This window comes from Poecile atricapillus, chromosome 5 (assembly GCF_030490865.1).
Source record: "Poecile atricapillus isolate bPoeAtr1 chromosome 5, bPoeAtr1.hap1, whole genome shotgun sequence".
Taxonomy (NCBI): Eukaryota; Metazoa; Chordata; class Aves; order Passeriformes; family Paridae; genus Poecile; species Poecile atricapillus.
In genome coordinates, this window is record NC_081253.1 from 41495874 (window position 1) to 41616085 (window position 120212).

The window sequence follows — 120212 nt, forward strand, 5'->3', positions numbered from 1 at the left end:
CACCTTTTCTCTCTTAGTGTCTGACAGAGGTGCTGAGCAGACAGGCTGTGGGCTCTGGAGGCAGTGAGGTGTGCAGAGGCAAACCTGGGCTGCTCTTGGGGATACTCACATTGGCCTGAGCTCATACAAATTCAGTTGTTAAACCTTGAAGCATCTCCTGTGAGCAGGTGAACTTGCCACAACCACTACCACAGTTTTAGGAGAGGCACAAATTATGTACTTCATGACTTCATGGCAGAGCATATTTTTAATTCATTGACTGTGGTTTTGCTGCTGTCTGAAGAGGCACTCAAGGTGGGTAATGTCCATCATGCTTAGAGTGATGCAGGGGAAATCTCAATGTAAAATGAAACTCTGGCTTCTATGCCCAGGAAGACAATTATTTAAAAAATGAGTAATGTATTATTTCTTGCTCATTTCTGTGTCTTTCTTTGCATTTTTATCTTTGTAGATAGAGGCTGCCAGAGCCTGGATGGAGAAGGGACAGAAGGGAGGGTGAAGAAACATCCATAGAAGAACTGCAGGTAAAAAGAAGAAATCCAGGTAAAAGAAGAACAGTAGGTAAAAGAAGGAATGTTTGTAAAAAAATTTATGTAAAGGAAGTGTATGTAGAAGCCAGTGAGTACATGCCTGCACTTCCCCCTCCTCACTCTTCATTTTGTTTATCACACACTGAAGCTGGAAAATCTCAGGCCTCTTTGGATTGCAGATAAGCATTCCACTGGCAGCCTTAAGGAAAATGAGTATAAACATAAGATATTATTTATTGTGTGAGTGATCAAAATTATTTCATTTGACGTTGGAGATTGAGCTCGCATTAATGCTCCTATTAAGTGCACAGACTTTCAGTTACCCTGGTAAAAGGGGATGTTGCGTCTCTGACAAAAGTAGTTTAACTTCCTTGTCTCCCTGATCTCTTGGCTTGATTTAAGGTACCATCAGAAAGGAATCCAAGGAAGGATGGAATATAGCTCTCCTAACTCACTCTGAAGAGTACTTGTTTTGTCTCAGGGGAATACCAATTTAATAATGAACCTTTTCTGGTTTGTTTTGGGGTTTTTGTTGGGGGTTTTCTTTGTTGGGTTTCTTTTGGTCTTACTTTGTAGTAACACCTTTGAAACCAGCTCAGATAAGAATCTTTGTCTTAACACTGGTTACAAATCTAATTATATTACATTTCTAACATGCCTGAAGCTCCTGTTCAAACTTCTATTACATTTGGTGCAAATACTGTTTTCCTTCCCAGCTCGCATGATGGGAGAGGGAATTTTTTTATTGCTGTGTTATATTTGGCCAGGAGGACAATTCATTATGGAATTCTAAATTTCTTTAACATAAAGAAAGCCACAAATGGGACGAGGGCCTTGTTTTTTGTTAGAGCAAGAATTCTAGCGTGTGTGTAAGGGAAAAGGAGATGTTAAGTGTTGTGCCAAAAGCACAAGCAACACCCTGCTGTACGTGACCCGGGAGCTGAGCCAGAGGGCTGCACAGGATTCCCTGGATCCATATCAAATACGTGAGGAACAGCAGCCATGGAGCAGTGGAAAAGCTCAGCAACCCCAGGAACAGCAGCTGGGAGGCTGCCCACCACCCTCCCCAAAAAGGGATGTCTGGAGAGTGGGCAGCTTCCTGAAGCCTCCACCTGAGTGGATAGAAGCAAGTCCTGAAGGGCTCAGCACATAAAGCCAGGCCAAGGAAGGAGACAAGCTGGGATTTTGCTTCCTGAGTGGATGGTTGAGGTGGACACAGATTTCAGGGGGTGTCACTCTAGTTCTGAGGCACCGCTGTGTGTGTGCCTGTGGCATATGCATCTTGTTAGCAAGATGCAAATCAGCTGCAAAATTTTGGGGTTTCAAATATTTTGCAAATTATTATGATTGCAAATTTAACCTTGAAAACTTTGTCCCCATACTGAGGTCATGAAAGTTGTAACAATGGAATCCATTGCTCCAGGACTGCACTGGTCTTCCAGAGAGTTTGGGGGAATGGAAGTGAGTACCAAACACAGCTCCCTACCACTGCAGGAGCTCATTCCTGAGCCTCCCCCACCTTCTGAGGGGAGTGAGGATTAGGGGTTTTCAAGAATCTCAGTTTAATGCTGTCTCTTGATGAACATCTTTAGTAGCAAGTTGCAATCGTGAAGTCACAGATTTTCTTTTAGGACCTGAATAACAGGCCCCTAAAGCCAGCAAAACTTCTCTCATTGATTTCAGTGTTAGGGTTTTTTCACATTTCCTTTCTAATTCCTCTTTACAAGTCACATTGAAATGGGAATTAGACATAATCTACCTCAAGGATTCAGCTCCATACAAGGGCTAATGCTGGAAACATTCATTTAAGACCTGAGGGCAGAATATCATGATTGCAGAGTCAGTGCTGGGATTAAAGACACTATTAAGCATTTTGAATAAACCAGCTCAGTTACTGACTCCCAAGAAGGCCTTACCAGGTGCCTCCTGAAGGAAGTCACTGAAACCAGGGCCACCCCCTCCCAGTGCAGCAGCCCACACCAATATACCCTCAGATTCAGAAAAAAGCACGTTTTTTTCCCTATCTGCTTCATTTCAGCCCCCTCTTTTCCCAGGATAAGGCAATAATTAATTCCTTTCCTTTCTATTTATACCCATTAGTCATTGCAAAAGTGTCCCCCATAGATTTATGGTTCAGTATAATGAGGATGTATTGAGGGAATATTATTCATGCAGTTAGTTGAAATCTAAAAGAGAAAGTCTATTTTATTTGTAACCTTAGCCAGAGTAGTCATTTCATGGGGGGGGGGGGGGGCGTTGTAGACTGCACCTCCAGGCTCCAGCAAATGTTTAGATAGGAAGAAAAATGAAATTTCTTTCATAGGTCTGTACACGGTGTTAAGGACCATGGGTGGGGTGGAATGGGATGTGACTAAGTTTAAAAAATGTACTTTTTTTTTGAACCATCACCAGTAAAAGCCTAGGGAGGAGGATGAGGTTTCCTCTATAAACTATGTGGGTTTTCTTTCCCTTAATTTCACAGAAACACCACTGCAAGTTTTTCCTTCTCGTTTCTCTGGTGACAAGAAAACAAAACAAATGCAGCTGGGTTGTTCTGCTCACTGTGTGTTTTAACTCTTTTCCCTCCCTACCCAGTGCTGCAAAACTGCAGATGGCCAGAAATCTCCACAGACATATCTTGGAATTATCCAGCATGTGCTCCAGACCACAGAAGCATCAGCCATCTCTCTGAGGTCCTGCCCTGCCAGGGAGCTGGAATGCAGTTGCTTCACTATGCAAAGGTTCTTCTCCATGAGTCAACAAGTTTTGGGATTCAACCATCCTATCTGGCTGCCTGGAAAAAAATGTGCTGCAAGAGAGAAAAGCATCAAAAAGCACATATTGGGAAACTGGTAAAAGGGCAACTATTCTGGGAGAAAGGGATTCAGGTTGTCCTTTCCCCAGTCTGTCTCTGTTCCCTGTCTTCCAATTTTTCATGTAGAAAGAATCCCCTGAGCAGGAAGGGACCCACAGGGATTATCCAGTTCAGCTCCTGGCCCCACACAGGACACCCCAACAATCCCACCCTGTGCATCCCTGAGAGTGTTGTCCAAATGCTTCTGAAGCTCTGGCAGCCTTTTGGTTGCTTCCCTGGGGAGCCTGGTGCCCCAGCACACTCTGGGGGAAGAACCTTTTCCTGATATCTAGCCTAAACCTAAATAATTTGCTTGTTGTGTTCATATAATGATCTTGTGTTGGTGCTGCCCTGGCACTTCTGGGAGAACTCTGGGCACTCTCCCTTTCCCTGGCATTGAAATGCCTGAGATGGCTCTGCCACCCCCTCCATGATAGTGAGCAGATCCAGAAACGCTCTGGGACTTTGCCCTTCCAGAAGGGATCAGCTCCAGAAGATGCTGAATCACCATGGAAAAGCTGACTCTAGACAATAAGCTTGGGCTGAGGAACTAAAAGTACAGTATTTTGCAAGTTCATCTTTATGGCCATAATTACTCCAAAGATCCAAAGAAATAGTGCACCTAGTGCACAGGAGCGTCCCTGCTGTTTCTTCAAGCTGCTGTCCTTAAACCCATTCTGAGAAGGGAAATCTTGAGCAGACAAGAGATAAATATTGGAGCAAAAGTCTACACACTAGTGGGGTCTAACCAACCATTTCAGGAAGATTGTTAGAACTCATGAAGCATCAGGCTTTCTCAACACTGTATCTGCACCTGGGACATCTTCATCCCCTAAGGATCTTGAGCTCTAGTGAAAAAACACAAGGCTACAGATATAGGCCTGTGCCTGGCAGAGCTTCAAAAGTGCTGTAGGCTGGGAAAACCTTGGGGCTGTTGAAAATTAAATTCTAGAAACTCCAAACAGTCCTTCCTTATGTATTAGCAAGCAACAATTTGCAAGCACACAAAAGCTGTGTATAAAAACTTGGTGCTAAGTAAATAAGAGCTTCAAGAGCGCAGGAGACTGAAAAGTTAACACTGGGATATTAAAATAGGGAAAAGTATGCAAAGCCTCAGGTTGTATTTGTGTGTTCATAAGTACTCCCTAAACATCCTGGAGCAGTTGGCTTTACTGGCCTAAATACCAGGAAATGCTGCTAAAATATGGTATCAAATGAATATTTGCTTTTTTCTTCAGAAAGATTCCCCTTTGTGCCTCATCTTGCCACAACTTGAGAATGTCAGGCTCAGTGGGAGCTGTTGTTCCCATGCATAAACTGGTTAATCCAGAAAAATAAGTTTATGTTCTTTTCTTACATATATATATATATACATATATATATATATATGCACATGTGTATGTGTGTGTGTGTGTGTGTGTGTGTGTGTGTGTATGTATATATATATACACACACACATATATATATATATATGTTCCTCTAATAGATGTCTTCTCCTGAACAAGATCTGCCAGAGATGCCTTGGAGTCAGCCAAGTCTGTTTTGGCAGGATGGTCCAGCACAGGGGATGTTATAGTAGGATTCTGCTGAAGATGACCTGATGAAGAAGAAGACATGGATGAAGTGTACTTCAGGCTCTTGGAGAAATCCTTAGAGCCACAGGGTGGGAATAAGCACCACAAGAGGTTTGTGAAATGGTTTGAAGGCAAGTTCTTGATGGAGCTGCTGAATGAATCAACCAGGAGAGATGATCTTTTGGACGCACTACACAAATACAGGGAAGAACTGGCTGAAAATGAAAGGGTTGGAGGCAGCCCTGTCTGCAGGGACTGGAGCACTTCAGGGGGTGAGAGAAGTCAGCAAGGAAGAGCAGAATTACAGCCCTGAGCCTCAGAAGAGCAGAGATTTGACTGTTGGGGTGCAGGAATTCAAACACATTGTACGAATTGAGCTTGGAAGTCACAACCTTGAATTGTCCAAGGCCAGGCTGGACAAGGCTTGGAGTGACCTGATCTAATGGAAAGTGTCCCTGGCCAAGGCCAGGGTGGAACTGGGTGGGCTTTAAAGTCCCTTCCAACCCAAAGCATTGACTGGTTCTGTGAATAGGAAGCAAGAATTTCCAAAAATGGCAACTATAAAAGAGTGTAAAATCCATCCTTCTGTTTGTCATCAGTGAAAATACTGAGAATATCAACTGCATGCTTACAAAGAATTGAAAACCGGCATCCATTGTTGTCAGTAAGCATTTAACAATCTTGGCCTCATTTTTGGTTCTCTGCTTACAGTTAGAAAACAAGACCCTTGGAGTCTGCTGCATAACATCAGAATGGCATGAAGGGCGGTTGCTATCACAGACAAACACAAAGGCACTACAGTAGCTGCTTTCCAGAGAAGCTCTAAAGCTGTTTCACATGTACACACATGGTTTAAAACCAAGAGTTCACATTTTATTGAGGGTTACAAGTCAGATGTTAAAAAAAAAAAAAAAAAAAAAATTAAAAAAAAAATAAAAATAGCAGATACACAGTTTATAAAGGAACGACTAAACAAACCATAAAACACATTTCAGTTTACAAGGGATGTAAATGAAATAGTAGCCATCTGTGCCTTACTTCCAATTCTATAGAGTTGTAGAGGAGAGCAGATAAACAAGTCTTGTCTTTCTTTCTACCCTTCATCTTCCTACATTTCCTCTCCCTCCATTTTAAATGTAATGGAATACTCAGTATCTATTCAGTACAAAGTGTTCTGTGAGCTGCAATAATAATTTGCAGGTCAGATAGAATCACAGAATCATTAAGACTGGAAAAGAACTCCAAGATCACCAAGTCAAACATAGACAGTGAGTAACTAATCCATATCTATGTACATTCTCTGCAAAATATCTTTCCATGAAATCTCCAGTTCCTCTGAAAGGAGAAAGAAAGAAATGAAATTTATTTTAGGATTAGGAAAAGGAGCTAAAGATTTGCCTTCAGAGCTTCCTATGTCCTCAGCCCATTCTTAAGGAAAAAACCCTCAATGACAGTAAACTAGCTCAGGCCTTTAACACCAGTTCTAAAAGAAGATGTAAAAAAACCCCAAACAACCAAAACAACAAAACAAAAAACCAACCAAACTAACAAAAACCCACAAAAAAAAAAAAAAAAAAAAAAAAAAAGGCAGCAGGATGTTTTGAAGTTATTTTGTTCCATTTTCTACCACTTCAGTGTGCGTGTGTGTCAGACTGCCCCAACACACGACAGGAACTTGCCAGGTGTACCCATCTGTGACAGTGGTGTGAAGATGACAATATTCCTACAAATGTCATGCAAATACATATCTAGGCAGGGAGAAACACCAAGGTTGCTTTTTTATGAAGGGAAAGTGTACAGCAAGGAGCCGTGCTGTAAAATATATAAGAATCCTTTCAGGAACAAGACATTTTGTCATGTTTTCTGTGAGGAAAAGTTTTGATTTAACATGAGAAAGTTCAAGAAGCACACACAGAAAGTTAAATGTAGGTCCTTTGCTCAAGAAACTGCAGAGAAAAGACAAGACAGTCTGGGAAGAGGGAGAGGGAGATGTGAAGGTGTACATTTGTGCTCTGCTCCTTTCCACTCACCAGCACTGCAAGGGACAGATGTGTTGTCCAGTTGTTTATGGTAAGGTTTCTTGCTGGAGAAACAGTTTCTACAGGGGCAGGTTCACCTAGAAACAGCTGCATTGAATGGATTAGAAGTATCATGGATGGGTACCCATGGACATTACAGAGCTTAGACACAGCAGCAAAGCAGGCAAAACAAATGGCTGGGATTGTGACATGTTCATTGGATTACTGGCAGGTGGATGGTTTGCATCTCAGATGCTATCTGGTAAATCACTGTCAGCAAAATCTGGACCCCTCCTCTCCACTAAAGATATTCCAGAGTATCCCAACCCATTCAGAGCTGCAGGAGAGTTCCTGGAAAGCAATAGCCTCACAAAATCCTTCTTTCGCTCTTCAAAACAAAATTATAGCTCAAGGATCAACAGACAGTGTTCCTGAAAGTAACTGCTGTTCTCCATATTTTTTGTTGGGACATTTGCCCCTATTTTTCATTTAGCAGAGCTAAAAATAGCTCATGAATTTAAAAATAATTTAAAAAATACTACAGTAACAAAGCACTTGAGCTCAAGGAGAGTTTGGATAATGCTTTCAGGCATGTGGTGTGATTTTTGATGCTGTTCTGTGCAGGGCCAGGAGCTGGACTCCATGATCCTTGAGACGCCCTTCCAATTCAGGATACTCCATGATTCCATGATTCTATAAACCCAAAACCAGAAATTAATTAATAGAAACGACTTGGCTGATTCTGAGCAAGACTTGGATATTTGCAAGGGCAATGATTCCACGATTCTGTGCAAGCTGCTCTTTATTGAAATGTTCTTGTTTTCATTTGTTCCTCTCAGGACACGTTACTAGGATGGAAAGAGGAGTAGGATGGCAGGGGGGAAGGAGAAAGATTATTTGATGGTGTAAATAAAGATGTGGGGCAGCAATGCCAACCCTGAAAAGGGGCCTCTCATCATGGAAAAATGAGGCTTCTTCCAGCTCGCGTCAAACAAAGATGCCTTCAGCTCCAGAGGGGACAACTTCGCCCCAGCCCAGTCCGAGCCGCGTCGGAGCGGAGGGGAGGGGACCCTGCCAGGACTCGGTAGACCCACAGTGACTCTGCGTGGATGTTCGGAGCTACTGCAAACGCGACTCTGCCCGATTTTGGAGGAGGAGGAGGAACTCAGAGGGCAGTTCCAGACGGCTGGGGAATAGCGGGACTGGGCTGGAGACGCCTCCGCTGCTCCTCCCGCTCCCTCATCTCGCACATCCCAGCACCCAGAGCCCGGAGCCACCCTCCAGCCGGGGATGCGGGAGCCTTCCTGACACCGGCCACTCCATAAAGTCCTGTCTCCTCACGCTGCAGACGGATCTGGGGAAAAAGTTTTGATGACCTTATTTTCCAGGTAGGCAGACTTTTTCACTCCAAGTACAAGGGGTTCTGTGGCTACTTACTGACGCGGCTCCAGCTAGGAAGAACAGAAATCCCTCTGAAATTTCAGCCTGTGTATGCTCCTGCTTACCGGCTTTACAGCACAGTGTCTATTTCACATTTAGACAGTACCTGCTATAAGAGAATATGAATTTTTCCTTTACTTTCAGCTCTTGGCTAGTTTGGGCGTTTTCCCAAAGTTTTGTGTTCTTCCAGGTGTAAGTAGTGTGGGGCACAAACTTCCAGGGCCACAGGTCTAGAAAATTCCTCAGTGGAGAGGATGGATTTGTTGAACCAGTCTTCCCTGAGGTAACTGAGCTGAGTTCAGCAGCTACAGTGAAATGGTAGCAGCAGGGCAAAGAACTGCTCTGCCACATGATTCCCCCTTGATTCCTGGGATTTCAGAAGATACAATTTAGACTCACCTGTGGTCCTTGTCTCCTATTTATGCTAAATTACATCAGCACAAGCTCCTCTATTTTGGGAGGTGGCAGGTCATTTAGGAATGCCTGTGAATTTGTTGCACTTGGTGGCAAGGGTTTGCTCCCCCTAGCCTTCCTGCAGCCTGGGCTTTCCCTAGCTGAAATCCCAGGATAATTACATTGGGAGTCCTGGAGAAGATCTGGAATCCCTGTAGGTGAAACCTCTCCCCTGGGTGCTCTGCCCAGGGATTAATATTACAAGGCACGTTTGGGTAGTGGCTGCAACCACCACTGAAATTCCCTCCTCATGCAGTGTGCAATCCATAGGCACACAAACGGGAAGGAAGAGGAGGTGCATTTATAAGAGTTTTGTTCCAAATGGGACATATTTTTCTTTTCTTGTTTCATTTATCAAACGTTTGAATAGACAAAATGCTGCATGCACAAGTGACTGACACCACAGGCACTGCCTTCTGGGCATGGCCATGGAAAATGCTGGGGCTGAGCAGCAGGGAAGCTTCAAACTTTATTCTGCATATTTTAGCACAGCCAGCATAACTCTCCTTTCTTGAGAGTAATGCAATTTGTGTGCCTTTAGTTTTATGTGGCTTTAGATAAGTTCCTTGAAATCAGTGTTAGCTTAGAGAGCAGAGCATCTCAATCTTTGCAAATTTGGGAAACAGTTTGCTCAATTACAATGGGTGTTCTGGTGTTGGAGGAGACATACACAGTGCACCAGGGGGAATTACAGGAATATCAATGTACGGGATAAGGCAGACCATGACTCTATCTGTCCAGGTGCATGAGCTGACATTTCTACGGCATTGAGATCTGCTCTAAGTGATAATCAGATGTGAGAGCACAAATAACCAGATAGAATTTGCACATTTGAACAACTGCAATTAAATTGTTTGCCGTAATATCACTTTTTGTTCAGTTGCTTGTGCTGGGAAGAGAAGCAAGGAGAGAACTTAGGTCCTCCTGCAAGGCCACTCTTTTTGCAGGGGTCTCTCTAGGTAAGTCCATATATTTTTTGGTTATGTGTGTAATAGCCAGATTACCTGAGATCTCCGTGTGGGAGCAGCAAAGACCATGTATTTTTCTGCACAGACCCTCATTCAGGGAGAATAGTGCAAAATAGTGCCCCCCAAAAATTCCCGGTTGTTTTTCCCTTGTGTGCATCTCATGGGGAAAGAGGTGATACACTCTAAAATACAAATACTGAGAGAAGGCCTCACAGGAACAAAGGTCTTTCTCTGGCAGAGACGTAAGTGTCGAGGAAGAGCAGGATGGGCAGACCCAAGTGTTCAGGCATTATGAGTCAGCTCCCAGTTTGCTCTTTGCATTAGTTTTTTGAACTGTTTGAACTGTTTGTGTTCAAAAATTTCCTACAACATGCAAAAAACAGTTAAATCTGAAGTACTGGTGAAATCTGAGGCTTCCAGTGCTGTATCTTGCAGCGGCAGGTGGGACTTTAAGTCAAATGTTATGGGGTTTGCAACATCATCACAACAGCTGGTGGTGCTCTGAGGATGACAAAATGGGCAGCATTGCCCACCCTAACCTTGGAGGCCCCTGAGGTGGGGACTGGAGCTCCCAGAAGCCCCCCCACCATGTGTCCAGGGGTCAATACCAGGTGGGATGCTGGGAGAGCGGGAGACTGACATTGCTCAGGGTACAGAGTGGGATAGAGGAGACAGTGCAAGAGGACCCCAGGGAAGTGAGTTGAGTCTTGTGTTTTCAGGAATCGCTTTCCTGCCTTGCTGTTCTGCCGATGGAGTATCCAAGGCCGTGGTGCTTCACTGACCCAGTCCCAGGCCCCAAGAGCTGTGGGCAGGAGCCATCCTGTGCCAGAGCTGGTCCGGGTTGCCCATGCAGGCCAACTGCTATGCTTTACAGTGCCTTCCCACCCACACACACAGAGGGAAAGAAGGAGGGAGAGAGGGAGGTGGTTAAACTCAGGATGCAATGATGAGTCAGACACTTGGCCAAAGCCCTGAGTGCTCCCAGCGTCTCCAAAAGTTAATGTCTCCGTCTTCCTCAGCTAAAGGCGTGCTCTAAAATGGTGCTGAAGGCTCAAAGCTGTTGTGTCCTAGAAAAGATCAGGATCTCCTGCAGCCGTGTTTTATGAAGGGCAAACAAAACAAGGAAAGCCTGCAGTAGACTTAGCGGGATGAAATCTTGATCTTAACTAAAGCACCCCTTTAGTATTAAAGTGTTTTATCCTGACCATACCACTTTTATTCTCTGCAGCACAATGGATATTGAGCCACACTGACTTGTGCAGGGACTTCATAGAATCATAGAATGGTTGGGGTCAGAAGGGACCTGAAAGACCATTCCATCCCACTCCCTGCCATGAGCAGGAGCACCTTACACTAGACCAGATTTCCCCAAGCCCCAGAACAGTTTCCTCCCAATTCACTACATAACCCTGCCCTCTGGCAATGGGAAGCCATTTGTTCTATCACTGTGTCCATCCTTGTCCTATCACTCCAGGCTCTTGTCCAAAGTCCCTCTTCAGCTCTTCTGTTGCCCTTTTTGGTACCGGCAGGTGCTGTAAAGTCACCCCAGACTCTTTTCTAGGCTAAGTAATCTCAATTCTTTCATAAGCACAAGCTGTCACTGTTGTAGGGTCTCAGCAGCACTGACACCAACCTTTCCAGCACAGAGCAGTTTGCAGAAGCCTGTGGTACACTGCAGCTGGCACTGTGAACTGGGACAGGGTATTTCCTACCAGGCAAGAGCTGGGGCACCACATGGAGAGAGATCTCAAGGGATGCCAAGGAGGACTGAGTTGTGTGTATTCTTCAGTAGTGCTGTTCCTGCAGCAGCAACCCAGCTGCACTGCTCACTTGCCCTCCCCCTGCATTGCCAGTGACACCAAAGGCATGCTCAGTGTCCCTTCAAGCCTTGGACTCTTCCAAAAGTTACCCCAAAAAAAACATTGAAGAAAGAAGCTCTCTTTTTGGACTGGATTCAGGTCTTGTTTTCGTAACAGACATCCCATATGCCCTTTTTTTGTTAGTGGTGAGTTGGGCACCATGCAGAGAAGCATCTCTGGGCTACCACAAGGCTATGTTGGTTGGTTCTGGGGTCCTCTAGACACAAAGGTTCATCTCCCCTTCCTCCACATTCCATGCTGCTGACAAGTGTTGCTTGAGTGTTGCCTGAGAATATCTTTTCAAATCCTGTGTTCCTTTGAACACTTCTATACATTGCTAAGAACTATGCAGACTAGATTTCTAACTCTTCTGCTGCTTTAAGTTGTCATAACACTACATGAAATAAACTCCCACATGCACCTGGAGGCCTGGTGATGGGTTGAGCACTGAAGGTGTGCATTTCTTCAAGAGGTTTTCTATTTGTCCTTTCACTCCATGGGTATACAAGGAGCATTGGCTGGCATTATGTCATACCAACAGAGTCAGGTGATTGTGTATCATGTTTAACATGTAACTTGTGTTTTTCCACAGACATCTGATTATTCTGAGGGGCTGCTGAGATGTTCCAACAAGCCTTGTTTCCCACTCTTCTTTGTGTGGCTCTAGTTCCTCTCCATGCTGCTCAGCTTGATGTGGATGTTGGAGATGTCAGTCCTACCTCTTGTGCAGGTATTAACCAAATAATTTGGGTCACCTTTGTGGGCAGCAATTTTAACAAAAACATTGCTGTTGTAGAACCTGCTTGTCAGGGACTGACAGTGGGACATTCCACCTCCCCAGGCCCTTTGCACTCCTGTGGTAACAACCCATCTGTGGGGAGCACCATCCTCCACCCAAACTCACATTTCCAGGTTTGCTTTGGTGTGCAGAGAGATAGAGATGGAAGAGCTGGGGTCTGCCAGTGGTGGTCTCTTCCAGCAGGTGCAGTAACAAACACCAGTCAGTCTCTAGCACTCAGCTCTCTAACTGATGCCAGAAAATTGTTCACTTTAAATCTGTTGATTTCCTCACTTTTCAATTACAATGCAGAGGTGATTCATGGTTCCAGCCTGACTCTTATCAAAAAAAGCAAGGTTTTCAAGATAGATTCAGTACAAAGCAGTGCTGGATTAATGGCTGGACACAATGATCTTAGAGATCTTTTCCAACCTTAATTATTCGGTAATTCTATAGCAGATCTTAGGAGTTCGATGTCCTGGTCACTGGGGAACCATCTGACCCAAACAAAAGTGTCACTTCTAGAGCTAGGTGGGACTTGTGCTTCTTCTGGCAACACACTTGGTCTGGGTGTCTGGGGGACAGCGAAGGTGGTGCATGAAGTGCTCTGATATTGTCTGAATAAATGTCCCCATGCAGAAAAAAGGAACTGCCCCATCAATGTCTACTTCATCATTGACACCTCGGAGAGCGTGGCTCTGCAGACTGTGCCCATCCAGAGCCTTGTGGACCAAATAAAGCGATTCATCCCCATGTTCATTGATAAACTGGAGAGTGAGCTCTACCAGAACCGAGTCTACATCACCTGGCAGTTTGGTGGGCTCCATTACTCAGACGTGGTAGAAATTTACAGCCCTTTGACAAGCAGCAAAGACATTTACCTGCCCAGGCTGTCCGCCATCAAGTACCTGGGCCGGGGCACCTTCACGGACTGTGCGATTTCCAACATGACCCAGCAGATCCAGACCCAGATGGCTAACGGTGTGAACTTCGCAGTGGTCATCACTGATGGCCACGTGACAGGCAGCCCCTGTGGGGGGATGAAGATGCAGGCTGAGAGGGCACGAGACATGGGCATCAAGCTGTTTGCGGTGGCCCCCAGCGAGAAGGTGTACGAGCAGGGCCTGCGGGAGATCGCCAACCTGCCGCATGAGCTCTACCGCAACAACTACGCGATCACCCAGAGAGATACCCTGGAGATCGACATCAACACCATTGACAGGATCATTCAGGCTATGGTAGGTGCAGGGAGGGGAGTGGGGGGCATAAGAGGAACAGGTGCTTTCCCGTCTGTTGGGTTTGGGATATAACCTCTAGTAGGGAAGGTGGAGCCTTTTTCTGGTATTTAGCTAGGGCCCTTTGGTTTGTACCTCCATTTCCCAGCATGTCTGGGCAGGCTGCCACCCTAGTCCTGGCTCTTGTTGAAGACCAAGCCATACCCCAGCCTGCTCCCTGGGGAATGTGGAAGAGTGTGCCACACTGAGACAGTGCTCACCATCAGTGTGGTCTTTCAGACCCCAGCTGTGAGATGCTGTTAATCAGGGGCTCTCCCGAGGGCATCTTTACAGCCAGGGGACCTTTACCACCTCCTCTCCCTTACCATCACACACCCCTCCAAGGGCGGGCTCCTGTCTCCCCCATGGGACTGAGCACCTTAACTGATCTTCTTCCTCCTGTTCTCTCATTTGCAGAAACACGAAGCCTACGGGGAGGTGAGTGAGCAGCATCTTCATGCCTTTGCCACACGACACAGGTTTAAGTTGCCCCAGTTAGAGCAGACCAGCTCACACCCCAGAACAGCATGGACCTGCGTGGGATGGGCCCCTTCCCACCTATGGATCAGGGCAGAATCTGGGGACACATTCCTTTATCCAAGGGTTATAATGGCACCCTGGACTCACTCCCTGCCTCCCCCTCACCTGCATGGGTTCTGGTTTATGGAATAGACTCATTTCATCACTTTGGAGGGACATTCCCTAAGTGCTGCCCCAGCTGAAGCTTCTGCCCTGCTGGTACCACAGGGGCAGGGCTTGGCACACAGAGGGAGGATTATGCAGGGGATGCACCAAAGAACATGCCAGTCGCATGATGACCACAGATGCCCACAAGCCCCCACCACTTCTGACACTTGGCAGTTTCGTTCTTTCATTCTGGGCCCAGAGCCAAGCTATAATGAACATGCTCATGGCAGCTTTCCACTCTTAATTTATGGGCAGCACTTCTCTGTGTGCTTGTTGCTGCCTCAGCCCTGACCCAATAGATTTTAGCCCTGAGTTCATGGGGAGAGGCACGTGCAGAGCCATGGGTGCAGAGCTGAGCTGAGTTGAGGATACACACTGTCAGTACCTCAGTTTAATTTCTTGTATTTCAGTGCTACAAGATGAGTTGCCTGGAGATTGCAGGTCCACCTGGTCCCAAGGGATACCGAGGGCAGAAGGTAAGTTACTCTAAGCTGTGAGAAAAACAATAATGCTTCTGCCTGCCACTACCACTGCAGGATGCCCTAGACCTCACCTCAGCTGCCTTCTCAGGTAGCACCCAGGTGGGACATACCCCCCAACATCTGTCTTGGCCCTGGGAGACACAGCCAGCACTGGTTTGCCCATGTCTGTGCCAAGGCTGATGCACTGCCTGCAGTGCAGAGAGGCACCTGAGAACCTGAGGACACCAGGACTGAGACAGCAGTTGTTGCTGAGTTTTGCACTCCCAGAGCAGAGCTCACACATGCACAGGGTGTCCCACTCTACTGCTCCAGCTGTGTGCTCTGATCTCCCAGAAACTGCCACTTTCTCAGTCAGCACCAAGCCTGGACTTATGCTGGGTTTTTCCTTTCCTTAGGGTGCAAAGGGGAACATGGGTGAGCCAGGTTCCCCTGGGCTGAAGGGACGACAGGTGAGTTGTGGAAAATCTTTCCCTCTGTTTGCTACATCTCTGATGACCTCAAGCTGACTCTCCCTGCCTTCCTCCCTGAAGGGCGACCCAGGTATTGAAGGTCCAATCGGATACCCTGGTCCCAAGGTAAGAATCCCATAGCCGATGGCTGAGCTCTTTGCATTCCCTGATTTTTGGTAAAGCAAGGGGAGCTTTGCTTCTCCCTGTCACCTGCCCATTTCCCACCCCAGACCTCTACCCTCAACTCCAGCTGATTGCCCAGACACTAACACAGTGATTTTGTTTTTTGTTTGTTTGTATTTTTATTCCTTTGTCCAGGGTGTCCCAGGGCTGAAAGGAGAGAAGGTGAGAAAGAAGAGATGGAATGGCTGGCTGAGCACTTGGCAGGGGCCACACTCCTTTCTGATGTGAAGAGGAGAGATTAGCTGTGATAGGGAAGGATAACAACCCTATTAACGTGTAATTGTGGACCTGGGGAGGAATTTCCAAGGGCTTTGCAAAGCCTGTCTCCTCCTTCAGGCTTTGATCACGGTCTGGTGAAGAGAGAATGGGTTCAGGATGTAAATGAAGGGCAAGAGGGAGGCAAGAGTGAGGTGGGATTGAGATGCAGGCAGTGTCTGACTTACTGTCCTTTTCTTCTCCCAGGGAGAAATTGGATCTGATGGACGGAGGGTAAGAAAGAATATTCTCTAACTTGAACGTTGTTTCAGCTCCCAAACCCTTGGACTGTGTGTTAATATATCCTTCTTCTTTTTCCACCCTCCCCCTCCCCCCCATGATCCAAGGGTGCCCCTGGCTTGGCAGGAAGGAACGGCACAGACGGACAGAAGGTAACTGGGAGCACCCCATAATGTCAGTGCTGGTTTTCCATTTCTTTACCCTCTCTCATCCCCACAGGTTGTTTAGTTTCTACTGTCCCACATGCTGGTTTTCTGTTCCAACTGAGGTTCCTGTGAACTTATCTGTACATTATTCTGCAAGTCCCATAGAAATGCATGAAGTAATTCATGTCGCAGGAATGAATCTCAGAATATGCTGAGTTGGAAGGGACCCAAAAAAATCAAGTCCAACTCACACAGGATACCCCAACAACTCCACCCTGTGCCTGAGAGCGTTATCCAAACTCTCCTTGAGCTGTAGTGGGACTGGGGCTGTGACCACTCCCTGGCAGCCTGTCCAGTGCCCCACCACCCCCTGGGGGAAGAACCTTTTCCTAATATCCAGACTAAATCCCACACACAGCTCCATGCCATTTAGTGCTGTCCCTCTGTCAGCAAGCTCTCTCCAGTGATCCGGTCTGTGCTCCTCTGAGAAGGTGATAAGGCCAGATAATCTGATACCTTATCCTGAGTGTTAGTGAGCCCTACAGGACATGGACACAGAAAGCTTCACAGAAATTTGGGTTTCAGGGCAGTTTGTCACTTCATCTGTAAGCCACAGCTTGTACTTAGTATTAAAGCCCTAAAGCCAAATTCAAAGGCCTCACCGCAAAGTCCTTGGCTTTGTCCATTGGCCAGCACACCCTGGCTTTGCACAGTTTCCTATACCCAGCCCAGTGTATCTGAATAATTACAGTTCTTCCCACTCCTCAAGTGCTGCTGAAGCTCTAAAACATCCTTCAGTCCCCTCCACTCTCTAAAACACTAAAGCCCTTCTCAGGGCTGTCTCTCAGCTGTCTCAGCACTGGTGACAGAGCTGTTTCAGGACACAGAGCAAGGCAGTCCCTTCTCTCACAGCATCTGTTAGGCAGAGTGGTTGCTGCACACCTGACCTGCTCTGACAGGAGAGGCATGAGAGAGGACTAGCACAACCCTGAGCGTGAGTGACTGCCAAATCCAGCCTCAAGGGACTTTCCCATCTCTCAGGGATGAGCCTGCCTGATTTCCTTTAGTCTGCTTTCCTCTCCACTTCTGTCCCTATTGTAAGGAGTATGCTTGCTATTTATTCTTTAGCTGGTGGCAGATTAGGTCAGTGGATGATGATATTATTAGCTGTCAGCAAGAAAAGCTGTGTTTTCCCTTCAGCCACCTATCATTTCTCAGTTTTTTTCCTTTGAATGTAATCTCTCCAGGGCCGGCTGGGGAGAATTGGACCACCAGGATGCAAAGGTGACCCTGGTGACAAGGTAGGAACACTTTACTCTTTCACCAGGACATCAGTTGTGTAGCTGTTGAGTGAGGTACGTATGTAGAAAGATGACCAACAAGAGGTTACTTACCCATTTTCCTACTAGGGGTATAATCTGATCCCAGACCTGGGATCCATGGAATGGGGACCACAGTTTGATTTTTCTGTGCCTCCTTTTCATGGACAAGGAAGCTGGGAGCCCCCAGTGTTCCTCCCCTCCACATAGAGAATAGGAATTGCCCCTTTCATCAACATTAGTGTTGTGGTTTTAAACCAGTAATTAACAAAAGGGGAAAAAAAATTACTTATTTCTTGCTGTGAGATATGGATTAAAACAAGAGCAAACCAGGCATAAAATTTAAAAGGAATAAAGAAAGTTTATTGACAATCTACAATAATAAGAACACCAGAATAAACTTCCAGAAAAAAACTTTTCATTTCTTACTGCTCACTATTCTTTTGTTCACATGACAACAGAGACAAAAACTTTAGAATTTTGATGGTTTAAACAGTCTCAATTCTTTCTACAGTCTTTTCATCAGTCTCTGTAGAGAAACAGAAGTTTCCTTCTGTTAATTTATGGAGTTTCTCACAAGAAAACTATTTTTGTTATAGTTTTCCGTTTCCCTGATATCAGCTGCCTAGAGCTGCTGTTATCAGAGCCCACTCCTCCCATCTCACATCACCCTGAGGTGTGTTATGGGTCATGAGTTTAGGGATAGAATTTTTAAGGATAAGTTATTCAAAGGCAAAAAGTATTCTTCATCTGTTTCTGTGAGCTTCACTAGAAAACAGTTTTCTCATTGCCTCTCAAGGCTTTAAATCTCCCAGCACTTCACTATACCATAATTACTCTACTTTTTACTCAAATTTACACTTTGAACACCCTATTCCTCCCCATACTCCGTCATGAATTAAAGGAGTTCTTTTCAGGACTTCATTGTCCACCCCCATAGTTTTAACAGAAAGATATTTCAGCTTAATTAAAGCATCTTCTTAATTCTCTACCTTTCTTGAAGCTTCTTTTCTTTCTTGTCACTAATAGTTTATAAAGTCTCTTTTCATGTTAATCACTCTCCTTTTCTCTCTCTGGATAAAAAGATTAATCCACAAGTCTCATCTGGATAAGAAAGAGTTAAAATCTTGCCCAGGCTTTTGTAGATGGTTCGGTGATCTCTGCTGAACAGGAGCTGGAGCTGTCTGTGATGGAAAGTTCTTCATAGCTGCTCTGGAGAGCGTGGTCACTGTCTCTGCTTGCTGCAGGCCCAGAGCCCCTCTCCTTCTTTACTCGGCAGTTTCTGGTGAATTCCATCACAGCAAAACCTGCAGCCAAGCCAGGAACCGGCCTGGCCCGGCTTGGCTTGGAGCAAGCTCCCGCAGGCCCCATCTCCCGGCCGGGAGAAGGGCAGGCCCAGCCCAGCCGCCGCCCAGCCGCATGGCCTGGGCAGGGAACCGGAGGCCAGCTGGAGGTCTGCTACCTTTCACAGCCAAGAAACAAAGAGCACAAGGGAGTTCTGGTTTTACACTTTAAGGTGGGGTTCACAAGTTGATCCCACTTTTCAATGGCTAAAACTGCTGTCAGTTCTCAGCAATGACCGATAATTGGTCAGGAGAAAAGACTCCAGGCAGTCCCCAGCAACTCCAACTTTCCTTAAAGGTAAAGTAACTCCATGACAATTAGCAACAACCAAAAACTACTTTAGCCTCTAGAGCACTAGCTTAGAAATGTTATTTGATAAGAAAGTTTAATTTTATTTATTCTGCATGGAAAGCGTTCGCAGTGTGAAGTATGTGGTTCTTTGTTGTTTCCCTCCCCAGGGCCCTGATGGCTACCCAGGAGATGCAGGAGACCAAGGAGAAAGGGGAGATGCAGGCATAAAGGTACAAGTGCTCTGCACAGGCAGCGGGATGTGGGCAGAGCGTGCCAGTGGGGACAGCTCAACACCATTCCCCATATTTTTATATATATATATATATATATATATATATATATATATATTCTAAATTGTTAGCTGCTTATGGAGCTGTCGTGGTTTTAAAGGGTGGTGTTCACAGGTTGATCTCACTTTTCAATAGTCAAAACTACTGTCAATTCTCAGAAATGGCCAGTTATTGGCAAGAAGAACAAACTCCCATCAGCCTCCAGCAGCCTTAACTTCCTTAGCTGTTTCCCTTTTTTTTTTAAATGCCAGTCTATCACAGGAGCCCATAGGCTTTGGGGTCTGGAGCCCATGACCAGGCACAGGAGCTGAGGGCAGGACCTTGCTGGCCTTGCTGCTTGGGCTAATCATGGTGCAATGTGCTGGTGAGGCAGGCACTGACCATTGGTTCTCTGGCTGTTTCAGGGGGATCCTGGACGGCCTGGTCGCAGTGGACCCCTGGGGCCCCCAGGGGAAAAAGGAAGCCTGGTAGGTTCATGCGGCATTCAAATGTCTCCGGTGTTTTACAGTGGTCTGCTCATAAAATCACAAAATGGTTTGGGCTGCAAGAGACCTTAAAGTTCATCCAGTCCCACCCTCTGCCATGGACAAGCACACCTTCCACTATCTCAGGTTGCTCCAAGCCCTGTCCACCCTAGTCTGGGACAATTCCAGGGATCCGGGGGCAGCCACAGCCCCTCTGGCTTTGGACAGGACTGGCCAGATGCTGTAAGGGACAGTTGATAAACCTGTTGTCAGCTGATGGAGGGAAGGCGACACAGGATCACTCTGCTCCAAGGCTGGAGCCCCTGCTCATGCCAGTGCCATGTGGGCATGCCGGGTGCGTGGAAGTGGAACCTGGGTGCTCATACACACTTCTGCTCGAGGGGCACTGCTTGACACAGGATAAAAAGGGGGGGGATGTGCACACCCTCTTCCCTCTCTTCCCACAAACTGTATTTCTTTTTTGTCTCCAAGGGACTTCCAGGCAACCCTGGACCTCAAGGGCCTGCTGGAACCAAGGGAAGGAAAGGTGAAGTGGGACCTCCTGGACCCAAAGGAGAGGCTGTAAGTGGCTGAATAGATCCCGGGACACTGGGCACACCACAGGAACCTGAAGCAGTTTCATGGATGAGTGCTGAGAAACTCCCCAGTTCTGCTTTGTGCATCCCAAAAGATGTGCAGATGCTGATCTCCTTGTGTCTCCCATCCTCACAGAGCAGAACTCCCATAATCCTAAGCCTGATGTAAACCATTCACCTTAGAGAAGCGTCCTGTGTTCCCACATAACCACACAGGCCTGTCCTCTCTGGATGCCCAGGGACACTTTGGTTGTACTCTGGCAAGTTCCCCAAACCGCTGGCTCCTTGCAGGAGCTCAGTCAGGATCTGGTGGCCATCATGGCAGAGCTCTGTGAAACGGGCAGTGTCACATATCAGTGGTGCCACAGACACTCAGGTTAATATGATGGGGCACTGCAAATTTTGGGGATGGGTTGGAGACGATGATCCCTGGCACAGCTCCACCAGCACCATGGGGCCAGAATCCAGCCAGCCTGTATCCTTGTGCAAGACCCAGTGGAGAAACAACACTGGATGCGCTGGAAGTAAATCATAGTCTTTAACCCTGAGGGAATGAACCAGGCATGCTTGTGGTCACTGTGGTGGAACAACAGTCTGGCTGTGGCTTCCCAAAAGGAAGTATGGGCATCCCTGCTCTCCTGCTGCTGGGAACACACTTGCTTAGGGGGCAGGTGTACATCTCTTGGGCCCAGAGGGATGAGGGAGGACAGCCAGGAGCCACTGCCCAGGTGACATCCATCCTCTCACCCCATTTATGTGACTTCTGTGTCTGCTAAGGGGCGACGTGGAGATCCAGGGACAAAAGGCAGCAGAGGCTCTCCTGGAGGCATAGGAGAAAGGGTGAGTAAAGCAACTACACAGATTATTGCAAATGAGCCCAAAATGTACAGGACTGGGGTGTGTGTGATGTGCTAAGGCCCAGCCATGCAGTGTCCATGCAGCACCAGAGCTGAGAACGCAGATTCCACTGTGCTGTGCTCCCACTGTCCCACTGGCACCAGGTACAGCCTCCTTCTCCAGGGTTTGGTCCAGGGAGGGGACGAAGGGCAGTAAAGCTCAAGGCTGAGAGACACATTCAGAGGGCACACTGCCCTGACACTGTTTCAAACCAAGAAACACCAGGTTTGAGAAGGGCATCATGGAGCACTGCCATGCACACAGATAACACTGGAGACATCCCTGACCAGGAATATCTTTCCCTTCTTACAGGGAGATCCTGGTCCAGAGGGTATTCGTGGTCTGCCTGGTGAGGTTGGAAACAAAGGAGCTAGGGTAAGCATGGAGCAAGGTTTGGTGACAGCCAGGAGAAAGGGAAAGGGAGTGCCCTGGTGTAATCCAGGGCAGCTTGCCCAGCTTTCCTCATGTACTGTGTTCTTGTGTCTTTCTTTGCTGTGCAGGGAGAACAAGGACTGCCAGGACCTCGAGGCCCTTCTGGTGCTGTGGGAGAGCCAGGCAGGATAGTAAGTCACACTTGGGCATGTGTGTGACCATGCCCTCCTTCTGTGGTGAGAGCTTGCCCTGCTGGCACAGGCAAGCTGCCTGCACTGTCCCTCCCAAGGAGAACCTGCACAACCTTCTCTCAGTGAGGCTCAAAAATTGTGTATTCTCATGATGATGTGGAAGGGATCTCTGGAGAAGGTGGGTCACTGGGGAGAGGGAAGATGGGACTCCACAAGCACCCAAGCACCTATTTGTCCTGAATCTGTGGTTAGTCCATCAACGCCACTATGGCAGTAGTGCTGTGACATCCAGGTGGCTCCATGGGACATGGGAACCCCACTGCTTAGACACAGGGAACTCACCAGGAAAGGAGATGATCCTGCAGCACCATCTCAAGAGCTGGTTTCTCCAGCACAGTCCCATGTGGGCAGCAGGGAACATCCTCACTCGCTCCCTGCCTTCTCTCCAAATCTGTCCTGCAGGGATCACGTGGGGACCCTGGTGACTTGGGCCCAAGAGGTGATGCTGGACCACCAGGACCAAAGGTAAAGTTCATGAATAAACCTCTACATTTGAAAAGGTGGATTTGTGTTCCTATTCACTTATTTATTAAAAAAAACCCAAAAAAACAATGAAAAAAGCAGCTTTCACAGCAGAAACTTGTGTGCCTCAAAAACAGAATCAGACCTGTCCCTATGGGGCAGAAATGTAGGTCTTGCTCTGGCCAAGGCAGCTCTGATTACACTCTTCACCCTGAGCAAACTCAGGGGCATCCCTGGCACATGACATCCCCAAGACCCTGCAAATCCTTGCTCTGCAAAGTGGTTCCCAGTGCTTCAGGGCCAGCTGCAGAAGCCTTGGCTCCTGGTAGTGTCTCACCGCCAGAGAAGACGAAAATGGCCGTAACTGTCACAGACAGGAACAGGTCAGAAGGGCCAGGTTCGGTATCTCACAGGTCTTTTTTTCCTACCAAAGGGCGACAGAGGCAGGCCTGGTTTTAGCTACCCTGGACCCAGAGGACCTCAGGTATGTATTCCTCATCCAGCATGTGAGGAAATCTGTTTGAGTGGAGGTTTCTCAGATCTGAGCAGACTGAGAAAACAGGTAAGGAGGAAGAAAAATGCAGATGTGTGGAGCCTGTGAAGGATAAGGGGGGTTGAACACCAGGAGTGAACCTGGCCACAGTCCATCAGGTGCTGGGGATCCCAGCTCCAATCATGGTGATGGTCCCTCAAGCATCAGCCTGAAGCTACAGCTGCTCTTCAGCTTCATGCTCCTCACTGCAGTCTTTGGGTGTATGGGTGCACAGTGTGAGGCCAGTCCTGGACAGCTGCTGACCTCTCCCTCCTCTCCTTTTGCAGGGTGACAAGGGTGAGAAGGGGCAGCCAGGACCCAAGGTGAGTGTGCTTGTCTCCATCACCTGTTTTTTTTGTACTGACTGAATGCCAAGGAGTTGTGTCCCAGCCCTGTGGGTTAATGGCTGAAGAGCCAGCTGTGCCAGCAGCTGCCCTGGATACTCCCTGCAGCTGGAGCCTGGTTATATCTCTCAAGCCCATCTCCTTTTGAAATCATATGAAAAATATGTTGCAGAACTTCCGGGGTATTTTTTGGGTAATGCCTGTATAAACACTGTTTTCTGTGCTCTGAGCTGCTGGCTTAGAGGATGCTCTCCCAGGTCAGGCAGGCATGTGTGTGTGATGCAGCACATCCAGATGTGCTCCATGCTGGATCTGTTTCTCCTTCCATTGAACAGGGAGGACGGGGTGAGCTTGGACCAAAAGGAGTACAAGGGACCAAAGGAGAGAAGGGGGAGCCGGTAAGCAGACTCCCTGTACTGCCCCAGGGTCAGTGTCTCCCTCCCACATCCCTGCCATGTGCACTGGGCATGACACTGCTGCTCTTTGCCTGGTCACTGTCCCCAGGCTCATCTGTGGCAGCCTGGTGACTGTGCTTAGCAGGGCTGGGGCTGATTAGGGGGTTAGGAGGGGCCCTGAACTCCTGGGGTTGCATTACCAACATTGCCCAGGAAGTATTTAACCTTTCTTTACATCTTCCCCAGGGTGATCCTGGCCCAGGAGGAGAGCCTGGACAGCGTGGTCCACCTGGTGAAGCAGGCCCAGAGGTACAGTCCCACAGTGTCTGAGGAGATGCTGTTGGAGGGGACACAGCTGCCAGATTCAGAAAGCCACATTTTTGATGGCTCTGACATCTAGTTCCCAGAAAAAGAATTCTTGGGAAAACTATGCCTGAAATCCCTGTATTCTTTTTACAGGGAACCCCTGGCCCACCAGGAGACCCCGGTCTGACTGTAAGTAACCCCTGCTACTCATCCTCCTGGGGCAATCATGGCTTTTCTGTGCACAGCCCAAGAACGAAACAGGACATCAGGTCCTGCTGCTGCCTGGCAGAGGTGGCCTGTGGCTTCCCACAGGAGCCAGGGAAATAAGGGAGAGGGCAGGCTGGGCAGGAAGGGAAAGAGGAGTCTTTAGCTTATAGAGAAGCACTGACCCTGCAACCCTGTCCTGGCAGGACTGTGACGTGATGACCTACGTGCGAGAGACGTGCGGATGCTGTGGTGAGCTGACATCACCTCTCCCCGGGGAAGGAGAACAACGGCTTGAGGGATAGGGACAGGGGGTCACCAGAAGCTTCCCAGCATCACTCACCCCTTTGTTTCCCTGCCTCTGCCCCTCTCCACAGACTGTGAGAAACGCTGCGGTGCCCTGGACATCATGTTTGTCATAGATAGCTCCGAGAGTATCGGATACACCAACTTCACCCTGGAGAAGAATTTTGTCGTCAACGTGGTCAGCAGGCTGGGCTCTATTGCCAAGGACCCCAAATCAGAGACAGGTCTGGACTCTGAGGGGACACAGTGGGGCATGGGAAAAGAGTCTTGGATCCTTTCAACCTCAATGGTTATTTTCCATGGCTTTTCAGACCAGTTAGGCAACTCTTTGACTCTCTCCGCTTTTCCCCAAGGATGGAAAGCCAAGTAATATGACACTTTCTTGGCAGGTGCCCGTGTTGGGGTGGTGCAGTACAGTCACGAGGGGACTTTTGAAGCCATCAAGCTTGATGATGAGCGCATCAATTCCCTGTCAAGCTTCAAGGAAGCGGTGAAGCGCCTGGAGTGGATCGCTGGAGGCACCTGGACGCCATCTGCCCTTCAGTTTGCCTACAACAAGCTCATCAAGGAAAGCAGGAGAAAGAAAGCTCAAGTGTTCGCTGTGGTGATCACAGACGGGCGCTACGACCCCCGGGATGATGATAAGAACCTTGGGGCTCTTTGTGGTAGAGATGTAGTGGTCAACACCATCGGCATTGGAGACATGTTCGACCAGCCGGAGCAGAGCGAGACCCTCGTCTCCATTGCCTGCAACGAACCCCAGCGAGTCCAGAAGATGAGGCTCTTCTCAGACCTGGTGGCAGAGGAGTTCATTGACAAGATGGAGGACGTGCTCTGCCCAGGTCTGTCCCTGTCCATGTGTGGAACTGGAGTTTTGAGCCCCAGGGTTAGGGGTAAGGGGCAGAGATGTGTCCCAGCAGGTTGGCCAGCAGCTGGGTCATCCATGGTGGAGTCTGACCTTAGCCCAGAACTAAGAGTCCTTCCTCAGATACAGACCAACCTTTTGGGGCAGTCTTTTGGGGTTCCTTGTAAGAGACCTTGTCCTGCCACTCTGACTGTGCAAGCTGTGAAGGAGGATGGCAACACATGGCTCAGTTTTCCTTGTTTCTTTTCCTTCCAGATCCACAGGTCGTCTGCCCCGAGCTGCCCTGTCAGACAGGTAAACATTACAAGTAACTTCATGGATCTGCACAGACTCTGGGGGGAGACTGTGTGAGGCTCAGGAGTAGGAGAGGGGGGTGCAACCCTGTTCAATCACTTTGCAAGGCAGGAGTTTGGGAAATAGTGTTACTTTATATGAGGAGAGGCTCCAGGGTTTTATCTCCTGCTCTTTTCCTCTCTCTCTGAGTTCCCTGCACAGGTAGGTACAAGTACACTGTGTGAGAATGGCACATCCACAATTTTTCTCCCCAACCAAATTCCTGGGAGCCAGCAGGTTTTGACCTCCAAACCCAAGTCAAAATCCCTTTGCTAAACACCCATTCACATGACCTTTGAAGCAGGATGCTCCTTGGGAGTGACTGGCAGAGCAGATGTTAGGAACCAGCTGGAAAATGGCAACATAGTGGACCCACAGCTTTGGCTTCTCTAACGCTGGCTGTATTTAATTAACAATTAACTCAGGGTGTTGTATTAAAGGAAAAGGCTGTAAGGATCCTCTCTCTGGTGCTCTGTGTGCTGAAGGTAGCTTTACTGGGTCACATTTTGCTTGTTATGGGGCAGATGTGCATCCCAAATTCCTAGAGATTCTGTCTGAGTCCCTGTGTCTGTTTAAATACTATAGATGCATTCTGTGCTGATACACAAAGTTTATAGAGGATCACAGTTTCGCCTGTTCTGCAATTTTTATCTTTCCTCTTGCCATGAATGTTTTTGTGGCAGTCCCCAGCTCCAACTGAGCCTTATACAGATTATCAAATTTCATTTTCACATAAGTCCCTTTGTTTCCATGCAAAGGAAAGGAAAACTGATTCCAGGGTGCACAGAAATCTGGAGAAAATCTATAATTATTCCTGTCTAAATTCTCATGCTGATGTTTACAGTATTTACACCTGGCCATGCTGGGGACACACAGTATCCAACCGTGATGCTGAGCTTCTCTGCTGTGTCTTCTGGGGAGCTTTGCCTGCAAATCTATGCACAAGGAAGTGACATCCCCAGGCCACACTGGTGATTGCTCAGGTGTCTTCAAAGGTTTTGGTCTTTGCAGCCTTCCATTTCCAAGGAACAAAAGCAGTGGTGCACTCATTTCTCCTGGGTTTGGGCCATCAAAGCCCTCCAACACAGGACAAAGTTGTCGGTCCTTTCCTTGTAGTGCAGTTGAGTGTTCCTGTTCCTGATGCAAAGTGAGAACAGTTCGCCAGTGTCTGGCAGCCCTGGGGGACCAGAACAGGAACGGCTTGAGGGGGCATCTGAGGGGGTTCCCTCTTCAGTGAATCCCATAAGCCGTGCCATATACAAACCAGGCTAAGTGTAGGCAAGACCTGTGACCCAGAGAACTTGGGAGATAGAGTGACATGGCTGGTTAGGTTGGTTTCACCTCCTGTGAAAATGCCCTTTCAGCATGGGCAAAAGTTCTTCTAGGTCTGGTAGATGAAATTTCAAGTAATAGGTTCAGGAGTCTTTGGGCAAGGAGCCTCCCACCCACCACGCTTGATGGTCCATGCTGCACTGCTGTCATTGTTTAGAAGGACTTGTAGTGGTCACGCTTCCCTAGTAGCAAGGGAATGTGTTGAATGGGATGGGACATACAACACATGTCAGAGCCTGGGATTTCTCTGGTTCTCACAAAACATCCCATGAGCTCGTGACAATTCCCATGCAGATCCTCTGGGTGGAGACGGTTCCCTTCAGAGGGAATGTGAGTGAGCCAGTGCACATCCAATGTGTGTGTAGTGGACTGGCCAAACAAACAGGTCAGGGAGGCGGCTAAACCAGTCCCGTTCTTGGCCCCATGGCTCAGCATGGTGGTTCTGGTACTTTGAGGAGCAAATCAGCTGCCCCAGCTTCAGTCTAGGTATTGTCAACAGAGCACAGGCAGGGACAGGTACTACGTAAACCCTGTCTTTACTCCATGCTGCCTCAGGGCTTTACCTGAGATATTCCCATTCTCAGAACAGCCCCTTGTCTCTCATCAGTTACTGCTGTGCTAACAGGATGCTGGAGAGTTGAATCTGAACTAACCACTTGCTTTGTAGAAACTGCACAACATCCTGAGAGACTCTTGCTAACTGATCCAAAAGGCTTTGCTTTGAGCTTTGGGCTTTTATTCAAAGTTAAATTCAGCACAGCCAGGCACAGATAAAGGCTCTCAGGGTCCTGACAAGCCCAGACACCACACGGCTTTGACTTGGAGTCAGTGCCCTGAGGCTGAGTACCAGGCAAGGAGGTCACATAATGCTGTCCCCTTAGATGTCTTCCTGCCTTAAAGCATCGTGTGTGCAGTTTGCACATAGCACAGTCCTAAGCTACATGATGGGTGAATCTCTTTGCAGAAGGGAGTGGCCTTTTTTCTGAGCCCTGCTCCTTCTCCATCGTGCCTATGCCAGATCAGTAGGAATCAGTCAGGATCAGAGATCACCTGGGGAGTTCAGATTCTGTGTAATTTTCTGGAGTCACTCAGTTAACACCTGAAAGATTTCAGGGCAAGTCCCATGATTCCTCCAACACAAATGGCAGAAAGATTTAAAATCTGGCTTTGATCTTTACTTCTCTGTCCTCGTTGGCTCTATTCTTCTCTGGTGCAGTGCAGGTAGGAAAGCCAGGTAGCTTTCAGAGACACAGCCATTGCTAGCAAGCTCTGAAAATATTCTTTTGACGCTCACTTGCAGATGACAGGAACCCTGGGAGCGTAAACCCAGTTATTTTCCGCCCCATGGAAGAGGGAGTCAACATAGATTTCCCCAGCACCATACATTCGATCGCCCAGTTCCTAAACTCCACGCGGGAATCCCAGGACCCCAGCATGTACACCCAGCTGGTGGCCACTTTGGCTTTTACCGCCGAAAAAGCCAAGTTTGCCACTGGAAATGAGCGGCAAGAGTGGATGGACTTGTTCATTGACACCTTCAAAATGGTGCACAGTGAGATTGTGGGGGACCCAGAGACCGTGCTAGGGCTGTGCTGAGGCCTCTCTTGGGAGGAGAGGAGTGGCTGAGTGGAGGTAGAACTCATCACTCCTGTGTGGCAGAAGGGACAGCACAGGAGGAGACGCTTTTAGTTCAGGGGAGACAGAGGCAGTGGAATGGCTTGGTTGCACTCATGTGGGGACAGGATACAAGGAGCAGTTCCCTCCAGCTTGCCCAGCATGGTGGCTTTCCCCAGCAATGCCAAGGGATGCTTTTGCTCTGCCTGCTGCTTTTTTGCCAAGAGCCTAATGATGCATTTCCCCCACACCTTCCTGCATATGTCCTTGCTGACCCCCTCCAAAGCATCTTCTGCATCCTCTCTCTTGGTTAACACAGGTTCCCTCTGGGTCCCTTAAAGCCGACTAAGCAAGGTGCATCCCTGCTCACCACAATGCCTCTGTGGAATTCCTCATGGGCAGCTGGGGATGTGGAGGGAAGAAGCAAGCATGATGGGAGGGGGAGCAACCCTCCCTTTCCATGGGGAGCACTGACACCTGGGCAGTGCTTCTCTCAGAAGCTGTGTGGGCTCCTCTGGCCTTTTTCTCTGCTTGTCCATTTGTGTTTCCTCTGTCATAATGCAAAACATGTATCTGTCCACATACAAAAGGCAGATATTCTGTCACATAACACTAAGTGGTCTAAAGAAAAACTCTTTGATTGAGTTGTTTAAAAGCAAGCTTGATGTAGTAGAGCTTACTCAATCCATGCCCATTGTTGCTTTGTCTCAGAGACCACAGAGCCACCACCTCTGTGGTGTTTGGACAAGGCCTGGTATCTCCATCTGCTCAGCTTCCCCTGGTCTCACAGTCAGGCAGGCGAGTGCCATTCCCACCTCCAGTTTAACTGCTCTCAAGCTCTATTTAGAAGTAGTGGGATTTGTATGGACACACAGGGGTAGAAGCGCTTACTCTGACTGACATGGTATTATTGCAATAAAGAATACTGAGCAAGTGTCATATTTAATGGGCAGAAGGGAGACGTGCCATCTTCAGGAATGTGGCTGTAATATTTCCAGATGTTCCCCCAAGGTAAAGTAAGTAATTGTTTAGAAATGCTGAAGCACTCTTTCCTCCCAGGACAAGTTGCTCAGAGTACTCTGCTACTTTCAGTGTAGAATAGAGGGAAAAGAGTTCTGAGTACTTTACATGATGTGCTCGGTGTATTATGTGAAAGCAAAATGATCAGCTTATACCTGACTCTTGTCATAATTCACATATTCCAGATAGTCTGTGCAAAGCCAAACTCCCTGTTCTGTTTTGATTTTTTTACTGCAAAATTAATATGACTTAGCCTGCTGGGATGCAGGACTGAACTCAGAGTAGCTAGGCTGCTCCGGCCATGATACCAGAGGAAAATCTCCCAAACCCCACTGATTTGAAAAGATCTCAGGGCTGGGACATTTTGCCAAACAAAGAGAGCTGGGGAGGATTTCAGCAAAGGGGTGTTGATTTTACTTAATTTCATCACACAGTGGCCATTTATTCCCAGCAAAACATTGGAAACAAAGTTTTTTACCTCACAAAAACCTTCAGCTCTTTAGAGGTGGGGAGAGGGAGAAAATGTCTCTTTTCATGAGGAGTATTTGTGCTTGTCCTTGTTAAAGGCAAATGAGTGAAGGAGTGTTTCTTTAACATAATCCCAGCTAATCCCTCTGATAAAACCAGATGTATTTCATCACAGTAGCAGTTCCTTCCGTGAAACTATTGGGCAAAGGAAGCACAGATAAGGAGCTGGGTAAAGGATGGTCCACCCCTCCCCAAAGACACAGGATGGGCTAGGAAAGGGGGAAACCCCAAAAAGGTCTGGGAGGGCAGTCCCCACCTCACTTTCATCTCCACTGTCAACACTGCAAAAGAATAGAGGAAATACAAGTTCCTCAGGTATTAGAAGAAGCAAGAAGGTGATGTGAATGGGTGGGGCTGCTCTGCACACACTAATGGCAGAAAAATCAATGATATTTCTCCTTATTTGTGGTGGTTTCATTAGACATCCTCAGCTGTGAGCTACAGGTATTGATCCCCATAAGAAGGACCAATGCACGAGTTAAAAGCATGACAGGAAGATTTTAGTTTGCCTAATTTGTGGTGGTGCCTTTGAGAGCTTCCCTCCCAGTGAGGATGAGAATCTTGCTGCAGGAAAGGGTGCTCAGGTCCTCAGTCTCTCAGAAATGGGAACAAGCTGCAACCAGAGCCTGACACTGAACAGGACAAACCCAAGGCTTTACTGCCTCATATTCCCATGGGATAACTCATATGTAAAGGCACCTTATCAAATAGCTGGAAGGCAGCCCTCTCCAGCTGTGAGGGCTGAGCAGCAAGCAGAATGTGTCTCTGAGGAATGCTTCTGTCAGATGTGCAGTGTGCTCTCGCTGGAGAGATGCTCCATGGAGTGATGCTGCCCTCTCCTTAGCCAGAAGCTCTTCAGGCTTGCTTGTCATCTCAAGAAACATGTGGGCAGGCCTAAGGGGAGGCTGTTAACACTGCCCCGATATGACACGCAGCCCCTGCTCCCAGCTGCTTTCACAGACCCTCACATAGGTGTTGGGTTGTGTGGCTGCAAGGGGGATTCCTTTCTGCTTTTCCCCCTCCACGGCTGCTCAGAGCAGGTGCTCGCAAGGCAAGGTAACCTTGTGGCAGCAGTGCCTGCATACCAGGAACTGCAGCATCAACATGCCTTTACACAACATTTCTCATGGAAGATTGGGCAGAGGTGAGTATGTGCCTTTATTGCTTTAAAAGAGAGGACGTAACAAGTGAGAGGACAAAAGGAAATGGCCTCAGGTTGCACCAGGGGAGATTTGGATTGGATATTAGGGGAAATTTCTTCACTGAAAGGGTGGTCAGGCACTGAAACAGGCTGCCCAGGGAAACAGAAGAGTCATTGTCCATGAAAGTGTTCAAAAAACGTGATGTGGTGCTTAGGGATATGGTTTAGAGGTTAATACAATAGTGCTGAGTTAATAGTCACACTTGAGGATCTCAGAGGGCTTTTCTAACCATACAGAATCTGTGATTCCCTGATTCTGTGCTGAACACAGACATAGCACTGTTCAGCACTAGGGAAGCTAGTTCTCAGGCTGGATTTGCTCTGGAAATTCAATCTAACAATACATTCCTACCCTCAAATTTATCCCCTGTTGCCAGAAATGGATGCTCAAGGTGGGGCTGCTCCAGAAGCTCCTATTCCTTTCCAGTCATGCAACAAACATGGCAGCATCTTTGGGACTTCACCCTTTTGAGATTCAGTCTCAGAGCCACAGAACCGCTTGAGAGTGCTATGGGCATTGCCCTGCTGCCAGCTCAGGGGGAGCTCAGAGGAACACTGAATGCAAGGCATATAACTACCGAAAAGGGAGGAAATAATGGTCCCTATCAGCTGACTCCAAAGATAGCTAGTTTCTTCTCCTTTTTGCTTCTTCCTAAGTTTATTCACTGCATATATTCATATACTCTATATGTTTGGACTGGGCTTGCAGCAACCTAGTAGTGGAAGGTGTCCCTGCCCATGGGAGGGGGGTGGAACAAGATGAGCATTAAGGTTCCCTCCAACCCAAACCATTTTGAGATTATCTGATTCTATGATTTTATGATAAGAGCAACTCTGACAGTAAACCACTCACCCAAAGTAACTGAGAGGTTTGCAGGTGTTGCTTGCCATTAATCTCTGGATATTCCCTTCACAAGTAAGAGCTGGAAATTGAGGTAGGGCAGTGGATGTAATTCTGGGACTGAAATGCACAGACCTGTCTAATTTCATGAGGGTCTGTCATCAGTCCCAGAATTAACATTCATTAAATGCCCAGTAGCTGAACCATCAAAAGCAAAAGCAAAAATCAGAAGCAAAGCTCCTACATTTCAAGTGGTAAAAACAGGATTTGGCAGCGGAGTTGGGCTGGTCCTTCTTTGGACAAGGATTCACAGAGGCAACTCCAACCCAAACTATCCCATAGTCTTCTCATTCTCCCAGCTCCTGTCTTCTTCTTCTTCTTCACCCTGCAGAGCTTGCTGTAGCCCAGTGCACCCAGCGCCCTGTTGACGTTGTCTTCTTGCTGGATGGTTCGGAAAGGATTGGGGAGCAGAACTTCCAGAGCGCTCACCGCTTCGTGGAGGACGTGGCCCAGCAGCTGACACTGGCCCGGAGCAACAGCGACCACATGAATGCTCGGATCGCACTGCTGCAGTATGGCAGTGAGCGGGACCAGAACGTGGTCTTCCCACTGACCCACAACCTTACCGAGATCTCCGACGCCCTGGCACAGATCAAGTACCTGGACTCATCCTCCAACATCGGGTCAGCCATCATCCACGCCATCAACAACATCGTGCTCAGCCCAGGCAACGGGCAGCGACTTGCCCGGCGCAATGCTGAGCTCTCCTTTGTCTTCATCACCGATGGCATCACAGGAAGCAAGAACCTGGAGGAGGCCATCAACTCCATGAAGAAGCAAGATGTCATGCCCACGGTTGTGGCTCTGGGGAGCGACGTGGACATGGATGTTCTGCTGAAGCTTGGCCTGGGGGACCGGGCAGCTATCTTCCGGGAGAAAGACTATGACAGCCTCTCCCAGCCCACCTTCTTTGACAGGTTCATTCGATGGATTTGTTAGAAGAAGGGCACACACACAATCCTTCTCTCACTGATATACACATCCCTGATATTACCTGTTGTATTTTCTTCCCCCTGTATGGTTGCTAGCCCAGAAGAGCTGCCCTCTGTGTCCTCCTTTCTAACCAAAATCCAGAGCTCTTTACTGATTTTCATGATGAAGAGTCATGTATCTTACATTTTTGGTGCTAATTAAAACTCAGATCAAAGCAGGATACAGAGCCATAAGAAGTACTTCTGTAAAGCTTTGCACATACTAAGCCATGACTTGTGTACGTACTGTAATCCTAGGAGGGATTATCAGAGATGCAAGAAACCATTCCAGTGTAGCAGGACCAATGAATAACTCTAGTTTTCAAGAACTCTCAGTATCTCTCAGTGCATCTTGCTCCTCCTTTCTGGGAACAGTAGGATGGTGTGAGAGGTTTTGCTGTCTTCCACACATGCTCCTTTGGGGGATTTATCTATCTTAAACTTTGCAAGTCATCCCTAAGATCTTTATTTCCTGTGTGCCATACCTGCCTTGATTCCTTCTGTCATTCTGCCCTTCATCAGAACCTGCTCATCTATTACTGCACTCAAAATTTCAGCTGAGAGGGGCAGCATGACTCCCAGCATTGACAAAATAGTGGACAGCCACCAGAGCTGCCTCCCAGTCATCCCATTGTGCTCAAAGCATCATCCATGGTACCTTCCTCCAACTGGCATCAGCTGAGCAATGCCCAGCTTTGAACTTGAACTGTGCTGTCTGCGAAAATAAACAAACCTTTTTCACCCTATCCTGAAAAAGTGTTTTTTTCTGTAGTTGTGGGGTTTTTAAAATTATTTTCAGTGAGCAGCTGATTCTCCTGGTTTCAGGCTGGTAAATGTAGATAATCATGGAATCACAGAATCACAGAATCACAGGAGGGAACTGAAAGACATTTATTCCTACCATGGGCAGGGACAGAGATTGCTCCAAGCACTTGTCTTGAACACTTACAGCTGTTCATGCCCCTCATCTGTTCATGGGAGAATCCCTCTGCCCATGGTGAGCTTTTTCCTATAAATTATTACCATGGTGTGGAGGATAGCAGCCCACATAATTACAGCATCCCCCAGCCACTCCCTCTGCTAACCTGGGAAAGCTCACACAAAATATAAGAAGTTTTATGGGATCCATGTTAGCAGGCAGCATCATTGCAAAAGAAAAAACACGCAGACACCAGTAGATTGGAAAACAGCATATGATGACTTTCAGCAGGCTCTCCCAAAAGATAAAGGGTAGAAATGTCCATTGACTCAGAGATTCCAGGTCAAAGGATTTACAAGCTACACACAAGAAAAATCACTCAGCAGGCAAAACATTGTTCCGAGGGAAAGGGGGAGGGAGTGGAGCGACATGCAGGGGGTTCCCACGAGGAGTCTGGCCTCATGTTTTGCTGATCACTGCAGAGCAGGTGGAACATACCAGACATTCAGTCAGAGTCAGAGCTGCTGCTTGAGCTGCATGAGCCACCACAGGGCTGGGGAAGAGAAGACAACTTTAGAACAGCAGGGAAATGAGCCTCTGTCACATCATTCCTGAGAGGGGTTAGTGACCCTGTGGTGGCTGCCCCATATTGTGGGAGGGCTGGAGGTTTTTTATGATTTTTTTTACAAGGCTCTTATGGTCAATAAAGGAAATTCCAGGAAGGACTTGCTCTCTGCCAGCAAGGATCAATGTCACAGCAGACCACTTCCAGAGCTGTTTCCCAGTGAGAGGAGCTGCTGGTGTGATTTGTTTGGGAAATGCTCCCACCTCCAATGTTGAAAATGGGGCCTTGTTTAGCAGTTCCTCATTCTGACCTGCGCAAGATGATGCCCAACCCTGTAATGGTATTTTCTGCAGAACCTACTCCAAGCACAGGGAATTTTTTCTCCTTTTTTGGTTTTTTGTGAGTTTCTTTTTTTTTTTAAGGGGGAACCAAGCAGTTCCTCTGCTGCAAGACACTGACTGAATGTCCATTATGGAGGCATGAACTTGCACTCAGGTGAGCAGGACAAAGTCCTGGGATTTAATACACTACATGATGCACCTAGAGCCATGTCTCCACTTAAAATGGCTTCGAGGAATTTAATGGATTGCTTTTCAAATTACTCACTTAATGTGACTCATTCTTGCCTATTTATTAATCTTACAAGTTTCCACATCTAAAAAAAACCACTGAAGTTTGGGCACTTTGCTCCAGCCACTACAGGAGAAGAGAATCCCAGCTGCTCAGGGCAAATGTTATGGTTATGGACAAGGGGTCTAAAGGACCACAGCAGAATTAGGGAACGGTTCACTGATGTCCCACTCTTACCTTGCCTTCATGGTGCTTTCAGTGGTTTTTATGCTGCTCCTGGTGGCCATGGGGATGATGCCTCGATGGGGGGTGCCCATTGGGGTGCTGGCCAGGAGGAGCAGGGCCTGGGGGGCAGACTGCCCGGTCTGCACCAGGACCACGGTATCCTGGAGGGGCAGCAGGGCAAACTGCAACACCAGGAGGGTAGGGACTTCTGTCAGGACCACGGTATCCTGGAGGGGCAGGAGGGCACACTGCAAGGTATGCTTCTGGCGGGCCTAGGAAGAAGGGGGACTGTTAGTGGGCAGAGACAGGCTCTCAGAAGACAGACAGTGCAGGGAGCTGGTGTACCCATCCAGGTCTACCTCTTTCTCACAAAGGACACCCCACACCCCTTTGGGATGCAGGTAAATCCCCCAGGTGTCTGTGGCCATGGCACAGAGCTCCCCTCTCAGCCTTGATGGCTGTATGGTACCTGCAGCCCTGCCTGGCCACACAGCCCCTCACCTTGGTTGGGGTCACACATCCTCAGCGGTCTCCAAGCTGAAAGGGAAGGACAGGCACCATCAGTCACCTCCTGCCATGGGACATTGGCCAGCCAGCAGCTGGGACCTGTCTCCTCTGTCCCACGTCTGCCTCCAGCACAGGGACTGCACTTGCTTCACCAGCAGTGCCATTCCCCCACAGATTCCGACTGCTGTCCTGTCCCTCTGGTGACAGCACCAGCCCCCAGAATGACTGTCCCCCGCACCATGCACACCTAAAGCGCAGGCATGCGGTTTCCATTGTTAATAGAAATATACCCACACTGGCCCAGCCTGGGTGCCAGGCTCGTATCCTCATGGGCCACAAGGGACTGGGGACACGTGCCTGGGTGCAGTGCCAGGCATGGGGACAGTGCACCCTGACCCATGCTCCCGCTGCCCCCGTGCTCCTCCGCTGCCCTGCATTCACCAAACCTGCAGAAAAGTTCCCAGAAGAGGCAATGCCGGCAGCACTCGGGATCCCCGTCCTTGTCACGGCACTCCCTGCTGTCGAGCACCTATTAAATAGCGGGGCCCTGCCCCGGTGAGCCGGGATGCGGTGGGGAGGGGTGACACCGGAGTGGTGACACCGCACCGTCACCATGGACACGCGGGAAACGTCAACACGCCGCTCCCAGCCGGCACAAAGGTCCCACAGGGATAATAAACACAGGCGATGGAGGGCGGAGATTCCAGCTCCCGGAGTCATGGGATGGATGCAGTGAGTCAGCTGACCCCACCATGAACCCAGGCTCGGTGCTCCCCGCTCAGGCACAATGCCCAGGAACAGGGGTGACCTTCCCATAGGACGGGGCTGTGGGACAGCGAGGTGCGCGGCCAGACACTGCTCAGCCTGCTGCCGCGGTGTGCGGGTGGAGGACAGTATCTGGCTGTCACACACGGTCAACAGGGACTGGAGGCAGGGCTGGATGCCTGGATTTTCAGGTTTTCTTCTTGGAAGATCTATGAGGAGGGTGCAGGGTTTCTCCCATCTCAACCCGCTCCATCTCCCTGCTAACACCCCTGATGGTGCCTCATGTTTGGCAGTGCTCCCTTCCCAGGCAATTCAACAGGCTAGAATTGTCACACGCAGCCTGAAAGACACCTGGCAGAAAGGGACTGTGCCAGGTCTTGCCCCAGATCTCAGGTGGGAGGGTATTTCGTGGGGGTTTCTGGACACAGGGACTGTGCAGGATCAGGAGGTGCTCATGCACAGGGATCTTGTAGCAGGCAGTGCTACAAGGATCCCACCATCCCTTCCTGGGATCACTGTGGTCCCAGGCACTGCCAACCCAGTTGTCTACTTCTGCCCCAGGGATGGGAGGATGGAGCCTGGAGTCCAAGCCCCTGACAGCAAAAAAATCCCCCATGTCCAGGGAAAGGCCAGGGGATATGATGCTGCATGTGCCTGAGCAGAGCAGCCCTCCAGAGGTGGATACCAACAGAACCTAGGCAGCAACAATAGTATTTCCCAGCTGTATTTGCCCCAGAACATTCCCAAGCCATTCTCAGGCCACCCGCTTGTCCAGCAGTGCCAGCACGACCGCCAAGCTTTGCTTTGCCTCTTCCAGCAGCTCAGAGACCTTCTGTAACATCTGTGTGGGGACAAGATGCGTCATTTGGCACTTGGCAGGCCAGGAGAGCCATCCACCGAGTACCCTGCATGTCCTGCCAGTGGCAAAGGGGCACCAGCAGCCCCGCGGCGTCACCGCCATCTCCGCCCCCGTCAGCCACACCGCCTCTGCGGCCCAGCTCACCACAAGCTTGAACTCCTCGTCCTCGATGTCCCTGAGGTTGATCATGACATTGCAGTAAGCTCCGAACACTGCTGCTTCCAGCATTTTGGCTCCCACCTGGAGAAAGTCGGGCTTGCGAGAAGCTCTCCTGGTGACCCAGCTCCACCATACGGCGCTGAAGCAGGTCAGACCCTTACGCTGCAGGACTCCCACCCTGCACCACCCAGCAGCATGCAGCGTTTTCCAATCTCTTGGTATTCTCAGGAAATGGCTGCCAAAGAATTACTGGGTGGAAACCACTGGCCAGTTTTGGAAGCACAGCTGGAAAGATGCATCTTGGAGGTCAAGATATGAGGGAACACCTTGCAGGGCAAGTGTGTGAGCTGGAGCCATACCTGGATGTCAGATTTGCAGGCCAGGTTGCAGTGTCGTGCCAGCTCCTTCAGAGCAGGCCAGAGCCCGCTCACTTTCTCTGCCAGGCCATAGGGCACTCCCACGGCCGACTTCAGCCCCTGCTGCATGGCACTCCTGCGCCTGGGAGGGGAGACAGCCCTGGGGTGAGTGCTGAGTGGCTGTGCCTCCACAGCGAGCCAGTCCCCACCAGCCCAGCTAACCTCTCTCGCTCCTCAGGGGTGTTCTTGGGCAGCTTCATGGCTTCCTGTAGGTAAAGAAAAGCAGGTTTGCTGCTGTTATGCAGACCGTGCCTTGCATCAGGGGTCAGGGCAGACCCCATAGCTCCTGTGCCCTTGCAAATCTCCCTTAAGAGACGACAGTCCCTTCCCCTGGCGCTGGCTTTAGCGTCCCTGGAAGTGTTCAAAAAGGAAGCAGAAGTGGCACTTTGTCATATGGTTTAGTGGGTATGGGTGTACTCAGTAGAAAGTTGGACTTGAAAATCTTGGAGGTCTTTTCCAACCTTAATGATTCTATGATTCTAAGGTCAGAGCCCTGCTCCTAAGGAATCCAGAGCACATCAATCCCAGCCCTCCTCCCAGCTGGAAAGCCCCCCTGTTTCCCTGCAGGATGCCTCTGGTGGGACCTCACCATGTAGCTGCTGAAGGCATGGGAGTCAGCATCCACCATAGCCACCAGCTCTTCCATGGCCTGGTGGAAAGGGGGGATCAGCTTCCTCATGATGGGGTCCAGGTCCTCAAACTGCCGCTTCCCGTAGCTCATCAGTCCCACCATGCTGCCCAGTGCTGCTCCCTGCCAGGGTAAATCCTCCAGTAGGACACAGTTCCCACTGCTACCACCATGCCAGCTCCTCTTGGCACACCCAGGACCCCTAGGCATCTGTCTCGGTGTGGGGCACATACCAGGGCTCCCGCAGCTGCAGACACAGAGCCTCCTCCTGGCGCTGCCGACCTTGCTCCAACTGCTTGCACAAAGGCACCCAGTGGCTTGGCCACCAGCCCCCTGTCCACCTCTCCTGCCTCCACTAAGTACCTGCAGCACAAGTGGTTTAGAGCCCTCCAGGTGCAGAGACATCACCACCACCCAGACCCTTCTCACCCAGCACTGTTCTCTCCAGCATTGACCCCATGAATGAGTAGGGGACTAACCCAAAAAATGCAGCCTAAGGGTCATGGTAAGGACTGGGAACCCCATGGGGACAGCTGGGGAGCACAGGTAGTGTGGGGGTTGCCCTGAGCTGATGCAAACAGCATTTCGTGGGACAGAAACACCCCTGCAGCCATGGGCCAGGAGGGTGACAAGGACTTCACCTCATGGGTGGATTTCCCTTCCTTTCCCCCCACAGACTCATGTTTCACACCAGGTGCTGCAGCATATGAATCAGAGGGAGTGAAATTTGCATGGGGATAGGGTAAGGAATTTAACATTCAAATCTGGCCATGAAACCTGCTCCCACTGCCTGCTGAAGCAACCTGAAGTTCCCCCACTCCATGTTCACATACATCAGCATTTTGGAGCAGGGAACCACCCTGCTCCTGCACACCACCCAACAGAGATGTCCCCAGGCTGTGAAGAGGAGCTGGGAGCAGTCTCCACTCCCAAAACAAGCTGAGTGCAGGATGCAGGCAGCAGGATCCCGCCTCCCATCCAGGCAGGAACAGGCACCATGACAAGAAGTAGGATGTGGGTCCCTACTCGATGATGCGCTCCCGGGGGTGAAATGGAGACAGGGAGTCCAGGCCCAGCCGATTGACCACCTGCAAGGAGCAGCACTGCTGTCAGCCCTGTCACATAAGTCTTGCTGCATCCTCATTCCCCACTGCTAATTAACCATGGGTGAGTCAGCGCTTTGACTGGGCCACCACCCCTGGCACCACCAGCCCATCCCCTCCCAGACTCGGGGGCAATGTGCGGTCACCTCCAAATGACTGGGAATTGTACAGATAAATCATTAGCTTGCTCTTATCTAGCACGTTCCCCACAGGCTGGAAAAGTCCCTCCCTCCTGCAGTGGAACAGCAGAGCCTGTCTCCTCCTTTCCAGCTTACTCCCCATCCTGGGACAGCCTCACATAATGCCACACATTGTCCCTGAGATCTGGGGACACCTCCTTCCCTCCTGGCTTCCATGCAGGCAAGACAAGTGGCTGCTACCCACACCCAGTCCTCATGGGTTGTGGTTCCTGCTCCCTGTGCATCTCAGCGTGCTCAGCACAATAAAGCAATTTGTCCCACTTGCTGTCCCCACCCCACAAAATCCACTCTGGAGACAAGTGTCGTGCCTGGGGCCTGAGCAGTCCCAAATCTCTGCTCAGTGCTACTTCGGGAGGCTGGTGGGGGGTGGGATGTGTCTCTCTCATGATCCCACCCTTGTGCTGGTAGCAGGAGAAGCCACATTACCAGCCTGATCTTCTGTTCCTCCTCCAGGATGAAAAGTTTTTCCTTCTTGATGTAAAACTCAGCTGCATCCATCATGGCCTTCTTGGGAATGAGCCCCACCAGCTGAGACCCCACCACTGGGAGATTCAGTTCCTGCAAAGGACATCAGAAATGTGATTTTCCTCAGAGCCCTGCTGCCACTACTACCCCAGCCTGGTGGTCCTCATCCCTTCCCAAGACATGGGAAGCTCACAGAAAAGCTTTCAACAGAGGAGCTGGGTTGCAAGTTGCTGAGTTTCTGGGGGTTTTGTGCCATTTCGCACTTTGGCTGAGCTAACCATGAGAGAAAACAGAGCCTGACCTGAGGGTAGGTCATAAAGCTTGGTGAGAGACATCCTCTGGGAAGCCCCCTTGGGAACAAGCACCCCAGGCCACCCACCTGTGCATCTCGGCAGATCTCCTCATAGACGGTGTGGAGTGGTGTGGTCTCAAAGTCCAGCAGGTTCGTCGAAACCTGGGCCATGTTCTCCTCCTCCAAATACCAGCCAATGCCCTGCACCTTCTTCAAGCGCCCGGGCTGCCAACAACTGCCACATTCAGGGCACAGCCCAGGAGGTGTGGGGACAGGCAGGTGTGCTCCTGGTGTGCCCACGCTCCTAGGGTACCTGGTTGGGCCCGCGGCCCTGCTCGCGGATGTTGAGGGCAATGCGGTGAGCCAGTTCCTTGGTGCACAGCAGGTTGATGTTGTACGCAATAAGGAAGGTCCGGGCACCTGTCACTGTGGCCCCCCACCGGGGGACAAAAGCTGGGGGCCCAAAATCAGGAGCCCACTCTGGTTTTGCAAGCTGGGGAGGAGGGAGGACACCGTGTGGGCTGGCACCACCCAGGAGGACATGCCACCTTCCCGTCTCCCTCCCCAGCTGGAATCTGCCATGACCACTTGTGTCACCAGCTCCTCTTGGTGCAAAGGGACTACACCAGCGCCCAGCATGCTCCCTGAAGCCAGGGAAGTACAGATCAGGACTGTCCAGCCTGTGCCTCCACCAGACTCACCTTCTCAGGGAGTGCCTCATACTCTCCAGCACGGATGGAGGGCAGGGCTTTCCTTCTCTCGTCCCGTGCCGCCGCTCCATACAGGTAAACTGCAAGACACAGTCAGGGGTGAGCACCAGCAGGCAGGGGACTTTCTCCAACAGTTGGAATCATGCAGGGTGGGATGGAATGTGGAGAGGTTCCTGACCCCACTCACCAGGCACACCCAGCTCTGCTGCCAAGCGCTGCCCGAAGATGTGGGCACAGGTGACACACTCCTCCATGCTGACGTTCCTCACCGGCACAAAGGGGCAGACGTCCAAGGCCCCCATGCGAGGGTGCTCGCCTGGTGGTGGGGCAGATACAGGAATGGGAAGTGGGAAGAACAAGAAGGTAAGAAGGGAGAACAACCCTTTCCCACACTCTTACAGATTGGACACAGTTGCTGTGAGAAACCATAGAATCACAGAATAATGCAAGTTGGAAGGGACACACGAGGAACATTGAGTCCAACACCTGGCCCTGCTGTTGGGCCGCCCCAACAATCCCACCATGTGCCTGAGAGCACTGCCAACACTTCATAAACTTTGTCAGACCTGGGGCTGGGACCACAGTCCCTGTTCCAGTGCCATGCTTGGTCCCAGCAGCACAGCAGCCCCCTCTGTGCCAGCCCAGCCCCTGGGCCTCTCCCAAGCTCACCTGAGTGTCGGCTCATGTCAATCAGCTGCCCAGCCACATGGGCCGCACTCAGTGCCCCCTCCACCACGGCCTCGGGGGACCCCACAAAGGTGTAGACAGTGCGGTTGGTGGAGGCACCAGCATCCACATCCAGCAGCACACATCCTGGTGTCCGGGAGATGGCCTGTGCCACTGCATCAATTACCTGCCGGACAGCAGACAGGAGCAAGGGGGCTGCACAACAGCCATAGCTTTTCAAGAGAGGGGACATCTCAGCTCTCCCCCTTCCCACTGGTGATGGGGTTGAGGATGATCCTGTGATCAGTGGGGATGCAGCCCTGCACAAGCATCCCACTCCCACCCAGGGGGTTTGGGGCACCCCTGGCTCCCTAAACTTGCCATGGCTGGGGAGAGAGACCTGGCTACTGCTGCATGTCACAGAGCTCCGCCACAAATTGCTGTTCCTGAGGATACATCCTCCACATGCCAGCTTCCCAACACATTTGGCTCTGCAAAGCCTCTTCCCTGGAGGAGGCTGTGTTTTTACAGCCATGCTGGGTTTGGTGAACTCTCCTGCCACTGGCAGAGCCAAAGTTCAGTTGAAAGCTGATGCCCAGGACAGACTCCATTAACCTGGACAGCATCTTTTGGCACAACTGCAAGCAATATTTCTCTGCAGGGGTATCCCACACTAACCCCAGACCTGGTGCTAGAGCAACCTGCAGCCAAAGGTGGAGGAGGTCTGAGCCCCTGCTTCTCACCAAGGTGCTGTAAGGGAGCTGAGGCTACCTTTAGGCATTTCTGGCACTAGCCAGGTAGTGAAAAGTGCACAGCACTGTAAAGGAGGCACGGCAGAGTCTAACAGTGGGTACTGCCCTGAAGGGGGAAACCTAGCTGTCAGCACCCTGGTGTCACCCACCCATCAGCCCTTCTACATACTCCCTCACCTCTTTGTTATTCCCCTCTGAGAAGTTGGGGACGCATTCCACCAGCTTTGCCATGGTCCCAGGGTCTGCTTGCACCCTTCAGCTCCTGGCTCAGCTCTTCACACCCCGGGGTTTTCCTGCACTTTCCAATCCCACTGCGAAGCAAAAGCCTCTCAGCAGCCGACCCGTTGCGTCTTTCCCAAGCTCGAGTTTCTAATTAACTGAATCGATCTGTGGCCAGGGGACAGAAAGGGGCTTGGATAAACACATGGTACTGGCCCTGCTGTGCTTGGAACATCTCCAAGCACAAGGGCTCTGGGGGGCCAAATGGCAGGGCTCGCCAGCACCAATTAATGGATGACGAAAAAAAATCTACTGCAATCAGCAATATGCTGTGATTACCACATGGGACAGCCAAGTCACTGCAACATGAACACTGTTCTTCGTGGGGGAGACAGCTCCTTGCAGGACCTTCACCATGGATATCAGGTAAAATTCATCGCTGTGAGCAGGATTCGAACCTGCGCAGGGAATCCCTATTGGATTTCGAGTCCAACGCCTTCACCCCTCGGCCATCACAGCCCTGGGCCCCATGGTAGGGGGGGCACCCTGGTGCCAGACAGGACCGCGCTGCATTTTGCTGGGAGGAGGGAAAGTGTCCAGGATGTGTCACAATCCGCAAGCTGGGATTTGTGATGTGGTTCTTTTATTCGGTCTTAGAGTACAAAAGATTATCAGCAAACCAAGGGCTTAAACAGTAAAGCACTCTTTATTGAGTGCTCATCAGCACTAATATGTGACAGAGGGAAAAGAGGATAAAGCAAAGCATAAGAGAAAGAGAGTAAGGGGATTATAGCTACCAATGTCTAAGCCCACTCAGCCGTCCAACGACGCAGAGTCTTCTGTCCGTTGGGGAGATCTCAAAGGAAGGTAAGTTTGGGGTATAATTTTATAGTCTTTTACAAAGCAAGGGGCACAGGGCCAAAAACAGAGGAGATTGATGATCACTGTGATGAATTCCATTGCGCAGGGGGCAGATGTAGGGTACAGAGCAAACCACTTCTTACAAGCCTTTGCTCACCAGCAGGAACGAAGGCAATGTGTCACGGAAAGCCATTGTCCAGGGTACCACACACAAACCTTTGCTCACCAGCAGGAACGAGGACATTGTACCATGCAACCACCTGCAAACAATCACTTAGCAAACATCCACCTCAGCTAGGCCCAAACTCCTAAACCAAGTCCCTTGTGATATTCAGGGTCTCAGTCTCTGTCCTTGAGACGGTTGTGAGGCAGATGAGAGAATCTCCGTACCGCCTCTTACAGGATGTCTCAAAACCCAAAATAGTGCGGCTCGTTGGTCTAGGGGTATGATTCTCGCTTAGGGTGCGAGAGGTCCCGGGTTCAAATCCCGGACGAGCCCTTCTCTTTTTCGTATCCACGGCCGCGACTCAAGCGCACTGCAAACATGCCCTCACATTCCCGCTCACCACCTCCGTCCCGCCCGGCACTGCAGCCGGCCGACACGGCCGCGGCCCATCTACACTCCGCCCCTTACATGGCCTCTGTGCCTGGAAAATAACCTCCCTGCTCTGCCGCACAAGTATTCCCCCTATTCCAACCCCCTCACCAGCCCAGTGACACCTAAGGGACACTCAAATGCTTGAACCCCTTTTCCCGAGTTTGAACAGCAAGCGAAGGCAGCAGACACAGGGATTGTCCCCGAGCAAGGAGAACGCCAGCACACACACTGTGTTGGGCGGGGGGATGTAGCTCAGCGGGAGAGCGCTTGCTTTGCATGCAAGAGGCCCTGGGATCAACCCCCAGCATCTCCATGTCCTTTTGCCTCTCCACACCCCTCTCTGATGCATGCGGGGCAGCCAGACACCCTCCAGACCCCCCCAGAAAATCTCGGGGGCTGCCTGTGGATGTGGGATTGCCTCCTGGCACACCAAAGCAGTCAGCGAGGAAATGCCCGCAGAGATTTCCCTCCCTACCCAGGTGCTGCAGGGTGTGGAGATACCCAGTGTTCCTTCCCTGTGGGGCTGACGGTGTCTCTTGGGGTGACCACTGGTACTGGGGGGAGCAGTCAGGTGGCAGGGAGGCGCTGGGTGCCCAAAAAGAGGGCTCGTCCGGGAGTTGAACCCGGGACCTCTCGCACCCTAAGCGAGAATCATACCCCTAGACCAACGAGCCGGGGTGTGGCATTTGCCCTGTGTCTGCCCTCTGGCCCGAGACACCCCAGACGCTTCTCCGCTGCCCAGCAAAATGCTGATCCATGTACACGCTGCCACACGGGGCCCTGCCTGCACATGCACCCGTACACCCCTTTACAGCCTGTGAAAAATAGCATGAGTAAATTCGTGCTAAAGTTATAATCTTGTTTGACAAGTATCTTAGCATATTTCCAGGAAACCTTCCCTGACAAGATTATAGTGATATGCAGCAAGGCCAATTCGTCTGCAAGAGTGTATTTCCAAGAAACCAAACGAAATTACAACATGTACACCCAAAACAGCATGAATATTTGTCTGCAAGAAGTGTATTCCAAAGGACCGCCAGAAAGCCTGATAACATATAAAAAGCACCCTGGAACAATCGCAGTTTGTGAAGCATGGTGGTGAAGTGCTGCAGAAATTCTCCTCCCTGTCTCACCTGGTGCTGTTCACCCAGCACAGCACCGAACTGATTTTTGCTTATTGTTTCTTTTTACGACTGTATTTTGATCATAGAATAAATTTCTTATTAATCAAATTGGCTACTCATTTATAACACAACCCTTCCACACCTCACACATGGCACCAACTCACACTTCCCACACTGCTCACTGCAATCCCCCCTTACCACAGCCCCGGCACCGCTGCACCCCATGCACGGACAGCAAAGACACCCCATGCATGGACAGCCCCTGGCACACAGACACGGCCATTTGCTGCCAGTGACGTCAAACATAGTTCGCAGGGGATTGCCTTTGCAGAATGCCCCATGGAGAAAGGTGGCACAAAAACCACTGGCTATTCCAGCTGCTGCAAATAGCTGGTGAAGGGCATTTATGAAGGGAAGAGGGGCTGGGAGTGAGACATGCTGGATCTGGAACCTCGTGGCCACAGCAAGAAGCACCTCCCCACTCCCAGAGTGTAAGAAGCTGCACAGAGTCCCAGCTGCCTCATTGGGCAGTTCCAGGTGAACCAACGAGGGCCTCACATGGCTCCTTGCACACTCTGCTCCCATCCAGTCACCTCATGGTTGCCAGGGGAAACCTGAGGTTGTGCCAGTGAGGAAAAGTCTCTGACGTCCAGATCCTTAAAGCAATTTAATCACAGCACAGGAACACAGGAGCTGCTCAAGATGGTGCTTTCGGGAAGGGAGCCTCAACCAAGGTATCCCCACCCCAGCATGGGCCCTCTCCCTGCTCTTGCAAAGGGCGTGTAGCTCAGTGGGAGAGCACTTACTTGCTTTGCATGCATGAGGCCCTGGGATCCACTCCCAGCATCTCTATGTCCTTTTGCCTCTCCAGACCCCTCCCTCCTGGATGCAGGGCTGTCAGAGCTCCTTAGGAAAGGCGTAGCACTGCCTCCTGGCACTTCAAGCCTGCATAGAAATGCCCAAGGCTCTTTCCCTCCTCTGCCTGGAGGCTGCAGGGCACTGGAGCACTTTGTTTTCCTTCCCCAAGAGTCTCGGGGTGCCTCTAGAAGTGAACATGGGTGCTGGGAGGAGCAGCTGGGAAGGAAGGCTGGTGGTGCCCAACACCTCTTCTGGGAGTTGGACCGACGAGGTGGGATGCACTGCTCTCTCCAGGACAGGGCCACGAGGAGGTGTCCACTCAGCAAGACGGGAACCTTGTTCCACCTCCCCACACCACTCCCCTCAGTATCTTTTCCTCACCTCTCCCGGGTCTGCAAAACCTGAAGAATGCCGGGTGTGCCACTGCCCCGAGGGCAGTCACAGTCCTTGCATGGGGCGAGGGAGGAGCAGGGGCTGCTCTGCCTGCCAATCACCTCATGTCAGCTTCTCCTGGGAACCCCAGCGAGGGGCTGCAGCCGTGGGTATCCGGGCGTTGGGTAAAATTCGTCGCTGTGAGCGGGATTCGAACCTGCGCAGGGAATCCCTATTGTGTTTCGAGTCCAACGCCTTCACCCCTCGGCCATCACAGCCCTGGGTGGGCACCTTGGTGCCAGACAGGACCGCGCCGCATTTTACTGGGAGGTGGGAAAGTGTGCGGGATGTCCTGGGACGGGGGGGGCGGGTTGCGGGAAAAGTCGAGTACTTCGGCTCGTTGGTCTAGGGGTATGATTCTGGCTTAGTGGTGCGAGATGTCCCGGGTTCAACTCCCGGACGAGCCCTTCTTTTTGGGCGCTCGTCTCTGGATTCCGGGCACACGTGGGGCTACGCTGCCTTGCACAGGGGACACGGCGTGCCCAACACGGTCCAACCATGATCGGGATTGGTCTCCTGAGTGGGGAAGGGCCGGTCGGGGCAGTGGGGGACGGCAGAGCACGGGGTCCATGCTGCCATTTCAGCCATGGGTGGGCGGCACACCCCCACTTTCCCACTTTCACTTTGGGAAAACCTGGTGTAAACGGAATTTACCTTCGCCGCCTTGTGGAGGAAGTGGAAAAAACAAGTCATCAGGCAACTGGAGATGCTGGGGATTGAACCCAGGGCCTCTTACATGCGAAGCAAGCGCTCTCCCACTGAGCTACATCCCCTGTCGTAGGGGAGGGGGGCTTTTGTGGAGGCCACATTTTCCTACTACTGCAGGAGTCGTGTTTAAGTGTCAAAAATGATATTAGCTGAATGACAGGCGCTACAGCCACCCCACGGGATGCCGTTTGCAGGGAGCTGGGGAATGCAAGGGCTGATCATCCCGCATCAGGTCAGCAGAGAGCAGCACTCAGGATCTCTTGCACCCAAAAGTGCAAGACATCTATCCCTACATCAACAATCTGGAGTGTTGCACTCCTTTTGGCTCCCCAGCCCTACCGTTTGGAATTCAGGGTACAACTTTTCCCCACCAGACCCACGGCCTTGAGGAGGAATTTCCAGGCCAGCCATGCCAGGAGGCAACCCCAGGGCGTTTTGAAGGGACTCTGGCAGCCCTGCATCCAGCAGGGAGGAGTCCAGGGAGGCAAAAGAACATGGAGGTGCTGGGGGTTGATCCCAGGGCCTCTTGCATGCAAAACAAGCACTCTCCCGCTGAGCTACATCCTCTGCTCCAGCAGTGGCCAATTGCTGCCAACCCTTGAAGCTCCATACTGCCTGCAGGAATTTGCCAAGCCAGGATGTGGGACCAGCCCTGTTCCAACCCATGTCACAACCCCACAGATCCCTGTGTGAATCTGGGACAAGGGACAGGAGCTGTGAGTGCTGAGTAACCAGCAAGTTCTACCATCTGCTCTATTTTCCAAGCTCCCATGGGGGTCAGCAGGGTGCTGGTGCTCCTATGGGTGCCATGGGGACTGTCTTGGTTCTAGAAGACAGGTGTCTGCTAGGGAGAGCAGGAGCTTCCCTTGGGATGAAAGAATGTAGACCCCCTCCCTCCGAATTATTATAATTTTGAAATCAAGGGCCTTTCAGGCAGAGATCTGGGGATAGGAATAACAGTTCTTTACTAGTATAACCAGGCACACAAACAACAATAACTACAGCATTAACAAGAAAACAGAACCAGGGCCCCCGTGACAGCTTTCTCGGCTGAGACGGGATGGAGGAGAGGCTTTGTTTTCACAAACCCCCTCGGGCGGGCAGTCCCGCTGCTCCTGCAGGGCTCTGAGGAACACTCGGCTGGAACAGCAGGGATGAGCTGAGATCCTGGGCTGGTGGATGAGGTGGAACAGCAGGGATGAGCTGAGATCCTGGGCTGGTGGCTGAGGTGCAACAGCAGGGATGAGCTGAGATCCTGGGCTGGTGGATGAGGTGTATCAGCAGCTACGCGGTGGTGCCTGGCACTGCCACACGTCCCGGCAGGACAGGGGGTGTGAGGCCACCAACAAAGAGGGGAGAAGGAGAAGAAGCAGCAGCTCCGTCTGGGTGATGGCGAAAATTCCCTTCTCCCCACCGCAGCAGCTCCGCGACCCAGCAAAACGAATGTCTTTCCCCGAAGCCGAAGAAAGCCAGCCAGAAACTGTCCCCACCCTCCTTTCCTGCCCCCTTCTCCCCCTGGGCCCGGCCACTCTTTGTCCTTTATCAGTCATCCACTAAATACCCACAGTTAGGTTGTCTCCGCAGCTAATGGGTAAAAATTCCATGGGCAGGCCAGAACGACAAAACAACAAAAAAAAAGGACACCTAACCCTCAACAGGGACGCATCTCTACGGGAGGATATGGGGAATTTTTCAGGACACAGTTCCTGAGGGTTGGGTTGTCTTTAGATGTGCTGCGGTGCAAAGATGAGCTGCTGCAGGAGGCTCAGCTGGTGGAGACCCCCTTCACACAGGGAGAACAGTGCAAAGAGATGATTTGCAGACAGCAGTGAGCCTCCACTGCCGATTGTAACACATGGCTGTGCCAGAGCAGAGATTACCCGCCTCCAAACTCCCTGAGCTGACCAAGGAGAACTGGGAGGATGGTTCAGCCACAGTGTTTCATATCACAGAGGGGTGGAGGGGAGCAGGCAAAGGAAACATTGCAGCCTACGATTGCCAGCTCTTGCAGCCCCCCACAGACACCCAGCTCCTTCAACCCCATGTAACCAGTGCTGACAGGAGCTACCCCACACAAGCAATTACTATATCACCCATCTCCTCTTTGGGTGGTGTGCAGACACCTCTCCGCAAATGTGAATTAACAGCCCTGGAATGTTTAATCAAACAATTCTTGAGTTTAAAACTTAGATTCCCTCCCAGGATCCTGCAAACTGCTGGGATCTGGGCTCTGCTTTCATTGCGCTCATCCCAATCTCTCCCTGAGGGCTGCCCTCCACAGCAAAAGCCTGGAGCAGAGGAGGGTGTAGGAGAGCCAGGAGCAATGTCTGCTGGTGATGTGGGCTCAGGATGACACAATGCTGGTGGAGCCAACAGGGCTGAGGGATGCAAGTCTTGTGAGCCCCATTCCCACAAGAAGCACCAGGAGGGACAGACCAGCATGCCTGTGCCTTTTAATTTGCTTGCTTTTTCCCTCCCGTGACTCACACATGTGGGCAGCCTGTTATTTTCCTGTTTTATGGGATCTCCAGCCCCAGGGAAGAATAGGAACCTTTGGCAGAGCCATTGTCTGTCTGTCTCCGCAGGTGTGGCAGGGAGGACACCTGAGCCCCTGCCCTGTGCTTGATGCCTGGGTGTCTGGGGTGGGATATCCTCAGTGATGCCCTCTCCTCCCTCTTATCCTGACCATACAGCCACTTTCTCTCCCCTTCCTCGATCTGGAAGGTTGGTCCAAGCTCCATCCATCCTGTCCTTGGACACATGCAGGGACTGGACATGCAAGTCCCAGCTCTCTGTCTGCCATGCCTGCAGGCTCCTAGCTCCAGGGGCTCTGTCTCTCACCTGGCTGGCTCTGGCCAGCAGTCCTTGCCCCAGTGAGGAGGATGAGGGATGCTGCCTGTTGATGCAGCTCACTCTTCCTGCATTGCCCTCAGCCCAGTGCCCCAGTGCCAGTCTGGGATACACCTTTTGCAGCCCATTAAAGGCACAGGTGGTGGATCTGTCTCTCCATCTTCTCCCACTGCTGTGACACACCACAATTTTTGTCTTCTCAGCTGAAGCTTCAGAGAAGCTTCAGATTGACATGTTGACCCACCAAGGATCCAGACACCACCAATCCTTCCAGCTCTATCACCAACACCATACTGCCTGGAGTTTCCATAGTATGATAGAATATCCTGAATTGGAAGGGGCCCATAAGGATCATCAAAGTCCAGCTCATGGCTCTGCACAAGACACCCCAGCAATCCCACCCTGTGCCTGACAGCGTTGTCCAAATGCTCTGGCAGCCTTGAGGTTGTGCCCATTCTCTGGGGAGCCTGTTCAGTGCCCCACCACACTCTGGGGGAGGAACCTTTTCCTAGTCCATCTTAACCCTCCCCAGACAAAGTCTCCATTACAAATGGTCCCACTCACTTGCTGTTCATGGCAATCTCCCCTTTTCCACCACAGCTCTCCTTCCTCCTCAAACCATGAATTCCTCTCTCCTTCACACCTCATCTACCCCCAGGGTAGGAAGGTACCCATCCTCCAGGAGCCTGAGGATACTGAATGACCACAGGGAGAAGATTTCCTCCAAGGCTATGAAGTAGCTGAGGGAAGATGGGGAAGTGGGCAGGAGACATGAATCTCAACAGGTATGGCCAGAGGGTGACACCTGGGCTAAACTCCAGGATCTTCTCAAAAGTGCTTCTGCTGCTTTTGAATTCTATAGGTAGGCAATGCTGGGACCAAATGCCAGGACCCAGCTATTTCCCTCCATGTGCTTCTACCTGCTGAGTGTTATTTTTCCTCCCCATCTTGTTATGTAGCTCTGTGTTTCTCACTGGAGCCTTTGGCTAAGCTGCCTCTACAGAAACGTGTATTTAGGGCCTGAACAGCAGGTCTGGGGGGGGGCAGGGGGGAGGTCCTGCCTGGGGCAAGGGCTGGCTTGGGGGGAAAATGTGGTGAATTCAGGACTCCTCTTGAGGTGGAAGCCAAGGAGGCACAGCTCACAGCTGGAGTCAAGGCTCCCATGGGAGACAGAGTTCCCAGACCTTCAGGACAGGAAGCCCTAAAGGGCACTGAGGTCCTCATTTCCCTGACTGTCTGCACTAAGACATCACAATTTTCAAGTCAAATCAAGGAGCTGTGTACATTTTTGGAGACACTGGATTTTCCAAAATAACAAATTAAAACCTGTATAACCTCATCAGTGGAGTCATTCAGTGCAAAGCTACATAAAAATGTCATTATTCTGACCATCTGCTCCCTCCTGGACTGTTCTGTGCAGCAGGTTTGGGGAAGGCAGCTGCACAAGGCCTGGAGACCTACAGCTTCCCAACAAAACTTTTGCTGGAATTCCAAAGCTTTTTGTAATTTTTTATTCAAAATTTTGCATCCTATCTCTGCAGATAATTTCCAGAGCTGGGATAAAAATATCTGAGCAGTCCTTGGAGGAAGTACACCTCCCTTCTCCTGGTGGACTGGCTGCTGAACAATTGCCATGCAAAGTTTCTCCAGATTAGGAGCACCTCTGCAAAAGTCTCCTGGGCAGTAAAACCAGTAGAGCTTGGTCAAATGCTTTTGATGATCAATAGGCTTTCAAGCTCAGCATAATCCCTCATTATAAACATTCACAAGCTTTATGCAAATACTTCTATTCCTCCTTCCATCAGCTGAAAAGGTTCTGCCTGTTGATCCATGGCATCTTAAAAAGAGGCTCTACTCAATTCATGACATCTGCCAGAGATTCCAGTGTCCCCTATCCACAATGCAATTATTGTCTCTTCTTTTTCACTCTTCACTGTCACTCATTAAATACTGGGTAAGCTTGGCATAGGATGCCCATTCAGAGGAGCCCATCTCCCAAGAGTCCCACTTCTACCTTTTTTCCCTGACTCTACATCCACCCTCCTTAGCTCAGCTCCCCAAAATATCGCTGCAAAAATGCAGGGTAAATGCCATTTTGAAATATCAAACCTTGACATTCCCAGCTCCTTAAGGGAATAAGCAATAAAGTCTGGTCCTGCAGGAATTCCTCCCTGAGCAGGTGCTTGCCCTGGGGCAGGAGGAGAGGTTTCCAGGATGAGAAGGTTGGCTTGGGACTGGTCCCAGCAAACCACACACTTTTGTCAGCACAGGGGGAGATGGGCAGCAGAAACCCCCATTACATGTAAAAACCAAACCTCCCCAACAGCAACAAGCTGCCTCTAGAGGAGGTCATCCCTCCAGACTTCTGAACAAGGGACAACAGAAGACTTAGTCTATCATGTAGCAAGACTTTAATGAGAAGGAGACTGAACCAGTTCAGAGTACAAGTGCATTACCAGTGCTCAATAACTAAATGGATAAACCCCACTTTGGGACAAAGTGATCTCTACAAGGTGTCCCCTCGTCCCACCACCCCATGACTATCATTTGCCATCTACAGCCTGCTAGAAGCATTTATTTCCCAGCCAGCAGCAAATGTCATGTAGAACATGGAAATATAAAGACTTAGTGAGATAAACACATACAGAGGCATAGTTTGGAGTGACAAAGGCGCATAGCTCCCATCCTCCTGGGGCAACTGCTGCGAAACCCAGGGGCATGTCCTTAGTCCTCTTCCCTAGTCTTGGTCATGTGCTTCACTTGCCCTTCCTGACCACACAGCTGGCACAGGCAGGAAGAGGAGCCCTCCGGGGACACCCTACAGCCCAGTACCCAGGCACAGCAGTCCCGCCTTGCCCAGCCCCCGGGAGCCCACGGGGATGCCGCAGCAGTGCAGGTAGCTCCCAACCGCCGCGGACGCCGTGGAGCCCACCGTGGTGTTCTGCGGGAAGGAGCTGAGGATGGGTCCAGGCAGCGTGACCATGACTGTGGGCGGCTGGATGAAGGCGGTGGAGTCCCTGCAGCGGCGGAAGCAGGGCTGGTTGCAGCTGGTGGCCAGGGGCCGAGGACCGCAGGAGGAGGGCAGGCACAGGCAGGACATGGCTCTGCAAGGACGTGCACCTGAAAGCCAGACCCGGGGTGTAAAGGCAAAGCAGAGGCTAGTCTGTCCCTGCCAAGTCCTCACGCAATACCTCCCATAATAAGAGGCATGGGAGAGCGAGCTAGAGGGTGAGTTTGGATGGTTTAGAAATACCAAAAGAAGGCTTCCCCCTGCCTCGGTCCATAAACTACTCAGGAGAATGAGGGGAATTTGGTTTGAGCTGCAGGCTGGTCTGAGAAAGTTGGAGGCACCAGGTGCTGGGACCAGAGAGCACACTCTTGCTCCAAGCTGACTGGGAGCCTTTGGCAGGCAAGGTGCTCACAAGATGCATGTGATGCATTTTGAAGCAAAACCCATTTAAGTCAACACAACATGAGCTGAGCCATCCCATCCCAAAATATAAGGGACCTTTGATGCCCATCCGTAAAAACGGGTGCATCAATCCCTGCAACCCAGGCATGTCCTGCTCTAATTTGTTCTTCTCCTTCAGCAAGGAAAATCATGCAGGTTGCAACTGACTGTGTGGTTGCAGACCCTGTAAGCCCTTCATCCTGCAGCCCCTTGCACTCTTCATTTTAAGGCAGAAATACACCCTTCACTGATGTCCTATGCATCTGGAAGGGAGGAGGGAGGGGTAGGGAAGGGGATGGAGCCCGTCTCGACTTACCCAGATGGAGGTGGCAGTGGCAGCAGCTGGAGCAGGTGGTGGGGCCAAGCACTGTCCCCACAGTTTTATAGAGTGGCCCAGGCCCCCAGGGGAGCGGGTGCATGCCTTCTGCCTGAAACTCCCCACCAACCAGCAGTTTTCTCCTGGAAAGCTCCCCCAACTGATTAAACAGTTCCCTCTGTCATCTCTCATGTTTTGCTTCCATGTAATACTGAGTAAGATTGAAATTATTTGGGCTACAGGCATTAATTACCTTCCTTCCTATGGCCAAGGGACATTTTAGGTCTTTATGCCACCAGGCAGGAGAGTGTTTCAGCAGAATTTAGGGCAGACGTATCCCTACCTTCCTCCCAGCACAACCAATTCAGCTCCATGGTGCACCTGAGGTGAGAACAAGGATGTAAAGAACATAAAGTAATGTAAAGTTCTGTGTAAGGAACATCCATTTGGAGTGAAATCCTGTGCTAGGGATGGCAGGAAAGCTGAGGGGCTGCAGGAGTGAGGATATGAGCTATGTGGACACAGGGACTTAACCCAGCATGAGCAATTTCTCATGGGTTTGGACGTACTTAGAGGATTTTCCTTTTTTTTTTAATTATTATTCCTCACACCTGGATATGAGTCCTGCTTGTAAGTCACATCAGATTTTTAAAAATATTTTAAAAGCAAAAAAGTGGCTCTGAAGTCTACCCCCACAGGTGACACACATCTAAACTGGCTGATTTTGTGCAGGGAGCTGAATTTCAAGAGCCCTTCCATCCTGCTCTTCAGATAGGGTAGTAGCAGTGAGCCAGAAGGTCACAGGTGTCCTTCCTCGTGATGGAGTGACATCACCAAGACAGGGTTAATTACAGTAATTACAGGCTGTGACACCAGATCACTCAACCTTCACTTAAATGTGAATCACCTACATGGGGGGTGGGGCGGGGAGGGAGTTGCTGATGTGGTCTCAAGCAGGACCATGATGAGCCATCATGAGCTCTAGGGGCAAGGAAAGTTTGAAAAAGTCTTTTCATTTCACACCAGCAGAGCCCAGTTGACGGCACAAACATCTCCTGCCCTGGAATAAATGCTGACAAGTACCGGGACACATGTACTATGCATGTATTAGGCTGTCAGCATCCTGGTAAAGATGTGCCTTGTGGGGTTTGGGGGGGTCACTTGAGTTCTTGAGATGATTTGGCCACAATGGATCGTACTGAATGGTTCCTGGTGACTCCTCTCCACCCTGCCTGTCAGGGCAATGAAGCCTTTCCAAGGATCTGAGGCTGAGCTCAGCTATTTTATAACATCATTCTGGAAGGGGAAAAAGGAAATCAGGCTTTCTGGGGTTCAGCAGAGGACATGGGCTTCAGGGAGAAGCAACCTGGCAACTCCTGGAGTAAGGCAGGATGGTGTGGGCTCATCATTCATAATCTCCTAAATGGTGACTTAGCAAGCAGGAAAAGATGAAGTTTTAGTTTAATCTTTACTGTGCTGCTTTTTGCACTACTCTTGAATAATTGATGCCACAAGTGCACCTTGGACCCACAGCCTGATAATTAAACCCTTCTTCTACCAGTCTGGTTTTCTTTCTCTTCATTAATTAATTTCCCTTATTTTGGGGGTTTTTTTTTGTTGGGTTTTTTGTGGGTATTTGTTTGTTTGGTTTGGTTTTTTGTTTGTTTTTTTGTTGCTGTTGGGGTGTTTTTGTTTTTTGGTTTGGTTGGTGGGTTGGTTTTTGGGGGTTTTTTTGGTTGGTTGGTTGGTTGGGGTTTTTTGTGCCTCTGTGCACTCCCATGATCTCAGGAAAACTTCCTGAGATTAATCCCTTCCAGGCTTCCAGTTTCTGTTCACATTGGACTATCATGTCCCAGAATAATATCCATGGATGCAGTGATACTTGGGATAAATGCAATGGGCCACTCAGAGGGGGACTGTTGTCAAATATGAGCAGTTCTATGGACTGAAACAAGTCATTTGCCTAGAAAAGACATCAGGGGAAACAAAAGGCACATGTTAAGAAATTAAAATAATCATATTTGTGTAATGATTGAATTTTTAAAAAGGAAAACAATAGGGGAAAGGCAGATATTTGGGAGATAAACAAAGATTGAATTTTCCAATCCATATTCATTTCAGGAATGAGCACTTTCTGCGTGAAATGTGACTTTCTCTGGAAGAACCTCAAACCTGAGAAAATTTCACCAAACCAAACATGTCGGATCCATTTTCTTAACTTTTGCACAGATCCAGGATGTGTGGCCACCTCAGCCCTGCCTCTTCCTGCAGGTAAGGACATGAAAAACATGGTCCAGTATCAATAATCCATGTGTTTCCCTTCCTATCACCAGCCCCAGCAGCACTTTTCATTTTGATTTCCAACACCCCAAGGGCTGGATGTGTCCTAGACTGGTGGAGGGTGTGAGCTTTCCTCTGTCCTAAAATTTCTCCTGAAAGCCAAAGGCAAGAGCACATCTTGGAGCAGCAACAGACATACCGCATCCCATCTCCAAGGAATGTCTGCATGCAATGTCTGCATCTCACCCAGGGCTTGCCTCCCAGCAGCAGGACAGCCAGGGACCACTCCCAAGTGGCGGATGGATGAGTGGGACACCCCAGTGCCAGGAGGCAGAATCTTGATGCAGCCAGATGCAGGCATGGAGCATCCTGGCTGCCTGTGTCCTTGCCAGGTCAGACTCAGGGTGCTCCAGGGCCACTGTGTGTGGCCCAGGGAGTGGAGCCCAGCTGGTGCCACTGGGGAGAGCCAGGCTCTGGCTGCCAGGTGCTGTCCTGGGGCTGCAGATGATCCAGTTCCACGCTGCCACAAGATCCCTGTAATTACCAGGTCCCTGGGTGGGCTGATGCCTCACAGCACCACCCCTCATCACTGCTCACCAGGACAGGAACATGTGTGTGCCAGGGCAGGGTTGAAGGGTGTCCCAAGGGAATCAGTGGGGATTCTCTCCTGGCTGACTGTGTCCTGCAAGTCTCAGGTCCCATCCTGTGACCCAGTCTCCCTGCCATGCACTGCCATACCCCTGCACCCACCACCCCAGCCCATTTCACCATCTCCAGCTGCAAGTTGGTCTCTCTTTAGGGCTGGACCCAAACCCATGCATTTTTCCCAGGAAACCTCCCACAGATTCCTTGGAGGACACCTGGATGTCTGGGCAGGGACATCTCCCTTTCCTGAGGTGGCAGAGCTTGACAAGCACCACAGCATCTCATGGCAGTGGAATGGGATGGGGCCAGTATTTCCCTGCAGCCTGGTCATGGTTTCTGGCTCAGGAGATGCTGATGGAGGGAAGCAGCTCCTCACTGGTCTCCAGGCATATCTCCCTAAGCCATGGGAAGGAAATGTAGCCACAGGGAAGGTCAAAAAGGTAAGCTAAGCCTGAGCATCCTCACCTTGCCTGGAAGCTATGGCATTGCTTGGCCACATCCTCATCAGTGGAGAGGAGTAGAGGGGAGAAGGGAAGGCAAGACTGGCATGATGCCTTTTCCCCGTGTGCCTCAAAGCACAGACACTGCCAAATGCAGGGCTTTCCTCTCTGCAAGACCACTGAGATTCCAGAGGCAGTTTTACCTCTTTCCTCTTCATCTTGCCGTACATCACAGTCTCCTGTCTTCAGGAATCTCCACTGTGAGCACTGCTCCAGGCACAGAGGGGAGCTGCCAGTGCACAGCAGCTCTGCCATCCCCAGAACAAGCACCTCTGGGACACGGCAGAGGGTGGCTTTTGAATCTCATTGGCATCCCTGGCAATGCCCAGAGGTGCCCAGTCCTGACCTTCCCTGACTACAGTTCAGTGCCCCTGGAGAAAAGGTGATGGGATGGCAGGAGAGGCTGGCAGGTGGGCTCAGGCATTGCTCAGAAGGCCATGCCAGTCCCTGAGCCACCAGGAGCAGGTTCAGCTTCCACGGAAGCAGGAGTGCAGGGGTAGATGTGATGAGTGTTTGACACAGCATAGCGAAACACGGAGAGCAGGAGTATACTGGGCAGGCTGTGCCAAAAGAGCTACTCTAGGAGAGGCGGTTCTCAGGGGACCCGACGAGGGTGGGATTCGAACCCACGCGTGCAGAGCACAATGGATTAGCAGTCCATCGCCTTAACCACTCGGCCACCTCGTCCCCCATGCCAAACCTCCTTTTTTAGCAGAATTTTTTCAGCGGATTTTTTTTGTTTTGGTTTGGGTTTTTTTTTTTTGTTTTTTTTGGTTTTTTTTGTTTTTTTTGCCCACAGACATCAATACTAGAGCTGCTTCTTCAGGATGTCCTTCGGTGTGCAAGGCTGGGCAAGGCAGAGCCCTGGCAGCCTCTGTCACAGCGGGGCAGGGAGACAAGCAAGCGGTTGTGATTAATTTGCCCCCTCCCTGTTCCCTTCTGTGTTCATAGGGTGGCAAAGGGTAATGTGGCATTTATTGTTGGCATGAAAAGATGTGCACCACGCATCTCCATTACTCACCCACACCCAGCCTGTGTCCAGACAGTTTTTCCTACATGATTCAGCACTGGTTGTGCAAAGTAATAGGGAACATGGTGGGCATCCAGACAGCATCTAATGTATCTCTCACTTCCCAGATGCCCTGGTTTCTGAAAACAGTTCAGGCCATCTCTCCAATATGAGGAGAGAAGGGAGAGAAAGCAGAAGGAAACATTTTACCCCCCGAGCAGAGTAACGGGGGACAGAGCACTAGGGACTGACAGTGCCCAGAGCAGGACAAAGACCCCTAGCAGTGCCCCCAGTTTGGGACAGGGAAGAAAAATAGCACCACTGGCTGAGGCACCACTGGGAGTCGAACCCAGGATCTCCTGTTTACTAGACAGGCGCTTTGACCAACTGAGCCATGGTGCCCACTGCTCTTTGTAAAACTGGGTGCTCCTTAAAATACCTGACCCTCTGCCCATATATCCCACACTGTTGCCCCAGGTTTGGGGTACCCCAGCTGCAGCTACTCCCATCTCTTTTTGCTGCTGGGAACCCTCCCAGTGCTGACCCAAGGCCCTGGCACAGGGAGCCCAACACATCCTGTAAGCACGACCACCTGGGTTTGGGGGTCCCTAGACCTTACAGGGACATGCTGCCCCCTCCCCTTGCTCTGGCAGATCTGTGCCAGCTGCCACCCTACACTGCCCTGAGGTGACATCCTCAGTCTCATCTCCCTCTCTGGCTGCTATCCCCCAGCACCAAAGGTCATCCAAAGGCAATGTTCACCCCATGTTGCACTATAATAGGAACAGCAATAAACACGACATGACTCTTTTAGCTGCATTATCCAAGAGAGCAAAGTTTATTATTCTTGATCTTCTTTTATAGGTATGTTTGAGAAGGTCTGAGAGGTAAAACTCTCATTGGTTATTAAAGCAACACATCACCATTATTGGTTAAGTGGAACACCACCCACTGAATGTTTCTTGCAAGTAAATCCTAAACAATACCTGCAAAGATTGTTGTCCTTTACCAAAGACTGTTTGGATTCTTTCTTATGCTTTCTCAGGCCAGAGTGAGAAGCCTGTGTAACTTAGTATCAGACAGGCTCTGTGCTCCCTGCCTGCTTTCAGCATCCATAACCCCAAGAGACACCGTCAGCCCCACAGGGAAGGAACACTGGGTATCTCCACACCCTGCAGCACCTGGGTAGGGAGGGAAATCTCTGCGGGCATTTCCTCGCTGACTGCTTTGGTGTGCCAGGAGGCAATCCCACATCCACAGGCAGCCCCCGAGATTTTCTGGGGGGGTCTGGAGGGTGTCTGGCTGCCCCGCATGCATCAGAGAGGGGTGTGGAGAGGCAAAAGGACATGGAGATGCTGGGGGTTGATCCCAGGGCCTCTTGCATGCAAAGCAAGCGCTCTCCCGCTGAGCTACAGCCCCCCGCCCAACACAGTGTGTGTGCTGGCGTTCTCCTTGCTCGGGGACAATCCCTGTGTCTGCTGCCTTCGCTTGCTGTTCAAACTCGGGAAAAGGGGTTCAAGCATTTGAGTGTCCCTTAGGTGTCACTGGGCTGGTGAGGGGGTTGGAATAGGGGGAATACTTGTGCGGCAGAGCAGGGAGGTTATTTTCCAGGCACAGAGGCCATGTAAGGGGCGGAGTGTAGATGGGCCGCGGCCGTGTCGGCCGGCTGCAGTGCCGGGCGGGACGGAGGTGGTGAGCGGGAATGTGAGGGCATGTTTGCAGTGCGCTTGAGTCGCGGCCGTGGTGAGTAGCGGGTGTGGATACGAAAAAGAGAAGGGCTCGTCCGGGATTTGAACCCGGGACCTCTCGCACCCTAAGCGAGAATCATACCCCTAGACCAACGAGCCGGCGTGCACTGCCCCTCCCGCGCCCCGCCCTCGCCCGGCCCGCCAAAACGCTGCGCCGACGCTGCTGCCCGGGGACCCCTGCCCGGGGACGCTCCCTGCGCACGGCCTGCGCCCGCAGCCCCGCCGGGACACCGCGGCATCAGCGCTGCAAACATGGCCCGGACATCCCGGACATCCGCACCCCCGGACATTGCCCCGCACCCCGCTCCTCTGCCCGCCGCGACGCGGCGCTGCCCGCACGGCTCTTCCCCCTCCGCCCTCAGCACCGCGCCTGTGATGGCCGAGGGGTGAAGGTGCTGGACTCCAAATCCAGTAGGAGTTCTCCCTGTAGGTTCGAATTCTGCATCATAGCGATGGGTTTTACCTGCCTATCTGGGAGTTCATCCCACTGTAATAGATAAACTTATGAATAAAAATTCGTAAAGGTCTAAATAAATATATTGGTAGCTATAATAATAATATAAAATAGAAAATACAGTGTGGCCAAAAAGGTCCTTCCCCAGATCTAGTCGCGAATTCCCATTCAGGAGATAACAATGCTAGCCGGCACCCAGATAAAGATCTTAGCCGGCGCCCATCAACCGAAAAGAATGAGCAGGACACGAGCCATCAGGCTGACAAAGGAACGAGCTCGGAGGAGATATCCATCGCCGGACCTGAACACCCCACCTGGCAGACCACGGTTGGGGAAGCAATCAGACTGGACAAAGGGCTCCAAACCGGATCCAACCACTCCATCCTGATGGCCCGAACCAAAATAAAATCAAGGAACATTCAGAATCTCTTTACATATGAGGAGACTCTGCCCGGACATCGATTAACTCTATTCCCCAATGCCAGGAAATCCATTCATCCAACAGTCAAGGACCTTTGGTGAATGGTGCCTGCTTGGAATTTAGCCTCAGGACACAAAATGCCTATAAAAACCCAGGCCTATCATGGATTTGGGAACACCTATACCTTGGGTATAGACCCCTGTCCACCCAGCGCTGCGCTGACCTATTTATTGTGGTTTTTCCCTTTCGTTGCAGGTGTTTAAATTGTTTTATAATAAATTGCTTTTTATTGACCATATTTTGCCATTGCATTTATAACACCACCTTGGTGTTCACGGCGTCTTATCTTTCTGCTGTCAGGGAATAGATAGCATCTTAGGGCAGGGAGCATGGACCACTGACTGTGGGGTCAGGGCAAAACCTCCCATCCCAGAGGGCAGGGAGCAGTGGGAGAAGTTGGGCCACCCCGGGCTATTTCCTTTTACCCATGGGCCAGGTGGGACCCACACACCACTGCCCAGGGCAGTGGGGCCAAGATGCCCAACAATCCCGGTTTGGGGTGTGTTTCCACCTTCAGATATGAGGAGACGTGGGTCTCACTCCCAGAGGAATCATCCCTTTGGTCAGAGCCTGTCTTGTTTTTCTGTGGAGGTACAGAGTGCTCTGGGGTCTTCCCCTTGTTCTCCTCCAGTCTCTTCAGGTTGGGGCTGGGCAGGATAAGTGGGGCAGCTTGGGGGAGCTGGCATGGGGTGTGGGCACCCACTGTGCACCACTGCTGTGTCCCATGCCCCTGTTTCCCCCCCCACCAACTCCTGGGCCTGCCACACCCTCAGGCAGCATCAGCACTTTTTGGGGGTGTCTGTGGGGCTCTGCCAGCCCCACATGCAACAGTGGGTTGTCGAGAGAGGCAAAAGGACATGGAGATGCTGGGGGTTAATCTCAGGGCCTCTTGCATGCAAAGCAAGCACTCTCCTGCTGAGGTATGTGCCCCTGTGCAAGGGCAGAGTGGTGTCCAAAGGTCTTCATGGTCCACTTGCCCCTGTGGCTGCTGGATCTAGGGGAGTTATGCACCATGGACACCTCCAAATACTGGCCCCATCTCCTGGGCAACACAATATGGATTTCCTTGTTCTAGCCTGTGCCAAGGGGCAAAAGGCAGCATCAGCCAGCCTCCTCAACTCCCAGAATTGTGGGGCATGGATCTGGGACATGAATCTCACTTAAGGTGTGAGAGGTCCTGGATTCAGCTCTAGGATGAGCTCACCTTTTTTGGCACCTACCTTCTTTGGCTGGTACATGGGACTGTGGCATAACCAAGGCTCTGGCACAGAGGGCTGGGTGCCCCTTCCTGGCTGAGTGGGCAGGATGGAGCCCCAGGGCTGGCAAAGTGTGCTCCAGGGATGAGGGGACCCAGTCAGGCCCTCTCCCTTCCTTTCACAGGGGGATGTAGCTCAGCGGGAGAGCACTTGCTTTGCATGTACGAGGCCCTGGGGTCAACCCCCAGCATCTCCATGTCCTTTTGCCCCTCCAAGAGCTGCTGTATCCCTGGGCATCCTTGGAGGATGCTTCCTGGTGCTGCCTGCTTTGTGACCGAGGCACCTGAATTTTTTCCAGCCATCAGTAAATATCCCTTCATGTTCCCTTTTCCGAACCCTCCAGTGTGGGTGCTGGGGCTGAGCAGAGCCCCACACCAGGCTGGGAGATGGCATAACCTGAGGCAAAGTGGTATGTCCCCAGCTGTCCCCACCTGGGGGGGACATTAGTGGCTGTGATGGCCGAGGGGTGAAGGCGTTGGACTTGAAATCCAATAGGGATTCCCTGCGCAGGTTCGAATCCTGCTCACAGCGACAGGTTTTACCTGTCCTTCCCTCAGGATTTTTTGATCCCTAGAGACCAGTGGACAGAGAAGGGGCAGTACTCTTGCACTGACTGGGCACTGGTGGGCGTGTGGACTCTAGGCTCAACTCCTGGATTACCCCTCCTTTTTGGCACCTGTGGCCGGGCATGGCCTCTGATAGGCATAGGCAGCCTCCCTAGCTGGGCGGCCCCTGGGCTGGGCTGGTCCCATCATGGTGTTGCCCAGTGCCCGTGAGCACAGGCATAGCTCAGCCATGGCCAGAGCTGGTCCCCTCCTGGGTTGGGAAGGAGCTGTCAGGGCAGTGGGGAATGGCTGAGTGGGGGTTATGCTATCACTGCAGCCTCAGGAAGCTCTGCCATGGTGCATCACTCACCTTTGGGGAGCCCTTCCAGATGTAGATGCAAGTGTATCATCACTGGCCCGTGAAGGAGGTGGGTTTGAGGAGGGAAAGAAAACTGGAGATGCTGGGGGTTGAACCCAGGGCCTCTTACATGCGAAGCAAGCGCTCTCCCGCTGAGCTACATCCCCTGCCTGGGCTCCCCCCACTTGGGGGCTTTGCTGAACCCCCTGCTCTTCATGACCCCATTTTAAAACCAGGCAGGTGCAGCCCATAGCCATGCTGTGCTGGGCAGAGTGGGAGCTTCAGATGAAGTTTAGAAACTCACACTGAACCATGACATGCAGAGAAGAACCCCTGGCTTTCTAAACTTTTCAGAGAGGAGCCTGCGTGTGGCTGGATCCAACCTTAGCCCCAGAGTTTGTCAGCGGTTTGTCTCTATTGCATAGGTATAGTAGAAGCTTTATACAGCTTTATCCTGCAGGATTAAAAATAAAGCAGATATACAAATATATAACGTTTATTATGATGATTAGACAAAAAAGATCTTAATCAGAATTATTTACTACACAATATAGGTGCTATAACAACTATTACAATATAGTGCATTGTGAAGGAATATTGAAGCAATTATATTAAAGCAAATGTATTAAAGCTACCAAAACAAATTATTAAGTAGAGGTTGATGTTTCCCACCCAGACCAGTAACTGGGGGCAAATCTCTTTGGCTCTCCTTTAAGAAGAGACTTTGAGGAATGTCCCTACTCCAGGGGGGAATCTCCACACATACACTTCAAGAAAGGATCTGTCAGAAAACCCTGCCATTCAAATTTGGGACTTTTATAGTATAAAAGGATGGACTGTGAGTCAGAAAAGTCCAGACCAGTTGTAGCAGCTCAACAGCTGTAGTAAAGTTATCAGTAATATTACTTATTTGTTCCTTTATCTTTATACCTAGACCTGGTATTTTACCAGATCTACTATATCTTCATCTCACTATCAGGATGTTTAAATTTGGGATTGATGAGTCAGGCTGGTTTCAGCTGTATTCAACACCAAAGGCAGCATGACCCCTTTTTCTTCATTTAACACTAATAGTTCAGGAAATGGAGTGTTGTTTGAGTTGTTTCCTCCATTCCTGCTACATATGCCAAGGTGACATCCCTACAGTCAGTGCTCTCAATGGTGTTCATCCATCAGAGACAGACAGAACTACCACAGGTCCCATCTCACCCCAGGCAGGTCTGTGAATACTCGAAGTGAAAAAAGGGTGTTCTGCTGTCTTCTAGTACCTGGCTCGTTGGTCTAGGGGTATGATTCTCGCTTCGGGTGCGAGAGGTCCCGGGTTCAAATCCCGGACGAGCCCTTCTTTTGGGCACCCACGTGCCTTTGGATGTGGTGGGGTCAGGGCAGGGGTGGAGAGGAGGGAAGCAGTGTCTGTAAAGCAGCGATGGGGCAGGGTGTTTTGGGCTAGCACGTCCCTAAACCAGGAGGAGGGCCTCGGAAGCAGCAGCGGGGAGGGTGGAGTGCAGCCTGTGACAGTCGGGTTTCGAGCCGTGGGGGCAGAGTGGGGCCGAGTGGGGCAAGAAGACTAGGCAAACGCCCCTCACTCTTGTACAGGGGGATGTAGCTCAGCGGGAGAGCGCTTGCTTTGCATGCAAGAGGCCCTGGGATCAACCCCCAGCATCTCCATGTCCTTTTGCCTCTCCACACCCCTCTCTGATGCATGCGGGGCAGCCAGACACCCTCCAGACCCCCCCAGAAAATCTTGGGGGCTGCCTGTGGATGTGGGATTGCCTCCTGGCACACCAAAGCAGTCAGCGAGGAAATGCCCGCAGAGATTTCCCTCCCTACCCAGGTGCTGCAGGGTGTGGAGATACCCAGTGTTCCTTCCCTGTGGGGCTGACGGTGTCTCTTGGGGTGACCACTGGTACTGGGGGGAGCAGCCAGGTGGCAGGGAGGCGCTGGATGCCCAAAAAGAGGGCTCGTCCGGGAGTTGAACCCGGGACCTCTCGCACCCTAAGCGAGAATCATACCCCTAGACCAACGAGCCGGGGTGTGGCATTTGCCCTGTGTCTGCCCTCTCCAACGAGCCGGGGTGTGGCATTTGCCCTGTGTCTGCCCTCTGGCCCGAGACACCCCAGACGCTTCTCTGCTGCCCAGCAAAATGCTGATCCATGTACACGCTGCCACACGGGGCCCTGCCTGCACATGCACCCGTACACCCCTTTACAGCCCTTCCACACCTCACACATGGCACCAACTCACACTTCCCACACTGCTCACTGCAATCCCCCCTTACCACAGCCCCGGCACCGCTGCACCCCATGCACGGACAGCAAAGACACCCCATGCACGGACAGCCCCTGGCACACAGACACGGCCATTTGCTGCCAGTGACGTCAAACATAGCTCGCAGGGGATTGCCTTTGCAGAATGCCCCATGGAGAAAGGTGGCACAAAAACCACTGGCCATTCCAACTGCTGCAAATAGCTGGTGAAGGGCATTTATGAAGAGGGGCTGGGATTGAGACATGCTGGATCTGGAACCTCGTGGCCACAGCAAGAAGCACTTCCCCACTCCCAGAGTGGATGAGGCCACACAGAACCCCAGCTACCCTTGAGCCCCCCAAAGGGTCTGGGAGATGCAGTGGGGGGCAGAGCTGGTGCACCCTGGCTTATTGGTCTAGTGGTATGATTCTTGCTCTGGGTGCAAGTAGTCCTGAGGTTCAGCTCCCAGATGAGCCCTTCCTTTTGGCCACCCACCATGTCCAGCACTGGGGGTGACCCTTGCTGGCTGGGTACATCCCTGCACGAAGGATGGACTCCAAAGGACTGGTGGCAAGATGCTGCTGGAGGAAACAGATGTAGTGCAGACCAACCCCCAGTATTCTCATGTCCTTTTGCCTTCTCAACCCCCTTCCTGCTGGTTGAGGGACTGCCAGAGCTTCCCAGGCAAGGCCTGGTGCTGTGTCATTTCATCCCAAGGCTATGTAAAAATTTTATGTCTTTATCCCTACCTCCCTAGAGGCAGTTCATAGGAGGCCTTTTCTTCACTTCCCCAAGGGGCTCAGGATGTCTTTTGGGGTGAGCATCAGTGCTGGGGGGAGGAGTTCAGAAGGAGGAGGGTAGTGGGTGCAAAATAGGCAGATTTATCCAAGAGTTGAATCCAGGACCGCTTGCACTCTAAAACGAGAATCGCACACCCAGAATAACGAGGTGGGATGCACTGCCTCCCCAGGGATGTGGGACAGGGCTATGAAGAGGAATTCACTCAGCATCCGGAATGAAAAATCTGGGGATTCCCAGGATTATCATAGTCCCTGCTTGGGGCATTGAGGAGCTCCCAAGGGAGAAGAGAGGGTAGGAGTGGGCTGCTCTGGCTGTTCATGACGCTCCCGTATTCAACTCCTCCCGGGAACCCCAGCGGGGGTACTTAGGCATTCGGTAAAACCAGTGAGCAGGATTCGAACCCCTACTGGATTTGGAGTCCAGCACCTTCACCCCTCGGCCATCACAGGCGCGGTGCTGAGGGCGGAGGGGGAAGAGCCGTGCGGGCAGCGCCGCGTCGCGGCGGGCAGAGGAGCGGGGTGCGGGGCAATGTCCGGGGGTGCGGATGTCCGGGATGTCCGGGCCATGTTTGCAGCGCTGATGCCGCGGTGTCCCGGCGGGGCTGCGGGCGCAGGCCGTGCGCAGGGAGCGTCCCCGGGCAGGGGTCCCCGGGCAGCAGCGTCGGCGCAGCGTTTTGGCGGGCCGGGCGAGGGCGGGGCGCGGGAGGGGCAGTGCACGCCGGCTCGTTGGTCTAGGGGTATGATTCTCGCTTAGGGTGCGAGAGGTCCCGGGTTCAACTCCCGGACGAGCCCTTCTCTTTTTCGTATCACCACCCTACTCCGGTGTGGCCGGTGCAGAGCCCAACGGGAGCCGGCCACCGTCTTTTACCCCTCAGGGACACGGCAGTGCTGGGGCTTTGAGCTTAACGTGACAGACAGAGCGTCACACGGGGCTGTGCCCTGTCCCTGGAGTCCCAACCCACTGGTCTTACAGAGTGGCTCTGTTTTTGAGTCGGCAGCAGGATGGGGATGGGCTGGGAAGGGCTATGTCTGTGGCCATGGGGCACCCCTGGCAGTGGGGCAGGTGGGGGCTCTGCCTCAGCTGGTCAAAGTACCTGTCTAGTAAACAGGAGATTGGACTTCCGATGCTGCCTGGGTCTGGGACAGTGTTTTCCCTGCCTGGCCCAAGTTGGGGGCACTGCTGGGGGTTCGCCACTGCCCCTGTTTGCCTCTCTCAATGATGACGCTGACTCAGAGCAGCTTGGGTACTCTTATTTCTTTTTTCTGAAAGTTTATTTCAGGGTTCCCAGGGTCCTTCGCTGGATGTAGTAATGACCAAGGCATCACTCCCACCAGGACCTGCTCCTTTCTCTGCCCCATGGCACCTGCAAGTCACCATGCTGGAGCGATCTGTCAGCATCTCAGGTACCTTCCCAGGGTGCCCAGATCTGTCCAATGGCCTGGATGAGGCTCAGGAGAGGGCTAATCTCCTCTGAGTGGGGAGAAGGGAGCTGTTTGGATCCCTCTCCAGGTAAATCACCCAGAACCACACCCAGCATCGCAGTACCAAGGGGGATCAGGGTGGTGTGGGGCCAGGGCACCTTTCTCTGCCCCTCTGGGCTCCCACCACATGCAGGATGAGATCTGCATGTTGCCTTTCACCTTCTTTGCTGCTTTTTCTCCAGTTACAATAAACTGGAATAATCACCAACAACTCTTATAGGAAAAACCCTCCGATACCTTCCTTGCCCGCTCTCCCCACAGTATCCAGGGTATCCATCCATGGTTTCACCCTTCCTTCGTCCCAGTGCACTTCCCTATTGCACTATCTGTTTTGGAAGGTTATTGCCTGACTGACTGCTCAACAGCTACTTTTGGCAGTAACCGCTCTTGTAAGGATTTCTGAGTGCTTCCTTTTCCATGGGTCTTGGATAAGAGACTTCCAGCTCCTCTACACTATGTCAATTCCTCCTGTCATCCCCTTCCCAAAATCTCCAGGGCACGGGTGACTTTTGATCCTGGGTGATATGCGGATAGAAAAAGAACTCTTTCACTCGCAGAGTAGTTATAAGAGTAGGTATGAATTTATTCAGTGCTGAGGTGTATGGGGGATATCTCTTCCGAAAAGCATGCACACTTTTGAGCTTTGGCTTTCTCTTTTTATCCTTTACAAACTAGGGTTGCACAATACACCTAATACATATTCATTTCCTAACCCCTTCTTGTCCTTGCTTCATATTAAAATTAGCTCCACGCCCCTTTGCGGCTGCGCACTGCTCGTTTTTGGTCAGTTCGGTGGTGCTCTGGGGGGTCTTTGGGATGAGGTCAGCAATTTTCTCTTTGGCTGAACTTTCACTTTGTTTTCTTGCACATGCTCTTTCTAGTCCTTTGATCACCTTTTGGACTTTGATACCGTTCTTTCCGGCTTAGGGGTCCAAAGAATCCCCTTATTTTGTGGTGCCTTTGTCATTGCATCTTGTTTGTATATTCTAGCTCTTTATCTTATCTTGCAGTCTCGCTCCTTTCTTGCTCTTGTCAGGTTCGTCTCTCTTCTGGTCAGGCATTTCTTTATGCTTAATTCTTAATTTCTCTGTTTCATCGGGAGGATGTAAATGCCACCATTTCCTCTCTGGCCCCCGCCGAGTTCGGTGTGCCACAAGAATCCGAGGCCACCTCGAGGGTCCCCGGTTCCCCCCATGCAACAGCAAAAACTCGACGAAGGTGGGATTCGAACCCACGTGTGCAGAGCACAATGGATTAGCAGTCCATCGCCTTAACCACTCGGCCACCTCGTCCCTCCGCAGGGCCTACCGCCCCCTGCCGGCCTGACGCGGCCATCGCAGCCCTTCCCGCCCGGTCCCAGGGCCCATCCAGGTCCCGTCGCCTGCCTGCCCGCTGGAGGCCTGGCGCGAAGTCGCTCCGACGCCCTCTTAGCGCAGTAGGCAGCGCGTCAGTCTCATAATCTGAAGGTCCTGAGTTCAAGCCTCAGAGAGGGCAACGTTTTGGGGTTTTTTGGGGGTCTTTTTTTGCCTGTCCGCGGTCATGCGAGGTGGCTCTACAGTGCGCCCGGCCCAGACACTACCGAAGTCTTGGTCCGGCCCCTGCGGCGGGCGGTCCCCACGGGTCCGGACCCTCGCGGGCGCGGGGCGGGCGGAGGCGCTGAGTGGGTGGTTGCCACGGGCGCGGGCCGGGCTGAGATGCGGGCGGCCCGCGGCGGGACGAGGTGGCCGAGTGGTTAAGGCGATGGACTGCTAATCCATTGTGCTCTGCACGCGTGGGTTCGAATCCCACCTTCGTCGAGTTTTTGCTGCTGCCCTAGGTACTCCATCTATAGATAAATGGTATGGGGGAGGCCGGGAGCGAGACCAGCCCCCCACACTGGTACCCGGGTAACAGCAGCCCCCCGGGTAACAGCGGCCACCCCCCCCCCCTTCCCCCTCAAGAGCATTTCAGACCATGAACTTTAACAGAGGAAGGAGGCAATTAATGAAGCAATTAAATTTTTTAATAGGTACAAAACACAATTTACAGCAAATAGTATGAAACACACTCCCAAAGCTCTGTTGCGTTTTGACAGATGAATTCCTGGTAAACCGAGAACACCAAAAACAGGGCACAGGCTTCTTCACATGGAACAAGTTAAATTCAATAAAATTCAGTGCAACAAAAGCACATGGAGCAGCAACAGCCTCAAAGCACACTCTTTCCAATTTAAATTTATTTCAACTTAGCATTAAGCTACTCTTGCTCTTTTGGGTTTAAGGGAAATATTACAAATGAAATGCTATTTTTAAAAACTGTAAAACTACTTTTTTGGAAGGCAATTGACAGACTACTGAGTATTTCAACTTCTGTTGGGCAGGCAAGATAATCAGTTTAATGCAATCATTTATATTCCACCAGACAGAAGGTTCTGTTTGAGAAAAATTTGATTTTGTTAAGAAAAAGATGAATTGTATAGGGGTACTGCAGATATGAAGTACATCTTCAAACTGTTTACTGGGAATTAAACTAAAACCTAGGGCCTTCAAATTCCAAAGATTTTTAAATGCTGGAGAATGCAGGCTGTTGTTTCTCCATAGCTGTTTACTGAAGACTGAAGGAAGCATCCTGTTTTCCAGCATGACATGGAAACTGTGGAATAAGCATCTCAACCATTTTTAATGCTGAAAGCATTGAATAAAATAGAACTTGGGCCCAGAACAACAAAAATCCTTCTGTATTTGTACTGAGAACAGTAAGTACAAAAATCATGGCCAAGTGCTGCTCCAACTTGAGAATGACAGTTTTGACATTCCTGGAAACAGAACAGGAACTTCAAACCACAGTGCTGCTGCAAGGCAGTTCCCACATGAAGGAAGCACAGACTGAGACATTTCAGGGACTGTGTCTATCGAGGGCAATTGCTTCAATATTCCCAGGGGCCCATGCTACCCTACAGCTGAACCTGGTGAAGCTGTGTTTACCCACAATGAGAGCTGGGAGAAAATAAAAACACCACTGTCATTTAAGGCCTTCCAAGAAAAAGCATTTGACTCATCTCCATGCCTGTGGGGCAGAAGAGGAGGGAGTCCCAGACCATCCACGACACGCTGGTCTCCTGTGCAACGCAGCCACGTGAGAGGGGCCTAGGCTGCTCCATGTCCTCATCCCAGAAGAATGCCTTCTTATTCTAGAACCTGCCCCAGGTCCATCACCTAGACCTAGATTTCTTTCCTGAGTCTGTGTCTCAGCTCAGCTCAAATGTCCACCATGTCCACCAGAGCAGAGAGGTGGAGCTCAGAGGCAGCCTCGGCCTCCTTGGTGGCTCTGAGGAGCTGCTGCAGGTGCTTGAGTCTGTCCGACAGTGCAGGGCTTTGCTCCAGCTCCAGAACCTTGTGTCCCTCCTGAATCCCAGCCTGGGCAGAAGAAAATGAGATGAGACTGACACTTTCTCACAAGATAATTCCCACTACAAGTTTTGCAGCTGTTGCACTCCTCAGAGCTTTAGTTTAGCTGAGAACCACCTTCTCTTACCTCTTGAGCAGCTGTCATGGGACCCTTCACCAAGCGGCAGGCAGCAGCTGGGGTGGAAAGCAGAGACTGGGGGAGGTAGAGAGGAAGACCCAGAAGATCCCCAAGGGGCTCCATGTCCTCAGCTAGATATCTGTGCAGCTGCTCTTCAAACCTGGATGGGAAGGGCAAGATCACCAGTCAGATAGCAGCCTGCTTTGTCGCTGTAACCACTGTGTTACTCTAAGAGGTTTTTTTTGGTTCAGAAGCATCTAATCTCCACAGCCATATTCAAAACAGTCTGAAGTGCCCCACAGCAGCTATCAAAATCCATCACAGAGGACAGTGGTACAAAAAGGAGTCTGTCTCTTCACAGACTGAAGAGACTCAACTTATGCAAAGGCAGAAGAGACAAAAACCTCTTGGATCAACCTCAAAAGCTTTAGTTATTCATCTTTGTGATCGGCACTGTTATGAACTGACATCCCAGAGAGGACTTTACAGACATTTGTGACACTGGGGGATAAACAGAACAGTGTACACACTGTATTAATATGCTTCAGTGCTGGTGGAATCACTGACCACAGAATTTCCAACCATTCCTGAGAACTCAAGAATTTCTACCATCCTGTCCTGTTCCCATGGCTCAAGAAGAAATTAGTAAGGAACTGCCCTGATGTGCTTGATAAAAACAGATTGAACTTGAGACGGCCTGGGCTCTTTTCTAGCAGAGTTTAACTTCCTATCCCATACAAGTTACTAATTGTTTACAACCCTGGGCTGAAGCTGCAAGGAAAAGATGCCTGCTCTGGGAACTTACCTCTTGTTTTCTATTTTTTCCAGTTGCAACTGTTCCAACAGACACTCCTGGGCCAAGGACGTATCTCTAAATTCATCTGTGCTGGGAATGCTCACTTCCTGAGCTGGCAGCATGCTCACGTCAGAGCCATACTGACCCGGCACCATGCTGTAGGGTATCTTAAAAGACTTGGGAGATTTTAGTTTTAATCTGAAAGGGGAAAGAAACAAATAACAAACAAAAGCACATGAATTGGTATGAGTGTGTTAATTTTCCCTATTAGCTCGAAGCTTGGAAATATCAGGGAGTGAGAAGTGATCATCTGGAGAAATAATGGCCTTGCGCCAGGGTCCAACACAGCACCACCTGTGCATGGGATTAGAGAGGAACTAATCTGATAGGAGCATAGGATTCACTCCAAACATCACCCACCAAACAGCAAAGCTGCAACTAAGCTTCCAAGAGGGAAGAGAGTGACTTCCCTCTGAACATGGCTAGCGAAGTGTACTACTCAAATACTTTAATGTCACACAGCTCTAAGGCATCCTTCCCCCTCAACCTATCTAGCATTTTCTCAGACTCACATTGTTTTCCCTCTATGCTTTGCACAACTCCAAAGCCTCAGCAGCAGGGGTTTTTTGGCAGAAGTTAATTTCTACACTTTCAGCACTTCCCAACCAATCCATTTCTCTTAGAGCTGAATAACCCCGTACAAATAAAATCTACTTACTACTCTGTTTCAGCACAGCCTTGTAGGGAGATGTGTACACAACCAGTCTCTGGGAGGATGCCAAATCCTGATTTTCAGCACTGTGCAGGTCACCTTACCTTTCATGGCCTTTCCGGATCTCCTCCTGTGTCCGCAGCCTGGCTTGATCCCACGAGAAAGGCACAGTGTAGTTCTTTAAGTGCCCCTTGAAGAAGTACACACGAATCTGACCATCTTTACTTACAGCTTCTGTGAATAAATGCAAGCCCAACGTTTATCATTTGTACAGGTTCTCTCCAGAAGAAATTCTGAATTCAGAATTTCCTCAGTTTTAAAAAGGCAATTTGAGGCAAGAATGATTGTTCACTTTCAAACAGGTATGAGAGTCTGGGACAAGCTTCATTAATCAATGGAAGTGATAATTAACTGTGGCAGCCTGCCCTCCCCTGCTGTCATAGCTTCTGAGAGTAACTCTTGGCCTTTGCTTAATGCAAACCCTCTCCCACTGAGAGAGCAGGGCTGAAAGACTCTGACCAGAGCCACATTTGTAGTCAGAGGATCAAGTCAAGCCATAACCAATACTAAGTACACATGCAGAACACAGCAAGACCACAGGTGCCTCCCTGCTACACATCACTTGCTGCCATATGGAAAGGGACCACTGGCAATGTATTAAATACCATCACAAAAGAGGCATCATTCATGCTGCAGGAAGACAATACCTGGAGAAACAGGCAGTTTGGGTGGTTTCCAGTCTCTCAATTTATGATCAACACAGACTGCCAAGATACAATCCCAAGGGATCTCATCAACAGAAGGTCCGTCTTCATCAGAGTTCCCAGTTGTTCTGGTTTTCCAGTTTTGATAAGTTTTGCTCAGCATATTCTCCACCTGAGACTGGATCAGTGGTTGAGTGTGGGAAGAACTTGCAATCTCAGAGACATACTGAAAAATCATGTGGCAAACAGGACGCCAAGGAGCTGTGGAACAAAAAAAAAACCCAAAGTAAACTGCAAGAATTTATGACAGAACCAACACTACAAAGGCACATCTTGGAGAACAATATGCTGCCAAGAAGATATTAGAGTATGAAATACCTACCACCTAAAGGAGGCAGATCTAGGTATGGGATCTGGAAGGACAGCACAGCCTTCTTCAGCCAGGCCAGGTGATCTGGCATGTTCCACTGCAGGTGGGGCAACGCCTTGTTACCCCCTGCTTCTGAAAACTCTGTGACAGGCCAAGACAAGTCACAAAGGTGCTCTGAGGATGCCACGTCTGACAGGAACTGCAGCACACTGTTGTAGAGCTCTATGATGACCCCAGGTTCCTGGGATGGCAGCCCAGCTAAACGCCTCTCCTTCCAGTCATGGTAGAAACGCTTGCCAAATTCTCCATCGATCCCATCCTCAATGTACTCCTGAAGAGTCTGGCTGCAGAGCTCAAGGGAGGCAGGACACTGGGACACCAGCCAGCCCACAGCTGCAGAGACCTACAGCACACAAAAGAGGGAGGGTTGGAAACTGCTCTGCCATGATCAGGCCACAAAGGATTCAACTGTAAGTATGAATAACACTCTCTAAGAGAATATGCAGCAAAGGACAGATAAATCAGGTATCATCATACTAATATTTGCAACAAAAATTCTTCAGCTAGGTGGCCACAAACTGAATTTCCACGCAGCAGGCTCAGGAACATACGAAGAAGAGGCTGTTCACACGACGTACAGGTATGGAATGTGGAATTCCCTGCTGAAGGATGCTGGAGTTGCTGAAAACTTATCCAGGAAAAATTGGACTGATTCACAGAAATTAGTCCAGGGTGACTGTATCATATCTCATCATGGCAGTCCTTGAAGTGCAGACCTAAGCTGTGAGAGTTTGTGAGGAAGCATCACTCTGGGCTTGTCAGGGAGGGATCTGTATGATAGCATTCGTGGACAGACCATGAGAGGTAGACGTATCTCAGTCCCATCTACCAAGACAATCTCACAGCAGCCAGAACTGCTACAAAGGGTCTTCAGCATTTTAGGACTAAGAGCTTAAGAATAAAAAGGTTTACCCACCACCAACACTCCTCTTTTGGGCAGCAACACAGGCAGGGCAGACAAGAGTGGGTTTAGGTAATCCATGAATTTTGGTCTCAGTGCAATTTTCAGTATTACACTGATTTTTTTTTTTTCCCCCCTGGTAGCAAATGCCACTGATCTCTGGTCAGTGAAAATAGAACAGTCACAGATAATGGAAAAAAATTCCTGTATCTTGCTGTTCTTACCCTTCTGGTGCCTTCTAAGTCATTGACAGAGCCTGGGAGCTCTACAATGGTGTAGTCTGAAATAAGCTGTGCTGAAATCAAGTCCTGTAGCATCAAACCTTAAAAAATAAGAAAACTCATCATGTACACAGAGAAAGAACACATACCCTTGGACCACATGCTCTGCATTAACATTCACTGCATTGCTGCTCTCCTCCATCTCTACCCACAGATTCTCAGGATCAAATACTCTGTGTGAAAGAAAACTGGAAGCCAAAACTGGTGAGCTCTTAAGGCCTCAAGATTTTTAGGAAAGCTCTGGGACATGCTGTACTTCACAGCCTCTCCCTTTACTGGATGCTGTAACTAAGTGGCTGCACTAGCCACAACACTTCTACTAGGGGCAGCCCTAAACATTCCTTGTTTCAAGACACAAAAACCATTACATACCATCTTCTACTTCTTTCTCCATGGCCTCCTCTTCCTGACCTGGGACTAGAACCACCAAGGGAACTATGGGGCGGAAAGGTTTGGCCTGAAGCAGCTGTTTCAACTGCAGCAAAGCTGAAAGCCAGTAAACATCATCTTCTGCAATATCATCACTCCTAACTCGGGGGGGTAAGAGAAGAACAAAGCCACTGGTCCCAAGCAAGTCCTTTTGTGTCTCAGCCATATCAAGCTCTGAGTCAGAGAGCGCACCATGTGCCACCTAGACAGGCAACAAAGATGACAACAGTAATGTAGCTAAACAAAGCTATTTCCACACCAAAATCTGCAGTTTATCATCACTGCCATTCAGCTTTGACGTCCTTTTCCAGAAGCTCTACACAACCTAAGACAACAAGCTGTTGTCAGGCCAACATGGATGTGTCTGATAGATGAGCTGAGCACAGAAGTGCCTTCAGCACCCACTCTGGGACCAGGAGCTGATGATTCAGGTTCTATTACTGCAGGTATTTCTCAGCTGATTGAAATCAAAGGAAAAAAAAAATCCATCTGTTTTCAGACCTTTTCAACAACCCCATCCTGCCCAGTATCATCCCCCTCCATCTGACAGGACACAATATCCACTGGAAAAGAGCCCACCCTGCTTAGAGCCATGCCTCTTAGATACCATGAAGTTGTTCTCACCTACCTTTATACACACACTGACTTTAATGCTTCTGTTCCCCTGCATGCCAGGAGAACTAAATAATGTCAGTGTTTGAATTTTGCCTTCTGTATGTGAAGCATTTTTCTCACAGCTCTTGTGTCCCATAAACTTGGCTTTCAACCAATCCATCAGTATCCTAGCAAACAAAAAAGAGAGCTTTGGGGGGTTTTGTTGTCAAAACTGGTATTTTAGGGTTTTAGTATCAGCACCTCTTAAGACACCACCATCTACCATAATCCTATATATTCAGGTTATGATAAACAGTCCTAAAAAATAGCTCTAAATTTTAATGAAATGATTATCTATAAAAGTTTTGTTTTCAGTATGAACAAAGGGAATTAAACAATGTTAAAAAAATACAGATCACTGTGATAAATTACAGCTATATTGTTTAGAGTGCTCTGGAGAGAAAAAAAAACAAGGTGGAAATTTGACATGGTACAAGCCAAATTACATCAAGGACTGTGAATTACTAATCTTCTACCTATATTAAAAGAAGTCTGCCCTGTTTGAGAAAGGGACCCAACAACCAACTCTTCAACATACCTATTGGGATCATCCTTACAATATTCATTATCATTGGGCAAAACCAAGAGCGCCTTCCAAAAAACCTGTTCTTGTTGAACTGGAATATGTTCTGTGATTAATGAGACGAGATCCAGGGGAGTCCAAGCTAAATCACTTAAAAAGAGAGAAAGTAACTGGTGAAAAGATCCACCCCAGGCTCTTTCCCACCTGAGGAATGTCTGTCTTGCACTGAACAAGTTACAATACTGTAAGTAGTGACCAGTTAATTCATTAGATCTGTTGCTCATCCTTCAGGAACTGCAGCTGCTAAACCTGACACATGAGCCTGGGGATTTCAGGAGCACATGTATACTGCTTCACTTCCACAGTGACCCAACACACACCCAGGCCACTGGACTGCATGAGGACCCATGGGAAGCCAGACCTCCAGCTGCACTTCAAACATTTCAATAAATATTTTCCAACTACAATCCAGGTCACTGATAGCTCATTTACTTCTCTCCCCCCATAGCCTATCCCAGGCCGCATCCCATACAGGTACAAGGTCACACCCCACTCATCCTTAAAATTTCCTTAATATTAAAGATTAAATTTAATAAATTAAAATTAAAATTAATTTCCTTAAAATTAAAAAAGATCCTTAAAATTACACCCAGGAGGATTATCTGGCCCAACACCTTCATTAGTTTAGTGGAAAGCATCCCTGCTCATGGCAAGGGGACGGACAAGAAAAAATAATCTTTATGGCACTTTCCAATCCAAACCGTCCTATGGTTCTATGACCTTCCTGTTCCCCTTTTTCCAAAATAATCCCAGAAGCAGTGCTGCAAGTGGACATTCAGACGTGGTTAGCCATACCTTTTGGTCATTTCTGGTATCTCTGACATGTCTGCTGCAGTTTGCTTCTAAAGAAAACAAGAACCAAACCCCAGCCTACCTTACCAATTGTTGGTAGAAGTGCTGAACTTTAATTTCATGCACTGTCTTGTTCCTCAGCAAGTTCAATCTGGAAACAAAATATTGTTGGCTGTATTTTTTTGGTATAAAACAGGTACTTTAAACAAATCTAAGAACTGAGGCCTGGGAAATATTACAGAGGCCTCAGAATGTTGCAGTTAGCAGAACAATTTATTTGGATTTTCAGTCTTGGTCATGGCATTTGTGGAGAAAGTCTTTTGGAAGATATTTAAGAATTGAAAGTTCTGCAAACCCACTAACATTCATAATGGAAGAATTTTGGTAACTTATCTTCCAAAAATCAACCAGACTACCAACCAATGTCACTGGAAGTATCCTTACCTTGTGCAAGAGATGCCCAGCTTTCCTCCATTCCCCAGGTGTACAAATCTCTTGCACAAGTTCTCCATGGCTATAGGCCACTCAGCACTGGGGGACAGTGCTTTCAGTTGATGTTTGGAATCCAAGCCACAGGGAGCAGCTGGAAATGCCCTCATCTGACGTTTCAACTTTGCCCGAGCTGCCACTGCTTCCCTCCACCTTTGGAAGACAACAGATAAATAGCTCACATTCATGAACTCCTCTGCAAACCTCTGTCACCAGATATTTGTATAATGAACACTACAACAACCATGACACACTGAGCATATGTGCAAGAAAACCAGTGATTGCAGAAAGAATACAAGGATAAACTATTTTCTAGATGGAATGAAGCTGGAATCTCTTACCAAGCTCATTACCTGACTACAGCAAGGTATGATCCCCTCCCCATGTACAGTGAATTAGCAAAGGCTGGTACTAAGACTGTAAGGTCAACCCTTATCATGGACATAAAACAGAAAAAACTGTCTCAAAAAGAACACAACCAGACAGCAGTAGTTCCATCTCTATTAACTGCTCCATGCCAATGCTCCCAAGAGAAGCAGTCGTGCCCCAGGGTGGTAACTCACCGTTGTAAGTATTTGCAGAAACACTGGAGCTCCTGAAGGGTTTCCTTGGCAATCTGGAAAATCTCATCCTCCAGAAAGAGCTTCATGAAGTGGCCACACACTTCTTCTGAACATCGGGCAATCCGGGCTTGCCGGTCTCTTTCTAAGGCACATCTGGTTCCAAATAAAACAAACCAAGACTGCTCAGGTGAAGACCTCCAGCAAATGCCAATTCAATGGGCTGAGATACAAAGTCCAAGAAAAGTCCATGACATTTAGGAAACCCTTGGGAAAGCAAACTACAGCATGCAGCACGTTGTACATACCTTAACTCACTGGTTGAAGATTCTTTAACACCCTCCTTTATTACTTCTTCCATTAATTCCGTACCCAGCAACTGGCTCAACTGCTTTATTAACTCTTCTCTTTCCTGCTTTTGCCTGGAAGAACAGAGAAAATATTTACACTAGTGAAAAAATTTACACTGGCAAACCTGGTGCTTAGTTAGAGAAGCACTACACACAGTGCCAAACAGCTTAATTGGCCTAAAACTATTTCTCACTATCTGGTTTCTAAATAATCAGCTTAGCGTGAAGCCAAGTTTCCTTCAAAAACACAGAGCTCCTTAAGCAACCTGATCTAGTGAGTGGCATCCCTGCCATTGGCTGGGAACTAGATGATCTTTATGGTCCTTTCCAAACCAAACCATTCCAGGATTCTATTTATTCTTACCCCAATAAGCTACAAACAAGTAGCTCACACACAAGGAAAAGCTCCTGCATACAGCAGATACATGTCCCTCTCTGGAAGCTCTGAGTAAATTGAAGTTCCTAAAATTCCCACCCACGATTTTTACCATGGCTCTGATGCAACCAAAATACTAACCAGCAGATCACCCAAGAATGCAGAGGCGAACCCTGCCTGCACAATCCCAGGAGAGTTCAAGGTGACACTTGTTCTGCCACTGTGGCAGAAAGACACGGGGCTTGAGCAGAGGCACAAAGACTCAGGCTGGCATCAGCTGTCCTTACATAGTCTGGGGTGTGCCCAACCCACCCTGCTCCACAGCCAAAGCCATGTCTCACCTCTCCTCCTCCACTCTGCGCTGTTCCTCTTGGACACGCTGCCTTTCCACACTGAGTATGTTTCCAGCCATTTCTCTGAGAATCTCCCCCACCACCTCAGTCACGACTTCCTCCATGGTGGCCTCTGAGGCACTGTACAGAAACAGCAAATCTCTTCTCAAAGCCAGAATGTTTTCATTCAAAGCCCCAGGTCTATGATTTTCTCAGGTTTTTTTCACACCTTGCCCTCTTGTGGTGGGCTGACTCCAACCATTAATTAGCCAAGCACCACATTGATACTGGCTCACTCCCTTCCCCACACTGGGACAGGGAAAAAAGCAGGAATAAACAGGAAAACTGATTGATTCAAATAAATACACTGTAACAAAACCCCCAGTCCCCCATCAAGCAAAGTAAATGCAGCCAGTCGTCACTTCCCATGGGAAGAGCAATACCCAGACATGTCCACCCTGAAAGCCACAAATCTCCAACGTCTTCCTCTAAACCAGTTTTATTGCTAACCATGACATCAATGGAATGGACTTTAGTCAATCTGGGTCAGCTGTCCCCCCATTCAGCAATTATTAAACAGTGGTGGAATAACAAATGTTTGGGTCACATCCCACATCTATGACTCTACTGACTGCCCTGGAGAAGAAATTTGTCTGAAGCAGAGAAGCAGCCAGATCGGGACTTGTTCCTCTTGTCCCCCTTTGGGCACCTTCCCTTCCATGACAGAGGTTTCTTGCCAGGCAAAGCTTCCAGAGGTTTGGGTCACAGCCTTCCTCTAGGCTAGAGCTGGGATGTGACAGACATCTCAAGAAACGTCTGCTTTCCCTTCCACTGCATCAGTAACATGGTCTCCATCACAGACCTGGCAGTGCTTAGTTTTACCATCTTTACACATGGTGCTGCTATGGCAAGGGGCAGCTGTGGTGACAGACTCCAGGAGAACTTGCAAGAAATGCTCTTTACCAGATGGCAGCAGCCACGTAAGCTGCTCCTACTCTGCCAACTTCTTTGCACTCTCCTTTGAGGACATCATGCACCAGCCCGTCCACCACTTCAGCAATGTCCTGCAACACAGCAGAGGAAGCAGCTAAACCAAAGTGCAGTCCTTCTCGGGAGTAAACTGGGAGTAAGGCCTCCTTAAGGCCTTGCATAACTGACTAATTCACAGCAGCATCTGTATTTCTTTTTACAAACTCAGCCAACTTAATCAAACACAACAGCCTGCAAACTTCAAACAATTAAACTATGTAAAAAGTTAGTAACAGCCCAGAAACAAAAGCAGATTTTTGCACTAAATATGGGCAAATCAATTCAGGAAACCATAACTGAGAAGAGACTCCTATTTTCTTACTTTAGACTTCCATTCTAGCTGACTTAATTCCAAATTATCAGGCCTACACTTCACTGAAATTTGCCATTATCTAGGTAGAATATGGCAACTGCACTGTGCAAAGCAATGAGACACTGAGACTAGTTCAGCATCAGCATGCAAAAACTTGCGTGGGAGGGAGAAAAACAGCAGAGGTAGACAGGGTATGTATTCAAGACCTAGCATTAATGGTCATGTACCCACAGGAAGAAGCTTTGTCATGTCTCATCTGACATACATGCATGTTCCAGAAAAATACAATACCCTAGTAACTTGGCTATCTTTTGTTCTATTTCACAGGTCTTTCACAAATATTTCCTGAAGGGTTTAGAGTCCTTACCATGTCGGAGTAGCTAGGCTGAGGCTTTGAAGGGGAAGGCTCAGGCTGTGCAGCAGGCTGGGAGATGGGCTGTGCAGAGGGCAGGATTGGCACCAGCTGACGAGGCAACAGCGAGGGCAGAAGATGAGGCGGGGGCTGGACTCTCACTGCTGTAGCTTCTAAATCCACACCTCTGCTTTCCACTCTTCCTTCTTGGGAGGGAAGAGGAGAAAAATTAAGGAAACCAGATCAGTCACAAACAGAAGCTAATTTTATCTTCAGAAAGCTGGCTTGTCTGATAAAACTCAGCAGGTCATAAAATAAATCCGTAACAGCAGCTTATTGCCTTAAAAATGTATCATCAAAACTAATTTACATTTATGAATGTTTTATACAAAACATTTAAACATTTAATTGCACATTACCCCCAGTACCAAGCACATGTATTTCTAACACAGCAACTGATTTAAGTCAGGCACATCTGGCACCTATACACACTATCTTGTACTTCCAGCAAGGACAGAAAAGCACACATTCAGCTAACCTGAAACCTGACATGTTTATACACACAGTGGCAAGAAACAGCTGCAAATAAAAAAAATGCAAACTGCAAAGGGAAGTTGGTTTTCTGAAGCAGTCAAACATTTGTTATTTCACTAATGTTGGCAAAATTTGGCTCAACCGAGGATTTCCTGAATTGGGAAATACATTTTATTATCAATAAGTATTGACAAATATTTATTGATTAATAAAAAATAATAAATTAGTTTTTCGTTATTCTTGGCTTTTATAGGTATCAGGCTGTTCTCAGCTTTTATACATCCATAAATACACATCAGCAACTTGGTCTAGTGGAAGGAGCCTCTGCCATGTTAGGGGTGTTGGAACTTCAGAAGCTTCAGGCTCCCTTCCACCTCAAACCATTCTGTGATTCTCTTATGATTTAAATTGTAATCCCTTCATTACATCTAAATTTCCATGCAGTTTCAACTTCTGAGCCACAGAGTTTCTGCTGTGTACAGTAAGACTGCTCACAGAGCTGCCTCAACAGTCTATTCTAAGCAGTACCTAAAACGTAGGTTTGCCCTCACCTGCTGCTTCCACACTGGGTTTTTGGCTACTGCCGGCCTGATCCATGGAGGTGCTTCCACCAATGTACTTGTTCTGCCCGTTGAAGCTGGAAACAGGCACATGGTGGGGCACTGGGGGCAAGGGTCCCCCATTCACAACCTCCCCAACAGAGACAGCGAGCTTCTGGCTGACAAACAGAGATTTCCGTGGTTTGGGTAATCCATCTGGCTCCAGGAAAGCCGAGCGATTCAGCTCTACATAACCCCTGGGGAAAAACAAAAGTAACAACCAGGCGTACGTCCTCAAAGCTCCAATTACCTACAGGCTTTCAATTCTGAAACTTATTGTTTCGAAACAGAATGTTGAGAGGAATAGATGACTGACTGGCATCCTCGAGGATTTTTTTTTCTTTCCCAGTCTCTCAACATTCCAAGTTTGGATGAACATACCTTATAACGCATGGATTTTCATGGCAAACACTTATCTGTGATTTGCTGTCCTCCAACATCCTCTAACTGCTGGTTTGCACGGTTCAGCTTCATCCCACCTTACAGGCATCACTATAATGCTAGTTTCCCATGAAGCAGAACTGTGTCCTTATTTTCTGTGGAGACCCATCCCCTGTTCTCAGCCCTTTCTTTCTCTGTTTCCAACCTTCAGGAGCAGCTCCCCCGTATTAGCTCTTTGTTTGGCTAGCCCCCCCCAGGCATCATTTTCCTCACACTTACCCATCTGATACACTCAGGCCATAGTAACTTATAAAATCAGTTGCCTCCTCACAGTCTTTGAACAGCAGCATGCGGACCAGGTGGTCCAAGGGGAATGCTGTACTTCTCTGGGTGCTCACAGTGTAGGCAATATTGAGGGATTTCAGACCATCCTTACGAATCTGGAGGAAAAGAAAAAGCATGCAACTACTAGGAAAGAACACAAAATTAACTATAAAGCATACAATAAACATGAGAATCATGTTTAAATACACCAATACTTTGTCATCAAGTTTCCACACAAACCATTATTTAGAGTTGCAACTTTCTTTTTAAATTCTATGCGCTTGCTTTCGAGTTTCTGTTCCTCTCTCATAGTATTTGTTTTGAGCATATCCCTCTGTGATCCTTGTGCAGAAAAAAACACTTTGAAAGTCTTCTGAAAGTGCAGACTCATATTTACTTTGCAAGACTCTCAGGCCTGCATCTCTGCCTCTCAATTATGTTTCAGGGTAATATTTATTTGTACACAATTACAAGAAAAAAAAGAGCATTTCAGTATTTGCCTTTCATATCACAGCAGAAAGGTCCTGATAAATTTTAACACTTCTAAAGAAGCAGTAACAATATTATTTTAGGGCTCAATAGCTACTAGGTTTTCTGCTGATTTCCCCCCAAAATCTCAGACTGTCTTACTCAATAATACCTTAAAAAACACCCATCTGTTTTTTTCTCACCTGGTTGAAATAACAGTGTAAGAGGCAGGCATTCAGATAGGAAGCTGCTTGCACAAGCTTAAAAAACCTCACAAAATTGTTGCTGTTTAATGCAGCAAAAGCTTGAACTGCAAATCTAACTTCAGGCGAGTTTCTAACCTCTGGATGAAACTGCTGAACTTCTCTGCGGAGACAAAACACAGGGACAAAACTTTTGCTTCAATATTAACAATCACAACTCAACAGCAACCTGTAACAGCATGGAATTAAAATCATGAGCATTACAATATGTCTGGATTTAATCCTAAACTCAATTCTTCCCAGAGGTAAAGAGATAAAGCAAGTGACGTCTTGTTCTCACCTGAGAATATCACCCTTGTTGAGATTCAGCAAGACATTATAACCTCGGAACTCTGCTTCACTCTTGCAGTAAATCCCCTTGTTAGCCAAGTCCTGATACATCTCCTTCAAGCTCTGCAGGCATTTAGTCAAGTTCTCATTGTTGATTTTGGCATCAAAGGAGGACATGGGCTCTTCACACAAGTGGTGAGCACAGTGGATATGAAAGCGAGTGCACTTCTCAATCAGAGACACCATCAGTGGGTTGCAGAGGTGTTGCTGGGTTATATCCTAACAGAATGAAAAATAATGCATTACATGTATTTTTAAACTAGTTGAAGAACACAGTCACCTGGCACCACCTCAGGAAAACCTATTTCACTGTGGTTTGAGTCACTGCAATTCAAAATGTTTCAACAACTTTCTTTTTGCTTTCTTTTTTTAAATCATGATAGGATCTTTAGCTTTTTATCACCAAATATCTCCATCCACAGTGCTCACCTTTCTTATTCCACGAGTTCTGTTCCAGACAAAGTCATACCATTCTCGGTAGTTTCCTTCTCCTTGATCCATAATATTTGTCACTAAATAGTCCATGGTCATGCTCAGCACCTCAGAGGGTCTCAGCTCATGGGGCAAAGGTTCCTCCTGATCTGCTGAAGACCTGCTATATTCCTTGATTGCTGCTGCATGATCCACCTGCAAGAGGTGAGGAAAAGAATCAAAACCCAAGAAGTAGGTACAACTTCCCAGCAGTAAAGAGGATTTCATCTTTCCATCCTTTAACTTCAGTAAGGAGAAGACTATTGAAGTCAAACACTTAGTCTCAAACTCATAACCTTTAAGACAACGCACAGCTATAGATAATTACATATAATACATAATTATGGCTTTAGAATTATAGTTCTAAATAACTTAATAAAAGACATGACAGAGTGAAAAAGCAAATCTTATTTTCCAATGGGGAAGTGAAAGATAATAAATAAACAGCCTACAGAATTTTTGCACCTGAATTACCCCTGTAATCAGCTAAACAATACTAACAGCTCCAATGAGCATCAGGCATACTGATATCCTGGGAATCTCATACCTTGTCTGTTCCTAGGAGCAATTCAAAGATGCTGAGCTGGTTTCTTGTCTCTCTCATGTAACGTTCCTTTTCAGGACACATATCTGGGCAAGTGCCAACAACAGCTTTTGCTTTGCCAAGATCCGTCCTTTTTATTCGAGCTGAAAAAAAAAAACCCAAACCAAACAGAAATAATTGAACAAACACCAAACAAACTCTTGGGCTTTGGGATTTTTCTTCACAATAAGCTATTACCCGATCTGTCAAAACAGCTCTGAGCATGCAAGGCTGTATTAGATACAGTCATATAGTCAGAAATGCACATGGATGGGGTTCTCCCCACTCTGAGGTCTGTCCAAGTATTGCACAATTACAAGTTTTGCTGAAAAGACTGAAGCTTTTAAAAGATACCCAATGTTTTGTGTCCTCAGGGACAATAATTTCAAAATTCTGCATAGAGAAGAAGTTTGTCAACAATAAAAGTAAGATCTTCAATTAGAAATAGGATCAGTTTTGAAACTGCAAGAACAGCATGGAAGGCATTACAACCACCACTGTGAAACAAAAGGACATTTCTTGAAATAATTCTCAGCTGTGTAATAGCTTGAATTTGGAGAAATACTAGAGACATTGCCACAAGTTGCTCAGAGAAGCTGTTGTAGCCCCACCCCTGGAAGTGTTCAAGGCCAGACTGGATGGGGCTTGAAGCAATCTGAGATAGTGGAAGGTGTCCCTGCCCATGCCAAGGGGGTAGGACTGGATGAACTTTAGGGCCCCTTCGAATTCAAACAACTCTGTGGTTCTACAAAATGCAGTTAAGGCTTTGGGTAACTTTCTTTAAAAGAGTCTGTAGAGATGCAAATCTCCCTATGTGCCCTCCTTCATAGAAGATGGACATTCTGCCCTTCCCAAGACATTGCATGTGAAGTAAGTAAAATAGATCTGTGTTTCCCAAGGGAAAAAAAAACCAGAAAATAATAAACTAAGAGAGTATGTTATAAGCTGTTGCACATTAAACTCTCTTTTAAGCCATTTCCATAATATCACAATAGCTTTGCCATAAAACCCAAACACTTTCTTCTTCCCAGCAGAGAAGCGGATGTCACACTCATTAACTTATGATAATTACCTTGTCGCATGATTTTGTCCCTCTGGTCCAAGAGCCTGTATCTCTCTTCAGATGTCTCAGCCACCAATCCCACCAGGTTACTGAGAGATGATGGTGAAGCTCCCAAGCCCTCTGAGCTCTGCCCTTCAGTACTGGAGTCAAACAGCTCTGCTTCAAACTGCAGCACCTTTCGAAGGCCAGGCTTCTTTGCTGGAGAACTAAAAGGAGAAGACTTTTTTATCAATAATAATACATTAGTGCATGCCCTGGTATTAATCAGTTCACTGCTCTTTAGGATGACAATATCTGTTCAGCCGAGTATTTTGTTCACGGGGAAGTGTGAAATTGTATGGATGTGTCGAGCTAACACCAACACCAGGAGTTAATTTGGTTAAACCTGGTTAAATCCTCAGCACTGCCCTGACAATGCTGCCAAGAGTTCTGGCACTGTGGACAAAGTCCTAACAGAAAAGGTATTACTGAAAGTATCATAGAGGGGACAGAAATGGATGGATCTTGTAGCATTTTGCATCACCATAGCACAGGAGCTTGTATTTTAAGCCAGGAACTGGCTTGCTGGTGTGGAGACAAACCCGATGTGCTTTCTATAGCAACAGAGATTATTTAAAGATTTTACAGGGCCAACTACAAACATGCTTTTTAAAACAAGGGATAGTGATTCCTTCAGAACATATTACTAATTTTATAGTTATATGATTACACATATTAAATTACTTTTGTCAGACAACATACAGCATTGAGGTGTGACAAAGATTACAACCTTGCCACTTCTGTGACTGCCACAAACCAGGAAGACTGTTCACTTGAAGTGAGAAAATGATCCAAACTATTCCAAAAAGGAGACTCATTCCACAGAACTCTAATTGCCTCCTAAGGAAACTGCCTGTGTGAGAAGCTCATTGAATCATGACCACAGTGTCATCACTGCTCAGTCCTAGTTGGGCTCTGCACTGTGTGTTCACTTCCCTCATGCCTCATACCACAGGTACTTTTATGAACAAAATCCAGAGACCAAAGTAAAAGACCCTAATAAGCCGTTAAAGGTATCCTTCTGACAAAGCGTGAGAGCTGAGTGCTTCTAATTCAGAAGCATTCTACACCAGAAAAGAAGGGAAGCAGCCTCCCTGAAGAGAAAGCAACTATTTCACACACAGTGATCACCATTTTTCTCCAAGCTCCCCTTTTCCTGCCAGGTGGATTCCCAGAGGAGAAGACATACCTTCTCCCAGGCATGACACTGCTAGCAGAAGATCTTACTAAAGGTTTTCTAAGAGGGGAATGCTGATAGCTTTGCTCTTCACTGCTTTGCCTTCCTTCATCTTCACCTGCTTTCTTCTCCTTGGATGAAAATTCTCTTTTTGCTGGACCTGAAATGACACAAATATGAAAGCAGGTACTTGCCAAGCAGTTTAAGCAACAACTCTTAACCCCATGGAGGTGGTGATGAAAATTAAGACTCCCAGTTTTGTACATGTATGCAAAACTTCCAAAACAACTTGCGCTAGGAGCTACATCAAGTTTCCACCAATTGCTATCAAGGTCATTGCTCTATAAAGAGTAAGTATTTTCCAAGACAGTATCACTTAGCAGTAACTGTAATTATCAGTAAATGAAGTGTGATCCTCAACTGAATCACAGCTCTCTCAGGATGTTTGCGATATAATCAACAAGTCATAACTCCCTATGGGATATGGAACCCATTTCATGTGCGTAAATCACAATTCCAAGTGCTCCTACTGAAAGCTATACTGAATAATAAACTTGGGTATATTATTTCATATACCCAAGTTTAGGCTCAGGTTGACATGAGTTATCCCTTGCAGGAAGGGAGAATTTCTTCTTCCAGAGACAATTTTTCTACAAGCTGGATTTCTTAAACCCTCCCAGAATACTTATTTCAGAATGCTGCCACACATGCTGCCACAGACATAACACCACAGTAAAATGGTGTTATGGCAAAGAAATAGCCCTAGAGCTGCTGCTTCAAGATCTTAATTCTCAGGGAGACAACTTGGCAGCTGTTTGTTTTCTGGAAGGCAAGGCTGTGGCTGGTCAAAACTGAGCTGAACCATCCATCTGCTGGCAGCTGAAGTGCACTCCCAGGCTAGGATCTCACAGGCACACACACTGCACTCATGGAGTTAAAAAAAGGGAAGCACTTGACATTGTAAGTATTCCCCTGGAACAATGTCCTCCTGCCCTAATCCCAAGTAGGGTCTGAAATCCAGGTTTCCCACTTCTGAACTCTGAAGGTTGTTCTCTTTTTTGGTTCAAACAGTGTCTAACTATCAATGCACAGAGCAGCAACCTCAGCAGACACTGCAGAGATTCTCAAGACACTTTCCTTGGGTTGGTTCTCAGAACCTTTTCCTGAAAGCTGGAAGTCCACATGCCAATCCATTACCTGAGGCAGACAGCCAGGCATTTCAGACTGGGTTTTCTTACACCCGCAAAGAACATCCTACCTCTGGACAGAAGCACAAAGCTAAACATCACCATATTGCTGTTGTGTGACTGCATTAAGGATTCAACCATGGTATCTCATACCGGGAGATAATTTAGGTATCCTCAGAATATTAGGGAAAAAAAGAGCAGCTGGCACGCTATTTATACATCATCCAGTAGTCTGGAAACACAGACTTACTTGTTTTCTTCTTTTGCCAAAATGTAACTATATCTTTGTGCAACTCTTTCGCTTTTTTCCTGGCAAGAACTGCAGAGGCCTGAAATAAAACAAAAGCACAGCATGGAAACCTATTGGTATCACAACACTGAAACACACAGTGCAGTTTTTGCCACAGAAACATTTACCTATTACCAAAAAATTTTGTTTGCTGTGTTTTAACCTCACTTAAGACCTACACACAATCAGCAGAACTGGTCTCCACAAAAAAATGATGCTTTTCTACAAACAAGAGACCAGGTTTCATCAGTGCTGGACCCACCCCGAGCACCCAGATTTGTGTCTTTTTTCATAGAATCAGAGACTGGTATGGGTTGGAAGGGACCTGAAAGACCAATCAGCTACACCCCCCTGCCTTGAGCAGGGACACCTTCCAATAGACTACGCTGCCCCAAGCCCCAGCCAGCCTGGCCTCAGACACTTCCAGGGATGGGGCAGCCACAGCTTTCCTGGGCAACCTGTGCCAGGGCCTCACCACCTCCAAATAATTTCTTAACATCTAAACCCTCTTTTAGTTTACACTGCTTCCCCTTGTCCTCTCCCAGTCTATCCCTGTAAAAAGTTGTTTTCCCTCTTTATTGTAAGCCCCCTTTAGACACTGGAAGGGGCTCTAAGGCATCCCTGGAGACTTCTCCAGGATGAACTCTCCCAAGAGTTATGCCACTTCTGATACTCACATGATCAAAGAAGTGGAGAACCGCCATTTTTTTATTACGCCTGGTCATGATACGACGAACTTTTACGAACTGGCCAAAGTGTTTTTCAAGCACACTCCTGTCGTTGAGGTAGTCAGGGATGTTCTTGCACTGGACAGCCGTCAGCTCGGAGGCTGGCAGGCCTCCCAGCCCCTCCGTGCTCTCGCTGCCGCGGCTCCGGCGAGCAGGGGCGGCGGGGGCCGCATCTGTGACGAGAAAGAACACGACAGCAGTCAGCAAGCGGGGAGACTCCCAGGCGGCCCGGTTTCCCCACCAGACCCCCGCCCACCTTCTCGAGAGGGCTCCCGGGCCTCGGCCTGCGGCGGCTCCTCGGCGGATCCTCGCTCGGCCTCGGGGCCGTCCCCGCGCTCCCGCTGCTCGCGGGCCTGGCTGCGCAGCAGATCCTCCAGCGTGCGACCGAACAGGATCCCACCGCGGGACCGGCTCAGCATCACCGCCCGCTTCTCCGGCGGTGCCGCCGCTCGCCCGCCCGCCGCCGCCGCCCGCCTTGGCGAGCGCTCCCGCTCCTCTTTCCGCTTCAGCCCCTTGGACGGCGGCTCCCCCGGATCCTCCGGCAGCACCCTCAAGCCTCTCTCCTCCAGCCGCCCCAAAGCGGCGGCGGGACGCGAGAACGAGAAAGGCTCCCGCTGCCCCGCCGCCTCGGGGCCCGTATCAGACGCGAAGCCGAAGGGCGACGAGAAAGCAAAGGCGGAGGCGGCGGCAGCCGGGCCCTTCTCCGCCTCACCGCCTGACGGCGGCTTGAAGGCGGCGGCGCTCTCAGGCGCCTTGAAGCGGAACTCGGGTGCCGCGAAAGCACCGCCGCCGCCCGATGCTTCGCTGGAGATCGGGAAGCCGCTCAGGCTGGTGGGCGGCCTGAAGCTGAATCCCGCGTTCCCCGCAGGAGCCGGCGCCTGACCCAACGCGTAGGGCGGCGCGAAGGTGGCGGCGGGCGCAAAGGGGAGCCCGGCAGGGCCGCCGCCCTGGCCGAACACGGCGGGCTGCCCGAAGCGCAGCGGCGGCGGGAAGGAGGGCGGGCCGCGGAACGGGCCCCGCGCCGACATCGCTACGGCGGCGGCCTCAGACCACCGGGCAAAGCGGGCCCCGCATGCGCGGTGGGGGGAGGCCCTCGCCATGGGGCGGAGTCCACTGCAAAGGTGGGCGGGGCCACGGCGGCAGCAGGACAGTAGGGGGCAGTGAGACGGGTGGGAGCGGCGTTGTGGGCGTGGTCATAGCGCGTTCTCAATGGGCGGGGCTTCAGTTGGTGGGTGGGCATTAACGGATGGACAGAAGTGCAGGGGCGTGGTCTCCTCGGGCAGGGCGGGGGAGGGGGTCTCGATTGGTGGGGCCGTGGTGTGTGGGGCCTCGGGGGCGGACTCTCGTTGGGGGCGGACTGTCGTTGTGGGGGGGTGGAGGGGGTCAGGTGCATGGGGGCACTGCTGCCATGAGCGTGGCTCTGCGGAACGCGCAGCGCGCCGTGCCCGTGCGCCGGGCCCTGCTCCGCCGCGCCGTCTGCGCCCTGCGCGCCGCTCTGGGCGCCTCCCGCTTTGACGTGGGGCTGGTCTGCGCTGGCAACGCGTTGATGCAGCGCCTGAACGCCGCCTACCGACACTGCCCGGAGCCCACCGACGTCCTCTCTTTCCCATTCCACCAAGTGGCGGCGGGGGAGCTGCCGCAGCCGCGCTGCCGCGAGGAGTACGACCTGGGGGACATATTCCTAGGGGTGGAATACATCCACCAGCAGTGCCGCGAAACCGGGGAGGATTTTGACGATGTCCTGACGGTGAGCCCCGCTCGGGAGTGGCGGGCGGAGGGGCAGGCATGGGACTCAGTCGGTAAGACGTGTGTTTTGCTCCTGTCCCCCGCGCAGGTGACGGCAGCCCACGGATTGTGCCACTTGCTCGGCTACCGGCACAATACGAAACCCGAGTGGGAGCAGGTGCGGGATGCCCTGGGGCCGGGGAGGGTGTGCGGGGTCCGGCATGGGTTGGACCAGAGGCCCCGGTGATGGGAACCGGACCTCGCCCGGTGGTGACCGCCGCTGCTCCCGTAGATGTACCAGAAGGAAGCGCAAATCCTGGAGGAGCTGAACCGCCTCACAGGCTCCCGGCTGCGGCCCCTTACCGCCGGCCTCTACTGAGAGACCGAGAGGGGTTGGGGCTCTGCCGGCGCCGCCCCGGACGTGGCGTGGGGATGGCGGCGCAGGGGCTCGGCGGTCGCTGCTCCCCGGCGCTGCCGCTGCTGCTGCTCGGTCTGGCCGCGCTCGCTCTCCCGCCATCGCCCGCCGCCGCCTCCGAGCCGTCGCCCGCTGCCCTCTTCGCTGGCCACGCCGCCTCCTCGCTGCCCGCCGCCGCCGCCGCCCCGAGCACCAGGTGAGCAGCGGCGGACCCGCCGCGCCCGGCCTCGGAGCGGTCCTGCCTGCTGGGGTCTCCCAGCGCCGTGCGGTGTCCCCTTGCACAGGCGACCCTCAGTGTCTTGGCCATCAGCTGGTGAGGAGCCTCCTTCGCCTGCTCGTGCTTTTTTGTGTCGTTTTTTGGAGGGTGTCATCGCAGCTGTCCGAGGTCTATCATCTGTAGAATATCGTGAGTTGGAAGGGACCCCACAGGATCATCCAGCTTCCAGCTGCATTCTTTTCCCTTACTCCAGAACATGTCCTTCTGCCTTTGTATCCAGCTTACAAGAGTTAGCTTGTCTGACATGCCAGTGGTTTCACTATTTTCACCACACACCCCATGTTACCCTCAGGATGAGCAAGACTCTTTGCTCCTTGACCCGCTGTAAAAAAGGCTTCTGGCATGTGCACCTCGCCAGGAGACCCTAGTGGCCCTTCCAGCCCTGCAGCACACGCTGCTCCTACTTGCCATACTTCTTCCCCTTCCAAGTACCACAAACTCAAAAAGAGAACCAGCTTCCTTCCCAACAGTTTTATCGCAAGATTGTAGGGTAAAAAAGAAAAATGTGTAATAGCCCCAATGTGTTCTCAAAAATAACAGTATTCCTTTGTTCTCCCCAGATATCTTTTGTATGATGTAAACCCCCCTGAAGGGTTCAACCTTCGCAGAGATGTCTATGTTCGCATTGCTTCCCTTCTAAAGACCCTGCGGAAAAGCGAAAACTGGGTGTTGGTTATGCCTCCCTGGGGCCGTCTTTATCACTGGCAGAGCCCTGACATCCTCCAGGTCCGGATCCCTTGGTCTGAATTCTTTGATATCCCAAGCCTCAACAGGAACATTCCTGTCATTGAATATGAGCAATTCCTTGCAGGTGGGGTATAGGATCATGCAATCTATGATTAACTAAATATTTGATATGGTTTCTTAACAGGTTTGTCCTTATAGGGGCTTTTATCCTTTTATGTGGAAAAAAAATCTTAGTGGCAAGAGGAGGAGGGATGGGAAAGAGTTTTGCTGAGCTACCCAACCACTAGGATGGAATAACCCAATTACTTGACAGCTTGATTGATGTAGCACTGCTGTCCCCTCGACTTTGGGGACCTCTGAAGACCATTAATGCCTGTGATTAAATTCCCCCGTGGTATTTCTGTGTGATTTTGACCATAATGACAAGACCATAGGGAGAAAGGCAGGTTGTTGAATTACAGACAAACCAGCTTTTTCTGGATGTGGGGGCTGGACAGTAAAAGTTGTAAAGTAGATTCTTCTTTGAACTTACTTTGTTATCGTTGATACTGCACATACTTGAAATACCCCTTGCTTTTTCTGTCTAAGAGAAAGGCTTTCCATAAGAAAGTGAAATAGGTTCCTTTTGGATTTAATGCCATGTTGAACTAATTGCCAAATGTTCAAATCTGCAGCAGTGTCACAGGCTTGTTCAGCAAAGGAAATAAAGGCCACCAAATGTCACACCTCTATAAAGAGGTCTGAAGGGAAAGTTGTTCCCTGCCTTCCAGGAAAATGCATGTAGAGACCCTAAAATTTAGGGGAAGAAGGGCTTGTACTTGGCATTTTTCTTGGAGGCACTCCTCCTGTGGCAGCTGCTTACAGCACTGAAAACCTGTGTGCTTTGTGGTGTGTTTTACACCACCCAGTTGACAGTGATCCCCTTGTGTTTGGAACATTAAATCACACAGAGCTAGGTGGAATAGCAGGTGGTCACATTGCCTGTGACCCTTTTAGCTTTTCTGTCTCGCACAGAACTTTCTTCCCTTTTTTATAGGGAAAACAGGGAACAGAGAGTAGTGTAATACTAGCATTTCTAGCAGATTTTTAACTGCCACTGATGCCTGTGCATACCTTTGCAATGTAGGTTTTTATGCTTACAAGTCCTTTACTTTGCCTTCTGCTCAGAGTCAGGTGGGCCCTTTATTGAACAGATTTATGTGCTCCAAGGCTATGCAGAAGGATGGAAAGAAGGAACATGGGAAGAAAAAATAGATGAAAGGCCATGCATTGATCAGCTGATGTACTCCAGAGACAAACATGGCTACTACAGGTAACATGGAGCAGTCCTTTTGGTCTTTTCAGTTGTATTCAGAGAGATATTTGCCTGCTGTGAATATCTGGGGTTCACTCTGTTATTAAAAGCCTATCAATAATAAAATGTTTTATTGGTATGAGAAGATCTACTTCTGTAAAATTGTTGCTCTACAGAAAAGCAGCATAAAGGAGGTGGCTGGTTTGTTTGTATTATACGTAGTTTGTTTAGGATGTTTTGTTCTATATATGGCATTAACTTAAAATACAAGCCTGTGAGCTGATCCTTTGTGTTCCCCTTTAGGGGCTGGTTCTGGGGTTATGAGGAAACACGAGGCCTAAACGCCTCTTGCTTGTCTGTCCAAGGATCTGCCTCTATTGTGGCTCCTATCCTTCTGAAGAACACTTCAGCACAGTGAGTTGCCTTGTATAACTACTTATTGTTATTTTTATTTATTGTTATTGTTACTTTTGTTGTATTATTGTTGTAAAACCCCATTGCTGGGTGGGAGGAGCAGGGGGAATTTAAAGGCTTGTTGAGATACTTCATCACTGAATTATTGTACTCTGTTAAAATCATTACAAAAGGGATTTACACTGTAACACTTAACTGTAAGTTAAGGTAAAGAACACCGTGCTAAAACCTAAGAGTAGATAGCCTTGAGCTCCTTTATATTCCCTCTCAGGCAGCTTTTGTGACTCCTACCTCCAAGGCAGCATCAAATATCCCTTAGATCATGCAGTGGAAAAGATGCTGAACCATCAGCTATTCCATATTCTACTCCACACCACATGTAATTTTACATCTCTGGCATATTCCCCCTCAGTAGTCTCCTCTGCAGTGGGAAGAGTTCTGGCTCCTTTAGTTGTTCTCCATGTAAAAGCCATTCCATATATTTGGCTGTCACTACTGTCAATCTCTGAACCTTTGCAGTTCAGCAGGATCCTGCAGGCTAAGTGTGGGTAAACCTGTTACATTGCAGTACAAATGACATGCTCTGTCAAGTGCTCTCTTCTTTCTCTTCTAATTCTTGAGACACAGGTTCCTTATTTTGACCTCTGAGTGTTGTCTCAATGTTTGCATCAAACTGTCCTCATTCCTGACCATCAAGACCTTTAGTTATTAGATGAAGCCAGGTTTGGGTTTGTTCTTTTACTACACGCACTCCTATGTTAGATTTCATCTGCTACTTCATTGGCTGGTGATGAGCTTAATTTCTTAATTTCTTAATTTCTTCTTCCTTAATTCTTCATAGTTGGCCTTAGCTGCTCTGAGGAATTGAAAATAATTAAGCTGTGTCATCTGATTTCATGCCCTTCTGTAGGTTGTTTAGAAATACGGTGAAGAGACCTTCCACTTGTGAACTCCTTCTGCAATGAGAACCATACATTTATCCTTGTCTCTAAACTTTTTTTTTTGTTGTTGTTGTTTTTTTTTTTGTTTGTTTTAATCCATGCAAGAACCTTTCTGTGCCAAGTTTTCTTAAAAGCCTTTAATGAAGGCTGTCAGGAAATGTTGTTAGGCAATGCCAGTGAGGTGTCCCTTACCTTCGTGTGAGCCAGTGTCTTCAAACTACTCTGATTGGTCTGAGAGCTCTGATCTCTCATATTGCCCTTCTGGCTGGACAGCCAGTTGTGTGGTCTTAGGACTGGGTTTTTACCCTTCAAGTGTGGTCACTTCAAGGAAACTTCCCACTGCATTTGGATAAGTAAACTCATTCCCCTCCAATCTTCCTGTTAGATGCAGTGCTGCTACTTCACCAGCACAGTCTAGTCTTTTTTCTAGGTAATTTAAAGCCTTCCATGCAGGTGTCCAGCTGATTATCAGCAGAGATAATCCAAAGTTGATTGGTTATTTGCTTCCTCTCTTTTTAGTAGGAGATGCAGATAATGACCTTGATCCTTTTGAGCAGAAGCATTTCTCTGTGTGTTGGCTTATCATCAGTGTGCTCACAAACTAAATCTACATCTCTTATGTTCTGGGATACTTGAAAATCTCAAAATCTGGTCTGCTTCTTAGAACTTGGATAGTGCAGTTACGTTTCCAGTACACAATCCTGAACCATGTTTATCTATGAGAAACACAAGCTACTGTTTAATACCACACATTTTGGTAATGTCTCTGTGTTCTTCTCTGTTGTTTTACTGTACAACATTTTATTCTACATGTAGAAAACACCTTTTCTGGGTTTGTTTCCATGATCTTCTGCTTCCTCCCAGAGGCTGTCATGTGCTCTGAGGCTGAGCATTATCACACAGGTCACTTCTTCCCTTTGGATCTCTCTCCCTGTCAGAAATCTTACTTCTCCTGAAGCAACTCTTGCAAGGACTGTGAGGGGTGATTAATGCTTGTTCATGTTTAACTTTCAGAGTCAGGATACCATTTATTCAGGAAGAGAGCAGGTACAGGGAGTGGCATGGTTCCCTTCTCTCCCCAGCAGACTGTGGGTCACAATTTGCCTTGTAGAGAACTAGAATGTGCCTCACAGGAGCCTGTCCCTCATTCCCCACTCTCCCTTTGCAAACAGATCATAGTCTGCACTTTATCCTAGCAAATGTATAAAGAAACATCATAATGTCAATTCTATTCCTAAGGGAACTGCACTCAGTTTTACAATTTTCAATAGGTCAGTGATGTTAGACAGAGCTGAAAACCTTCTTCATGACCACTACGGAGGGAAAGATTATTGGAATGTGAGTATTTTACAGATAGCTTCTCAAGACTTTTTACTTGGCTCTGCTAAAAAAATTAGTAACCAATGTGTGCTTCAGTTTTGCCTTGGGATTTTTGTCTTGTAAGTAACTTGTCTTCTGTTTCAGCAATGTGTACTAGTATGGTTTTCAGGCTGCTGTGGATTAGTGTGACACAGGAATTTGTCCTGCTGTCTTGTGCCTAAAGGCCCAGTGCTGCAGGGTGTGGTGATTAAAAGGACTTCCCCAATACAGCACCTCTACAAACAGAAGGCAGCAGTTTCTTATGTAGTCAACCTCAAGATTAGTCTTTTCAAAAGAATTCTATGAAGTGCTCGTTATTGTCCCAAATCCCTCCCCATTTGCTTTAAAGGCGAAATTCCCATGGGTTTCAGGCAAAGATCTATGGTAAAATAATTTCTGTCATAGAAGTTTTAAGGAAATGTTAAGGTCCAGACACAGGCGAATGGAACATGGTATGGAGTGGTTGATATAGTTAAAATTCCTAAGAGAAACTGATTCCCATGATATTAAAAAACAAATTACACAGACCTCAGTCTTAGAAGCATCTGGCTCTTCACTTGGGATATGGGATGTTTTCAGAAGTGGACCAATCAGTAGTTTGCTAGCTATGAATTGTTCATTGAGAGTAACCTCTCAAAGAAAGAAACGCAGCCCAGGTATCATGTTTGAGTACAACTTGTCTGGTAAAAACAGACATGAAATCCACATGGCCCCATAACACACATTTTATAGCAGTGGCACTTTAAACATGGCCCCAGTGGTTTTGTCTGATGTCCAATCAGAAATTTACTCACTGCAGCTAGGGCCCAGGGCCTCTTCTCTTTTTTCCATGCTCCTCTGAGAAGCATCTCTCCTTTCTCTATTTCTTTGCAGACACAAAGGGGAGAAATTGGGATTTCCTTTGTTTTTTTGCATGTTAGTAAAAAGGCCACTTGTGGCTATGTGCACTGGCAACTTTATCACGGAATCTTAGAAATTATTATTGACAGGTTAAGGAAATAATTCCTTTTTTGTCACTTTTCCACTGAATTTCATAGGCATGTCTGTGGCTAGATGCCTAATATATTTAAAGCAGGTTTTATTCTTACAGGTGTTTTGCATGCTAAAGTGTTTGACCAGCTTTTGTTTCCAAAAGTGAGGTATATTGCTAGGGTGTTTAATTTGGTATATTATATGTTCTGTTGTGTAAATAACTGCAGTGTCCTCCTTATATCTGTGTATTGCAGGGACAGGTGAGTGTACTGGTTATAAAGGTGATGATAATTAGAAATAAGCTGTTTAAGCTTGGATAAATGTTTAGAAATCATTGCTTAGAGTACTGTATAGATGTACCAGAAGTAACTGCATCCTGGAAGTGCTGTGTGTGTGAAACTGTCTGCACCGACTCATTTTTAGCTCCTTTTTCTGACTCAGTGTCTGCTCCTATTCTGACAGACCCGTCGGAGCATGGTGTTTGCTAAACACCTCCGCATGGTAGGAGATGAGTTTAGGAAGAAATACCTTCAATCCACCGACGAGGCAGACAGGACTCAGTACAAGGAGGACTGGACACAGATGAAGGTAAAGTCCTTAACAGTCTATTTATTCCCCATAACAAATACTTCACTTGTGTATTCCTGGCTGTGTGCTGCAGGGCATGTTGGAAGGTACATGTGACTGACTCTTCTGCTTGTGTTGAGGTGGACACGTGTGTTCCTCATGGGCCTTCTCCCTGCGTGACGCGAGCTAACAGAGTCTGCCGAGGTGTGCCTGACTGGTTCTGATGGCCAGATCTTTGTTGTCCTCATTTCAGTGAGGGAAACTTGAATTTCTTCTTGTATTCAGCACCACGTGTGGGTGTAAAGTTCAGCTGCCACCTGCTAGTTGAGGATTGATTTGGTCAAGGAGAGGAATTTTTCTTAGGAAGATTTGGCACTCCAGTTTCTCTTGTATGGCAGAGGCCACCTAAGATCTAAATGTTGCAACAAGTGTCCCAAGTTACTTCCAGTCTGTACTTAAAAATTTCTGTCTGCAACTGGAGTCATTCTGTGCCTTATCCAGAGATGATGCATTCTGGCTTTTCAGTGTGAACAGTGATCCACCCAAGTTCTTTAAGACTTTTGATCTTTCTCTCGTAGGTTAAGACGGGCACAGCTCTAGGTGGCCCGTACGTTGGGGTTCACCTCAGAAGGAGAGACTTCATTTGGGGTCACAGAGAAGACGTGCCTTCCCTGCAAGGAGCAGTAAAGAAAATCCACAACCTCTTGGAGAGGCTTAAACTTCAAAAAGTTTTTGTAGCCACTGATGCTGTTGAAGAAGGTAGGCGGATCGCAGTCATTTCAGGATTGGTAACTTTCGACAATGAGTGCAGCAATTGCCATTGGCTCCCCTCCCTGGCTGCAATACTGTAAATTTTAGTAGCTGTATTCTAAAATTTGTTGGTAGATTTTGGTGTCACATGCTCTGTAACTGTTCACCCAGGGTTCCCTTAAACAAACACACTGAGTGGCAGCAGCGAGTTGCTCTTCATAATGTAGAGATAAATTTGTATGCTTCCTTTTTTAAGAGATTGAACTGCTCAAGAAACTGCTGCCTGAGATGGTGAGGTTTGAAGCCTCTCTGGAGGAGCTGGAACTCTATAAGGATGGGGGCTTGGCTGTGATTGACCAGTGGATTTGTGCACATGCAAGGTAGCAAATCTGACTTTAATTTCAGCCAAAGCTTAATGTCACTGTCACAAAACTGAGTATGATTTTTGGCCCATGGTTGGTTGTTTACAAATTGTGTGAGACATTAGATAATTGATTATATATTATATATATTATCTGTTATATAATCAATTATATAATTGAGATGTGTCTAGTAGATGTATAATGGTTATATTGTGTGTATATATGATGATTTCATTATCATATCATTTCACTGAACAGTGAAGTTTATTGGACTGAAATGTAATTACTTGCATTTTAAAAACTTGCCCTCCCCCCCCCCCCAAACCCTTTTTGATTTTTTTTCACAGGTATTTTATAGGCACCTCCGTTTCAACATTTTCCTTTCGAATCCACGAGGAACGGGAGATCTTGGGATTTGATCCAAAAACAACTTACAACCGATTCTGTGGTGAAACAGAGAAAAACTGTGAGCAGCCTACTCACTGGAAAATTGTATATTAAGCACAGACAAACACAAAGGTTTCAATACTGTTAGAGTTCAAAATATTAAGGAAAAATGATGGGGAATTATTTGCATTGGAACAAAGTATGACCCAGTCCTGCACTCAGCTCCTGCTCCCCTTCCAGCATGGGTGTGACATGGGGTAGCTGTACACTCCAGTGTCTCTGGCCCTCACAGCATTTCTATGTGGCTGCTGCACCTGGGTCCCCAGTATGTCCTGCTCTGGTTGCCTTCCCTGAGTGGTCCCATGTCGCACTGTATGAGGAATGGCGATGGTGACAACACAGACTCTAAAGCTTATTTGCAAAAGAGAGCGTGTTTTATTCTTCAAGATCCTTTTTTATAGATAGTTCCGAAAGGGTCCGAAGGGGTAAACTTTCATTGGCCATCAAACCAACACATCACTGTCATTGAACAGTTAGGAACAGTGCCCCTCGACTGTTTCTTGCAAGTAAGCAACAAGGAGGCAAACAGCACCTGCAAAGGTTGTTTCCCTTCTCCAAGGGCTGTTTGAGCTCCTCCTCACAATTTCTCAGGCCACACTTGCTTGGGCCAATGTGGGAAAGTTATGTGACTTGCTTTCACACAGATCCTATGCTACCTGCCTGATCTTTTGCATTTAACATCTGCAGTCCCATGTGCACCAAGTGGGTTGCTACAGCCCACAGGGGCCTCATGGCTGCAGAGCTCGATGATGGAAGGCAGCAAAGCAATGCCCAGGATGTGGCTGTTGAAACCAGCCTCACCTGCTGGAGCATATCTTTCTTACCTGTCCATGGTTCTCTCTGTGGGTCTGTGGTCATTTTTTAACTCCAGGGCTGGGGGACCTGGCCATGTCACCAGGAGTGCTCATGCTGGGAGCACCAGTCTCTACCTAGGGAAGAACCAAGCTGCCACCAAAATAAAAGAGGGGGGTGCGGGTGTGGAGGTGGGGGTGGTGCTGCTCCCACTCCAAGGCAAGAGCCTGCAAGGGCCATCCTTTGGGGACTCACCTTTCATGTGAAGGCACATTGCCTAGCAGAGAAAGAGGTTGGTACCTGGTGGAGCAGGGCCAAGATTCCATTTTCCCAAGGCAGCTCCCTCCTCTGCCTGCTGCAGCACTGGCCAGGGCTGGGAGAGGAGGGTGGGTGTGTTCAGCACTGCTGCTGGAATGGGGGCAGAGCTGGTGGCCCTCTCAGGAGAGGGTCCTGGTTGCTTCAGGGCCTTGCTTCTCCACTGCTTTGTGTCCACAAAGGAAAGACATGCAAGATGGCAGCACCACCACGACAGCCCTGTACCCAGGAGTTCATCAGCCTTCCCCACAGTGAAGGCGGTTAAGCTCTTCAAAGTGGTTGTGAAACTCAGCACCACTGCAGATCTACAGAACAGCATTTTATCCCCAGGGGGCGTCTGACACTCATTGCCCATTATGTATCCAGAGGAGTTCAAGGGCTCATTTTACATCTCCACAAGTGGGGCCAGAACCACACATACAGAGCAACACCAAATTCTCACAGTGTACCAATAGAAACAGACATTTAATAACATTATTTCTTAGAGAACTGTTGTGGATGAAATCAGATGCAAAGAAAAAACCAAAATGTAAAAATCAAGATGTTGGTGCACACTGATACAGTATTTCTGCTTTTGAGCTCAGCGGGTGTAGTCTTTCCTCATTCCCTTCTTGTGTGAGCCCCCTGTAATTTCATTACATTTGTCTTTTGTCATCTATTTTTAGCTGAATAGTACTGATGGGGTCAGTCATACCATGTCCAGGATTCATCTCTAAGTCAGCCCTGCTGCTCAGACCTCAGCACATCAGGGAGTAATGTGCAGCTGCTGGTGCTGGTGGTCCCAATTGCAGCGAAGTTTCAGGGTTTCAAGTGTCCCCTTGCTGCTGGCTGGTGTCCTGCAGTGTCCCTTCATCACTATTGAGAGTCCCTCCAGCTAAGGTATCAGGCTGCTGGACTGGGCTTTGCAGTGAGATCCAGCTCCAAACAGAATTTGGGAAATAGCCTTCAAAATGTTTTAGGATCATACCTCTGAAATGGCTCCAAAGGGCAGCAGCTCCAGCACAAATCTTTGTCCCAGCCCTGGCTCACTGACACACACACAAGAAGCCAAGCGGGCTGGGCTCCTTCCTCCTCTGCCGCCTCCTCCAGTTCCCACCCGAGGGAAATGGAGGGAAACAGAAGCATCGGGGCAGAACAGTCGGCTGAGCTGCCTGAGCCTTTCTCCCGCATCTTGTGGGTGGGGGCTTGGGCTTTTTGGGCAGACGGTGCCCCTGGAAGCTCGAGGCTCATTTAAACTTGGTGCACGATTTGATGAAGACAGGCTGGGAGAGGACTTTGTCTTGCTGCTGTACTGAGGAATGGAATGTGGGAGGTTCCTGCAATGTCCTCATGGAAGTTGGAATGTCTGAGGATATTGGTGTACCAGTTCTCAGGGATGAACCTCGCTCCTGGCTGTCTGTAGATGCATGTATAGTGCAGGAGTATACCGGGCTCACAGGGGAGACTTCTCTAAGCCAGGCTGCTCTTGGGATAAGCAGTTTATTTTGTGGTGGAAGAGATCCGTTTACGCTGCCAGCCACAATGTAAATGTCCTCAAAGGGAGAGAGAGAGAGAGGAAAGGGGGTCGAGAGCATGAGAGCGGTAGGTAATTATGGGGGTAGAGAGAGAAGGGCAAGATGGGGGAAATTAATAAAGATTAAGAGAGCGAAGTTCTTGTTAGAATACATTACATCTTTTTCTATGGTGAATATTCTAATTCCTAGTAACTAACCAGTACATGACACACATTCTATAGAATTTACATTTAGCCTACAAGAACTACTACATTGCCATAAAGTGTTACATTTTAAACTCTAAAAGCTATTCTTTAAATTCTTCTCTTGCTGCTTCAACCTTTGGATTCACTGTCAGCAGAAGGGTATTGTTCAATCAACAGGGGTTCTCCTTCAGCTGGCTAGGCTGTTGTTCTTTGGTTATATAGTGACTAGCACACAGTATCCTATAGGTCAAAGCTAGTTTTCATTTCTATTTTGATTATAGGTTTCATATTTTCAGAATCTTTTGCTAAACAATCATATTTATAAGGTTTCCCCGTTTCATCTTCTCTAACAGTATAGAACATGCTGTTTTATTTTTTGGAATTATTTCCTATGTGGAATTGGTTTTTAGAGTCAAGATAACATCATGAAGAGGCTTGTTTGTATTTGAGGTAGAATTAAATGAAATCTGTTTTTTTAATAGACTTTTAATCTGTATTATTGGGATTTTATTTTTGTTTACTGTATGTAGAGCTTCAGATTGGCTAGGGCCAGCCAGCTTGGCTGCTGGAGTCTGGGGTGTTTATTTAGATGGCTTTTGTTAGATGCAGCTTTTAATTTTTGAAGGTTTTTAATTATTATTTAGTTTATTTTATTATTTAGGTTTGAAGGTAGTTTTTAATAATGGATTGTATAATTTTATTTAGTTTGCAGTTGCTGTATGATAAAGGATGTGGTCTACTTCTTCAGTGTTGCACTTTTTAGTTTAGGTGTTGATAAGTTTAGACTTTTTTCCATTTTGGTGTTTTTTATTAGTTTTACTTTTGGGGATATGAGCATTTATGTGGTGGGTGTTTATAGGCAATTTTTTATTTCATTCAGTTAGTGATATTAATTTTTTAGAACTTTAGATTGATTTTTTAATGTTTTTAATAGCTTCTGTTGTTTTTAAAATTATTTTAATAGAGTATTGGTTATGATTTGTGAATTAGTATAAAGGTAGAGCTTTGGGGGGTTTTTTTTAGTAATCTTTAGGGTCAGTTGTACAGTTTTGAGTTTAGTGAGTTGGTTTCATTTATTTTTTTATGGTGTTTTGTTAGTAGCTATTTAATTTTAAATGTATATTTGAGTTTTTTGATTTTTGAAATATTTGTTTTGGAGAAGTTTATGTTTAGAACATATGGGATTTTGGGGCTAGTTATAGTTGGATTTTTTTATTTATTTATAGTTAGGTTTATTTTTTGTTTTTAGTAGGGTTAAATGTTGTGATTTTTTTGTTCCATTAGCAATACAAATAGCTTTTGATTTTATATGGTGTGAGGGGATTAGTGTGTACTGCATACTAGTGTCCCCTTAGGCTTTAGATTTTTGTGGCTCTGATGTGTAGGGTTAATGAATTGATATGGTTTAAAATATAAATAAGTAAATATAAATAAAAAATAAATAGAAAATTATAAGTGTGTAAAATAATTATAATAATGTAAATATTAAATATAACTATAAATATATAAATAATCTATAAATTATATACTATGTATTATTTAGACATATATTACATATTAGTATAATATATGTTAAAATATAAAATATAACATAAATATGGTTATAAATATGAATATGAAAAATATAAATAGAAAAAGTTATTGAAATCTAGGTTAAAATAAAGTTATTGCTTGTATTTGTTTAAAGGCAGGGTTTTTTTATAAAAAATAGAAATATCTTTATATATAATAAATATATAAAGATAAATGCATCTGTACACAAAATATAAGTAATAGAAATATATTAAAATAGATATATATTATGAATAATATATGTATACACGTTATTATACTATATACTAGTTATTATATATGTTCTATATATAAATATAGAATATAAATATAAATTATGAATATAAAGATGATTAAAATATATATAATAAATATTGCATAATAAATATAAATTATATATATAATATATATATTATATATATATATATATATATATATATATATATATATATATATATATATATATATATATATATATATATATAATATAGTTTAAAATAAGGAGGTTTTTTAGTTTTGGTCGGGGTTTTTTTGGGCATTCCTTTTAGAGGATTCTTTGGAAGGGGATTGCACACGTTGTGTTTTGCCTTCTTTCTCTGCCTGTTCCCTGAAGCGCACCACAGCCCCGGACTGAGCTCGGCGGCAGCGCTGCTGCCTTGTGGCCACAGAGCGGCGCTGCCGCTGTCCCCTGAGCCGGCGCCCCACCCCCTCGCCGGTGAGTGACGGGGAGGGAGCGGCAGCGGGGGACTCTGCAGCTGCCGAGCGTGGGAAGGGCGAGGGGTGGGAGCGAGGTTCATCCCTGAAAACAAGGAGCAGCAGCAGCAAGTGGGGCGGTATCTGTAAATAGAGGGGAAGTGTGAAGGAGAGTTAGGTGAAACAGATAAATTAAGAATTAGGAATCATTTATAAAATTGCTTTGTGTAAAAGAAAGGGCTACAAAACCTGTGTGAAATGCTGACTGTTCCCATAATAGCAGTAAGAGAACAAAGACTATAGGATGAGGTAAGGAGCTGGAATACGTAAACAGCATACAAGCCTAAATGCGCCATAGGATGAGGGGCTTCCTTGAATTCTTTTGGACCCCTAAGCCAGAGGAAATGGAAAGAGGGGGGGTCAAAAGAACTGAAGGAAGCATGCTCAAGGAGACAAGGTAAAAAGTTCAATCGAAGAAAAATGCTGATTTCAGCCCCAAAGACCCCCAGAAGACCACCAGAATGACCAACGAGGAACAGTGCGCAGCTGCAAATAGGTGTGGAACTAATTTTAATACTAAGCAAGGATAGGCGGGGTTAGCAAATTGTCTTGGTTCTAGAAGACAGGTGTCTGCTAGGGAGAGCAGGAGCCTCCCTTGGGATGAACGAATGTAGACCCCCTCCCTCCGAATTATTATAAATTTGAAATCAAGGGGGCTTTCAGGCAGAGATCTGGGGATAGGAATAACAGTTCTTTACTAGTATAACCAGGCAAACAAACAACAATAACTACAGTGTTACCAACAAACAGAACCAGGGGCACGGGATGGAGGAGAGGCTTTGTTTCACAAACCCCCTCAGGCGGGCAGTCCCGGTGCTCCTGCAGGGCTCTGAGGAGCAGTCGGCTGGGACAGCAGAGATGAGCTGAGATCCTGGGCTGGTGGATGAGGTGGAACAGCAGGGATGAGCTGAGACCCTGGGCTGGTGGCTGAGGTGTATCAGCAGCTCCGCGGCGGTGCCTGGCACTGCCACACGTCCTGGCAGGACAGGGGGTGTGAGGCCAACTAACGAAGAGGGAAGAAGGAGAAGAAGCAGCAGCTCCGTCTGGGTGATGGCGAAATTCCCTTCTCTCTACCGCAGCAGCTCCGCGCCCAAAAGAAAAGAATGTCTTTCCCCGAAGCCGAAGAAAGCCAGCCAAAAACTGTCCCCACCCTCCTTTCCTGCCCCACTTCCCCTCCCTGGGCCCGGCCACTCTTAGTCCTTTGTCGAGTACCCACTAAGTACCCACAGTTAGGTTGTCCCCACAACTAATGGGTAAAAATTCCATGGGCAAGCCAGAACAACAACAAAAAAAGGACACCTAACCCCCAACACTATCCACCCCGAATTTTTTCCCATACCAAAATGTTACATCAAATATTAAACCTTTAAATTATACACGAACACATACTACTTTAACTATATACATATGTATATGCAGATACAGATACAAGCACAGTGGGTAGTTCACCCTAAAACCAGGTCCCCTTGGGGTATGCACCGGGTCTCTTCATCTTTTTGCATCACCCACCAAGTGCAACCTGGTCCTTGAGCAAAGACAACCCCACAGATTGGACTGTCTTTGCTGGAGGCAGAATTAACCCAAACAGTTTTTCCCAGCATACCTCTCATATGTACCACTGGAACCTTATATCCATCTGTCGTTCTAAAGGGCTCAGATTGGGCAGGGCCTGCTCGGTTAGTGGAACCTCGGGTGTTCACCAACCATGTGGCTTTTGCTAGGTTAATCTCCCAGTTCTTGAAATTTCCCCCACCCAGTGCTTTCAAGCTGGTTTTAAGCAGGCCATTGCACCATTCAACTTTTCCAGCAGCGGGTGCATGGTAGGGGATATGGTACACCCACTCAATGCCATGTTCCCTAGCCCAGCTGTTTATAAGGCTGTTCTTGAAATGAGTCCCATTGTCTGACTCAATCCTCTCAGGGATGCCATGCCTCCAAAGGACCTGCTTTTCAAGTCCCAGGATGGTGTTACGGGCAGTGGCAGGAGGCACAGGGTAAGTTTCCAACCATCCAGTGGTGGCTTCTACCATCGTGAGCACGTAGCGCTTGCCTTGGCGGGTTTGGGGCAGTGTGATGTACTTGATCTGCCAGGCTTCCCCATACTTATGTTTGGACCAACGCCCACCGTACCATAGCTGCCGCGGCGACGGAAAGCTTGGAGCACCGCGACTTCTCTAGATATTCAGCCCTGAGAAGGGCTGGGCCGAAGCGCGTGAGCAGCTTCGAATGGGCGAGTGATTTCGGTGGTGGCAGGCAGGCAACACGGGAAGCAGGGACGAGAAAGCTGGTCCAGCGTTCCGCTAAAACACAAACCTTTATTCAGGCAGAGCTTTGGCGAAGGGTGCCAGCAACAGCGAATCTCTCAAACAGGGGAAAAGCCAGGGTATTTATGGGGAAGGAGAGGGGCGGGGGGAAGCCTGAGATACCTGTATCGGGGTGGGACAGCAGGGGGCAACACCAATGAAACACAACAGTTTAACATAACAAGCTCAAAGACCCCTGGGAGTGATACATTGTGTCTCTCTGAGTGAAAGGTGTCTTGCCTTCAGGAGAGAGCCAGGATCTCGGGCCCAGCGGGCTCCTCCGCACCCACACATAGCGGCTTCAACCGCTTGGCCTGCTTGATCGTGGCACATGTCTCACAGTCATGGATGACCTGAGAAATACTGTCCATGGTTAGATCCACCCCTCGGTCTTGTGCCCACTTATAGGTGGCATCTCTACCCTGCTGACCTGAGGCGTCATGGGCCCATCTAGCTAGGAACAACTCTCCCTTGTGTTGCCAATCTAAGTCTGTCTTTGACACCTCTATCTTTGCAGCCTGATACACTTGCTCCTTGTTTCGGTGCTCTTCATTAGCCCTACTCTTGGGGACATGGGCATCTACATGACGGACCCTCACAGACAGTTTCTCTACCCTGGTAGCGATGTCTTTCATCATCAGCAGCAGCCCAGATTGGTTTTCCCCTACGCTGCCAACTGGCCCTTTTCTACCTTTCCAGCCATCCCCACAGAGCATTGGCTACCATCCATGAATCAGTGTAGAGGTAGAGCTTTGGCCACTTCTCTCTTTCAGCAATGTCCAGGGCCAGTTGAACAGCTTCAAGTTCAGCAAGTTGGCTTGATCCACCTTCTCCTTCAGTGGCCTCTGCGACCTGTCGTGTGGGGCTCCATACGGCTGCTTTCCACTTCCGGTTCATCCCTACAATGCGACAGGAACCATCAGTGAACAGAGCATAGCGTGTTTCTTCTGCTGGCAGTTGGTTGTACGGTGAAGCTTCTTCAGCCCGTGTCACTTGTTCCTGCTCCTCTTCATCAGTGAGACCAAAGTTTTCACCTTCTGGCCAGTTTGTAATTATCTCCAAAATCCCAGGGCGATTTGGGTTTCCAATACAGGCGCGCTGCGTGATGAGGGCGATCCACTTGCTCCATGTAGTGTCGGTGGCATGGTGGGTAGCAGGAACCTTTCCTTTAAACATCCACCCCAGCACTGGTAGTTGGGGTGCCAGGAGGAGTTGTGCTTCTGTGCCAATCACTTCTGAGGCGGCTTGAACTCCTTCATAGGCAGCTAAGATTTCCTTCTCTGTGGGAGTGTAGTTGGCTTCGGACCCTCTGTAGCTTCGGCTCCAGAATCCCAGTGGTCAGCCTCGAGTCTCCCCAGGCACTTTCTGCCAAAGGCTCCAGGACAGACCATGGCTCCCGGCTGCAGAGTAGAGCACGTTCTTCACATCTGGTCCTGTCCTGACTGGGCCAAGGGCTACTACGTGAGCGATCTGGGCAAAGGCTTGTTGCTGTTCAGGGCCCCACTGGAAATCATTCTTTTTTCAGGTAACCATGTAGAGAGGGCTCATGATCTGGCTGCACTCAGGAATGTGCATCCTCCAAAAACCTATGGCACCTAGGAAAGCTTGCGTTTCCATCTTGCTGGTCGGTGGAGACATTGCAGTGATCTTATTGACAACCTCAGTGGGAATCTGACGCTGTCCATCTTGCCACTTCACTCCCAGGAGCTGGATCTCTCGAGCAGGTCCTTTGACTTTGTTTTTCTTGATGGCAAAGCTGGCTTCTAGCAGAATCTGGATGATCTTTTCTCCTTTCTCAAATACTTCCACTGCTGTGTTCCCCCACACAATGATGTCATCTATGTACTGTAGCTGTTCTGAAGCCTCACCCTTGTCCAGGGCAGCCTGGATCAGTCCATGGCAGATGGTGGGGCTGTGCTTCCACCCCTGGGGCAGTCTGTTCCAGGTGTACTGCACTCCCCTCCACGTGAAGGCAAACTGAGGCCTGCATTCTGCTGCCAAGGGAATGGAGAAAAATGCATTAGCAATGTCAATAGTGGCGTACCACTTCGCTGCCTTGGACTCCAACTCGTACTGGAGCTCCAGCATGTCCAGCACAGCAGCGCTCAGAGGTGGAGTCACTTCATTCAATGCACGATAGTCCACAGTCAATCTCCATTCTCTGTCAGACTTGTGCACAGGCCATATGGGGCTGTTGAAGGGTGAGTGGGTTTTGCTGACCACCCCTTGGCTCTCCAGTTCTCGGATCATCTTGTGGATGGGGATCACAGCATCTCGATTTGTCCTATACTGTCGGCGGTGCACCGTCGAGGTGGCAATTGGCACTTGCTGTTCTTCCACCTTCAGGAGTCCTACTGCAGATGGGTTCTCTGATAGTCCAGGCAAGCTGTTCAATTGCTTAATGTCCTCTGCCTCCACAGCACCTATTCCAAAAGCCCACCTGAGTCCCTTTGGGTCTTTGTAATAGCCATTTCGAAGGAAGTCCATGCCCAGAATACACGGGGCCTCTGGGCCAGTCACAATGGGATGTTTCTGCCACTCCTTCCCAGTCAGGCTCACCTCGGCTTCCAACAGAGTCAATTGCTGCGATCCCCCCGTCACCCCAGCAATGGAAACAGGCTCTGCCCCCACATGTCCTGATGGCATTAGGGTACACTGTGCACCAGTGTCAACTAAAGCTTCGTATTTTTGTGGCTCTGATGAGCCAGGCCATCGGATCCACACCGTCCAAAAGACCCGGTTTTCTTGTGCCTCTTCCTGGCTAGAGGCAGGGCCCCTCTAGCACTGGTCATCCTCTCCTCCCTGGGCATACATGCTAGAGGTTCCTTCAAGGGGATCATCCTCTTTTCTGTAATATTTGGCAGTTTGGTCACGGGAAGTTGAGGCTACCTTCACTCTAGTGGAACCTTTCTGGTTAATGGTTCCCTCCCTGAGTGGACGCACTCGTGCTGCCAGGGCAGAAGTGGGTTTCCCATCCCACTTTCTCATGTCTTCCCCATGGTCACGTAGAAAGAACCACAGCTCAGCTTGTGAGGTGTACCCTCTCTCTCTAGCTGGGGCATGCTAAGCTTGGAGTTTTGGGCTTGTGACTCACACTGGTGCCATATGGGAACTGCTCTTCCTCATCTCTTCCCTCATTTCCCTCATCTCCTCTTTGAGTTCCTTAATCACAGCAGAAATCCGAGCCTGCTGCGGGCCATGGACCATACTGTCGAAATTTCTAAGCCTGGTGGTGACAGAACCCACCGTCTCTCGGCTGTTATCGGCATTAATCGTTGCAATGAAAGTGGTGTATTCACGTGGCTCTAGATTTGCCAGACTCCACAACATCTGCCCAGTGCACCTGACTTTGTCGGGGTCATTATCATGCTGTCGGCCCCTCACAAAAAGGACCTCTAATATCGCCACTTCTCTCAGCTGTTGGATCCCTTCCTCAATGGTTTTCCAGTCCCTTCTATGATAGTGCTCTTCTATTCTCTCTCTGTGGACAAACCTCTCTCTTACACTCATCAAAAGCCGCTCAATCCCTGAATCCTTATCTGCTCTCAGAGAGACAGCGGAGAGCAGAAGTTTTTTGGAGAAAGTTAACAGAAGAAGCCAGGGGTGCCATGGGAAAAGCCCGGGGGGAACCACCGCCCCAAGATGTACCCCAAAATGGCGCTGAGCAAAAAGTCATAGAGCAAGAAAGGAATGTCCTCAGCGAGAACAAAGAACAAACACTGGCATTGAGAGATGAACATAGTCGGGGGGATGGAAAAGATAAGGAATGTGAAGAAGGATGTGGAGGAGGTGTACAGAGGGAGAGGGAAAGGAATGTGAGAGAGGGGGAAAGGAGAGGAGGAGGGAGCAGAGGGAGGAACAGAGGGTGGAGTGAAGGGCAGAGTGAAAGGTGGGGCGAAGGGCGGAGTGAAAGGTGGGGTGAAAGGCGGAGTGGAGGGTACACTTAAGGGCAGGGAGAACCAGGAGGGAGGGAACAGCCCGCCCACAGGGGTGGTAGGCGGGGCCGGAGCCCAACGAAAGGGCACGGGGATACAGGAAGTAGTTAGCCAGTTGAGTTCCGACTCTGACAGAGATACTAGCGAAGACAAACGGTCGGAGACTGAGTCCTTAGAAGAGGAAGCAACAAAGATAAACAAGAATACCCCCCTCCACATTAAAAAAGAACTGAGAGAGGATACTCCTCTCACTGACTGGGGACAGATAAAAACTGCATATGCCAGCTGGGTCCCTTCAGCTGCGCTAGCATTCCCAGTCCAGGTAACAGAGGGGAGACAGAGGATCCACTCACCAATAAACCCTAAACTGCAAGGCTCCAGTCTGCAACAGCTGATAAGCACAGATGGGACGATGATTACCCCATGCCTATCAGTTTATAACTTCAGTGTTTCTAACAATTTTTGTGTGCAAGTTGTGATTGTTCCCAGGGTCCTGTACCACCCGGATGAAGAGTTGAGCCTGCAAGCAAAGAGACTCACCTGACTTCAGGAAAGAGAACTGGTCACAGGTGAAACCATAGTGATGCTGCTTAGCCTGGGAGCAACTGGTGCTGCCACAGGTGTCTCTGCCATCGTGACCCAACAACACAGACTGTTTCAGCTACAAATGACAATTGATAAAGACTTGCAGATAATTGAAAAACCGTGTGTTTTAAATAGGCTTGTGTCCTTCATTAAGAGCCAACTAGAAAGAGTTAACATCCTGTTTGTAGAAAGGCAACAGATGCTCTAAAAATACATGTGGTCACCACATGTGCCTTATGCTTACTAATGAAAAACTGCAGTATCTATTTTATAAGTTTTTAGCCTTTTAGTTAAGTATAGTGTACCCTATATTTTACTCAAGTTTATAATATCTACTTTTAAAACTTTCTATAATATAGATAGACAAAATGTTTAGAGCTAGATATATAGAAAATAACGTTAGAACTTTTTAAGACTAATACACCTTATATTCTAGCAAATTTGTTATGCATAAAGAGGGGGGAATTTGTAGAAGCAGGGCCTGGTGGCTCGGAAGATACCGGGATGTAACAGAAAGATAGTAAACCCCCTCCTCTTTAGTATGGTAATGACCCCTGCAATTAGCCAATATCACCTAGCTGTGATGAAAGCAGATGGGAGTAACACAGTGAACCTAGGTTATAAAATGTCAAATTCTCCAGCAATGAACGCCATTTTGCCACCCATCACATTGGTGTCTTGTGTGCAAAAGGACAGAGTGGCCTGGTCATTGGCCACCATGCTGTTCCTTGAACCAGGGTGTTTGCCTTGCTTAAAAGACAACAACAAAGGGCCCTTTCCATCTCACGGTGACCATGTCACAAAGGGCCCTTGCACACACTGCCACATGCCCTGGTTTCCCCTCACCCCATCCTCCCCAGAGTTGCCCTGGTTGGAAGGAATCCCTTGCCCAAAGCGTCTAAGACAGCCTGACGGGATCTTTAGGAACGGCTCAAACCATCAGCAAATGCTGCCCTGCTCTGCAGGCTCAGGGCAGCAGAAGGAGCCCCCAGGGCTGCCGACGCAGCCGCAGCAGGAAGGGCACGGGGCCTTGCACAGAAGCTGGCACGGCCTCCTTGGGACACGGCCCGGCTGGTGGCCATCCTAAACCTGCACAGGGTGTGACACAGACAAGGACTGTGTTGGCCAGGGCATGAATGCTGCTCTGAGCCCTGGGGCCTGGCCAGCACTGAAATCAGCAGGTGTGGCAGAGTCGCCGCTGAGGAAGACCTGCCACCCCCTCAAGCGAGCCCTGGCAGTGCTGGTGCCCGTCTCCTGCCCCAGAGACCTGTGCCCTTGGGAGGCTTCCGTGCCAGAGGGCAGGCAAAGCCCACATGCGTTGGGGGCTGAGCTCCATCCTGCAGGGGCTTCCTGGGTCAACTCTTGCTATCTGTCCCATGACATTGCCCCTTCCTGGAATAATTTTTTCCTATAGAAGGGATTAGAAGTAGCACCAGAACGCCATCAGCTGCTGAGTTTCCCAGCACAGTTAGATTCTACAGAGACACTATCATGTTTTCAGTGTGATCTTCTGTTTTTCTGGGAAAAATATTAGCTAGAAAAATCACATCTCAAAATTTCCCGAATTCTTAAATACAAAAGCTGTCATGTTCTCTCTGCCTTTTGCAGTCTCTGAACAGTCACACAAGGTTTTAGTTTTACACACTACAGAAAAAGTCCCTGGTGTTCAGCTGTACCTTCACATCATTTTTTTCATCTTTGCTTGAAATCCAGGTTAGGCAAAGGTAAACATGGAAAAGTGTTCTTCCAATTCTAGTGACAGCTATGCCTGCACACCACCTGTGCCCATGGCAGGGTGGTTGGAACTGCATGATGTTTATGATACTTTCCAACACAAAGTGCTCCGGGATTCTGTGATTCCCCAAGTGGAGAGCATAACTGAGCCATGGAAGTCCCTGCTTTTATTCAGATCCTTCTGCTTATTCCTTTGTTCCAAGCAAGTCCAGGTTTAGTTTCACAGCTGACACATCTGTCATTAAGATGCCTTCACAGAAGAGAGGAAGGGCGAGTGCAGCACAGGGTTCATACCCCGTCAGAGTCTCTCTCTCTCTCGTGATGGCACCAATGCCGCTGCCTTGGGACACCTGACTTGTGGAAGGCGAGCCCGCCTCAAGCACGGCCATCCAAGTCAGTCAGGGGCACAGGCTGCAGCTGAAGCTGCCAAGCATTGCTGTGAGGCTGGCAAGTCAAGAGAAAGCTGTTGTGGCCAACTCTGCTGAAGCCTTTTGCCAAACCAAAGGCAACTGTGCCCACAGCCTCCCCCTGTTTGGCACCCGGCTGCTGCGGACGCCTCAGTGCGCAGGTGCCGACGTTGGGGCTGCTGCTGTTCCTGTGCACACTCTGCTGCTGTTCCTGTGCACACTCTGCTGCTGTTCCTGTGCAAACTCTGCTGCTGTTCCTGTGCCCACTCTGCTGCTGTTCCTGTGCACACTCTGCTGCTGTTCCTGTGCACACTCTGCTGCTGTTCCTGTGCCCACTCTGCTGCTGTTCTGTGCACACTCTGCTGCTGTTCCTGTGCACACTCTGCTGCTGTTTCTGTGGGCTCCAGAGCCGCTTGGGCAGCAGCGACTGGGCAGCCCTGCTGGAGGAGACATCGCCACTCTCCTCATGGTGGCAGCAGCTCTGTGGGCCCCGAGCTCTGTGTCAGGGGGGCCTCGGTCACAGCAGCGTGGCCTGGGCAGCTGCGAGGGCCCGGCCTGGCCGCCAGCCCTGCCTCTGCCCACTGCCCCTTCTTGGAGGCACCCAGTGGCCGTGGCCTGGCAGCACCCCCCTGCCTTCCATGTCCCCAGCCAGCCCAGCCTGGGCACACTTCGGGCTGTCCCCACCCTCCTGGAGGGGTGCTGTCCCAGCCTGGAGGGCTTCTGCTGCAGGCCTGGGAGACATTTTGGGGAAGCGCCAGGGCAGCCAGGTGACATAAACCTCTGGCGTTTGTGGCTTAACTTTCCTGACATAGGCTTTTTGAGATGCCTCCTCTTCAGGAACTTGGCTGCACAAAGCAGTATTTCCTGAAAAACCTGGAAAGCAGCAGAGACCCAGAGATGGCCCCACAGCTCAGGGCACAGGACTCCATCCGTCTGCCAAGACCTGGAGGAGGCTGCAGCCCATGAAGCACCAGGGCAGGAGGCAGCTGAGCCCCTTCCCAGGGTAATACCAGCCTCCCACAAGTTCTCGCCTCTGCCACATGTCCATTCTCATCTTGTCACTGGAAGAAGAATGGCAGCAGGCTCGGGCACACTTGTATCTTCAGGGGCTTTTTCCTTCTTCCATGACCAAAGACATCAAAGTTCAGAAGACAAACATGGAGGACAGCTGCATCAGGCTATCACCCTGTATGAAAGGAAGAAAAAACAGCCTCAGATTTGGCTCCTCCAGGCCCACATGGGCACAGGTCTAAAAACTGTCAGGGCACAAAGGGGCATGACAGTAGACTTGGGGGCTGACATGCTGGAGCTGGGAAAATAAGCAGCCAGAGTCCCCTGGAATTCTCCTTTGCTCAGACACCTGGCTCAGGATGTACAGGATGATGGGCTGGCGAACCCAGAGCCCTCTGGGCAGGTAAGCCCCACAACTGTCACCACGGGGCCACATGCAGGTGAGTAATCACTATAGGATAAGCCTGAGCCCCACTCGGCAAGTCAAACACCAACAGCTGTACAGTCCGCTTGGTGCTCCCTTGGACATCAAGTTCTGTAGGAGGACCTGGAGTAAAGTCCCAGTGTTAGTGTTCAAGAACACATAATCACAGATTGATTATATGCAGGTGCTCTTTACTGAAGCGTGCAGGAACTAGGGGTATCAGCAACCCAAATCTACCTCCATCGTCTTTGTCCAAAGTGCACATATTTATACAATTTCAGCTGTAGCAGTAATCACTATAACAACCTTATCAATATTGCTTCATTAATAAATCTTCATTAACTTTATTGATATTGCTTCATGAGAGTTAGCTCATCCTTATGTACGAACATGTACGAATCTTATCTCTGGGTGGGTATCTTGGAGACTCTAAACACCAGTTCCCTTCACTGTAAAAATTCCAGCTTGCTAGATGTCATGGGGTGACTTTACCTTTAAGATAGTTTCGAGAGCTAAGGAAGTTGAAGCTGCTGGTGACTGATGGGAATCTTTTCTCCTGACCAATTATCGGTCATTTCTAAGAATTGACAGCAGTTTTGACTATTGAAAAGTGAGATCAACCTGTGAACACCACTTTAAGACCTAAGCCTGAGAATTTCTTGCTCTCTTTGTTTCCCGGCTGTGAAAGGTAACAGAGCTTTAGCTGGCCTCCCGTTCCCCTGCCCAGCCCATGCAGCCCGGGCGGGGGGGCTGGGCTGGGCCTGCTGCGTCTCCCGGCTGGGAGATGGGACCTGCAAGGCTTGCTCTCGGGCTCTGGCCAGGCCAGGCTGGTCCCTGGCTCGGCTGCAGTTTTTGCCGTGACAGAATTCACCAGAGACTGCCGAGTAAAGAAAGGAAAAAAAGCTCTTGACCTGCGGCGTGCTGAGACAGAGACCACACTCTCCAGAGCAGCCATGAAGAATCTTCCATCGCAGACAGCTCCAGTTGCTGCTCCAGCAGAGGTCACAGAACTATCTACAAAGCCTGGGCAAGATTTTAACCTTTTCATTACCTAGATGAGACTTGCAGATTAATCCTTTTATCCAGAGAGAGAAAAAGAGAGTAATCAACATGTAAAGAGACTTTTTAAACTATCAGAGACAGTAAAGAAAATAAGCTTCAGAAAAGGTAGAGAATAAGGAGATGCTCTATAAGTGGAAATATTTTTCTGTTAAAGCTATGGAGATGGACAATAGGGTCTTGAAAAAACTCCTTTAATTCATGACAGAGTATATAGAGAGGAATAGAGTGTTCAAAGTTTGGATTTTGAGCAAAAAGTGGAGTAATTGTGATACAGTGAAGTGCTGGAACAGAGTGAGATAGACTAATAGTTGAAGATTTGAGGCCTTGAGAGCCAATGAGAAAACTGTTTCCAGAGAAGCTCACAGGAACAGATGAAGAGAACTTTTGCCTTTGAATAACTCATCCTTAAAAATAACATCCCTAGATTCGTTGACCCATAACACACCTCAGAGTGATGTGAAATGGGAGGAGTGAACTGATGACAAGATTTCTGAACAGCTGACATCAGAAAAATAGAGAGCTATAACAGAAATAGCTTTCTTGTAGAAAACTCCATAGATTAGCAGAAGAAGACTTCTGTTTCTCTACAAAGACTGATGAAAAGACTCTAGCAGGAATTGGGACTGTTTTAAACACCAAGTTCTAAAGTTTTTTTGTCTCTATGTTGTCATGTGAACAAGAGAATGGTGGGTAGTAGGGGATAAAAAGGGTTTTCTGGAAGTTTATTCTGGTGTTCTTATTCTTGTAATTTTGTTATAAACTTTCTTTATTCCTTTTTAAGTTTTAAGCCTGTTTTGCTCTTGCTCTAATCCATATCTCACAGAAAAACAATAAGTAAGTCTTCTAGTAATTTTTTAGTTACTGCTTTAAAACCACAACACCAGACCATCCCTAATACCAAGCATTCTTGTGGCCTACTTCTACAGAATTTTAAGAAACATTTTCAGAGACATTTAACCCCATAGTAACAGGAGGGTTCCAGGGCCTGAGAACCAGCCCAAGGGCACCTTTTGGGATGGAGGAGCAGGGGCCCAGTGGCTATTCCTGGTGCTGCCTGGGGGAGGTGAGGGGGCCTTTGGGCAAGTTCTGGGTTGAGACCCAGGGGGGAGAGGAAGGTACATATTGGGCTTGAGGCCTCAAGTGTCCCCAAAGTTGGGATCCCATTAGGGTGGGTGGGACAGCTCCTAGAGACATTAAAGTGATGATGATAACTGATTTGTAGCCTTATCAACAGTTCCTGGCTGCACTGGGAATTAGCAGCTTTTAGCTGAAGGCAGTGAGAAGCTCAGGAGCTAGAGCTGAGGCAGCAGAGCTGGAGGAGACAGAAATATGGTAGGGTTTGGGGTGAAACCCCTGTGGGGCTGGGATAGGGAATATGGAGCTAGGATGTGTACCATGTGGCTAGAGCTGAAATCACTGTTAGGGCTGGGATAGGGACTGTGGAGCTGTTACTGCAGTAAGGATTGTCAGGTTGGGGCTGGAATATGGGTTCAAGAGCCAAGCTGAAACCACACAGAACTAGAGCTAAAACAAAGACCCTGTCTGGAGAATCAGAAAGCAGCATTATGTGGCACTGCTGGGAAGATGTGGAGCCAGAAGTGAAACAGAAGAGCTAGCAGTGAAATAAAGCTTGTGGGACTGAAGCTGAAATCACTGGAGCCAGAATGGGGAATGTAGTGCTGCAGCTGCAATCACTGTTCCAAGAGGATAGTGACTGTAGATCTGTGAAGGGACCATAGAAAGGGAGACAATGGGATGGGCTGGAAGTACAATAAAGATTGCTTTTGGGATGGAATGGAGATGGAATGACATTCCTAGACCTAGAGGTGAAACCTCAGAGCTGGAGCCAAATCAAAGACCCTGTTGTCTCAATGTCATGGGGTTACTTTACCTTTAAGGAAGTTAAAGTTGCTGAGGACTGAAAGGAGTCTCTTCTCCTGACCAATTGTTGGTCATTACTGGGGATTGACAGCAATTTTAACCATTGAAAAGGGAGATCAACTTGTGAACCCTACCTTAAGATGTAAAGTCAGGGCACTTAGGTTCTCTTTGTTTCCTGGCTGTGAAGGGTGGCGGAGCTCCAGGCCTCCCATTCCCTGCCCAGGCCATGCGGCCGGGCGGGGGCTGGGCTGGGCCTGCCGTTCTCCCGGCCGGGAGATGGGGCCTGCGGGGGGGCTTGCCCTGGGCTCTGGCCGGGCCAGGCCGGTTCCTGGTTCGGCTGCAGGTTTTGCCGTGATGGAATTCACTAGAAACTGCCGAGTGAAGAAAGAAAGGGGCTCTGAACCTGCAGCAAGCAGAAATAGTGACCACACTCTCCAGAGCAGCTATGAAGAACTTTCCATCGCAGACAGCTCCAGCTCCTGCACCGGCCGAGGCCACAGAACCATCTACAAAAGCCTGGGCAAGATTTTAACTCTTTCATTACCCAGATGAGACTTGCGGAATAATCTTTTTATCCAGAGAGAAAAAGAGAGTGATCAACATGAAAAGAGACTTTATAAACTACCAGTGACAAGAAAGAAAAGAAGCTTCAGGAAAGGTAGAGAATTAAGAAGATGCTTTAATTAAGATGAAATATTTTTCTGTTAAAACTATGGAGATGGACAATGAAGTCCTGAAAAGAACTCCTTTAATTCATGACGGAGTATGGGGAGGAATAGAGTGTTCAAGGTGTAAAATTTGAGTAAAAAGTAGAGTGATTGTGGTATAGTGAAGTGCTGGAAACAGTAAAGCGAAAATTGGAAGCCTTGGGGGGGCAATGAGAAAAACTGTTTTCTGGTAAAGCTCACAGAAACAGATGAAGAAGACTTTTGCTTTTGAATAACTCATCCTTAAAATGCCATCCCTAGACTCATGGCCCATAACACACCTCAGAGTGATGTGGAATGGGAGGAATGAGCTCTGATAACAGCAGCTCTGGGCAGCTGATATCAGGGAAAAGGAAAACTATAACAAAAATAGTTTTCTTGTGAGAAACTCCATAAATTAACAGAAAGAAACTTCTGTTTCTCTACAAAGACTGGTGAAAAGACTGTAGAGGGAATTGGGACTGTTTAA

The 120212-nt window shown here is 48.9% G+C and overlaps 6 protein-coding genes and 20 non-coding genes across 28 annotated transcripts; 12 read left to right on the forward strand and 14 right to left on the reverse strand.

The window, feature by feature from the left end:
• Positions 1-8157: 8157 nt before the first annotated feature.
• COL6A2 (collagen type VI alpha 2 chain) lies at positions 8158-34074 on the forward strand. 2 transcript variants are annotated; one of them, XM_058839405.1, is made up of 28 exons: positions 8158-8364; positions 12289-12426; positions 13114-13712; positions 14166-14186; positions 14846-14911; positions 15313-15366; positions 15448-15492; positions 15685-15711; positions 16012-16038; positions 16152-16196; positions 17438-17491; positions 19312-19374; positions 19839-19901; positions 20391-20480; positions 21272-21334; positions 21704-21766; positions 21892-21954; positions 22417-22479; positions 22910-22960; positions 23296-23331; positions 23688-23750; positions 23994-24056; positions 24207-24242; positions 24464-24509; positions 24635-24787; positions 24953-25405; positions 25684-25722; positions 28394-29640. In XM_058839405.1, the coding sequence occupies exons 2-28, from the start codon at positions 12318-12320 to the stop codon at positions 28687-28689; spliced, it is 2751 nt and encodes a 916-aa protein (XP_058695388.1). In that variant the 5' UTR covers positions 8158-8364; positions 12289-12317; the 3' UTR covers positions 28690-29640. The 2 variants fall into 2 exon arrangements, with proteins under 2 accessions (XP_058695388.1, XP_058695387.1); XM_058839404.1 differs by lacking the exon at positions 28394-29640 and adding an exon at positions 32689-34074 and having other exon boundaries at positions 8161-8364.
• A 3508-nt stretch (positions 34075-37582) lies between these two features.
• Positions 37583-43496, reverse strand: FTCD (formimidoyltransferase cyclodeaminase). Its single transcript, XM_058839406.1, has 14 exons — positions 43307-43496; positions 42381-42564; positions 41899-42027; positions 41703-41791; positions 41315-41494; positions 41089-41226; positions 40671-40802; positions 39968-40029; positions 39175-39304; positions 38903-39064; positions 38476-38519; positions 38257-38395; positions 37883-37978; positions 37583-37720 (listed from the first exon to the last, which is right to left on the reverse strand). The coding sequence occupies exons 1-14, from the start codon at positions 43358-43360 to the stop codon at positions 37634-37636; spliced, it is 1626 nt and encodes a 541-aa protein (XP_058695389.1). The 5' UTR covers positions 43361-43496; the 3' UTR covers positions 37583-37633.
• Positions 43497-43785: 289 nt separating this feature from the next.
• On the reverse strand, positions 43786-43867 carry TRNAS-CGA (transfer RNA serine (anticodon CGA)). Its single transcript has one exon. It is a non-coding gene; the product is annotated as a tRNA-Ser (tRNA).
• Positions 43868-44636: 769 nt separating this feature from the next.
• TRNAP-AGG (transfer RNA proline (anticodon AGG)) lies at positions 44637-44708 on the forward strand. The gene has a single exon. It is a non-coding gene; the product is annotated as a tRNA-Pro (tRNA).
• A 340-nt stretch (positions 44709-45048) lies between these two features.
• On the forward strand, positions 45049-45120 carry TRNAA-UGC (transfer RNA alanine (anticodon UGC)). The gene has a single exon. It is a non-coding gene; the product is annotated as a tRNA-Ala (tRNA).
• Positions 45121-45409: 289 nt separating this feature from the next.
• Positions 45410-45481, reverse strand: TRNAP-AGG (transfer RNA proline (anticodon AGG)). The gene has a single exon. It is a non-coding gene; the product is annotated as a tRNA-Pro (tRNA).
• A 1876-nt stretch (positions 45482-47357) lies between these two features.
• Positions 47358-47439, reverse strand: TRNAS-CGA (transfer RNA serine (anticodon CGA)). The gene has a single exon. It is a non-coding gene; the product is annotated as a tRNA-Ser (tRNA).
• A 483-nt stretch (positions 47440-47922) lies between these two features.
• On the reverse strand, positions 47923-47994 carry TRNAA-CGC (transfer RNA alanine (anticodon CGC)). The gene has a single exon. It is a non-coding gene; the product is annotated as a tRNA-Ala (tRNA).
• Positions 47995-53597: 5603 nt separating this feature from the next.
• Positions 53598-53879, reverse strand: LOC131580012 (beta-keratin-related protein-like). Its single transcript, XM_058840644.1, has one exon. It carries the CDS (start codon positions 53877-53879, stop codon positions 53598-53600), a length of 282 nt encoding a protein of 93 aa, XP_058696627.1.
• Positions 53880-58576: 4697 nt separating this feature from the next.
• On the reverse strand, positions 58577-58658 carry TRNAS-GCU (transfer RNA serine (anticodon GCU)). The gene has a single exon. It is a non-coding gene; the product is annotated as a tRNA-Ser (tRNA).
• A 650-nt stretch (positions 58659-59308) lies between these two features.
• On the reverse strand, positions 59309-59382 carry TRNAT-AGU (transfer RNA threonine (anticodon AGU)). Its single transcript has one exon. It is a non-coding gene; the product is annotated as a tRNA-Thr (tRNA).
• Positions 59383-60327: 945 nt separating this feature from the next.
• Positions 60328-60400, reverse strand: TRNAA-UGC (transfer RNA alanine (anticodon UGC)). The gene has a single exon. It is a non-coding gene; the product is annotated as a tRNA-Ala (tRNA).
• Positions 60401-60755: 355 nt separating this feature from the next.
• TRNAP-AGG (transfer RNA proline (anticodon AGG)) lies at positions 60756-60827 on the reverse strand. The gene has a single exon. It is a non-coding gene; the product is annotated as a tRNA-Pro (tRNA).
• A 2216-nt stretch (positions 60828-63043) lies between these two features.
• On the forward strand, positions 63044-63115 carry TRNAA-UGC (transfer RNA alanine (anticodon UGC)). Its single transcript has one exon. It is a non-coding gene; the product is annotated as a tRNA-Ala (tRNA).
• Positions 63116-63368: 253 nt separating this feature from the next.
• TRNAS-UGA (transfer RNA serine (anticodon UGA)) lies at positions 63369-63450 on the forward strand. The gene has a single exon. It is a non-coding gene; the product is annotated as a tRNA-Ser (tRNA).
• Positions 63451-63917: 467 nt separating this feature from the next.
• Positions 63918-63989, reverse strand: TRNAA-CGC (transfer RNA alanine (anticodon CGC)). Its single transcript has one exon. It is a non-coding gene; the product is annotated as a tRNA-Ala (tRNA).
• Positions 63990-65092: 1103 nt separating this feature from the next.
• TRNAP-CGG (transfer RNA proline (anticodon CGG)) lies at positions 65093-65164 on the forward strand. Its single transcript has one exon. It is a non-coding gene; the product is annotated as a tRNA-Pro (tRNA).
• Positions 65165-65418: 254 nt separating this feature from the next.
• TRNAA-UGC (transfer RNA alanine (anticodon UGC)) lies at positions 65419-65490 on the forward strand. The gene has a single exon. It is a non-coding gene; the product is annotated as a tRNA-Ala (tRNA).
• Positions 65491-65779: 289 nt separating this feature from the next.
• TRNAP-AGG (transfer RNA proline (anticodon AGG)) lies at positions 65780-65851 on the reverse strand. The gene has a single exon. It is a non-coding gene; the product is annotated as a tRNA-Pro (tRNA).
• A 1738-nt stretch (positions 65852-67589) lies between these two features.
• TRNAP-AGG (transfer RNA proline (anticodon AGG)) lies at positions 67590-67661 on the forward strand. Its single transcript has one exon. It is a non-coding gene; the product is annotated as a tRNA-Pro (tRNA).
• A 1900-nt stretch (positions 67662-69561) lies between these two features.
• Positions 69562-69643, reverse strand: TRNAS-GCU (transfer RNA serine (anticodon GCU)). Its single transcript has one exon. It is a non-coding gene; the product is annotated as a tRNA-Ser (tRNA).
• A 129-nt stretch (positions 69644-69772) lies between these two features.
• TRNAM-CAU (transfer RNA methionine (anticodon CAU)) lies at positions 69773-69845 on the forward strand. Its single transcript has one exon. It is a non-coding gene; the product is annotated as a tRNA-Met (tRNA).
• A 220-nt stretch (positions 69846-70065) lies between these two features.
• On the forward strand, positions 70066-70147 carry TRNAS-GCU (transfer RNA serine (anticodon GCU)). Its single transcript has one exon. It is a non-coding gene; the product is annotated as a tRNA-Ser (tRNA).
• A 188-nt stretch (positions 70148-70335) lies between these two features.
• Positions 70336-91489, reverse strand: MCM3AP (minichromosome maintenance complex component 3 associated protein). Of its 2 annotated transcripts, none has more exons than XM_058839741.1 (28): positions 90631-91489; positions 90324-90547; positions 89608-89686; positions 88183-88330; positions 86964-87160; positions 85856-85995; positions 85267-85464; positions 84788-85056; positions 84448-84610; positions 83732-83892; positions 83024-83268; positions 81954-82141; positions 81208-81308; positions 80254-80385; positions 79495-79608; positions 79190-79342; positions 78582-78779; positions 78220-78288; positions 77301-77435; positions 76737-76890; positions 76052-76310; positions 75623-75720; positions 74450-74840; positions 74071-74328; positions 73468-73597; positions 72661-72849; positions 71865-72015; positions 70336-71746 (listed from the first exon to the last, which is right to left on the reverse strand). In XM_058839741.1, the coding sequence occupies exons 1-28, from the start codon at positions 91472-91474 to the stop codon at positions 71588-71590; spliced, it is 5547 nt and encodes a 1848-aa protein (XP_058695724.1). In that variant the 5' UTR covers positions 91475-91489; the 3' UTR covers positions 70336-71587. The 2 variants fall into 2 exon arrangements, with proteins under 2 accessions (XP_058695724.1, XP_058695723.1); XM_058839740.1 differs by having other exon boundaries at positions 81954-82144.
• Positions 91490-91731: 242 nt separating this feature from the next.
• Positions 91732-92529, forward strand: YBEY (ybeY metalloendoribonuclease). Its single transcript, XM_058840090.1, has 3 exons — positions 91732-92121; positions 92209-92277; positions 92392-92529. Exons 1-3 carry the CDS (start codon positions 91783-91785, stop codon positions 92476-92478), a joined length of 495 nt encoding a protein of 164 aa, XP_058696073.1. The 5' UTR covers positions 91732-91782; the 3' UTR covers positions 92479-92529.
• Positions 92398-100950, forward strand: POFUT2 (protein O-fucosyltransferase 2). The gene is made up of 9 exons (XM_058840089.1): positions 92398-92710; positions 93352-93602; positions 94646-94790; positions 95076-95186; positions 97399-97465; positions 98921-99046; positions 99604-99784; positions 100032-100155; positions 100485-100950. Exons 1-9 carry the CDS (start codon positions 92532-92534, stop codon positions 100636-100638), a joined length of 1338 nt encoding a protein of 445 aa, XP_058696072.1. The 5' UTR covers positions 92398-92531; the 3' UTR covers positions 100639-100950.
• The last annotated feature ends 19262 nt before the right edge of the window (positions 100951-120212 follow it).

Bases quoted from the DNA above. Each gene is read 5' to 3' on its own strand.
- COL6A2 (XM_058839404.1), top strand. From the start codon at position 12,318: ATGTTCCAACAAGCCTTGTTTCCCACTCTTCTTTGTGTGGCTCTAGTT. The intron at 14,912-15,312 runs GTAAGTTACTCT...TCCTTTCCTTAG, and splicing joins AGGGATACCGAGGGCAGAAG to GGTGCAAAGGGGAACATGGG. The intron at 23,751-23,993 runs GTAAGCAGACTC...CATCTTCCCCAG, and splicing joins AAGGAGAGAAGGGGGAGCCG to GGTGATCCTGGCCCAGGAGG.
- MCM3AP (XM_058839740.1), bottom strand. From the start codon at position 91,474: ATGGCGAGGGCCTCCCCCCACCGCGCATGCGGGGCCCGCTTTGCCCGG. The intron at 79,609-80,253 runs GTGAGACATGGC...CTGTTCTTCCAG, and splicing joins CGCAGAGTGGAGGAGGAGAG to GCAAAAGCAGGAAAGAGAAG. The intron at 74,329-74,449 runs GTAGGTATTTCA...TTTGTTCCACAG, and splicing joins AGATCTGCCTCCTTTAGGTG to CTCCTTGGCGTCCTGTTTGC.
- YBEY (XM_058840090.1), top strand. From the start codon at position 91,783: ATGAGCGTGGCTCTGCGGAACGCGCAGCGCGCCGTGCCCGTGCGCCGG. The intron at 92,122-92,208 runs GTGAGCCCCGCT...TCCCCCGCGCAG, and splicing joins ATTTTGACGATGTCCTGACG to GTGACGGCAGCCCACGGATT. The intron at 92,278-92,391 runs GTGCGGGATGCC...CTGCTCCCGTAG, and splicing joins CGAAACCCGAGTGGGAGCAG to ATGTACCAGAAGGAAGCGCA.
- LOC131580012 (XM_058840644.1), bottom strand. From the start codon at position 53,879: ATGTCCTGCCTGTGCCTGCCCTCCTCCTGCGGTCCTCGGCCCCTGGCC.
- POFUT2 (XM_058840089.1), top strand. From the start codon at position 92,532: ATGGCGGCGCAGGGGCTCGGCGGTCGCTGCTCCCCGGCGCTGCCGCTG. The intron at 94,791-95,075 runs GTAACATGGAGC...GTTCCCCTTTAG, and splicing joins GACAAACATGGCTACTACAG to GGGCTGGTTCTGGGGTTATG. The intron at 95,187-97,398 runs GTGAGTTGCCTT...AATTTTCAATAG, and splicing joins CTGAAGAACACTTCAGCACA to GTCAGTGATGTTAGACAGAG.
- FTCD (XM_058839406.1), bottom strand. From the start codon at position 43,360: ATGGCAAAGCTGGTGGAATGCGTCCCCAACTTCTCAGAGGGGAATAAC. The intron at 41,495-41,702 runs GTGAGTCTGGTG...CCTCCTCCCCAG, and splicing joins ATGAGGCACTCCCTGAGAAG to CTTGCAAAACCAGAGTGGGC. The intron at 38,520-38,902 runs GTGAGGTCCCAC...CTTTACCTACAG, and splicing joins ATGCCTTCAGCAGCTACATG to GAAGCCATGAAGCTGCCCAA.